Raw genomic sequence first — 139,556 nt, 5'->3', positions numbered from 1 at the left:
TAGGCTGCTCCTGTAACTTAACTTTTAGTTTGTCCACCCGTGAAATAGGGCTAATAATCTATCTCAAAGATTTTTTGTAAAAACGCTTTTCCATAAACGGTATTTATAGTTGTCACTGTAGTTGCCAGTTATAATTACGTGCTATTGCTATCTAAGGAAGGCCTTAAATTTCTCCGTTGTAAGCCACAGGCTATGATGTCATTAACTACAGTTTCTAGGAAAACCAGCATATTCCAGGAGGACTGCGCCCGCGGAGAGAAAAACCTTTTGAGAAAAGCCGGCCCACGAAAAACTCTTCCTCCCGCAGACCCAAATGTTTGGCGAACCACATTGCCCAGCGGCCCCCGCGGCCAGGGGCCGACGCTCTCACCGTGCATTCTGGGATTGGTAGTTTTCAGGCCCTCGCTCTCGGCCTGCGCTGCCCAGCACCAGGAACTCGCCTTCCCAGCTTGCCGCGCGGCCTGGGGAGCAGCCCGGCGACCAGGAAATGGGGAAGATGGCGACTGCTCGGCGACGTTGAGGCCGCGTTGGGAGGTTCGGACTCAAGAGTGGTGAGTCTCGGGCGATGGAAGCGTTTTCCAGGAGCTTGCAGAGAAGGCGAGAGTGAGGGCACAGCGGTGGCTCCTGTCTCCGGGATAAGACGGGAAGAACGCCTCAGGGAAGGGGCACGAGCTTGGAAAGCTCTGGCGGGCAGGAGCGAAAGGGCGCGGGCCCCAGCGGGAGTGTTGGCTCCTGGGGGCACAGGGCAGGTCCCTGGACGATGTTCCAGGTCAGACCTTTTCCCACGCGCACAGCACCTGTGATACCCTCAGTCTGACTTTATTCCTTCATGTTTCGAGTAGCCCTTGCTCCAGCCAAACTGAAACTCTGGTTTTTCTCCCAGAACCAGTCATGCTTTCCCGCCTCTGCGCCTCCTGTATTATTTCTTTTTCCGGGAATGACTTCTTACTGGCACCTTCAGTTATACATCTTCAAATTCTACCTATATTTCAGTGCTCAAGAGCTACTTCCTCTACAGTCTTTCCAAATTCCCTTTTACAAGTGAAAGTAAACTTCTTTGAACCCTTGCAATAATTCATTTGAGTCTGCATCTTGCTATGTGTCTCATAACCCTCTATTGTTTCGTAAGCTTCCTGTGGACAGGATCTTCCTGATTTCCTTCTGTAACTCACACAGCGCCTAGCATGATGCCTTGCATATAGTGGATGCTTGATTAGTACATAGTTCATTGAATGAAAAAAAGACTCTGCCCCTGCCCTATAAGAACTGAGGAACTCAAAGATGTGGAGGTTTGTGATAAGTGGAACCTATAATAAAAGTTTCCTACGTTTACTTTCTTCTTATTTGCACTTCTCATTCTCTTCTAAGCTCACTCCACTCAGCCTTCTACTCCCTCCATGCCACTGAAACAGCTCTTGTCAAAGGTCGCCAAGCCATCTCTGTTCTTCCAAATGCAAGGGTCACTCCTTTATCTTCTAGTCTTTCTCCACTTGACACAGGTAACCCCTCCCTCCTTGAAACACATTTTTGACTTCTGTGATGCTGTACTTTACTATTTTTTCTTATTTCTCTCTGGCTGTTGTTTCTTTCCAGTTTTTCCCTCTGGCTCCTCCTGTGCCTGACTTCTAAATGTTACAGTGTTCCGGAGGTCAGTCCTGGGTCCTCTTCTAATTTCTTCTTTAACTAGAATGCCTACTTAGGTAATATCATTTAGCGTCCCATGGCTTTAAAAGCAATCTATATATTGATAACTCAAGTTACTGTCTCCAGACTCTCTCTCGAGTTGCAGAATTACATTTTCAACTGCCTTTCTGGAATCTCCACTTGGTCTTCTTATTGACATCTTACACTCAATATGGTCAAAGTGAAACTTTTGATTTCTTCTAAGTCTTTTCCTTCCCCGGTCTCCTCTGGTCAGTAATGGCACCGTGAACCATTTAACCAGTTGGTCAGACCGTAAATTTAGGAGTTACATTTGTCTCTCCTCTTTGTTTCCTCCCTTCATCAGTAAGTCCTATCAGCTCTGCCTTCAAAATGTACCCTGAAGCCCTCTACTTCTTTTCATCTCCATTGCCACTTTCCTAGAACAAGCCACTGTCATCTCTTGTGTAGACTACTATAATAGCATTCTCAGTGGTTCTGTGTCCACTGTTGCCTCCCTACCATATATTTTCTTGCAAGTCACCAAGTAATTCTTTGAAAATGTAAAATAAGACCACATCACTTCCTGTTTAACACCTTTCTAAGGTTCCCACTGCAGTTAGATTAAAATCCAAGTTCCTTTACCCTGGCCTGAAACACATTTCCATGATCTAACCCCTGCCTACCTCCCTGAACTCATCGCGAATCAGTCTTCCCCCTTGGTCACTGCCACTGAGCCACATGAGTCTATTTGTTTTGGCCCTGCTGTGCAGCCTGCAGGATCTTAGTTCCCTGACCAGGGATCAAACCACGCCCCAGCAGTGAAAGCGTTGAATCCTAACCACTGGACCACCAAGGAATTCCTCACACGAGTCTATTTTATTTTTTTTACTTATTTTTTATTTTTGTTTTTGGCTGCGGTGGGTCTTCGTTGTGGCACGCAGGATCTTCGTTGCGGCACGTGGGCTTCTCTCTAGTTGTGGTGCACGGGCTCCAGAGCGCGTGGGCTCTGTAGTTTGCGGCACACGCTCTCTCTAGTTGAGGCGTGCGGGCTCAGTAGTTGTGGCACACGGGCTTAGTTGCCCCGCAGCATGTGGGATCTTAGTTCCCCGATCAGGGATCAAACCCTCGTCCCCTGCGTTGCAGGGCAGATTCTTTACCACTGGACCACCAGGGAAGTCCCACACGAGTCTATTTTTAATTGGCAAACATGCTAAGCTAGTTCTTGCCCCAGTGCCTTACTGTCCCTTCTGCCCAATAAATTCTTCCTCTGATTTTTGCAGACTCTATTTCCCATCATTCAAGTCTCAGCTTACATGTCATCTAAAAAATTCTTTCCAGAGCCTTCTATCTCTTGTTCATACTGCTCCCCATCATGTCACCCTGTTTTACTCTCTTCATTAGCACTCATTACTGTTTGAAATTCTCTTATCTTTCTGCCTAACTGTTGCCTGCTTCACTGGAATTTAAGCATTATGAGATCAGAGACTTTGTTTTGTTTACTGCTGTATCTCTAGTACGTAGAATAGTTTCTGGCACCTGCCAGGTACTCAGTGAATATTTGTCGAAAGAATGCTGATGTCCAGGATGCTTTATAGAGAAGATGGCCTTTCCTCTGGATTGTTTTCTTTTTTTCTTTAATAGAAGAGGGCTATTTTATTTTATTTATTTATTTTTATTTTTGGCTGCGTTGGGTCTTCGTTGTGGTGTGCGGGCTTCTCGTTGAGGTGAAGCATGGGCTAGAGCACGGGCTCTAGGCTCATGGGCTTCAGTAGCTGTGGCTTGCGGTCTCTAGAGCACAGGCTCAGTAGTTGTGGCCCATGGGCTTAGTTGCTCTGCGGCATGTGGGATCTTCCCAGACCAGGGATTGAACCCGTATCCCCTGCGTTGGCAGGCGGATTCTTAACCGCTGTGCCACCGGGGAAGTCCCTGGATTGTTTTCTTAGGGCTATAAGTGGACGAGACATAAGTATAATTTCCATGTGATATGCATGATGTACTGGCAATTTTGAGGTAAAATGGGTTGTCTCTGCCTTTCGAAAGTGCTACTTGTTCATTTTTTTCTCTTCTTTACATACTCTCCCTTCTTAAAAATATATGGCAGGAATTACATGGGAAAGGGGGACCGTAAGCTAAAGCTTAGGGAACTGTTATTTCCTTGGAACCATTTGGGGTTAAAGTAAGTTCTGAAAAATATATCCTGAGGCTTAGGGATGGTGGTGGTGATGGTGGAATAGAGGCAGATTCAGACTTGCTGTCTGAATTTAGCACCTGGCTGAAGTAGATTTTGTAGTCTGAAGGACAGTTGACAGTGTGGCATGGTGTTCAATGTCCCCTAGGCAGTATGGGGACAGAACAAATTCCTGCTCAAACTTTTCATGGGACTGGATCATAATCAAGCCTGTGAAAATCTGAGTAGGGAACATGAGTCAGAACGTCTGTGATCTCTAGTTTCTGGTACACTTCTTCCTCCCTCTTCCCCTCCTTCCCTCTCTCCATTCCTCCCTCCCTTATTTTAAATTCTAAAATAATTGTAGATTCACAGGAAGTCGTAAAACCAAAGTGTAGGGAGTCCTATGTACCCTTCACAAAGTTTTTGCCATTGTATAACTAGAAATACATTTCTTTTAATCTGAGTAAAAGTGAGTTTCTCTCTTTGAATTTAGGTTTCCTTGAGGTGCTGATCATAAACCCAAATCTCTTAAGTTAAACTCCTTTTTTCTCTTTTGAGCTTTCTTTGTGAGCTCAAGAGAACTTATCTCCCTTAGATGTATATACGTTGACTGATCCTGGTGGGCTGGCAGACACAATAGACTCCTAAGATAAGCAAAACAAGATGTTTCTAGAGATATAGCTAGTATACTATTCATTAACTAACATTTCTTTTAATACTCTTGCAGTCTAATTATAAAAATAAGGTATATTCATTGTATACTTTTGGAAATGAATATATACAAAAAGAAATCCCAGAGAAATAACATAGCATTAATGAATAAGAATGGGCCTCTGGAGCCAGACTGCCTAAAAGTCTGACACTTAACACCCGTGTGTCCTTAGGCAAGTTACTTTATACATCTGAGCTTCAGCTTCTTCATCCATAAAGCATGCATACCAATATATATCTACCTCAGAGGGTTGTTTTGAGATTAAGTAAATTATTTGTAAAAAGTTTAGAGCAGTACCTCGTACATAATAAATGCTCCTCTTACCCATGACAGATGGCAGGAGAGCTGGCTGATAAGAAGGACCGTGAGGCATCACCTTCCAAGGAGGAAAGGAAGCGATCTCGGACTCCTGACAGAGAACGGGATAGAGACCGAGACCGGAAGTCTTCCCCATCTAAAGACAGGAAACGGCATCGTTCAAGGGAAAGGCGTCGAGGAGGCAGCCGTTCTCGTTCCCGTTCCCGTTCCAAGTCTACAGAAAGGTAAAGTAATTTTCTGTTTGTTACGTGAAAAGGGAGTGTACATTTCAAACTCCTTTATTCTTGGTTCCTCTGATGCCTCCATATTAGGGCGTTAGTCTTTCATACATTTCTCTTAGTTCTTAAAGGTTAATAGGAACTTGTAAGATGAAGGTCCAGATGATCGAGGAAAGTAGTTCATCTGTTCACATAATCCATGGCCTGTCATTGCCACGGATACTTAGCACTACAGCTCTGAGCTCTTAGACCTTCTTAGAATTCCCTCATAACTTCTTGGGAAACACATTTTCCAATTTGTAAAATATTACTTTGGGGAGAAAAGAGCATGGGAACCTTCTTAGGGCTGCAGTGAAGCAGGATACTCAGGACTCAGGAAGTGTCATGTAATTTCCTAAATGTGCTGTCTTCAGAGAACGCCGGCACAAAGAACGAGAGCGAGATAAGGAGCGTGATCGGAATAAGAAGGACCGAGATCGGGATAAGGATGGGCACAGACGGGACCGCAAGCGATCCAGGTACCTGAGGGAGTGGGAGTGGGCTTTAGGGCAACACTCTGGTCGCTTCCTCTCTGCATCTCAGCTGGCTCAGCTTCGGGGGAAAGTAAATTTTCCATAGCAAATCCTATTGGCAGTTAGAGTAGAAATGTCTTTTTTAGAAGGCACACACCTTCTTTAGAAAGTATAACCAGTTAGTGAAGTCACCACTTCTTGAGGGTCAGCTTGTTCGTAGAATTTAGTTTGAAAAGGTTACCAGCCAGCAGAACAGCTCCATCGGACCATTCAGTTTTCTAACCAGAATGTACAACATATATTTGTTGGGGTAGCTTAATGCACCAGTATCTTGATCTCTTTGTTCCGGAAATTTTTATTTTTAAAATTTTTTTTATTTGTTTCTTATTTATATTTTGGCTGCGTTGGGTCTTCGTTGCTGTGCGTGGGCTTTCTCTAGTTGTGGTGAGCGGGGGCTTTGTTGTGGTGCGCCGGCTTCTCATTGTGGTGGCGTCTCTTGTTGCAGAGCACGGGCTCTAGGTGTGTGGGCTTCAGTAGTTGTGGCACGCGGGCTCAGTAGCTGTGGCTCGCAGGCTCTAGAGCGCAGGCTCAGTAGTTGTGGCGCATGAGCTTAGTTGCTCTGCGACATGTGAGATCTTCCCGGACCAGGGCTCGAACCCGTGTCCCCTGCATTGACAGGCAGATTTTTTTTTTTTTTTTTTGGTACGTGGGCCTCTCACTGTTGTGGCCTCTCCCGTTGCGGAGCACAGGCTCCGGACGTTCAGGCTCCGGATGCTCAGGCTCAGTGGCCATGGCTCACAGGCCCAGCTGCTCTGCGGCATGTGGGATCTTCCCGGACCGGGGCACGAACCCGTGTCCCCTGCATCGGCAGGCAGACTCTCAACCACTGCGCCACCAGGGGAGCCCCTGGCAGGCGGATTTTTAACCACTGCACCACCAGGGAATCCCTGGAAACTTTCTATACAAAGTTTTTATTAGGCCCTGAATCTGTAGATTAGAATTCAGGGCAAAGAATAGAATTCTTGCAACAAACGCAGTGGGGTTGAGATCTCTTGCATATTAAGCTTATAGCAGGTGTGGGGAAAGATTGCTGGGGCTGGTAGGAAGGAGAGATGAGGAAAGGACATATATAGCAGTATCTGGGAAGGGTGTATGTGGGTGGCCATGTCGGCTAAATTTATTGTGTATTCTAAAGTAATGCAGGATTTTTTTTTTTTCTACTGACATGCATATGCTGTTTGGAGGAAATATTTTTTTAATCAAAATATAGTTGATTTACAATATGGGGTTAGTTTCAGGTGTATAGCAAAGTGATCCAGTTTCGTGTATGTGTATATACATATATATATATATATATATGTATATACACATATATATATACACACACACACACACACACACGTGTATATTTTCTGGTTCTTTTCTATTATAGGTTATTACAAGATATTGAATATAGTTCCCTGTGCTATACAGTAACTTCTTTTTTTTAAGAAATTTTTTAATTGTATGTTTTTTATTTTTTAAAAAGTTTAATTTATTTATTTTTGGCTGCGTTGGGTCTTCGTTGCTGTGCGCGGGCTTTCTCTAATTGCGGCGAGCAGGGTCTACTCTTTGTTGTGGTACGTAGGCTTCTCATTGCCGTGGCTTCTCGTTGCGGAGCACGGGCTCTAGACGCACGGGCTTCAGTAATTGTGGCACGCAGGCTCAGTAGTTGTGGTTCGCGGGTTCTAGAGCACAGGCTCAGTAGTTGTGGCTCGTGGGCTCTAGAGCACAGGCTCAGTAGTTGTAGTGCACGGGCTTAGTTGCTCCGCGGCATGTGACATCTTCCCGGATCAGAGCTCGAACCCATGTCCCCTGCATTGGCAGGCAGATTCTTAACCACTGTGCCACCAGGGAAGTCCCTACAGTAAATTCTTGTTGTTTATTTTATATATAGTCATGTGTATCTGTTAATCCCATACTCCTAATTTAGCCTTCCATGCCCCCCTTCCCCTTTGGTAACCATAAGTTTGCTTTCTGTGTCTGTGAGTTTGTTTCTGTTTTGTAAATAATTCATTTGTATTATTTTTTAGATTCCACGTATAAGTGATACCATATATTTGTCTTTCTCTGTCTGGCTTCACTCAGTGTGATAATCTCTAGGTCCATCCATGTTGCTGCAAATGGTAATATTTCCTTCTTTTTTATGGCTGAATAATATTTGGAGGAAATAATTTTTGGTATCAGTAGTGAAGATCCACTTCCCAGAAGAGAATAGTCTCAGAAAAGGAGATTCAGGTAGAATGGGGCCAAGATAGGGCCATCGTTAGGTTTCAGAGCAGGCAGAGTGACCATGTCTGCAAAAGGAGCTTCAGGACATGTTGGATGACTGTGGGCCAGTCTTGCTGAGTCGTGGGAAAACTTCCATCCTCTTTTGGCAAGCTCAGTCTGAGCCTCATCCAGGGGCTAGGCTAAGAGTGATATGGACTTTTCCTGTTCCTTTGCCTTTAAGTTTATCTCCTGGCCGAGGAAAAGATTTTAAATCTCGGAAAGACAGAGACTCTAGGAAGGATGAAGAGGATGAACATGGTGATAAGAAGCCTAAGGTAAAAAGAGGAAGGATTTTTTTCCTCATCTCCCTCTTCAGTTCAAGCCCAACTTTGTTCTTCACAGGGAGAGAGCCTCTATGGACTGAAGTCCTGTGTTTTATCTTCAGGCCCAGCCATTATCCCTGGAGGAACTTCTGGCCAAGAAAAAGGCTGAGGAAGAAGCTGAGGCTAAGGTAAGAGCTTGAAGGTCTGTATTAGTTGGCTAGGGCTGCCATGACAGAACACACGGACTGAGTGACTTAAACAACAGAAATTTATTTTCTCACAGTTCTGGAGATTAGAAGTCTGAGATCAGATGGGGTTGTTTCTTCTGAGGCTTCTCTCCTTGGCTTGTAGATGGATGTCTTTTCCATATTCACGTGCTCTTCCCTCTGTGTGTCCAAATTTTCTCTTTTTATAAGGACACAGTCAGATTGGTTTAGGGCCCAACCTTGGAGCCTCAGGTTACCTTAATCACCTCTTTAAAGGCTCTGTCTCCAAATACAGTCACATTCTGAGGTACTGGAGGGTAGGGCTTCAACATGTGAATTTTGAGGGAGACACAGTTTAGCCCGTAACGGGGTCCTGGGCCTATTTATGTTTTCCTTAACATGTTTAATGCCTGAGCAAATATTTTTGGGCTCCCTGCCATCTTGCCATCAGTGGTTTGACTATAGCCTGTTCCTAGATCGTTGTTTACAGTTGTAATCTGTTTTGTAGCCCAAGTTCCTCTCCAAAGCAGAACGAGAGGCTGAAGCCCTAAAGCGACGGCAGCAGGAGGTGGAGGAGCGCCAGAGGATGCTTGAGGAAGAGAGGAAGAAAAGGAAACAGTTCCAGGACTTGGGCAGGAAAATGTTGGGTTCGTTTTCTTACCCTGTAGCCCCTAGACAGGGTAGGGAAGGGTGGGAATGGGATTGTGGTGTAACTTAGGAGAGCTAGAAAGCTGTTTGCTCTGAGTTTGGAAGAAGGAAGGATGGGGCAAGTTTCTGAGAAAAATATCTTTCTGTTAGGTCTCCATTTCCCTTGTATCATAAATCTCCCCCCCATTTTTTTACTCATTTGGTGTCTGTTGTCTGGATCTCCTCCATGCCCTCTTTTTTCTTCCACTGAGTTCTTCTGCAGCTTTGCTTTCTTTGGTCTACAGAAGACCCTCAGGAACGGGAACGTCGGGAACGCAGGGAGAGGATGGAGCGGGAGACCAATGGAAATGAGGATGAGGAAGGGCGGCAGAAAATCCGGGAGGAGAAGGATAAGAGCAAGGAACTGCATGCCATTAAGGTGCAGGCCTCAGCTCTGTCTTCGTGGCCCCACGCTCCTCACACACTAAGGAGGCTTGGTTGTTGGGCCAGTCTGATCTCTGTATATGAGATTTGGGCCTCCTGTTTGATGGGCTTTGTGTTCTGTGCCCGGGCAGGAGCGTTACCTGGGTGGCATCAAGAAGCGGCGCCGGACGAGGCATCTCAATGACCGCAAGTTTGTCTTTGAGTGGGATGCATCTGAGGACACTTCCATTGACTACAACCCCCTGTGAGTGTCTTCAGGCCTCAGTGCTAGGTCTTTTAAACTAGGCAGTTGCTAGAGAGAACCAGTGACTACAGAGATAGAAGTAAGATAGGCTGGGATGAGGAGATGGGTAAAATAGTAGTTAGCCAGCCCTCTGGGCGATGAAGGACCCTGGCTGGAAGGGGAACTGGTAATGTTGGTAGTCTGCACCTCCATCCTTGTGCTTAGCAGCTCCTTCTCTTTTCCTCTTGCTCTGTCTCAATCCCAGGTACAAAGAACGGCACCAGGTGCAGTTGTTGGGGCGAGGCTTCATTGCAGGCATTGACCTAAAGCAGCAGAAACGAGAGCAGTCACGTTTCTATGGAGACCTAATGGAGAAGAGGCGGACGCTGGAAGAAAAGGAGCAGGAGGAGTGAGTTGGCAGGGCTGCGGGTGGTTGGGCCGAGCCGAGTCTACAGGAAGGAGATGGAAGATACGAACCCCTTCATTCCCCATGTCCTGCTCCAGGGCAAGACTCCGCAAACTTCGTAAGAAGGAAGCCAAGCAACGCTGGGATGATAGGCATTGGTCCCAGAAGAAGTTGGATGAGATGACAGACAGGGACTGGCGGATCTTCCGTGAGGACTACAGCATCACCACGAAAGGTGGCAAGATCCCCAATCCCATCCGATCCTGGAAAGACTCTTCTCTGCCTCCACACATCTTGGAGGTCATCGATAAGTGTGGCTACAAGGTATGAAGGAGCAGATTGGCCCAGAAGGCCTTACGTGTTCCCAGATTCTAGGGGGTATGGATTTAATTTGAGAACAGAGAACTTTGTTCCTAGACTGTTCGGTGCCTTCTCTGCCAGTGGGCACCAAGGTGACGTCTCTCAGTTTCTGGTGGAAGTATTGTTTGTTGATTGTGTTTCTTCTCGGGTCCCGTTCCTGTTCACTGTGCTTGGTGTCCTCCCATTGTGCTAGCATATGCAGCAGCCCAGGTAGTATAATTTTGCCTGTACACGTTACTGTCTCTGGGTCACTACAGGAGCCGACACCTATCCAGCGTCAGGCAATTCCCATTGGGCTACAGAATCGTGACATCATTGGAGTGGCTGAGACTGGCAGCGGCAAGACAGCAGCCTTCCTCATCCCGTTGCTGGTCTGGATTACCACTCTCCCCAAAATTGACAGGTGGCCTCAGCTGACACCAGTTGGTGAAAATGGCACATGGGCGTTTGGTTTTCTTTTCAAGTCTATAATCAGAAGCCTTTAGTCTGGGTCAGATATTAGGTCAGATATCATGTATCATGGTATCAAAGAAGTGTATGATTTTATTGCTGGCAAGGACCACTCCCTGGAGAGCTTGGCTATCCCGGAGTCTGATTTTTAAGAGCAATTGTTACATTCTTTTCCCACCACCCTCCTCATTCCCTTTAGTTGCCCTTAAGAGTGACTTTGTCTTGCTCCTGTTTGTGGTTGGATGAGAACCAGAGCTCATGAAACTGTGGAATGTCCCATTTACCACAGGATCGAAGAGTCAGACCAGGGCCCTTACGCCATCATCCTGGCCCCCACTCGTGAGCTGGCTCAGCAGATTGAGGAAGAGACCATCAAGTTTGGGAAGCCGCTAGGCATCCGCACTGTGGCTGTCATTGGCGGCATCTCCAGAGAAGACCAGGGCTTCAGGCTGCGCATGGGTTGTGAGGTTTGTTCACCTAGCCAGCAGCCAGCCCGCCATTTGGGAGGGCTCTCTGTCTGGGGGCTCTGTTTCTAGTTTCTGCCATAGATGTACAGTAAATGAAGAAAGGGGCTGGTATGTATATATGTGCCGTTATTTATGGAGGACTTATGCACCAGGGATTGTACTCTCTATATCATTAATTCTCACAACCACCTTAAAGAGAATAGATAACGGTATTTCCATTTTACAGGTGAAGCTGAGAATCAGGTTAATAACTTGCCCAAAGTCACAGCTGGTGATGGGCAGAGCTGAGATTCATATGTGAAGGCTGTGCTCTTAATCGCTCTGAAAGACCATGTCGTTGATTTTGTGTTGCCTTCTTCTTAGGGTAGGGGAGGAGAGCTTTTTACAAGAAGTCTGCTGTAGGAATCAAGTCTTCTGCAGGCTTCTTAGTGTAATCCCTTTATCCAACCCCCTCCATAGTATTGCTTAGTCTCTCTTCCGTCTAAGAAAGTTCTGTTGATGTTGCCTCTTCTGTCTAATCCCTGGGCCTTACTCAGAGACCCCATTCATTCCTGAAAAAAATCCAAGGTAGCAACAAGTGATTTCATGCCACTTCTCAGGAACTTTCACTACCAAACATAACTGGAGGTTGGGGTCAAAGTTCCTTAGCATTGGGGATCTATTGGGTGGATAGTTCACAGAAGAGAGAAGAAAGGGGTACCTGCTGGGGCCACACATGATTCCACTGTACCCCCCAGATAGTGATTGCTACTCCAGGACGTCTGATTGATGTGCTGGAGAACCGCTACCTGGTGCTGAGCCGCTGTACCTATGTGGTTCTGGATGAGGCAGACAGGATGATTGATATGGGCTTCGAGCCAGACGTCCAGAAGATCCTGGAGCACATGCCTGTCAGCAACCAGAAGCCGGACACAGATGAGGCCGAGGACCCTGAGAAGATGTTGGCCAACTTCGAGTCAGGAAAACATAAGTACCGCCAAGTAAGGCTGCTTCCCTAGGCTGGGAAAAGTTGGGCAAGTTGCCAAACCTGCTCCAGGGCCCTTCTTGCCCTAGGCAAGTGCATGTTTCCAGAATGGTGAGGCATGGCTCACCATGTACAGTCCTTTCACAGTCCTAGCAGTGTAGCCTCTTAGCCCTGGAAAAACGATTCCAAACAGTCATGCTACTGCCTGCCACAGGTGCTGGCAAATGCTCTCAGCCCTTCCTGTTAGCATAAGATGTAAAGTACTCTGCTGAACAGGCACTGAGGAAAAGAAGTGGGAAGGCAAAGGACAGTTCTCTCTCTGTCAGGCACTATTTCTGTCAAAACTCACACCATGGCTCATTTTCTGTTCTGCAGCTTGGGCTGCGCTGCCTGTGTTGATGGTGGGATGTGTGATGTGTCTGCCTGGGCCCAGGGCTGAACCTCTTATTTTCATAGACAGTCATGTTCACGGCCACCATGCCCCCAGCGGTGGAGCGTCTGGCCCGGAGCTATCTTCGGCGACCTGCTGTGGTGTACATTGGCTCTGCCGGCAAGCCCCACGAACGTGTGGAACAGAAGGTCTTCCTCATGTCAGAGTCTGAAAAGAGGTATGGGGGCAGCTGAGCCAGGGGAAACAGAATGGAGAAGAGGCGCTTTTTAGTGCGAGTGGTGGCTGGAGGGCGACTGTTCTGCCATGTTGAAGAGCTGGGCTTTGGAGATCCTGGAATTGGTGTTTGTAGATCAGTGTTGGGCATTTCACTTGGAGTGGAGGGTAGTATGCATCTCATTTTTCTCTTCCTCTTCTCTCCAGGAAAAAGCTGCTGGCAATCTTGGAGCAAGGCTTTGATCCCCCCATCATCATTTTTGTCAACCAGAAGAAGGGCTGTGATGTTTTGGCCAAATCCCTGGAGAAGATGGGGGTGTGTCTGGGAGGGGAGAGCAATGCCTGGTCTCTTTGGTGCTGCTTTCTGAAACTAGACGGGCCCCGTAGGCTTCTGCTTTCAGTGCTTACCTATTCTTGAACCTCTCCAATATTTAACAAGCCAGGGTCAGAGGGAAAAGGGTGGTTGATGGGGATAAAGAGGACTTGGTCGATTGCTATGACTCCCTGTCCATTCCAGCAGTGCCAGCCACAGCTGCCTTGGGTCTTCCTCCAAGTGTGCTGGGGCCAGGGAGAGGTTATGAGACACATCCTGGCAGGATCTGAGGATATGGAGTAGAGTGGGTCAAAGTGTTTCGTGTTTATTTATGTTTGGGAGAGAGGATGGTGTAGTCAGGAGGGAGATGTTAGTGATGAGTGTCCTTTACTCCTGATACTGGTGTTGGAGGGGAAGGGTGTGTCCTTTCCACTCAGGCTTAAACTTCCTTAAATTTCTTGGTCTCTGCTTTCCACCCTCATCTCTTACCCTCATTCTCTCTTTCACTACTTCTCATCTGTCTGGCTCCACATCTCACCCCTGATTGCTTTACCTTTGACCTTGCCCTGTCTGTGTCTCCCCTCACCCCCCCCCCAATCTCTCCTATCCCTTTCTTCAGCTCATCTGTTCTCTCCTTACTTCAGTTGCCCTTGTTCTCTTCTGCCTCCTTCCCCTTTCCATCTCCCCTGCTGCTCTCTGCAACCCTCCCTCCTCCCGGTCCACTCCCTCCTAACTTCTGTCTTTCCATGATCCCATTGCTCTTTCTTCACCTCACCATTCTTCCAACAGTACAATGCTTGTACGCTGCATGGTGGAAAAGGCCAGGAGCAGCGAGAGTTTGCACTATCCAACCTCAAGGCTGGGGCCAAGGATATTTTGGTGGCTACAGATGTGGCGGGTCGTGGTATCGACATCCAAGATGTGTCTATGGTTGTCAACTATGATATGGCCAAAAACATTGAAGGTAAGTGCAGGGGAAAGCAGCTTCAATCCAGGTGAAGGGAGATTCCTTGCCCGTTTCTCCTCGAATAGCTCCACTGAGGAGGCTACTGCTGCCAACTCTCACAGCTCTGAGCCTAGGGCTGCTTGTCCCAGTGAGAAGAGCTCCTGCCCTGTATCTCTCTTGGGTGTGTTGTCCCAGCTCCTGGGATTGCACTCTGTCTTCTGGGTATGGAGAAGAACGGAGCTGGGCCACTCCGTCTTAATGTGGTAGGATGGCCACCATCAGCAGTGCTAGCGGGCAGAGCACCGTGGGCGCTGCAGATTCAGGTAGCGCGAGCTGTGTTTACTGCCCTCAGAGGTGTGGTGGCAAGGATGAAGCCTTTAGAAGTGGAGGCTTCACGCACTGCTCACCAGGGCATCTGGCCTGGCGCCCTGAGTGACATTCCTCCCCCTTCCCAGATTATATCCACCGCATTGGCCGCACGGGACGAGCAGGCAAGAGTGGTGTGGCCATCACCTTCCTCACCAAAGAGGACTCTGCTGTGTTCTATGAGCTGAAGCAAGCCATCCTGGAGAGCCCAGTGTCCTCCTGCCCCCCAGAGCTAGCCAACCACCCCGATGCCCAGCACAAGCCGGGCACCATCCTCACCAAGAAGCGCCGGGAAGAGACCATCTTTGCCTGACACAGCACTCTCCCTGCGGTTCAAGGCTGTGCCCTGGAGCCTGTTCTTCAGGACCCTCACATCTCTTCCCAGGTCCGCACTCTTATGGGGGCTTAGGAAACAATCAGACTCCCTGGCCCAGACCCTCAGTTCTGAAGGCCTGAGTGTGGGGCTGTAAGAGGAGAGGAAGCTAGGAGGCAAGGAGAACAAATTACCCTAGGTTTTTGCCCAGCCCTGCCCCTCCGGCGGGCTTTGGGATTGCATTGGGCCATCAGCTCTTGCCAGGTATGGGGGCAGCCAATTGGCACTGCCTCCTAGACTGAACAAACCTGGCTGCCGGGCTGGGACTTCTTCGGCACAGACGTGACCGTGTAAGCTGCAGCGCCATCGTTGCCCTAGGTGACCCAGGGGATCTGGCACTGAGGAGTATGGATCTTGGACTCTTATTGTCATTTTGACAGCTGTTTGCCCTTTCGGATTATAAAACAAGTGGAGAGCCTTGTTAGAGTTGTGCATGGCCCCCGTGCCAAGGGGCGCTGTGCACTCTAGGCATCCCTCACCCGGGGAATTTTTTAGCAGGTGTGGGGATGGGGAGCTGGCTGAGTCCTTGAAGTCAGAGTGAACTTTCTGTTTTCTATTCTCTGAGAAGAGTTTGTATGTTCTGAGAATAAATACACGAATATTAAGGCTGTGTCTTAGTTCTAGCTAAACTCATCTCCCAGGTCCTCCCTGGTACCACAGAAGACCAGGAGGACAGCATCGGGCACAGTGGATTCACTTGGGAGATGAAAGAAAATCAACATTCAAAGAAGAGCCTAGGGTCTGAGCTGATAGTTTAAGTCTATAGGAGGTGCCTGAGGGGAGATGGAAAAGGCACCGAGAGCAGGACCGCGATGCATCTTCCCTCCCCTGCTCTGGCTTCACAGAACTTGTAGCTCTGGCCTGGACACCCTCCAGGGAGCTTTGCACAAGGGTGAAAAGGGAAAGCAGTTGTGAAACTTTGGCAGGTGAAGCAGTCAGAACCACTCCTCCACCCTGGTGCAGTGTGCTTGACGCCAAGTCTTCAGGACCTGTGCTTGTGGCTCCCTAACTGCTGAGCCCGCTGCTCACGGGAGGTTGTGGAGACAGGCACCAGAGGCGTCACGGAAAGGTGAGCTGGGCTCAGCTGAGCGTAGGTTGTGGGGAGAGGGCTAGAGGGCTGCACGGCCTGGGTCCTCCCCCAATACTCTTATCACATGCTCTTCCTTACCCATCAAAGAGCTGGGCAAGTACCTGGAGTTCAAGTTGCAACTACTTCAGGGCCTTTTTGGCCTGAGGTAGGGACCGTGTAAAGCGACTAAGCCTCTTCTCCACCTCCCCAAACAAGTCCCTGCTGTGCCGCTGCAAGTTTCCCTCCAGGCCCTGGGCACGAAGGGGTACCTGGGAATATAGTGCCTCCCCCAGCTCTGTCCTTTTCCCTTCCCAGTTAATGGGTTATTTGTGAGAGAGAGGAGGCCAGGATACTTCTTTACCTCCTCCAGACTTGGGCCATGCAGTGAGGAACTTGGCTACTTGAGCCAGCAGACATACACCAGGAGCCCGAGGGATGGTGCATGGTGTTTATTAGTGATGACGGTGAGGTGGGGCAGGGTCCTGTGGAGCATGCTCTGCAGGTCACACACTAGAGCCTTAAGGTGGGTACACAGGGCCTCCGGGGGCTGTCCACTGGGTCCTGTCTCTCCCCCTCTAACCCTAACTTAACAAGCAGCTGCTATGAATCAGGGAATAGAGTCTGAGGCCCACATCCCCCAGGAGGCATGAAGGCCAAGAACAGAGATGACAGGATGCAAGAGCAAAAGAATGAGTGGGGCAAGGAGGCCCCTGAAGCTGTCCATACGTTCTCCGCTACACACGCCCTCCCTTCCCAAAGCCCCAATCCAGGTTGGCTCCCGTCTGCCATTTGGCCTGACCATGTTCCTGGTCCTTCAGATGTTAGGAAGCTTCCTGGCAGGTGAGGAGAGCCCTTCCCTTCAAGGGCTTCAACTGTGAGGCCTTTGGCCCTGGCCCAGCCTGCCTGTGCTCCAGCCTCGTGTGTGGATGCCCCCCCCAGCTGATGGATCGGAGTGCCACCCTGTTGGGCTTTGATTGTCTCATTTCTAATGTGTGGCAGTGAGGCGAGTGGAGGCTCTCAGACCCCAAAGCACAACCCCTGAGTCCCTTGGGTTAGGATAGTAGCTGCTCAGGGACCTTGTTTCTTCCTCATGTCATGCTGCCCACACCCCACCTTCTTGTCACTTTGAGGGGGCATCCCTTCCCTGAGTCTGGTGGGAAGGCCCCTGCTAAGGGGATCCTGGCCTGAGGGCACTGCCCAGTGGGGCAGCTTCTTGTGCAGGAGGAGAGGAAGGTGCCAGGGGTGCAGCACACACAGCTAGTACCTGGAATGGAGCCTAGGGGGGTCACTGTGCCCAGGAGGTGAGGGGGCCCCGCGCTTCTCCCAGAACCTTGGGACTGCAGGCAGCCCTGGAGCTGGGGCTGGGCAGGGGGTTTTGGGGGCTGAGCCTAGTGCCAGCCTAATGCCAGTCTAACTCCAACCTGCCTGGAGCGGGTGCCCCAGATAGCTGTGCCTGTGCATGCCAGGGTCGGGCAGCAGGAGGCTGTCAGTAGCTATCCTTGGGCCAGGGCCGGTTGCGCTGCCAGTTCCGGTCATTGTGGTTGTGCTCCGAGTCCTGCGCCAGGAGCCGGTCTTGGGGGTCGTGCCCGTTAGCACTAGGCAGCCCCGAGGTGTGTTGGCGGTGAGGCTGGTACAGGTCCTGATAGGCATCTGCATAGTCCTCCTCCAGGTGGCGGGAGCTGCGCTGCGAAGATCCTGTCCAGGCTTGGCGGGAGCTCTCGCTGGCCTCATCGGAGGGCATCAAGCTGTCCCGCTCGAGGGGTGAGTGCTCCTCGCCACGCTCCCCTAGCAGCTGCTGGTTCTGGGGACAAGACAGAAGCTCTAAGTGAGGCCATGCGGACCTCGCCTTGGCCTCCTGCCACCTCTAGCAGGGTGGGGATTTCTTCCCCCTCAACTCTCAGTCCCTGGGTACACGAAATAGTGCAAGGAAGGAGAAGCATATTGGAGCATTCTCCCACTTCAGACACGGAAAACTGGAGCTTTTGACTCCCACAAAATTCAAGCTCTGCCTTCAAGACAGACTAAGGAGAAGGGTTTGGAAAGTGTGTTTCTTTGGAGTCCTAAAAAAATAGCCTTTGGAAAAAAAAAAAAATAGCCTTTGGTCACGCATCTCATTGCTTTATTCCCTCTCATCAGGAAGTGCCTTCGCCCATATGCCCTAGCTCTGCTCTCTGACCCTTTGGCCTTCAAACTGGAGGCCAAGGGTGATCCTCCGGGCAGGGAGGGGGCATTGTTTTGGCTGGCTTAGCCTGAGCATCTGTGCCCTTGGAAATGGCTACCTGAAGTCCAGGTATGGTACTGGGAGGGCCGAGAAGTCCAGGGCCGGGGGCTGGGTGGTGGGTGGCCCTCCAGTAAACCTCCAGGTACTCAGCCAGGTGCTCACAGGCATCCTCCAGCTGGTTCTCATCCAGAATCACATCAAATGACTCCTGGAGGGAAGGAAAAGGGGGAATATTGGCTTCTTCTCAGCAGGAGCCCTCCACCCATCTCCATCACTCCCCCAGCCCTGGAAAAGCAAGAGCGGGCACAGGAGTAGCACTCACTGGTGGGCACTGAACCAGCTTATCATATGCCATCATCTGTACAGTCAGGTGCTTCATCTGTGACTTCCCCCGGGAGCGGATGAGACGCTGGAGTACCTGAGGGAGAAGGGCAGAGCTGGGCCTACAAAGAACTGGGCATGTCCCCGACCTGCGATACTGCATGAGGAGCAGGCGAGGATGACTTAGAATTGTGTTAAGGGGCAGCAGGAAAAGGGGATTCAGGAGCCCTTGGGCAGGGACCAAGCAGAGTTGTACCACATTCTAGGAGGGCGGCCCTGTGGGCCTTCTCCATCACCACCACTGACTTACCTTCGGTGAGGATACTTTGACAAAGACGATGATGGGGGCCAGTGAGGTCTTGGCCAGCTGTGCTGGGTGGTTGATGGTGTCAGCATCCAACACTACTAGCTGCAGGGACTTGGCCAGCTCGAATATGCGCTCGATCTCACTCTGCACTTCAGCTATGGAGGGAGGGAGGGAGGGAGCGAGCCGCAATGCTCACCAGTGGCTCCACCCCATCTGACTCCAACAGGGCTCTGGGGGCTCCCAAATGGTGGATGGGAAGGGACTGGAGGGAGAGCGGGTTCATCAAAGCCTGGGCAGGCAGAGGAACAGAGAATTGAGACTGGGTTCGGTTCCTGCCAATCCTGGGGCAGGTGGAGAAGAGGTTGGGCAGGAATGCAGTTGTCGGGGAAGAGAAAGGTAGGAGAAAGGTTCTCACTAACGCTTGAGTGGGCAGAGAAGCAGGAATGGGGACTTCTCACCAATGCTGGAGCGGGCAGAGGAACGCTCAATGATGGTCCTTTTGCCGGGATTGTTGAGCACAGATCGCTTTGCCAGTGAGAGGTCCGCTGTGACTCGGGTGATGGAGATCCTGGGGTGGGCATGGAGAAGCACAACCCACCTTTAAATTTCAAGCCTAGGCCCCTCCCTACCCAGGTCCTACCAATTTTCACTTTAGAGAAGCCCTTGCTACAGGCATCTGGAAAGAGACAATGATTTCTCCCTGGTTCTCATGCCTCCGCAGGCCAGGGCAGCTTACCTGCCATCAAACCTATGTTTGAGGAAGTCGAAGAGAGCCTTCTGCATCATGTCTGTGACCTGGGTGGGAGGGGTGAGGGGAAAGGCATGCAACTGACTGGGGGCCGTCTTGGAGGGGGGCAGCATCCCCAGGTGTGGCCATGGAGCCCAGCCCCTCCACACCCAGACCTTGGGGGATGGGGAGGGGGGAAACATCCCCTCCCACTGTCCCTGGGCCCTTCCTGTGGCAGGTTTGGTAGAGGCAACTCTGGGGTCAGGGACCTCTTCTCACCTCATAACCTTTCAGAGAGGGTCCCACCAGCACCACAGGCCGCATGGAGGGCACCACATCATAGGGGGGAATATGTTCTGCCTGCAGAATTGACCTGAGTTCAGGCAAACTCATGGCTGTGTGGCCTGCCCTTCACCTGACTGGGGTGGGGCAGATTCAGAAGTTCTGGGCCCCCTCCCCTCTGTGTTTTCTTGCCCCTCCAACAATGATTGCCCAGAAACCTGTCCCCACAGCCAGAAGCCATGAGCCCCCCAAGCCCCAGTCCCTTCCTTGACTCACCTGCTTTTGCTTCTGCTTGGCTTTTTGGAAAAGGAAATAAAAGATTAAAGTTGGTGAAGCGGGGGAAAGGCCCTGGGGGCACGGTATTCCCATCCCCAGGGGAGACCCTGGGCTTCTCCCAGCTCCAACCCCTTCCCACACTGTTCACCTGGGAGACTCTCCCTTCCCCCTGTGTCTGAGTTACCCACCTACCCAAGACAGGTGGGTTGAGGGGAGGCTACCTAGAGATGGAGGAGGGGAGCGTCGGTTGCCAATGTCACTCAGGCTGGATGGGTTCCCAGATCTCCTAAGAGCAGAAAGGGAGGTCAATAAGCGTCTTTGTGTGTCTGTTCTAGACAGTATTTAATAGTTGTATACGTCTCCTCACATTTTAGCTAGTGAGGGAAGTGCATGGGACGGGAGCGTTTGTGTGTGTGAGCTTTGATGTGTGTGCATTTCTGAATGCATACGCTAGGTGTGAGTGTGCATATTTTTGGGGGGGGATGTGTGTGCCTGTGTGGACTGTGGGTAAAGTGCACACGTCTGGGGTGTATGTTTATTGAGTCACAGCCCTGCTCTCACCTGGCCTTCTGCTCCTGCTTGAGCCGGATGCTCTCGAGGCGCTGGGGGCTGGGGATGAAGGCGATGTCCCCACCCTCTTTCACTAGCCGCCCGATCCACCAGTCATTGCTGTACTTCTGGGGGTGGGGTGGAGCGGAAGGGGCGGTGAGAGGAGGTGACCCAGGCCTCAGTCCTGGCACTTACTTCAACGTGAAGGAGCCAGGGAGGCATTGGGACAGCGGGTCTGAGGAAGGCAGCGCGAGGGGAGGGGGGCAGGAGAAGGTACCAGGGGGAAGGGCAGCCAGGTTTGAGACCCCCAAGACTTCAGCGTGAGGCATCACAGCTGTCACAGGGAACCTAAGATGCAACTAATCTAATGGCTTACTTTTACAGATATGGAGACTGAGGCCCAAGCCAGGCCTTAGGAGGATGGAGACCCTGAAGATTAGGTTTTGGATATGAGGGTTTTACGGGGGTGTGTTAAGCATAAGAGTTGAGGAGCTTGGGGAACTTGTTTATAAATGAGGACCGAAGCAAGAGGAATGGGAACTGGGGCAAAAGCAGAGAGATTAAGTGGCTTCTATTTGGAGGGGGGTGGTCACCTCTTTAATGTGCAGGAAATCTTTGGCCTCAAAGTTGACTCCAGAGCCCTGGACTGGGCATTCCTCATCCAGCACACCACAGTAGCTGACATTGGTCCTCACAGCAAACGCCACGGGTTTGTGCTGGAGAATTTGACCATTGGTGCAAATGAGGGGAGCCTCAGAGCACCCCTTCCAGTTTCAGTGCCCCATCAGCAGAGGGCGGAGGCCCCATCAGTCTGCCCATCCACACGCACACCCTTTCACACTCACACACATCCTGCCCATTGACCCCTCGAGACTTAGGACCTAGCACAAGTTTCCACCCAGTCTGGCCTGTCCTGCCCTCAGCCAGCAAGATGATACCTTGGCCCTTTCAAGCTGCTGCTGAGCCTGGCTCTCCACTTCACGCCGGGCACTCTCCCGGTCCTCCTCCAGGGATACGTCTGAGTCCAGAGATGGGCGGCTGGTATAGGAGCCAGCTGAACCCTGGCATGGGGGAGAGGCTGTGACCCGTGGGCTCAGGTGTGAAGGGCACTAGAGAGGCACCTCCGAACCCTACAGTGGTGCCTCTGCTAACCTCAGCCTCTCCAGCTCCACGGGGGTGGCTGGGCCCGCCAGTCCCTCCTGTCTCCCCAAGAAGGGCCCCAGTGGCTCTGGGGCTGCAGAAAAGCCGGCCCAACCCATATGTGCTATGATCTGGGCCCCTCCCCCCAAGCCTATTAATACTGCAGCCTCCAATAGAGCTTTCCCTTCCCTCCTTCCTCCCTTTTCTCCCCTTGACCATGTCCTGTTAGGCAGAGGGAAGTGAGATGTACTGAAGATGATATATTGGAGATGATTTGGAATCTTCGGAATCCAAAGACCCAGCCCTCTTGTTCACATCAGCCTGCAAAGCAGCTTGGAAATTATTTCCTTAAAATGCCTGGGAGGAGTACAGCCAGCCAGGAACAGTCAGGAGACACTGGTTGGCAAGGCACTGGTCCTGAGTGTCAGGATATAGCTGCCCACCCCCTTAGATCCCATCTCCTCCAGTCCCTACTCTTCCAGGGTGAAGAGGAGGCCACAGGGCTCCCAACTCCGGAAAGTTACTCCCTCTCTACTCTCCCCACCCCCACTTTCTTTCCTCTCACACCCGCTAGGACAACTGGCCAGGTGTGGGCAGCAAACAAAACAGACTGACCAAGTGACACAAAGCTATCTCCCTAAGCCTGGGTGAGGCGGGGCCACACCTACCACCTGGCCTACATCTCCCCACCCCTTGCCCAAGGGGATATCAGCCCTGGAGGAAGGCTGAGGTGGTGCCAGGCAACCCAGCCAGGAGCAACCCTGGGGATGCAGGGAAAGGGTCTTTGGTAACCTGAGCCAGGAGAGTGTCAGAGTCCTGCCCATTGGAAGGGCCTTTGGGCAATGAAGGTGCATTTGGAGGGTTGCCGAGCTCACCTTCAAGGCCCTGAGGGAGATGCATAACTGAACAAAGGAAGCTGGACCTTAGGGCAGGAGGACAGAAGTCAGGCTGGCTGGGTTTCCCCCTCAGTCTAGGGAAATGGGAGCCTTTTGTTTCCTGCTTCAGTTTCCCCTCTTTATGGGCAGAAGTCTGAAAGTGACACTTCCATCAATTCTGAGGGGCAGGTGGCAGAGATAAGGCAGAAGCCTAAAGGGTCCGTGTGGGAATGTGTATGTGTATGTGTGTTTAGTAGAATGTTCTCAGGCTGAGGAACATTCCTTCAAGCCTACTGTGCATAAAGGCAGCGGAGGCCAGATTCTTGGTGGGGAAGACAAACTCACACACCTGCCCCAGCCCCGCCATGGGCAAGAGGACTGGTCAGACTGATGTCAGCGCAGGTCCTAGAGCGTAAGCGAAAGACAATGTCTGTGGTAGACCCAAGGCATGAAGATAGCACAAGGAGGGAAAGTCCTGCATATTACAGACAATGTTCCCCATCTCTCTTGAGAACCAAATAAGGCTGGCTTGGCAGCAGGATAAAGAGCAGCTGAGCCCCAGGAAGAACCTTTGCACTGTCAGTCGAGTGGGGGTCCTCCTTCCAGGGGCCTGGGGCACAGGAGACACCTCTGTGGGAAATGGCTATCTGAAGTAAATAGGGGCCAACAGGCTAGGAGGCAGGAGGCAAGGCAGGATGACCACTCGCTTTGATAAGTGTACATCAGATGCCTCCTAGTTGCCCAGACCTGTGCTGGGAGAGAAGTCTGATCTTTACCCTCTGTTCTCCAGGATCTCAGCCTAATTTAGTCATCTTTGTGTCCCTGCCTGGGGCACCTGGGTTACCTGGCCTCTCACCCTAAGACGGGAATGACAGGATCTCTCCCTAAATGTTTAGTGAGTCATGCTCAGACTGAAATCCCCTCTCCGTTATTCCCAAGTCCTCAGAGCTCACCCATCACTCCGGGAACAGGGCTGCCCTGCCAAGCATACTCTGGGGTCTTGCCTCCCCCAGCCCTGTTATGCCCAAACAGCCAGAGCCTCAGTACTTGGGAGCTGCCAGGAGTTGGCACAGTGCCCTGGTGGTGCCCCCCTTGCCTGGTGAGTGTGTGGGCAGGCTGCAGCTCCACTCTTGCCTGGCACGGGGGAAGGAGAGGAGGGAGATGAGCCGTTGGATTTATTTAGAGCCTGATTTCCCTCCTACTGCTTCAGAGGGGGCCCTGGGGAGAGCAAGGAGCCAGGCAAGAGAAAGGGAAGTGGGGGAGGGTAATCCAGGAACCAGAGAAGGGTGGGGAGCGAGCGATGGGTTAGCAGGCTGCCCCCAACACCATCCACACGTCAGGCTTCACCTTGCAACAGTCCTAGCCTTCTCAACCAGGGACAGGAAGAACCTTCTACGGCCCTCCAGCCCCACAGAGAGGTTCATTCTCAAGCTCACCTTGGCACCCTGGGCCGTGCCAGCTGTCCCTTCAACTGTCAGAAAGAGGTGTTCACCACAGCCTTGAAGATCATCTGCTCTAGCCGCAATGTAATTAGCCCCAGAGGCCCAATCAATGGGGAACTGGGCCCCAGCAGGAGCCCAGTCCCAGGAAAGGACTGACAGCTGCCTGTTCTGAGCCCTAGGACTCATCTATCTTGGACTTCGCAGCAAGAGATGGGAGAAGACTCCAACACTCCCCTTTCGACTCTGGAGTGCTCTACCCTCCATACCTATCAGGGACTCCTTCTAAGCCATCTAGTTGCTCTCATAAGGAGGTCTTCTTGTAGGATATTTGAGAGAAGGGACTGAGCTGCTGCTGCCCATCCTTGCCCCCATCTTTCCAGGCACTCTCCCTGTGCTCTGAGCTCCGGGAATCACTGCCTAATGAGCTGATTTGTCTCAGTGGGTCAGGAGATAAAAGCAAAGAGGAGAATTAAATATTTATCAGCTGCCTGGTTCTCTGAGCGAAGAGCTTCCTCTCCATCCCCAGGCCCTCCATGCTGAGCAGGAGCTCAGGATGCCCGCTGCTCTGAGGATGCCTCAGCAGGAGGAGTGGAATGGATGGGGCTCCGTCAGCTGGCTCATCCATGTGCTGGGTGCCCAGTTTTCAGCCTGGGAGAGAAGCTGGGCTGGAGGCAGGGTGAGGAGATAAGGCAATGCTCAGGGATGGACAGCAGAAGGGGATAATGGAGGTCCTCAAGTTTTATGATCCGTCTGTCTGAAGAGGCTGGTATCGGATTCTCTGCTGTTCTCCAGGCTCCCAAATTTGTCCTTTACTTGAGGCACAGGAGGTCTGGATTGTCCCCCTCTGCAACGGCCCCGGCTTCTCCTGTAGCTGTTGTGTTCAGACCCCATAAATCCTCCTTTGGGAACTCCAGACGTTGCATGAGGCCTCTCTAAAGCCTCTGTGCCCTCAGCCTCCAGCCCCTCCTCCCTCCACCCTTCTGTCCTGGGCTGTGGAGCCACCTGCTTTGAGCCTTTCCCCCACGCTGGCCCCTCTTGGCACACACCCGATGCCCCTTGCTCTAGGACGGGGGCACTGGGGAGCCTCTGGCATGAAAACCCATCTCCCCACTTTCCTGGAGCGCCCTCCTACACGCCCTGCCCCGCCGCAGAGGCGTTTTTCAAAGTCCTGAACTGGGGAAAGGGTCCAAGGGAGATGAGGTGTCACCCCAACTTCCCCACCCCCACCCTCCCCGTGGGCACTCACCGCCTCCGAGTCCTCAAACCCGGGCACGTAGGAGTCGTCATACATGGGGGAGTCCGGGTGGGGGGAAGCGAGCGGCGCCAGGGGCGGGGGCGGCCCGGAGGCAGGGGCGAGGACAGCGGGCCGCGCCCGGGAGATGCCACCGAGCCCCGCAGCCCTGCGGGCGGCGGCGGAGAGCGAGAGCGCGAAGGAGGGAGCGAGTCGCGAAGACCAGCTGCTCCGAGCTCAAATCACCGCTCCCCCCACCTTACCCCCCCCCCAACCCTGCCGGTCCCACCCCGAGCGCGGCTGAGGAATCTGGCGCCGGCTCCGACAACAATAGTGCCCGCCCACCTGCCCCCCCTCCCCGGGGGCGGGCGCGGGGGGCGGCGGGGGGCGCCGGCCACCCGCGGAGCCCGAGACCCGGCCGGGAGAGGTGGCCGACGGGAGCCGGGTAGAAGGTGGGTCCCCAAGCACCTATGGGGCAGAGGGGCGGCGGAGAGGAAGGGGAGGAGAGACTGCGGGCGGGGCGGATCCTGGCTTGGAGGAGGCGGGGCGAGGAGAGATGCGGAGACAGAGACATACGGCAACCCAGGAAATACTCCGCCGGGAAACAAAGGGCTGGAGCGGGGGGAGGGGACGCGGAGACTGCTTGGGAGACGAGACCCCACCGAGAAAGGAGAGGGCGCAGGTTAAGGAGAGACAGGAGAGAGAGAGAGAGAGAGAGAAAGGAGGTACAGAGGCAGAGGGAGGAAGAGGGGAGGCAGGAAAGTGGGAGACTGGGGGAGACAGAAGAGGCGGGGCGGGGGCGGGGGGGCAGACGGGGGAGGGGCGGCAGGTGAGAGGGCGGGGTGTCTGCGCCCTGGCGGCACGCGAGACTCCAAACGCAAACCCCGCAATGGTACTGGGGAGGAATGGATTTAGCGACCCCAGGCCAATGCCGAGAAAGTAGCCCCTGCCCTCCCTCCGTCCCCCGCCCCCAGGCGCTTGGTCCCCTCAGTGCTGGGACTCTTGCAGCAAGGGACCTTGTTGCGCAACCCGTGCGAAGGGGGAGGATTGGGGCCCGGCCACCCTACACCTGTTGCGCGGGCAGATTTCATCCTAGTCTGGGCAGGATGGGGGTTCCCTTCCTCACTTCCTTGCCAAGGACTGTGCCAGGCATTGCCAAGGCATCGTGGGAACTGGCGTAGGGAGGGCTGTTTTAGGCGAGCCTAAAGGGAAGAGGAAAGAAACCAGAGAGCCGAGGTCGGGGGATGGTCGTGGCTTGGACAGAAGGTGAGAGAGCCTGGCCACGCGGGGGTTGGGAGGGGGAAGGGCAAGTGTCCCCAGAGTCACTAGTGTAAGGCCAGATCCTCTCCTTAGCAAAAGGATGAGGCTGGGCTGGGGTGCCTAGTATCTGGGTTGGAGACACGTGTACTGCTCTACCAGTCAGTCTCCTTCAAAAGGGGCACCCAGATTTGACGTTGGAGACTGAACAGCAGCCCTTATCTTGAGGAAACTTCCTCAAAGATCCACCCATTTGAGCTCCAGAGCAAAATTATTCCTTTGAATTTTGATGGCCTACCTACCCCTTCATCCCCTCCCTCCGCGTCCCCTGGGGGTGGGGGTGGATGTGAGGTAGACAGAGGGTTACACTTGGAGAGCTTCACAGCTCAGTCCTTCTCCACTCCCAGTGTCTCACACCCACGAGGATGAATCCGCAATTTGCTCATCCCTTTTCTTCCTGGGCTACAGGGGAATTAGTAAACCAAAACTCTGACAGGGTTGGGTGAGATCTACAGTAGGAAGCACTGTACGTGGGAGAGAGAGGAAGACCACCCGAACCAATTGGCTTCCCACTTATGTCACTGGTTCATGTTCCCTTAGCAAGAAAAAGAGAAGGGGCCTCATCTTAAGACTATCTTTAGTCTGCCTTTAGTCTGTCACCATCCTGTGAGTGGTGCATTCCAGCCCTGCCCAGCATCTTCCTCCTGCTGAATTTGGTGAACAACTTTGTTGGAGCCCCTATGGCTCACTATTGGGGGAAGCAGTCTGCTTTCACGGTTCCCTCTCCTGAGGCCAGCACCATTTGGGGTTTGGTTATATGTTGGATTCTTCTGTATTGGAAGTTCCCAGACACTGTCTTCTCACTTTGTGCCCTCTCCCAGTTCCTCAGTATTCCTTATATCCTCTTTTATTCTCTGTCTCTTCAATTCCTTCTGTCCTTCCAGAGGGGCAGAAAGGAGGCATGAAATGTGAAACTCTCTCCTGGGAGATGATTCTAATGAAGAATACAGCTACTGGGGCTTCTGATTCTCCCCATCCCTGTATTTACTCTCCTGGCCTCTCCTTTAGGGACTCTCCCCACCACCAGGGTGTCCATGGGATTGTAGGTAACAGTGGATCTGCCATCAACCTCACTCCTTCCTTACACACCTTGTTGTCTTCATCCCCATCTGGGACAGTGGTGTCTAAGTCTGCTCACAAAGCATGAATTACCATGCTAACCACCCCCACCCCCGGAGATGTGTTCAGGTTCCTCATACCTGGCCCATCCCCTGGGTCCTGCAGGAGCTTCGGAGCCTCTCCCTGGTTCCCTTCTCTCTGAGCTGCTACTCACTGCCGCCTTCCATTTCTCACCTTACCCACACCTGCCTGCTCTAGTTCTCATGTAGCAAGACATGTGCCTGTCAGTATCCATGTGGTCCCTAACCCCTTTTCTTTTCCCTGGCTGAGCATAAGAAGAGAAAGCTGAGGGGCGGGGAGGGGAGAAAGGATTCAAGGAGAGGATTCCTCCTGCCTTCCTCTTTCTTAGGAGAGAGTCATTAGAGTGGTAGCTGGCAGGTACTCAAGGCAGTACTCAAGGCATGCAAGCAGGACGTGGGGGTCTTGGTGGTGGTGGGGAGCCTGAATAACCAGGTTTGGGAGTTGGAATTCTTGGGAGCCTCCAGAATGCATTCTGGCTTCTCCTGTAAGTGCACCAGGAAGCGGGACTGATCCCAATCCCTGAGTGTTGAATGGGGAAGCTGAGGCAGGAGCTAGGACCTCTAGGAAGTCCTTCTCCCCAGCAGTATTTAAGATCTGGACAAAGCCAAAGCCCCTAGCATTTAGCTGCTGGGCTGCCCCCAGGGAACCCAGGGAGGGCGCGCGCGCGCGGGGGGGGGGGGTGCTTGGCAGAGTCCTCCTCAGTCCTCACATCTAGCCCCTTTCCCGGCTCCCCAGACAGTCCTCCCTCCCCCCGCCCCCACCCCATCCCAGTCCCAGTGCTTAGAAGCTGCCAGCACTGGCCGCTCCCTCCTTTTCTACCTGCCACCTCTACCCTTAGCCTCACCTACTCGGCCTCCCTCCCTCCCCATCGCTGCAGTGTCCCCCAAATGCGGGCCCTCTTCCTAGCCCGCAGTGGGGCTCTCCTCCCACCCACTGGGGAGGGACCCTCGCGTTTACCTCATTCAGCAGGAAGGTTGCACTGGAGTCAGAAAAAGACATAGACCGGGCTGGCGGCCTCTCCCCCTCCCCCGGGCCAGGGGCTCCGAGGCAGGAGCAGGACCGGGCCGCTGCTCTGCACACTGGCTCCCGCCTGCACGCCTGGCCTCGCCCCACGACCGCCAGGCTCCGACGGCTGCTCCCTTCCCTCTCTCCGGGTTCCCTCCCCCTTTCCTCCTCCCTCCTTCCCTCCCTCCCTTCTCTCTTCCTTTCTCTCCGCCTCTGTCACTCTCTCCCTCCCCTGTCGCCTTTCAGTCCTGCTCTCTCCATTTCCGTCTCTTCCTCCTCTCTACGGTTTATGTTCTCTTCATCTGGGTGCCTGCTACTGTCCTTCCATCCCTATATCTCGCCTCCCTTCTCCGACCCCCCCTCCCCCATCTTCTTCCTCAAACCCCTCCCTAGAAAAGATAGGGACTCCGGAGCTCCCACCGCCACAGGCAGAAGGGCGGCAGTAGCTGGGGGGCTGCCTGGACTCCGGGGCTTTAGGCCCCTGCTCTGTGCGCCCGGCGCCCATCCTCCAGCGCCCGAGGAAGAAAGGCGCCGCGGTCCCAGCGACGGCTTCGACCTGTCCTCAGCAGAGGAAAGGATCGAAATCGCTAGCTCCAGCGTCAAGCGCCCCCTCTGGGTTCCGGGGAAGCTGTCCTGTCACTGCTCTCTCCCGGGCTCCGGGGCCGCGGGACTCAGCCCGCAAAGGCGAAGAGCGAGGCGAAGCGGCTCCTCTCCGACCGGCTGCAGCGCCCCCTGGGCTCATTCACCCGGAGGTCGCACACGCCCTCCAGGTGGTGGCACCCGTCCGGGGTCCCGTCTGTCGGCCGGCAGGGGTCCGGCCCTGCCAGCAGGAGGCGCTGCCCTGGGCAGAGCAGAGGCGGCGCAACTCGGAGCCAGACCCCCTCCGAAGCCTAGGACGATCCCCTCACCCGTTCTTCTTTCCAGGAACTGCGGTCCCACCTCCAGACCCCTAGTATGGGACTCCAGGCTGCACCCTATCCCCACCCCCGTGGGGCTCCTTTGAGATCTTTGGATCTTCTGGGGCCCTGGCCGCTCCTACCTCCATCCTGGTCTCCAGGGGCGCCCCCTCTAAGCCCGGCAGCGTCCGGGCCGGGCCTGGGTAGCAGGGAGTACGGAGTCGCGGGACCGGTACCCCCTCCCGCCCCGTTCGGCGGGCACATCGAATAGGACAAGCCCAAGTTCTGGCGGGGGAAAGGGGGAGCAGGGGTGTAGCCCCAGCCAGCTCTCTCCCTGCACCCTTGTGAGCGGATCAGCTTCTCATTGGTCCCTCCAAACCCCCAATACCCCCAGGCTGGACACTCCTCCATACCAAAAACAGCGGCTGGAGGGAGGCGGCGGCCGACTCCGTTGCGGAGACAGATTCATCCTGAAGCGGAGTGACCCGGGGTCCTCAACGTCTCTCTCGGCATCAATTAGAACTCTTCCCTTTCAGATCGAGGGCGTTCCACTCTCCTCCTTGGCTCTTCTCTTAAGTCCTTTCCCCTGGGGGTTTCCGGCCCTCCCCCCCCCATCCTTCCACCCTCTGGGGATCTTTGGAAGACTTTCCTCCCTCTCTGTTCAGCTGACCCTGCCCTTGCCCCTATTCCAGAGGGAGGTACATTGGGGGAGAATCAATTCTCCTCTTTCCACCCCCAGCTCCTCCTCAGGGTTAACCTGAAAAGTTCTTTGGGAGGGCATCTCCTTCTCTCCCTCTCTGGTCTAGTCCATGGATCCCCTACTGCCCACCTACCCCCAAGTTACTCAGCTTCATCTATTCAGAGGAGATAAAGAGGTTGTGTGTGTGTTTTTAAAATGTGCGTGGAGCGTTTTTGTTTTGTTTTGTTTTGGCTCTAATAGAGGGAGCAGAAGCTTTGCCTGTCATTTGGCAATAAGACCCCGAGGGAGAGAGGCCCCTCCCTACACCCCCGCTGACCACAGCTAATGGACTAGCTCCTCTGGGCCTTGGGGCAGCTTAAGTTTCCATAGGAGAAGTGGGGGAGGGAGGTGCTGGCCAAGGCAAGCAATTGTCCCTGGCTTCCCCCTCCCTCCCTCCTCTGCAAGAACTTACAGCCTAGAACACCATCGCCCTCCACCGCTTACTTTAAAATAGAAATATCAGTGACTTCTCTCTGATCCTATCAGAGGGAATCTAAGTGCATAGGGGCAGCTCTGCACCCTTCATTTTTTCTCATTTCCATTCCAGCTGCTGGAGCACACAGCCCTCTCTCTTCTGCCACTGAGAGAAGGTAGGAACCTCAGAGCTAGAGCCGGGAGCCCAGCCCCCGTGTCCCCAGAACAGTCCTCTCCCAGCCCCTTCCATGTGAGATGACTGGCAGGAGTATCCCTCTCTGGGCCCTGTCCAGGACCCACACAGTCTTCCTCCCCACTTTACCTCCCTCAGTACCCCCATTTCTGGCCCTGACCTCACAGTATCTGGCACTCTGTTCAGAGGGGCCTCTAGCCTGGAGGCACTCCTGTGAGCCATACCTTAGCTTGGCCCCTTCAGCTGCAGGCCCCCAGGGCTTCCCAGGCAGCCTTCATCCCTTCTCCCTAGGGTCAGCTCCCCCTCTTCTCTAACCTCCTAAGTTGTCAGGACCTCAGGATATTTGACAGGGCCTCTGCTAGCCCTTTTGTCTAGGCTTTGTGCAGACGCAACTCTGCATAGGTGGTTGCCCTACTGATCTGGAGTTGGATTTCAATCCCCACTTGCCTTGTCAGCAAGGCATAACTCACACAGCTGTACTCAGTGGCCCCAGCATTTGAAAACCTGTGTACCACAAAGGACAGAGAACAAAGATCACCATGTCCATCCCTTTGTACCTACTCTACCGTGAGCTTCTGAGGAAGCTCTGTGGAAGTAGTTTCCACATGGAATCCCCATTGCCAACTCCAGATATTACTCTGGGGAAGTTCCTCTAACATCAAACCTCAATCCCTCCTGCTGCAATCTCTGTCTTCTTTTTCTGGGCTCTGCCTCTGGGCCCATGGTGATGTTTGATGCTTCTAGGCACTTTCAGGCTCCATCCCCTGATGCAGCATTTGCTATAAATAAGTCTGAAGAGTTTATTGCTGACAGTGCCCAGCAAGACTGCAGCTTCCTTCCCACACCAGGCCTCTCTAGAGGGACTGGGCTCTCAGCTGTGGCTCCAAGGCCCAACTCTTGCCTGCTCCGGGGCAAGTGGTGTGACTGCTCTGTGGATTAGGGGGTTCCTTTTCATACCTGGGAAGGAGGGAAGGCGAGAGGGCTGAGATGCTTAGTTCTCATTCTCTTTCTGCCCAGAGTCTGGTTCAGCCTGGCACATAGTAGGTGCTTGACATATGTTTATTTTAGTCTTAGATCTCAGTTTCCATTGCATGTGATTGGTGATTCCAACTCCACAAAACGCACTGGAGAGAGGAACAAGGCTGGGACAGGAGCCAGTACTCTAGGGCTGCCCCAGGTGGAGGAAGGGGTATGAGAGGCAGGATCCCCAGGGTGGCCTTGGGAAGGGGGGCTGGCCTCGACTTTGCCTCCTTCTCTCCTTTGCTCTTGCCAAACCCTTAACACTTTAGGACCCTGAATCACAGCACGGCCCAAGGGGCCAGTTCAAGTCCTTCCTCCACTCCCACGTATTTACAGGCTTTGTAAACATCAGAGGTTAGGCAGGGAAGTTGGGGTTGAAATGAGATGGGATTGGGGTGGGGAATCCCCGGGAGGGGTGTTGAGAGTTGGATTACTGAGGCCTAAGTGGGGGCAGAGTTCCCCAAGTGGGGGCAGTGGAAACATCCCAGGGCTTCCAAAAGCTGGGACAGAGGAGACTTGGGCCTCCTTTAGGAAGGTGGCGCTGCTGACAAGAGGCTGAGTGTGGCTTCAAGAAGGCTCAGAGCAATGGGGATAAGGCTGACCCTGATGTATAGCTGGAGTGAGTGGGATGAGGCCCTGAGTTTGTGTCCTTCCTCTCTGCCCCTCTGGCTCGCTGCAGTTTCTAGGCTCCTTTATCTATCACGGGACCCCTGACCTCTGTTTGGATCCGGCCCCTCTCTAACAAGAAGTAGGGGGAGAGGTGCCTGTGGTGGGGCTGGAGACTGGGTACCCTTCTACTTGCTTGCCCTGGCCTTCCAGCCCTCCTGATTCCCACCACTGTCATTTTAAGGATCTGAGCTGTGGTAGCCATCTCCAGCTCAGAATGAGGGCATGGTGCCCGCAGCCTCCCCGGGAATGAATTATTGAAGGGAACGTTGTGCTAGCTGCTTGGGGCGGCTGCCCCTTGGGCTCACCATTGCCTCTTATTCTGCTTCTCACTGCTCCTTCACCAGCTGTGCGGGGGATGAGGTCTGGGCACCTGGGAAGGGAGAGGCCTTAGGAACTGGAGGTATTAAGCAGAGGCTGGAACTGGATAGGGATGGGGAAGCGCTGACTCAGGCCTTGGGAACAAGCCTCCTAGGGAAGAGGGAAGAGGACTGGTGAAGAGTTGTGGCCCCTCATCATGGATCAGGAGGGCAGAGGGGGCTGGTGGCCACCCTGGAGCCAGGTTGGGAAATGAGCCTGGAAGACCCTTGACTGGAGGAGCTGCCCAGCGTTGGAGGTGTGAACTCCTACATGCCTCTGGAGTAACACAGAGCCGAAAGGAGTCTGGATCCTTCTTTGAGTCAGCACTAGGTCATTCAGGGGAGCTCTGTGTAGAGCCCTCTGTCCCTCCCTGGGAAATAAGGCCCTGCCAAGAATGCACGAGAACCACAGAGCTGCTGGAAGCGGGTGTCAGCAGATGGGAAGGGTGAGGGGTGGGTATAGTTAAGTGTCAGGGTCCTAGGTAAGCCATTGGTGGAAAGAATGCAGGATTCGGAGTCCAAAAACCGTCAGGCAAGTCCTAATTCTATCACTCACTAGTTCAGGCAAGTCACTTAAAAACAGTTTTCTTACCTTTAAAAAGGGGAAAGGGGCTTCCCTGGTGGCACAGTGGTTGAGAGTCCGCCTGCCAATGCAGGGGACGCGGGTTCGTGCCCCGGTCCGGGAAGATCCCACATGCCGCCGAGCGGCTGGGCCCGTGAGCCATGGCCGCTGAGCCTGCGCGTCCGGAGCCTGTGCTCCGCAACGGGAGAGGCCACAACAGTGAGAGGCCCGCGTACCGCAAAAAAAAAAAAAAAAAAGGGGGAAAGAACAGTGCTTGCTCAAGAGGTTCTGTGAGAATTCAACAGGAATATTTGTGTTTCATAAAATGTAAATTCCTATGTAAAAGTTAGTTTGTCATTATAAACAGGGAAGCAGCACACAGTGGAGAGAACCTGTCCGGAGTCCGTGGCCTGTGGCTAACCCATAGTCCTTCCACTTCTGCAGTTAAATGACTTTTCAAAGGCCACAATCAGTGGCTGCATCTGGTTTCAGACCCAGATCTTCAGATTCTCTCTCCTGGGTTCTTTCCATTCTACCGTGTGGGCCGGATACTCTGGTCCACCCTGACCTTTCACCCCGTGCTCAGCACAGGGGACTTCCCCTGAAAAGTCCTCCACACCCGGATGCCACAGCGATTAGTACTTCATTCCTCTGTCTTATGCTTGGCCACACCCCTGTCTCCTTCAGGAATAACACAGCAAGTACATTTCTTGACTTTCCCCTGAAGCAGCATAAATGATATTATTGAGTATTTGGAATGTAGTTTAAAAATAACTTCTTATTATTACAGAAGCAGTGGTTATGTATTGGAGAAAATTAGAAAATACAGACAAGCAACAAGACAAAACAAATCAAAACATATTAGTATTCTCACCACCCAGACATTACCACCATTACCGCTTTTGGTGTAATTCTTCTGGATATCTTTTTTCTTAAAAAAATTTTTTTAAAAATTGAGATATAACTCAATTGTATAAAGTGCACATGTGTTAAATGTACAATTCCGTAATTTGGGGGCACATATATCTATATGTCGATATCTGTGTAATCACATCCAAATTAAGGTCTATGACAACCCTCACTCAGAAGTTTTCCTTATGCCCCTTCACGGTCAGTATCCAGCCTCTTGTAGCGATGGCTGTTGAGGCTCTTATCACCGTAGATTACATTTGCCTGTTTTTGAACCTCATATAAAAAGGATCGTACAGTGTGTACTCTCTTGTATCTGGCAGCTTTCCCACAATATTACATTTTTAAGATTCATCTTTGTGGCATTTATCAGCATTTTGCTCTTTTATTAAAAAAAATTGCTGTGTGGTATTCCATTGTTAGAATATACCATAATTTATTTATCCATTCTCCTGTTGATGAACACTTAGGATGTTTCCAATTTTGTCTATAATGAATAAAATTACTATGAACATTCTTGAACATGTGTCTTTTGGTAGACATATGAACACTTTTCTCTTGGATATATATACCAAGAGATGGAATTGCTGAGTTATTGGGTAGTCTGTATCATTTTTTTTAATGCACACCCACACATACACACAAATGAATGCTCTTTTTTTTTTTTTTTTGCGGTACGCGGGCCCCTCACTGTTGTGGCCTCTCCCGTTGCGGAGCACAGGCTCCGGACGCGCAGGCTCAGCGGCCATGGCTCACGGGCCCAGCCGCTCGGCGGCATGTGGGATCCTCTAGGACTGGGGCACGAACCCAAGTCCCCTGCATCGGCAGGTGGACTCTCAACCACTGCGCCACCAGGGAAGCCCAATGCTCTTTTTAAAAAATATTAATTAATTAATTTTTGGCTGCATTGGGTCTTCGTTGCTGCACGCGGGCTTTCTCTAGTTGCGGTGAGGGGGGGGCTGCTTTTTGTTGCATTGCGGTGGCTCCTCTTGTTGTGGAGCACGGGCTCTAGGCGCGCGGGCTTCAGTAGTTGTGGCTCGTGGGGTCTAGAGCACAGGCTCAGTAGCTGTGGCGCATGGGCTTAGTTGTTCTGTGGCATATGGGATCTTCCCGGACCAGGGCTACGAACCCGTGACCCCTGCATTGGCAGGCGGATTCTTAACCACTGCTCCACCAGGGAAGCCCCCTCATTAATTTTCTTTTTTTCTCATCCCAGTCAATGTTCACATCTCCCCAGCTGGACCCAAAATGTCTTCTACAGCTGATGTGCTCTAATCAGTATCCAATCAAGGATCACACATTGCATCTGGTATTGCATCCTGTGAGACCTCACCTTAGGTTCTTGCTGGCTGGTGGCTGGATACGTCAGTTCCTTGTCACGTGGACCTCTACATAGGGCTACACACAACATGGCAGCTTCTGAGAGAGAGAGAGAGAGAGAGAATAGAAGCCGCATTTTCTTTTGTAACCTAATTTTGGGAGTGACTTTTCATCATTCTTGCTGTATTTTATTCCTTAAAAGCAAGTCACTAGATCCAGCTCACACTCAGAGGGTGGGGATTACACAAGGGCTTGAATACCAGAAAGTAGGGATCATTGGGAGCCGGTTCAGAGCTGCCTACCAATATGTTATAGATGGGAAGATATATAGTAATTTAAAGGGCACTTTCACATATATATATACGAAGGCAAATACTTCTACCTCCATTTTATGGATGAGAAAACAGCCTCAGAGAGAGCTTCCTTTTTCATCCTATCTAAAGTGTGTCCCTCCAGTTACCTTTGATTACGTGTTAATTTCCTACAACACACTTAAAAAAACAGACTATTTTTAGAGCAGTTTTAAGTTCACAGCAAAACTGAGTGGAAGGTAGATTTCCCATATACATGCTGGCTCTACACATGCACAGCCTCCCCCAGTAACATCCCCCACCAGAGTAGTACATTTGTTACAATCAATAGAGTCTGATTTTGACACATCATTGTTCCTGGAAGTTCATAGCTTACATTAGGGTTCACTCTGAGTGTTGTACATTCTATGTACAACAATTGAACTCATTCCATGTACAACAATTCTGTGGGTTTTGACAAATGTGTAATGGCATATACCCACCATTACAGCATCCTGCTAGAATAGTTTCACCGCCCTTAAAACCCTCTGTGCTCTGCCTATTCATTCTTCTTTCCCCTGCAGCCCTTGGCAACCACTGATCTTTTTACTGTCTCCATAGATTTTTTTCCCAGAATGTCTTATGGTATATTCATACAATATGTAGCTAGATTCTGCAGTACACTTTCCATGATATATAATTTTCTTATTCATTTGCCTGTTTGTTTATTATCTGCCTCCCTGGACTCGAATGCAAGTTGCATGAGGGCAGGAACCTTGTCTGTCTTTTTTACTTACCATTGTATCCCAGTACCTAGAATTGTGCCTGCTACCTAGTAGGCATTAATGAATATTTGCTGAATATGTTTTGAGGTTTGTCCGTGTCACATTCTGATTGGAATCCAGGTCCCGCTGACTTCGCAGCTGGATCTGTTCATTACACTGTACTGGGAAGGAAAAAAGATGATGGGACAGGGAAGGGGAAGGGCAGGAGGAGTGAAGGCAAGAAAGGAAGAGGGTAGGGGGCAAATAGCTTTTCTTCAAACACACTTAGTTAAGGGGGCAGCTCTGGAAGGCTATCATTTCCCCTGAGAGCCCTGCCCCAGCAAGAATCCTTGTTCCGGTTCTTCTCGACATGGTTGACAGAGGCTTACGTTTGTTTTTTGTTTTTTGCTTGGATGTTTGTATTTTACTTTTATTTACATTTCTAGAACTGTTTAAAATACAGAAAAACACAAAGGATAAAACAATAAATACCTATATCCCTATCATCCAGAATTAAAACTTTTTTTTGAATTTTATTTTATTTTTTTTACAGCAGGTTCTTATTAGTTATCTATTTTATACATATTAGTGTATACATGTCAATGCCAATCACCCAGTTCATCCCACCACCACCCCTCCCCTCCCCCCGCCACTTTCTCCCCTTGGTGTCCATACGTTTGTTCTCTACATCTGTGTCTCTATTTCTGCCCAGCAAACCTGTTCATCTGTACCATTTTTCTAGTTTCCACATATATGCATTAATATACTATATTTGTTTTTCTCTTTCTGACTTACTTCACTCTGTATGACAGTCTCTAGATCCATCCATGCCTCTACAAATGACCCAATTTTGTTCCTTTTTATGGCTGAGTAATATTCCATTGTATAAATGTAGCACATCTTCCTTATCCATTCGTCTGTCGACGGGCATTTAGGTTGCTTCCATGACCTGCCTATTGTAAATAGTGCTGCAGTGAACATTGGCGTGCATGTGTCTTTTTGAATTATGGTTTTCTCTGGGTATGTGCCCAGTAGTGGGATTGCTGGGTCATATGGTAATTCCAGTTTTAGTTTTTTTAAGGAACCTCCATACTGTTCTCCATAGTGGCTGTATCAATGTACATTCCCACCAACAGTGCAGGAGGGTTCCCTTTCCTCCACACCCTCTCCAGCATTTGTTGTTTGTAGATTTTCTGATGATGCCCATTCTAACTGGTGTGAGGTGATACCTCATTGTAGTTTTGATTTGCATTTCTCTAATAATTAGTGACGTCGAACAGCTTTTCATGTGTCACGTTTGTTTCAAGCAAACAAAACACTTTACCTAATATTAGGGAAGAACGAAAAGAAAACAAACATTGAAAATGCATGAACTGTAAAACACTCCAGGAGAGACTGAAGTAGAAAGTTTCCATTCTCACTACAGCTGGCTTTTTCTTTGGACTCTCAGGCTTGGGCCCTTTGTGGATCTTGCTCCCCAGATAACTGCTACCCAATTTCAGAGGGTTTTTTTTTTTTTTTTTTAATGATTTTGCAATCCCCTCTTATGCCTTCCGGGTTTCCCTGCCTCCCAGCTCCCAGCCTGTTTGCATTGGTGGGAGTGAGGACACAGTAGGATGCCCTAAGCATGAAAAAGATTATGATGATCCCTGTGCAGTGAAAAACACTTCAATCCAGAAACAATTCAACTGCAAAAAAATTTAAGAAGTTTAACAAAATTCTGAACATTTCCATGACAAATTTGATGTTTAGGGGAAAAAATGTCAAATATCAAATAGATAAATATTTTTCAGTGCCCTGTTTTTCTGGCACCTAGCACTCAGCATGCCTGTTGAGTAAACAATCACTGTTAACCTCAGGGGGGAAATGTGAAACTTAGGGGAATCACGGTATATTGCCACTTTCCTCATTTGGAGTATTTTCCTGAATTGGCATTTCCCTAAATGTTTATCTTGAAAAATTTAAAACCTTTCTGTAGGTTTAAAATTGCAAGAATAGGGCTTCCCTGGTGGTGCAGTGGTTGAGGGTCTGCCTGCCAATGCAGGGGACACGGGTTCGAGCCCTGGTCTGGGAAGATCCCACATGCCACGGAGCAACTAGGCCCGTGAGCCACAACTACTGAGCCTGCGCGTCTGGAGCCTGTGCTCCGCAGCAAGAGAGGCCGTGACAGTGAGAGGCCTGCGCACCGCGATGAAGAGTGGCCCCCGCTCACCGCAACTAGAGAAAGCCCACGCACAGAAACGAAGACCGAACACAGCCAAAAATAAATAAATTAATTAAAACAAAAACAGTTAAAAAAAATTGCAAGAATAATATGACTGTATATACCTTTCACCTAGATTCAGTGGTTGTTACAGTTTCCCCACATTTGTTATGTAGCATGTGTTTTTGCTGAACCATTTGAGTTAGTTTCAGACAGCAACTTCATTCCTAAATAATTCATCACGTATTTACCAAGAACAGAGACATTTCTACATAACTGCAAAACGTTGTCACACTCAGGAAATTTAACATTGTTACAATATTATCTAATATATAGTCTGTTGAAAATTTCCCTAATTGTCCCAACAATGTCCTCATGACTAAAACAAACAAACAGACTTCCCTGGTGGCACAGTGGTTAAGAATCCGCCTGCCACTGCAGGGAACACAGGTTTGATCCCTGATGCAGGAAGATCCCACATGCTGCGGAGCAACTAAGCCCGTGCGCCACGACTACTGAACCTGTGCTCTAGAGCCGGCGAGCCACAACTACTGAGCCCGCGTGCCACAACTACTGAAGCCAGCGTGCCTAGAGCCTCTACTCCGCAACAAGAGAAGCCACCGCGATAGGAAGCCTGTGCACCGCAACGAACAGTGGCCCCCTCTCAATGCAACTAGAGAAAGCCCGCTTGCAGCGACAAAGACCCAACGCAGCCAAAAATAAAATAAAGAAAGAAAATTTTAAAAACAAACAAGCAAACAAAAAAACCCAAAACCCCTGGGATCCAATCAAGCATCATGCATTACATTTAGTTATGTCTCTCTAGTTTCCTTAAAACTGTAACATTTTCTCAGCTGCACTTTTTTTTTTCTGGCATAACATTGATATTTTTGAATAGTACAGGCCAATTGTTTTAGAAATATACCTCAATTTGTCTCCTTGGGATCAGATTCAGTTTAAACATTTTTGGTAGGAATACGACAGGTGGCATAGTGTCCTTAGTGCATCCCGTGGGGGACGAGTGATGTCAGTTTGTCCCATTTTTGGTGGTCACCTGGTTAAGGTGGCGTTCATGGCATTTTTCTTAATCAAGGAGGATGTTACCTTAGAGAGGAGGAGAGGAATGAGGAGAGCTGGAGGGAAGAGTGAGGAGACCAAAGAGAAGAGGCCCAGAAAGGAAGGGCCATGATTGGTCATCATTTTTCCTGGGGCCAAGACTGGGCAGAGACTAGGTGCTTCCTGCTCTCTGCTGTGGAGCCTTGGAGCCAGCCTGAGCCAAGCCAGCAGTGACTGAAGTGACTTTCTCCCGTCCCTTCCCTTAAGCCCAAGTCCGGAACTAAGGGCTGAGATTCACCTGGGTCAAAACCAAGTTAAAAGAGAATCCCTGTCTTGAGTATCTGCCCCCCACATGTGTATGACGGTGCTGGCAATGAGCAGAGCAATAACTGATTCCTGGGAGTTGGTTCTCCGTCCTGGGCTTTCTCTGGGATCGTTTCTTTTGATCTTGATCTGATCTGAAGGATCAAGCACAATACAGAAGGGGAAATGCCGTATGATAAACACCACCTTTTTTTTTTTTTAATTGATGACAATATCTATAAGTCAATGACGACCACCTCTACCCCACATCCTTCTGTTCAGGGTTGATAGAGGAATTTGAATGAATTTGTATATATCTATGTACATATATTTACAGCCCAAAAATGGGAGCCCCCGGAGGCTTATGAGATGAGGAAGTTTGATATTTATTAAGCATTGTTCCTTTTAGTCCGTCTTACCTCTTATACACATATATTGTATTGGCCAAAAAGTTCATTCGGAGTTTTCCATATGATGTTACGGAAAAACCCGAATGAGATTTTTGACCAACCTAATATAAAGCTGACTTCCTGGACCGTTTTTGGCAAGAGCAAAGGCAACTTTTTCCATAGTAACTACTTAGCCAGGGATTTTGGGAAAAAATGGGAGAATGGCCTATGACTCTCTCCTTACTACTCTAGATTATTTTAAAGAAAAGTGTGGGCATAATGATATTCTACCACTAAAAATTTCCGTAGTATTCGTCAAAAAGAACATTTTCTTATTTTATAACACCAAAATAACATTATCCTCCCAAAATAACTAAAACTATTCCATGTAATACGCAGTATATCAAGCTTCCTCATTTGTAAGAAAGGTTGATTTTGAAGAGCTTGGGTTGAGGAGGGACTTGAAAAGCCCTCAGGGAGGAAGTGGGATTCTGGGACTTCCCTGGCGGTCCAGTGGTTAGGACTCTGCACTTTCACTGCCGTGGGCCTGGGTTCAATACCTGGTGGGGGAACTAAGATCCCACAAGTCGTGTAGTGCAACCCACTGCCCCCCCCCCCCCCGAAAAAAAAATAAGGAAGTGGGATTCTGAAAAAGGACTGGAATTATACCTAACAGCTATCTCATTATGGCAGGCCAACTCCAAGCTGACCCCAAATGATCTCCGTCTTCTGGTATTCATGCCCTTGGGTAATCCACTCCTCTGGCATATGGACTGACCTAATGACTTGTTTCTAGTTCACAGAACACAGCAAAAGTAATGAGATGGCACTTCTGTGATTAGGCTACTGGAGCCTGTGACTTGCACCTTGTTAGCAGACTCTCTCCCTCAGGCTTTGATGAAGTAAGCTGCCATGTTGGAGAGATCCATGTGGTAAGGAGCTGAGACCTTCAGTCCAACAGCCTGCAGGAACTGAGTTCTGTCAATAAGCACCTGAACTTGGAATTAGAGTCTTCTTCATTCAAGCCCAGATGAGACTGCAGCCCTGGCTGACACCTTGATTGCAGCTCAGCGGCACACAGCTAAGCCACGCCCAGAGTTCTGATCCACAGAAACTATGAAATAGTAAACATGTGCTGTTTAAGATGTTAAATGTGTAGTAGTTTGTTTTGCAGCAATAGATAACTAATACACTTATTTAGTAAAACAGCCTTGCATATGAAATTCATTATCATCCCTTTTTACCAAGGAGGAAACTAAGTCTGAGAGAGGCTTGATCAATTGTCCAGTGTACCTGTCATCTTCTTGGTTGCAAAAGCAGAAACAGACTCCAACTACTGTGAACAGAAGAGACATTTATTAGGAGGGTAGGGAATTACTTGCTCATAGAATTGATGGAAAGGCCAGAGTACCAGGCTTAAAAAACAGGCAGGAACAAAGGGAAATTAGGCAGTAGGAGCCATGGAAGAGTCTGGTTCGGGGGGTCCTGCCACTGTCACTGGCTGCACTGCCACTGACAGAAGAATGAATTCTCGAGTGCTCTCGCTTCTTCACATCACCAGCTCCAGACTCACAGCCCTTGGTGGGAGTGCCTGATCATCTGAGCTTGGGTCAGCTTTGCACATGTTGGTGGCTGGATAAGCACACAGTAGATGTTCAAAAATAGTGTGTTCAACTCATAAACAAAAGATGAATCTGGCAATAGATGGAGGGCTCCTCATGTCTCTGAGTCTCAGAAACTGACGTGGCCCTTTGCCTTAATGCAATGACATTCCCAGCCCTTCCCAGAATTTTTAAATTTCCCATACTGGCCCCTGCCCCGCCCCCACCTTGGGTTGTAGATTGTAAAGTGACAAGCTGGGGAGATTAACTATGGGCTGCAGTATCAGGAACATGACACCAGAGGGCACAAGAGACTCAGAAATCTAAGGGAGACTGAGGGTATTGGGGCAGCAGAACCGGGTGGTAGAGAAGACTGAGAAGTCTGGCTTGATGGGGGCTCTGGTAGGTTGGGCTCTGGGAACTCTGAGAATGACGAGCAGTGGTGTGGGCACCAACAGGTTTCTCTTGTCTTCATGGCCCTGGCTGCATCCTCTCCCCACTGTTGGAGCTTTGGGCTCTCCTAGTCTTTGCTCTGAGATCTTGGGAGGACTTTGGACTCTTTTTTTATGGCATCAATTGTCCAACTGTAAACACTTCCCCCCCCACCATCAACTCCAGCTTAGCATTGGAGTAGAGTGCAGGGGTGGGGTGAGGGATGTGCCTATGGCCCTGAAAATGGGGCAGGGGTAAGGATGGGCAGTAGCTTCCCCAACGCAGAGCTGGCTATGGCAGTAGGACAGGAGAAGGTGGGTTTGTCTTCTCTGGATGGTAACTTCCAGGCACAGTGCCTGGCATGTAGTAGCTGCTCAATACATATTTGTCAGTTTTGGATTATTATTTGTTGCAGATAAACCATGGAGAAGGAACCAAGGCAGGTCATTAGGGTACTCCAACTCCAAAACATTTTCTGAGTCCTTCCACTTCTCAGTAGCCCACTGTCACCATCCTTGTCTAAGGCACGGATCTTTTCCACCTGAACCACTATAATAGCGTCCTAAGTGGTTTCCCTTGCATCTCTTGATCCCTTGATTTATTCTCCATCCAGCAGCCAACATGATCTCTTAAAAGCATAAATCAGATCATGCTGCTTCCAAGCATAACATCTTCCAAAGGTGCTCATTACACTTTGAATGAAATCCAAACTCCTCATCCTGGCTTACGAGCTTCTACACCAGCTAGGGCATAGCTCCCTCCCTGACGTCATCTTTAGGCTCTTCCTCCAACACACTGGGCTTCAGCCTCCCTGACTTGCTTTCTGTTTCTTGAACACAGTAAGCTTGCTTTTTTGCCTTAGGACTTTTGCATTAGTTGTCCCCTCTGCCTGGATGCTCTTTACTCATATATTTTGCATGGCTGATTCCTTGTCATTCAGGTCTCTATGTAAACATCACTTCCTCAGAGAGGAAGTTGCTTCCTATCTGTCCCCTTTTCTAATTGTCATCATCGCACCTATCACCATCAACTATCTTCTCATGTGTTCATTTGTTTTTTGTCTCCTCCCACTAGAAGGAAAGCTCCATGAGAATAGGGATCCAGTCTGCTGCCACTGTATCCCCAGCACCTACGAATAGAACAGTACCTGGCCTTAGTAGGCACTTGCTAAATATTTGTGGAAAGAAAGAATGAATGAATGAATGATGGGGAGCTAAGGGGCTTCCCTGGTGGCGCAGTAGTTAAGAATCCACCTCCCAGTGCAGGGGACACGGGTTCGAGCCCTGGTCTGGGAAGATCCCACATGATGCGGAGCAACTAAGCCCCTGTGCCACAACTACTGAGCCTGCTCTCTAGAGCCCTTGAGCCACAACTACTGAGCCCACATGCCATGCCCCAACTACTGAATCCTGCGTGCCTAGAGCCCGCGCACTGCAACGAAGAGTAGCCCCCGCTCGCTGAAACTAGAGAAAGCCCGTGTGCAGCAACGAAGACCCAGTGCAGCCAAAAATAAAATAAATTTAAAAAAACTAAAATGGTTAATTAAAAAAAAAAAGATGGGAAGCTAAGGAATGAGGAAGTTTGTATCCATCTGGAGTTTAGAGTCAATCATTTCATTCCCATGGGTGGTAGTGGTTCTGGGACCCGTGGTGGCCAAGGCCTCCTCCAACCTGGGACCTAGAGGAAGCCAAGAGTCTCTGGGGTAGTGGGGGTGTCAGCAGCCATGTTAGGGGTGGTGAAGTGGACAGGGGATATACAAATGTGGGTTGTCTTTACATATTTTTCTTACTTTCCAAAAATGAAATGCACAGAAATCTGATCTTTAAGACAGAAAAGTCAGGGAATGATTATTTGCACCGTAAAAGGAATCTTTACCTTGTAAAAGGGAGTAAGCAAAGGGTTGCTTAGCTGTTTCCCGAACGACCCAGGGAAGGCTCAGGGGACTCAAGCCCATCCATTAGTTATGTTCCAGGATGTTTCAAGCGTTGTCCAGATACACTTATGGGTATATAGAACTTGCACTTACATATAATGCATTCTTCTCCTAGGAATTTCCTCTTTCTGAAAAATGAGAGGTTGATAATACCTGTGACTGTGACTGTGGTCTGTATGAGAAAAACCACAGTCATTGAGGTCAAGCTAGACTTGGAGCAATAGAAACAGCTCATGCCAGCTGCCTCCCTCGCTCTCTTTTTTTCTTCTCTTTGTCAGGGTTAAAACCTTCCAGCTGATCCCTGACTTGCTGTTTATTGCCCAGCCCGGGATAGGAGGTCCTTTCTGAATACTTCACTTACTGTAGTGGTTCTCAAACCAGGTTCAGCAGGGCTGGTGTTCCCCCAGCTGGATCAAGGTGTTCTGCCATGAAAATTGAGTAATAGCCATCTTATTGTGGTTCAAAGAAAAAATAAAATAAAATAAAATTTTCTCAATTTTAAAGTTTTCCCAATATTTTTTTCTAAAACGTTGGTGCCTGTGATTCTAGAGTCTGTTAGATCTGGCCTAGTACAACACGATGTTTTGGGGTTTTTTTTCGTTTTTTTTTTTTTTTGCGGTACGAGGGTCTCTCACTGCTGTGGCCTCTCCCGTTGTGGGGCACAGGCTCCCGACGCGCAGGCTCAGCGGCCATGGCTCACGGGCCCAGCCGCTCCGCGGCATGTGGGATCTTCCTGGACCGGGGCACGAAGCCGTGCCCCTGCATCGGCAGGCGGACTCAACCACTGCGCCACCAGGGAAGCCCCCAACACTATGTATCTTAATATATTAATATTTCACCATTAATATTAATATATTAATATTTCACCATGTTCTGCTAAGAGTACCATTTCTTCTAGGGGCTCAGGGTAAGTGTGAGAACCACCGTCTCCGAGATTCCGTGTTTCCTACCAAGCTGCTCACCCACAGGCTCTTTTAAACAGCCTTGGTGTATTTCAGAGGGACGTGATCTGGCTGAAAAATGTACCACACGTGCAATCTTCTCTCACGAAGGTGCTGGTGGAAGGCCCATACTCTAACCCATGGTCTAACCTGGAGTCCCTGGCCCTCTACAGTTGGTCACTAGAGGCAGGTCTCACTCTTTTTGGGTCAGAAGCTACAGATCAAGGGCCCACTGTCCCCATCCTTCAATGCACTCCCCACAGCCAAAGGGGAGAAGAATGTTGCCACCTGTCAGCAGAAGAATGTCTGCTTCTGAGGGAACATCAGGGAAGGACAGGCACAACTCACATTTGTGATACATACAGGCAGAACCATAGTGAAGCTGAGTGGAAAGAGAACCAAATTGGGTTTCTGATCCACCTTCCGTCACCAATCCGCTGCGTGATCGTGGCCAAGTCAATTCCCATCTCAGGGGCTTGGTTTTCCATAGTCAGTAGAGCACAGTGGTGACACACACAGACTCTGAAGCCAGAGAGCATGTGTTCAGAATCTGGACCTACCACTTTCTGACGTTGGAATTATTGACCCTCTCTGTGTCTCATTTTTCATGGGAAAAGTGAGGTACATCCTCACTCCAAGGTAAGGACGATAATAATAGCATCATGAAGTTATAAGGATTAAATGAATTATTTTATGTCAAGGGCTTAAATGACTACTCAGCACCAAGTAAATGATATATAAGTGCTTGCTTTTTAAAAATTAATTAATTAATTAATTAATTTCTGGCTGCGTTGTCTTTGTTGCTGTGCGCGGGCTTTCTCTAGTTGCGGCGAGTGAGGGCTACTCTTCGTTGAGGTGTGCGGGCTTCTCATTGCGGTGGCTTCTCTTGTTGCAGAGCACGGGCTCTAGGCACGTGGGCTTCAGTAATTGTGGCCTTCGGGCTCAGAGGTTGTGTAACGCGGGCTCTAGAGCACAGGCTCAGTTGTTGTGGCATACTGCGCGGCATGTGGGATCTTCCTGGACCAGGGCTCGAACCCGTGTGCCCTGCATTGGCAGGCAGATTCTTAACCACTGCGCCACCAGGGAAGTCCCAGTGCTTGCTATTTTGATTACTAAAAGTATAGCAGCTGAATTAGATAATCTTTATGACTGCTTCCTACTCTAATATTCTATAGATTAAAATTTTAATAATTGAATATTCCCCATGTGCCTAGCAGTAGGTCATGTTTCCTATCTGTAAAATAAAGGCCTGGAATCATTTTTAAGGCCCCAATAGTGCTAGAAACAGACCCTCAGTGTAAGGTGCTGATGGTGGGGATCAAAGAAAGGTGCTGATGGCAGCCCTGCCCTCCAGGAACCAGAAATGGAATTCAGGAGGCCAGACTAACACACCAGCCATACACTAGGGTAGAGGAGGCCAGTGTGACTTAAAGCACCCAGAGATGGATCCCTAGCATATTTCTTCGGCTTACTTGGTTGGTGTCCAAATTTTTTTTTTATTCCAAAATAAAATGAAGGACAAAGCCTTCCATTCCAGAATATAAAATTTCATAACACACCCGTTTCTTTTCCTCAATTATCTTTTGTATTTTCCCCTTACAGCCCATAAACATATTATTCTAAGAGATAAATGGTACATAATGGTTTCAGACTGGAAAGGAAATTTTGCCTGGCTGCTTGAAGGGAGAAGTCAGGCAAAAAGGCCCCAAAGTTCAAATTACAGGCCACGCCTGCACAACTGAGACTCATACATGGCAGAATAAACTATCCATTTTTCATTTTCATTTCCCATTTTCAAACATTTTAACCAACATTTTTCTAGCTCATCCTGAAAATCCTGTAAGAAAGACAAGACATAGTTTTATCCCTATTTTATAGATGAGGCTCCAAGAGAGTGATGATTTAGCCAAGGTGGATAGTTTGCAATCATATATGCCTGATAAGGGATTGAAATGGATTTTCTTAATTCTTCCCCTCTCTTCCCTGCCTCAAGCTCTGGCCTGGGCTTAGGAATCCCAGTAGGGGCTTGGCGTGGACCAGAGTTGGGCCTTGAAGGACTAGAATACCGGCAAGGCTGGGTTTGAGGGAGCAGCTTCAGCTATCTAGGCTGTGGGACCTTGGGTGGGGAAGGGGCTGCCAAAGGAAGGAGGAGCTACAGGTCTGGATGAGGCAACAGGGAGCGCGCCTCCAAGGGAAGCCAGATAAGCTGCCCTCTTCCCAGCTCTGAAGGACTGGCATCCCCTCTAAAGTCAGAATCACTTGCATCCTGGGTGAGTTTATTAACCTTCTTCTCCTTTCTGGCTACACCATCTTTCTAACCCTCAAAGGGTTAAAGCAGCTTCCACGAGATTTTCCCATCACCCAGGTAACTGGGGCCGCAGCTCCGTGCTTGAAAACGTGGGAAGTAAAAGCCCCAAACAATTTCTCAGTACCCTAGCAATGCACCCTCTCTCCACCCTCCACACTCCGCAGGGAAGCACAACCCTTTGGGTAAAAGGTGCGGGGGGTGGGGGTGGGGGTGGGGGTGGGGAGGAGACAGGGAGGGACTCTACACGTGGGCAGGTGCTGGAGGAGCTCCCCAGAGAGAGAGGGGCCGGTGGGCAGCGTGGAGAGTGCCCCTTCCCTCAGGCCCCCTTCTGGGCTCAGGGTGTATAGGAGGTTTGCTTGGGGCCAGCGCCCCGGAGGGTTGGGGGAGGAGGGAAAAAGCGGTGTGTGGGGAAGCAGGCCGCACACACCTGGCGCCTTGTGGAATGAAATCTTAATTAATTATTAAACTGAGTTCCCTCGTGTGTGTGGGGGGGGAGCAGGGCCGTGGCAGGCGGGGCGGGAATGGCAGGGTGGGGGCTGGGGGAGGGAGGAGGGGAGATGGGGGTGAGGAGTGGGTGCTGGGCACCGGTTCAGCTTAGGGGACCCCGCCAGGAAGGAAGCCGACCCTCGGTGTGCTGGGCGGGAGGGGGGTGGTAATCGCTGCTAGAGGGTGGGTTTGCCCGGCGCCTTTGGGGACCCCTGGGGTGAGGGTGGGAAGAGAATGCTGGAGAACGCAGCCCGGGGGTGGAGAGAAGGGGGAGCGGGCTGGACGGCCCGCTCCTTCCCGGGGTCTTGATCCCAGAACAGTAGCCGCTTGTTTTCCCAAGACTGGGGGAGGGAGCGGCCGGAGGAGAGGAGGGGGCGCGCGGAGGGAGGGGTTCCATTCTTCGGTCTCCCCCACCCCTACCCCGTTCCTTCGAAGGGGAGCCGGCCACCCTGCCCGGCGTCCGGGGAGGGGAGGGGTGTCCAGACAAAAGGAGCTTGTGCCTTTAAGGCGGGGAGTCCGGGAGCCGGCGGGGAGGGGACTTCTGGATCCGGGGTAGAGGGCGGCTGCGCTGGACAACAAGGGAGGGGGCGAGGGCCGGGCGGACTGCGGACGGCGGGAGGGGCGGCCGGGACGCGCGGGCACGGAGCAGGACCGCGGGACGGCCGGCCGGCCGGCCGGAGCCCGCGGCTGCGGCGGGGCGGAGGCCCCGGGGAGGCGCCGACCCCAGCCGGCAGGTGAGACCGCGCGGAGGAGCGTCTGGGGGAGGCGGCGGCGCCCGGCGCTCGGCGCTCGGGTCTCCGTGCGGCTGGCAGACTCCCGCGCGGCTCCCGGGAGTTTTGTGGTCCGCGCGGGGAAGCCGGCGCGGGGGGAGCCCGAGGGCGTCGAGGCTGGCGGGGGGAAAGTCCGGGAGGAGATGGGGGATCGAGGAGTCCTGGGTCCGGGGCTCAAGGCTCCCACCCTCACTCCCTGCCCTGTGCTTCCCTTCCTCCACCCGGGGCGAGTTCCCGGCTTGCTGGGAAGAGGGGGAGAGGCATGTACTGGGGGAGGGGCTGTCCTGAGGTTTTTGCAGCAGGGCTGTGGGTGAGCCTCCGAGTTTGAGGTAGAGTGTGATTGTGTTTCGGGGAAGGGGAGGCAGCCTGGGCGGAGGGAGGGATGCCCTCTGTCTGCAAGAGTCCCCCTCCCCTCACCCCATACCTTGGGAATGAAAGGGCTGGTGTCCAGGCCCGCTGCAGGGTGGGCAGGGTGGGCAGACTTTATTCAGAACAGGCTCTGGGGCCTGACTGAAAAGCTAGAGGTGGAATCAGGCTGTGGACTCTTTTCCTATACCCTCTGCTTACCGGAGTACCCCTGTGACTGGAGGGCCCTGGTGGGGTTTGTATGGTTGGGGTGGAGGTGGGACCTCAGTGCAGTCTTTAGGGAGACCAAGGGCTGGGGAAGGGAGGAGAAGGGTTGATGGACCTCCAGATACAGGCCCTGGGGAGGTTCCTCTACATCTGGACAGGCCTGGAATTGAGGCCCACGTCCCAGCCTGGTGGGCAGTGCTGGCACTGAAGTGCCCTGCCTGGGCAGTGCCTTCTTCCATGAACTTTCTGAAGTCCTTTTAAATCCCCTGGAGCCTCCTTTTGCCACCTTTTGGGAATAGGAGGTGACTAGGAAGAGAGTTTGGGCAAAGCAGCGTGCAGAGCCATCCTTGGGGCTGGGCCCTGGCCTGCTTCAGACTCTGGGTCTCAGGCTGGAGGATCCAGGTTCAGGAGGGACCTGGGGTCTGAGAGACACTGGGCCTCGGTCTGCCAGGCTGAATGGACGTGGCTCCATCCTTGGGAGCCGGTGGTGCCTGGAGTAGCAGATCTGTGAGAGAGAGCAAAGAAACCAGGACCCAGGGAAGGAGGGGGTCGGAGGCACAAGCTCAGGAGCCTATCTCTGGGGAGGAAGGAGGTGGTCTGTGGTTCATAGTGATGGGTTCCTGGACAAGGAGGGTTGGGGCCCCATATAGGGAAGTTTTGTGGCTTTGAACAGTGCCCTGCCCTGTTCCCTGCCATACCAGCCTGGCGTGGGGTGCCAGGAGTAAGTTCTCCAAGATGGGCAGTGCCTGGAATGGAGCCCAGGGTGGGATGGTTGCAGTTGGTTGGACAATTACAGATCTCTGAAGCTATCCACTTGTGGGGTCAGAGTGTTCTTGGGAGGGTCATGCATTCCCCTGGACAGTGTACGCGCCTTCCTCTGTGGGTACGAGCCACGTGCTAGGCTGTGCTTCCAGGGGGCTGGGAGCATGGCCAGAAACAGGTCCTTTGGGAACAGAGGTCTGGCCAGTGGGGTGGGGGCGTGGTGAGGACAGGTCAGGGGACTGGCGAGGGGGAGGAGGCTGAAGCAAAATGTCATGGGGGGCAGTGGGAAACCTGCTTACTCTGGGCTCTGTCTCACGCAGCTCTCAGGACTGACAGCCGAGGACACAGGGACTGATAGGGCCGGGCGTCTGACTGGCTGGGCAGGTGTGGGTTTTTGCTCACAATTTTCCTGTCTTTCTATCTCTCGGACGCTGGCAGGGTTTTGGGTTCAAAGTGGTGTAGAGTGAGGATAAGAGCTAATGTTTATTGAGTGTGTACTGTATGCCTGACGGGGGCTGTTACATTCTTTCCTCGCAACTCTTATTGTTCCCATTTTACAGGTGAAGAAAGTGACATAGAGAGGTGAAGTAACTTGTCCAAGGCTGCGAGGCTAGCAAAGAATCACAATAAGGTTTGAAACGTGGTCTCACTCCAAAGATCTTGTTTCTAATGAAGTGTTTTGAAGAGCCAGACTTTCTCTGGTGACCTTTGCCAAATGTCAGCCTGACCAAAAGTCTTGGATTTTTGATCTGTCCCTCCAGATGGTGCCGTTGGTGATGTTAAGGGGTTGAAGGGCCTGCTGCTCCGTGGGATATAGGAGAAGGGATGCCAAGAGAACTTAGTGGAGGGTGTACCAGAGATGGGAGTTTCCCATGTGCAGAGAGGTCCCCAGTCCGCCTTCTGCTTGGTGGGCCCCTGGGTGTCTGCTTGGAGCACTGCTTCTGTGGCTTGAGCGTCTGGTCCTGTGACCACCTGGGGCAAGCTCTGGGTATTCTCCCCCTTGTCCCCTAGTGAGTACAAATGTCAGTGCTGCTAGCTCTGCAGGTTTAAGTACGAGGAGCCCCTCAGGGTGCCCCATGGGCATGGAGGAGGGTGGCCCTGGTGGGGATGCAGGCATCCATGGGTGGCAGTGCTCTCACCCTCACCTCCTCCTGAGCTGGGCTCAGCTGGGAGACACATTGAGGGTGTTGTCATGGAGTCCTCCCCTTCCCCCAGGTCAAGACACTTCCCTCCTGGAGACGTGAGATTACGGGGCTGACTTGATTACTTGTGTTCTTTAGAACTTGGGCCAGCTGTATAAAATTACCGTGGACCTCAGTTCTTCTTTTTTTTTTTTTTTTTTTTTTTTTGCTGTCAAATCTGTCCTGTGCCCCAGATGGCCACAGGACGAGCCTCACAGGGTTCTGGTGAAGATCAGATGGACTTGGGTATGTGAAAGGACCTCGAAAAGTTTCAAGCAGAGGGAAAGTGCATGGGAGTGTTATCCATCCATCCACCCACCTACCTGCCTATCTACTCAACAAACATTTATTTAGACCCTACCAGTTGCAGATGTAGCAGTGAGCAAAGCAGGCCAAAATCCTTGCCCTCATGAAGTTGACAATTCCAGTTAGGAGAGACAGACAATGAACAAATAAGAAAAGTATATAGAATGGCAGCTGTTGATAGGAGCTGTGGAGAAAAATAAAGCATAAAGCTCGGAAGAGAGATAGGGAGCTCCAGGAAAAGGGGCTGCTATTTTAATAGAGTGGTCAGGGAAAGCTCACTGATAAGGGGACTTATGAGCTGTGACCTGGAGGAGCTCTTATTCTAGGCAGAGGGAACAGCAAGCACCAAGGTCCCAGGCTGTCCCGTGCACGGTGTGTTGGGGAACAGCAAAGAGGTTAAGAGGACTGGAGCGCAGTGAGAAAGATGAAGAGTCGTATCGTTATTATTATTTCACGTTAGCTTCTTTATACCAGTGCTCTTGAGCTTGGTTTCTTTCTCTCTTTTCGACTCATAAATTGGTTGAGTTCCTACTATGAGCCAGGCTCAGTATTTGGGGTACCTGGGGTGGGGATAAAGCGCTGAGCAAAATAGATATCATCCCTTCCCTCCTAACATTTATAGTCAGAGGGGCAGAGTCACACATTAAACAAGGGATGATTTAATGATAATGGTGATCAGTACCATGGAGGAAATGTATGGAGAGTGAACAGGGGACCAAACTTAGTCTGGGTGGGGGAGCTGGGACACCTTCCTGAGGAAGTTTTGTTGAAGCTGTAACCGGAGGGAGGAGTTGAATTTAACTCTGTGAAGTGTGCACAGTGTGTGAGTGTGATGGGGACGGATGTGGAAAGAGATTCCCTGTGGTACAGAGGTCACCGATCGGCAGCTCACAGGCTGAATTCATTCCGTAGATGTGATTTATTTGGCTTGCAGTGTTGAAAAATGTGAATTACTTGCCAATGTTTAAAAGTCAGGAGATGTCATGTTAAAGCCTCCATTTTTTAGAATTCAGCTTCTGTTGAAAACTCAGAGGGTCACGTTCCACTGGGACACCAGTGTCAACAGTCTGCTGGTGCGGGGTGGTGCTTGCCCCTGCTTGGGCTGTGCTCTGTCTCTCCTGAGCTGGGCGGCTTTTCTCATTGACAGGCACTCGAGTGGGTCTGTAACCACCAGGAAATCAGTGCCTTTTAGGGAAGAGGTGAATGTTTAAATGAATTGCTTTGGAGTCAGACAGATCTGGGTTAGAATTTTGGTTCTCACACTTGTATGGCTGCTTGATCTCGGGCAAGTGACTTCACCTCCCTCTGCCTCAGTTTCCTCACCTGGTGGCTGGGGATACCCTGGTCTTCCTCAGAGTCATTTCAGGAGGAGGATGTGTCTGAGGTGCTCAGCTTGGTAGCGGGAAGCGCTCGGTTAATGAAAGCTGTGCTGGTGGCGGCAGTAACGGTGGTATTAACACCACCTCATTCCTTTCCTCCCAGCAGGATGTCATGGTTTAGTGGCCTCCTGGTCCCCAAAGTGGATGAACGGAAAACAGCCTGGGGCGAGCGCAATGGGCAGAAGCGTCCACGCCGCGGGACTCACTCCAGCGGCTTCTGCACACCCCGTTATATGAGCTGCTTTCAGGGTGCACAGCCACCCAGCCCGACCCCCGCAGCCACGCCTCGGTGCCCCTGGCAGGATGAGGCCTTCATCCGGAGGGGTGGCCCAGGCAAGGGCCTGGAGCTGGGGCTGCGGGCCGTGGCCCTGGGCTTCGAGGACCCCGAGGCGACCGTGGCAGTCGGAGCCGCTGAGGGGGCCCCCGATGCAGCCGCCAGGAGCCGGCGAGCTTGCTGGCGCCGGCTGGTGCAGGTGTTCCAGTCGAAGCAGTTCCGCTCGGCCAAGCTGGAGCGCTTGTACCAGAGGTACTTTTTCCAGATGAACCAGAGCAGCCTGACGCTGCTGATGGCGGTGCTCGTGCTGCTCATGGCCGTGCTGCTGGCCTTCCACGCGGCGCCTGCCCACCCTCAGCCTGCCTATGTGGCCCTGCTGGCCTGCGCCGCCGTCCTCTTCGTGGCGCTCATGGTGGTGTGCAATCGACACAGCTTCCGCCAGGACTCCATGTGGCTGGTGAGCTATGTGGTGCTGGGCATCCTGGCAGCCGTGCAGGTCGGCGGCACCCTGACAGCCAGCCCCCGCAGCCCTTCTGTAGGCCTCTGGTGCCCCATGTTCTTCGTCTACATCACCTACACGCTTCTCCCCATCCGCATGCGGGCTGCTGTCTTCAGTGGCCTGGGCCTCTCCACCCTGCACTTGATCTTGGCCTGGCAACTCAACCGTGGTGACGCCTTCCTCTGGAAGCAGGTGGGTGGTCGGGGAGGTAGGCGTGGGGGCACCAGTGTGGGAATGAGAAGGGGTCTGCTAATCGAGGGTGGGAGAGTCACGGGTGGACACGGAAGAGGGATGTCTGGCTGTATCTGGGAGGAGGGGTGGGTCTCCATTTCGGATCTGAGGCAGAAGGCACTGCTAAGGGAAGGGAAGGCGCCAGAACCTAAAGCCTGTGCTCTGTCCCAGTGGGCCACAGTCTACAGCTCTTTAGCCTGAGGCCCTCGAAATAGCATAATCTGTAGAGACCCAATGTGAGGCTGGAGGTGGGCAGGTGACATTCAGCCCCAGGGTTGGGGCAGGGCTGAGGGGGCTGGGTAGGCTACATCCAGACTTTGGCATCTCTGGCCCCAAGTTGACACTTGAGACTCAGGGCCTGGTGCCTTCCCTGCAGGGCAGCTCTAGGTGGCGATCTGGAGGGATCGAGTAGGTTTTGGATGCAGTTAGCAAGGGAGGAGTTGCCTCTCTCCTGGACTGAGGCCAGCTCCGGGAGGACAGGGAAGGTGATGAGTGGGTCAGTTCTGTCCTGGGCCGGGAGTAGTTTGGGGCTGGACTGTTGACGAGGGGCTTTAGCCTCCGACCGCATCCCGCCCTCTTCCCACTGGGCACCAGGGCTCTGGCAGCCTGCCTTGAGGCTCTCTGCCCCTGTGGGCTTCCACCTCTGGCTTCAGAGTGGTGTGTGAGGTGAGGCTGTCGCAGAGGCTTGGCTGCAGGCAGCCCTGGTTGTCCAGTGGGCTGCATTCTTCTCTGTGAGATCCTAGACAGCTAACCTTGCCTCTCCCAGCCTTCATTTCCCAGTCTGTAAAACTGGGATAAAAATAGTAGCTACCTCAGGGCCCCAGGGCCCTGCTCTCAGGGCCCCACCCTCTCTGAGTGGATTAAAACCCGACAGGGTAGCGCTCTCACCTGGAGGCAGGGAGCTGCGGGGATGCTGTAGGGGATGGTTCCCAGTGAAGGGACTGCCGGATGTCCCTTGCAGAGAGATGTGAGCTGGTGGTGTTGGCTGTCTTGTGTCATCCCCCTGACCAGGGACAGGGGCTCTTGCCCAGCTGATCCTTTAGGGGCGGCTGTAGGCACAGCCCCCCAGCCAGCACACCTCGAGATCCCTCCATTGGCACCCTGGTTTAGATGGTGCTGTCCTCTGTCTCGCTCAAGGTTTGAGGGAGCCAGCCTCTGCCTTGCCCAGGGCTTATGGCCTATAGCCCACCCCAGCCCCACCTACAAAGAGGAAGTTGCCTGGGGCTCCCAGGGTTCGAAGCTGGGTGCTCTGGCATGATGCCCTTCCCTGCCCAGCCTGTGGAACAGAATGTACCTTTTTAAGAGTAACCTTATAGCCAGTTTGTTTGTGGAGCACATACCCGCAGGGCACTGTCAGATCTCTTAAAGGGCCAGGGTCCTTCTGCCACTGCTAGCCCCCAATTTCTCTCCAGGGTAGCTGTCACACTGGGCTTTGGAGCTGGACTGCCCTCTTGGGGAAGGAGGAGCTTGGAGGTGGTACCTCCCTTCCCCTATCCTCTCTGGCTGGCTGGGGTAGGTGGGTGTCTCTTCCCTGCTCTCAGCTGGCATGGTGCCCAGAGCCAAGCCCAGGGCCTGACTGGGGACGCGCAGTCCCATGGAGGCCAGGACTATACCAGTCTCCTGCCTCTCCGGGGCACCCTGCTGCAGCCTCACTCAGTGGGCGAGTGAAGAAAGCTGCCCCTGCCCTGTGTCAGTCCTTGGGGCCAGGGCGGCCCATACCACTTCTCTGAGCTGAGAACATGCCTAGATTCTACATCCAGTTGGCGTACAGGTTCTCTGCACCCAGCTGGCTTACAGGTTTCTGGGTAGGGTGGGGCTGTGGCCTCCTTTCTAGGCTCCTTGGTCAGCCCCTTCCCGGATCCAGCCCCTTCCTCCTCCTATGACCTGCTCACTCAGACACACTGAGCAGTTTCACCCAGTGCCCCAGCCCAGCCTGGAGTCTCCTACAGTGCCCTGACATCCATTTTTTCTCACAGTCGGATAGGGGGTCTGTGTACAGATCTATTTCGGTCTCTTGTCCCCCTTCCCCTTCCCTCCACCATGACTCACATTTTCCTCTTGGGCTCCTGGGGCCAGGAAGGGAAGTTGCCTGGTTTGCCCCCCTTTCCTTCTCCCCCACTGGGGGCTATTCTTAGAAACCCCCGGGGGAGATAGTGTGCCCCCCTCTTCACCCCTGCTGCTGGGAGGGGGGCCCCTTGTGAGCTGGACTGAGAAGGGAAGCTGGGAGGCCAATCCTAGAGGACGGGAGCTGGAGATGGCTGGGGGTTCGCCGGACCCCTCCATCTTACCCAAGGAAAATGAAACCAAGGTCCCAGAGATGGAGTGACATGCCCAAGTTTGCAGGACTAGTTCTGGTTCCGGGAAGAGCCCAGAACTCCTGGCTTCCAGTTGGTGCTCTTGCCCTCCCTTCTCCCCAAACCAGAGCCCTGCCCCAGCCAACTCTGGGGTGGAGCCACAAGTTCCAGGTTAACCCCTGAATTTCCAGAAACACTGAGGTCGGCTTCCCTTAGACTTGCTCTCCAGTCAGACTTGCTGCTGCTGACGACTGAGGGCGGAACATCCTAGGATCGGGGTCCTAGGGCTTGGGGCCTGGCTGGGCCGAGTGTCGGGGGTGGCCAGGCACGGTGGCACCCCATCCCAGTTCCAAAGGGCTATTTGTGTCAGTAGAATTGATGATTCCCAAGCCTGGGTTCTGAGGCTGGGCCTCAAGAGCTTAGGTGAGTGGAGTGAGTAGGAATCCTGGGAACCTGGAATGTAGTTTACAGTAGGGTTAGGACACAGCTTTGGAGTCCGACTCTCCTGGACTCAAGTCCCACACTGGCTACTACCAGCTGTGTGATCTTGGGCAAGTTACATATAGCTTCTCTGTGCCTGAGTCCCTCACCTTTCAAATGAGATAGTGCTACTGATTTCATAGAGTTGTAAGAAGTACATTCGTTAACATAGGGAGGACACCTATAGAATCTAGGCACATTTGTAGGCAACCAACAAATTAGCTCCAGTAATGATAATAATAAAATTATTATTATATTAATTTATGTGAGGGCAGGGAGGGACCTTGGAGATCTTATTCTCCCTCTCCAGGTTCTAGATGAGCAAACAGGCCCCTAGAGATGAGGTGACGTGTCCTGGGCACTCACAGGAAGATGTAGAGCTCAGATCTCCTGGGTGTCGTCCTGTAAGGAGAACCACATATGCAGAAGGAGCATCATTTGTCTTTTGTTTGGGGTGTTTGTGGGGCAGGGAATGATAGTGTGCTGGGCCCAGGCCCTGTGACCTACCTGGCCCTGGTGGGTGCTTCTGCTCCCAGGAGCTGTGAGAAGATCACATTTCTAGCCATGGAGTGATCCAGGCAGGGAGCTGGAGTCCTGTGGGGATGGGGAGGTATTGCAGGGGCGGGGACAGCTTGGGAAAGACAGGGCACAGGATCCTGGCTTCCTCCCCAAAGCAGTGCATCTACAGAGAGCCTAGCTAGTTGCACCTGTGTGTGTTGGGGGTGGTCACCGTTTGCCTCTGCCACCCCTCTGCAGCTCGGTGCCAACATGCTGCTCTTCCTCTGCACCAATGTCATTGGCATCTGCACACACTACCCGGCCGAGGTGTCTCAGCGCCAGGCCTTTCAGGAGACCCGTGGTTACATCCAGGCCCGGCTGCACCTGCAGCATGAGAATCGGCAGCAGGTGGGGCTGCCCCCCCCCCACCCCGATCACGGCCTTCCCCCATCTCACCTGCGAATAGCTTGCAGGTTGGATCCACCACCTCATGCAACTCCATGGAATAGTGTGAATGGTTCCCCCGATTGTGCACCACAGAGGCCCTTTGACACTGGGGTTCCTGTCCTGTCTGAGGGTGGGAGGGAGTAGATGGAGTGCATCTGAGGGGTTGAGTGGGGTGTAGTCAGAGAAGGCTGAGGACTCTAATGGGGGAGAGTCAGGCCACGGTCCAGAAGGGAAGCTCAGGTCTCCAGAGAGGTCTGGGAGGGTTTGGGGGATGTGGAGGACCAGGAAGGATTAAAATGTGAGGCCAAGAAGATAGGGGTCCTCTGTTGAAACCACTGGTCTAGGAGCGGCTGCTGCTGTCCGTGTTGCCCCAGCATGTTGCCATGGAGATGAAAGAAGACATCAACACAAAGAAAGAAGACATGATGTTTCACAGGATCTACATCCAGAAGCATGACAATGTCAGGTAGGGTGGGGGTGGGGAGGATGCCGGGAGAGGTGCGGGATCTGGGAGTCTTTGAGGGCCACATCGCCCTTCCATCTTCTGCCGTCGTCCTCAGCATCCTGTTTGCGGACATTGAAGGCTTCACCAGCCTGGCATCCCAGTGCACGGCGCAGGAGCTGGTCATGACCCTGAACGAGCTCTTTGCCCGGTTTGACAAGCTGGCTGCGGTGAGGGTGCTAGGGCTTGGGGGTGGGGCCGACGGGGTGAGGGCAAGCCTCATTGGCAGTGGCCTTGGGGGATGGGGGCCGATGGAATCCGCAGTGAGGGTAGTGGGCCAGGCAGGCTGGGCCGGAGTAAAGGTGACTCTCCCCCAACTCTTTCTCCTTTAGGAAAATCACTGCCTGAGGATCAAGATCTTAGGGGACTGTTACTATTGTGTGTCAGGGCTGCCAGAGGCCCGGGCAGACCATGCCCACTGCTGCGTGGAGATGGGGGTGGACATGATCGAGGCCATCTCGTGAGCACCGTCCCCTCCCAGGCTTCCTGGAACTGAGGGTGCCCCAACCTGCTCCTGCCCTTTGATGTGTCCTCAGGACTTTTTCTCAGTCTTGGCTGTCTCCCTGTCTTGGAGATCCATCACTGGGGAGGGGAAAGGGTCTTTCTTCAGCCTGTGTGAAGACCCATGTGCACCTTAGACTCCAGCCAGCTGGGATGGGGTAGGGGGAGCCAGGATGAGGGGGATTTGGGCTGGAGAAGATGCCAGCTGAGTAGGCCCAAAGGGAGGGTAGTGATTCCTCCTCTCCTAGCTCAGTCCCATAAGATGCTGCTGGGCCCCTGCTGGTGAACAGGGCTCCCAAACATTTGTCCTTGGGCCCCATGCAGCCTCTTGCCCGTGTCCTGCTGAGGGTGTGCCGTGTGCCCTGCGACTGGGTCTGTCCTTGCCCACTTGGCTCCAAGGCGAGCACAGGGCCTGGGCTCTGGGCTGGAAGTGGGGAGGACTGTGCCGGGAACTAAGCCAGGCCGCCTCCTCCCAGGCTGGTGCGCGAGGTGACAGGTGTGAACGTGAACATGCGCGTGGGCATCCACAGCGGGCGCGTGCACTGCGGCGTCCTTGGCCTGCGGAAATGGCAGTTCGACGTGTGGTCCAATGACGTGACTCTGGCCAATCACATGGAGGCCGGGGGCCGGGCCGGGTGAGCGTGCGTCCAGGGGGCGAGGGACGGGAGCCCCCCCCCGCCGGCAGAGCAGGGGTCTCACCCTCCTGTCCCGCGCAGCCGCATCCACATCACTCGGGCCACGCTGCAGTACCTGAACGGGGACTACGAGGTGGAGCCGGGCCGTGGCGGGGAGCGCAACGCCTACCTCAAGGAGCAGCACATTGAGACCTTCCTCATCCTGGGAGCCAGCCAGAAACGGGTCAGGGCCGGGGCGGGGCGGGGGTGGGCAGACAGGGAGAGGGGCAGATGGGGGGAGCTGGCAGAGGCCTTCTCTGGGCCACTCTTCCCAGCCTGTGCCCATGCTGCCTACACAGAAAGAGGAGAAGGCCATGCTGGCCAAGCTGCAGCGGGCGCGGGCCAACTCCGTGGAGGGGCTGATGCCACGCTGGGTGCCCGACCGCACCTTCTCCCGGACCAAGGACTCCAAGGCTTTCCGGCAGATGGTGAGGGGCCCACGGCACTGGGACCTGGGGCCTCGCTTTCCTGTCTCTCTCAGCACTGTGTCCTCCTTGCCTCTTCTGCCTTCCCCATCATGGCTGCCGTCTCCGTAGTTTCTGGAGTTGGGGATAGAGGGATGATTTCACCCCAGGGGTCCCAATCCCCCCAGAGTCTATGGGGAGAGCCTTCAGCGCAGTGCTGGGTGGGGAAGGGATTGTAGAGGTGAAGGTCGCCTGCCCTTCACCTCACTCGCACACTCTGTCCCTTTCTCCAGGGCATTGATGATTCCAGCAAAGACAAGTAAGTCAGGTTGTTGAGTAGGGAAGAAGGGCTGGGCGAAGGCACTTGCATCCTGGGGCGAGGTTGCGGGGAGCCAAGATCCCCCTCTTCCCTGGACCTTAGATGTGTCTTACGGGAGCGGGTGCCACCCACCCCGCTCACACTCCTTCTTTGAGTGCTTCCTGTGCCCCTCCCTTCTCATCGCCTGTCACGTGGCAGTGCTCAGGCACCTGGTGAAGCCATGTCCCCTGCCCTCAGCCGGGGTGCCCAGGACGCCCTGAACCCTGAGGATGAGGTAGACGAGTTCCTGGGCCGTGCCATCGATGCCCGCAGCATCGATCAGCTGCGCAAGGACCACGTGCGCCGGTTCCTGCTCACCTTCCAGAGAGAGGATCTTGAAAAGAAGGTTTGGGGGATGCAAGGGCAGAAGGAGGAGGGCTGGGGGAGGAGGGGAGGCCCTGGCAGGGAAGTCTGAGCACAGGTGAGGTTTCTGGGGAGTGGGGAGGTGACCACAGGGCACAGCAGGGATTCATATCAACTGGGCCAACTGGTAGTGCCCTGCCTTCCCCAGGGCGGAGCCAGCGCCCAGCTCAGTCTCCTCTCCCCCAGTACTCGCGAAAGGTGGACCCCCGCTTCGGAGCCTACGTGGCCTGTGCCCTGTTGGTCTTCTGCTTCATCTGCTTCATCCAGCTCCTCGTCTTCCCACCGTGAGAGCCCTGTCCCTCCTCGCTTGGCTTCTCTTCCCGCTACCACTTCCCACAACCTTCCTAAACGTCCTCGCAAGCACACAGTCCCTGGGGCCCACGTCCTGCCTGCCCAGGGAGTGGGACGAGGATGTCCAGATCTCCCGGAGTAACATTTTCCCTGGCCCTCTTCCGCCCCAGCTCAGTCCTGATGCTTGGGATCTATGCCAGTATCTTCCTGCTGTTGCTGGTCACCGTGCTGACCTGCGCCGTGTACTCCTGTGGCTCTGTACGTGGGGGGCCTTCCAGGGCTGGTGGGGGAGGCCAGGCCAAGGGCGGGGAGGGAGGAGAAGGCCGAGCCTCTGCCATTGGGCCCCATCCCTGGGTGACCTTACGCGTTGGCTGACGTGGCCTCCGTCTCTCTGTCTCCCGACTCCCGGCAGCTGTTCCCTCAGGCCCTGCGACGTCTGTCTCGCAGCATCGTCCGCTCGCGGGCACATAGCACTGCGGTTGGCATCTTTTCCGTCCTGCTTGTGTTCATCTCTGCCATCGCCAACATGGTAAAGTTCCAGTGGGAATTTTTCTGCCCCTCCTCTGTTCCAAGCACTCTGGGTGCTGGGGGTACAGAGAGGAATGAGACGCATTTCCTGCCCAAAGCAAGGGTGAGGTTAACCCCTGTCCTCTCTCCTTGCTCCCCCCTACCTCTTGTCATCCCTCAGTGAGAAGTTGGGCCCCTGGGGTATAGGGCCCCTGGGTTATAAGGCATGGCCCTTGTAACCCCTCCCCTCCCCGGTTACCCTGATATACCTCCCCCGACTTTTGCAGTTCACCTGTAACCACACCCCCATACGGACTTGCGCAGCCGGGATGCTGAATTTAACACCTGCTGACATCACCGCCTGCCACCTGCAGCGGCTCAATTACTCACTGGGCCTGGATGCTCCCCTGTGTGAGGGCACCGCACCTACTTGCAGCTTCCCTGAGGTGTCCAAGTGGTGCTCGGAGGGGGGGGGTGGGGGGGCTCCTGATCAGTTCCGGTTATCGACTCTTCTGTACCAGGCCTGGTGATGGGCACTGGGGACCCAGGATCTCACCAGAGTCTCCAACTCCAGGAGCAGCCCGGGGCCCTGGTGTGCTTTAGGGGTGTGTGGAGGGTGAAGGAGGTTTGGGTTTGAGGTTGTGGAGGGGAGCTTGGGTCAGGCGGGGGCGTGCAGTGTTCTCCCTGCACGGGAGCGCCATGGCCTCTGCCTTCGCCCAACACTGCCTCTGCCATTGCTCCCCAGTACTTCGTCGGGAGCATGTTGCTGAGTCTCTTGGCCAGCTCTGTCTTCCTGCACATCAGTAGCATCGGGAAGTTGGCCATGATCTTTGTCCTGGGGCTCATCTATTTGGTGCTGCTTCTGCTGGGTCCCCCGGCCACCATCTTTGACAACTATGACCTACTGCTTGGCGTCCATGGCTTGTGAGTTTATCCGCAGCCCCTTTAGTCCCCCAGGAGCCTCTTGACCCTGCTGGGTCACCGTGAGCCCTCTGTGCCCTTGGAATGCTACCACTCACCCATCACATGTGGGGGGAAAGGAGGCAGCACATGACCCCCAACAGTCACCTCAGGGAAACCCCAGTCCTGGGAAGTCCCTTGGTCTTTAGGCTAGACATTAAAAAAAAATTCCCTCTTGCATTTGCATGTTGCTTTCATATCCACTCTTAACTACCTGTAGGTCACACAGCTGCTTGGTGGTAGAGCCCTGGCTAGGAAAGGAACCAAAACCCTGACTCCCGCTTGAGGGCTTTGCCTGGGACAACACACTGGCTTTTCCTCTGCAAAACCTCACCCCTCGGGGTATGTGGTAGAAATATATGGTGCGGTAGAAAAAGCCTCTGGAGTCTGCTGTTTGAATCCCTACTCTGCCACTTATTAGCTGTGTGTCTTTGGATCGTTGAATTAACTTCTCTGAGCCTCAGTTTCCTCATCTGTAAAACGGCAATGCCATCTATATCACAAGGTAGTTGTAAAGATTATTATAAGTTACGTTTATCGAAGGCTTGCTGGTGCTAAGCGCTCTGCTAAGGCTTTCGCATGCAGTATTTAGATCTGATCACTCGTTGATTGATGAGGAAGCCGAGGCTTAGAGAGTTAAGCAGCTTGTTCCAGGTCACATAGCTGGTGAGTAGAGGAGCCAGGAGTGGAACCTCTGCCCTTAATGAGTTAATAGAAGCAAAAGCCTTGGCCTAGTGCCTGATTTGTGGTGCTCAGTAAATGCAGTTTCTGTCTCCCCTTCCATGCCCCGACCCGGCAACCCAGGAAGAACCGATGACTCTGTCTCTTGTGTCTTCCTGCCAGGGCTTCTTCCAACGAGACCTTCAGCGCGCTGGACTGGTGAGTGAGGGCTGTAGGGGGCAGCAAAGGGTGGGGCTGCCAGATGCCTCCTTCAGACACTGAGCTTGCCTCTGCTTCCCTCAGCTCAGCTGCAGGGAGGGTGGCACTCAAATATATGACCCCTGTGATTCTGCTGGTGTTCGCACTGGCGCTGTATCTGCATGCCCAGCAGGTGGAATCGACTGCCCGCCTGGACTTCCTCTGGAAACTGCAGGTGACTGGGTGGGCCTCTTGGGTGGGGGAAGATCCTAGGGGCAGAGCCTGGGCCACGCCAGGCATCTCTTAGGCTGGCCAGGGCTCAGGCTGCCCCGAGCCCACCCTGGCTCCATGCCTTCTCTGCGCCTGTCCCCTATCCCCCGCCTCATCCTGCCCCTGCCCCCTCTACTTCTTTGCCTGTTCTTTAGGCCTGTCCATGCCTTTCTTCTTCCACGTGGTTCCCTCTGATGCCCATCTCCAGGTGTTGGCCGCTGCACCCACGCCTTGTGAATGTTGGGCAGTGGGTGATGGGTGTGGTGTCCACAGGCAACAGGGGAGAAGGAGGAGATGGAGGAGCTCCAGGCATACAACCGGCGGCTGCTACATAACATTCTGCCCAAGGACGTGGCCGCCCACTTCCTTGCCCGGGAGCGCCGGAATGATGAGCTCTACTATCAGTCATGTGAGTGCGTGGCCGTCATGTTTGCCTCCATTGCCAACTTCTCTGAGTTCTACGTGGAGCTAGAGGCAAACAATGAGGGTGTCGAGTGCCTGCGGCTGCTCAACGAGATCATCGCTGACTTCGATGAGGTACTTGTCCAGTCGGCTGGTGCTGGCAGAGGGTGGGGGGACTTGGGGACCAGAGGAGTGGGGAGAACTTTGGATAAGAAGGCCAGGCTTGGAGGGGATGGTTGGTACTGGGAGGAGGAAGGGAGATCTGATGGGACCCAGAGATGTCAGGGGTAGGAGTAAAGGTAGGTACAGTGGAGGCAGGGACAGGTGCTCATGAGGGTGTCACAGGCAGCAGGCTCAGCCCCAGTGGGGCAGGGTCATCATTGTTGGGGAGCAGAGGAGGACGTGAGGATCTGTGGAGGGGCCAGGGTAGGTAGCAGGTGGGGGTCATTGAAGAAGAAGCTGGTAATCTGTAGACTATGGCCCCATGAGGCCAAGTAAGCAAGATGATCCCCTGAATAGAGAAAATGGAAGCAAAATATGAAGAAGTGACCTGAACATCCAGGTCAGGAATGGGTTGTTCCCTATTCTGGAGGGAAGGCACTTCCTCAGCCTGGGACTCAATTTCCCCAAAGGTGAGGGTTGGAATCACTGATGCCTGATAGCCCTCCTGTGGTTCTGGGTTCTGCAGCAAGCTGTCGAAGTTGACCTGGAGCTGTGCGCTCCAGTCTGGCTTGGGTTTTGAGGGCTGCCCGGTGAGGGAGGCCGTTTTCCCGGCTCCTTAGTCCTGCACTGAGAGCAGCGGCTGGAAGCGGGGCTCACTTACCCAGAGGAGGGGCGTGTTGAGCCAGGAAAGTGGAGAAGGGGGCCAGGGCGTGGCAAGGATTGAGGCTTGAGGCAGGGCTGGGTTTGGCCTGTCTGCCTTGACAGCCAGGTCCCCCTGTGCTGTCCAGATCATCAGCGAGGAGCGGTTCCGGCAGCTGGAGAAGATCAAGACGATTGGTAGCACCTACATGGCTGCCTCTGGGCTGAACGCCAGCACCTATGATCAGGTGGGCCGCTCCCACATCACTGCCCTTGCCGACTACGCCATGCGGCTCATGGAGCAGATGAAGCACATCAATGAGCACTCCTTCAACAATTTCCAGATGAAGATCGGTGAGAGGGCCCGGGTGATGGCAGGTTTTCCCAGGGCCGTTTCTGGGTGAAGCTGAGGCAGCAGGCTGGGGATGGCGTCTCATATTCCCCGTCGGGAGTCCTGTGGGGCTTTCCTTTTCTCCCACCTCCTATATTGTCTGATAGTAAGAACAGAGATCATTTATTGAAGGCCTGCTCTGTGCTAAGCACTGTCCCAGGCTTTTTTTTTTTTTTTTTTTTTTAAAAACACATATAAATCCTCACATTATTATCCCCTTTTACAGATAAAGAGATGGACTCTCAGTAAATAACTCAGCCAAGGTCATACAACTAGTAAATGGCTGAACTGGGATTCAAGACCAGGTTTAGCTACACTCCAGTACCCGTGTCCTTTTCTCTGGCCAGTCTGATAAGAGGCACTTCCTCTCAGATGAACTGGTGGATGGGAATGGTTAATAGCATGGGTTCTGGAGTCAGACTGTCTGCTTTGAATTCTGGCTGTTCCACTTAACTGGCTTATTTAGCAAGTTGTATAACTTCTCTAAACTTCAGGTATCTTTTCTGTAAAGTGGGAATGATGATACCTACCTTTTGGGGCCGTTGAGAGGATGAGATAGTGTAAAACGCTTACAGAGTGGTTGGCACAGAGCGCGCATCGGTAGATTAGCTGCCGTTCCAGCATAGCCGTCTTGACTCAGGGGATCTCCTCAGCTGATATGCCCGCATCTTCCATTCTTTATGACTAGGAGGCTTGTCCCTTTTCCAGTTTCTTCCCTGGGTCCTTCTAAAGGTGCCAGGAGGTGGCTGCCTCCCTGGGCTGACTGCAGAAGAGCCACTGCTCTCGATTTCTTACTGCTGTCCCCACCTACCCCAGGGCTGAACATGGGCCCAGTTGTGGCAGGCGTCATTGGGGCTCGGAAGCCGCAGTATGACATCTGGGGGAACACAGTGAATGTCTCTAGCCGCATGGACAGCACGGGGGTCCCCGACCGAATCCAGGTGAGGGGGATGTGAGCAGAGGCTGGGAGGGGTATGGGTCCAGAGGGCTTCCGCAGGGCCCTCTCTGCAGTCAGCTAGGACAGGGGAAGGGTGGCGCTGTTCTCTGGTTGGTGGAGTCGGGGTTGGGGGAGGGGAGCTGGCATGAGCAGAGAACCCCTGGACTCCTGCAAATGCAGCAGGAAGGATCCTGGGCTTAGCAGGTTCCCCTCCCCCCCCACCCCCCCCAGGTGACCACGGACCTGTACCAGGTTCTAGCGGCCAAGGGCTACCAGCTGGAATGTCGAGGGGTGGTCAAGGTGAAGGGCAAGGGGGAGATGACCACCTACTTCCTCAATGGGGGCCCCAGCAGTTAGCAGGGCCCAGCTACAAATTCGGCTGAAAGGACCAAGGTGGGCATTTGAGTGGACTCTGTGCTCGCTGGGGGAGGCTGAGCCTCCAGACCCTGCTGACCACAAGAGGGAACACCCCAGCAGGCTGTACTTGGACCGTGCTCGTCTGCCCTCAGGCTGGTGAATGAGGGGATACCAAGAGGATTATGCAGGTGGCTTTCTTTCTTAACTGGGGTAGGGCTGTTTTCTCTCCTTTTTTCCCAGCTTTTGGGAGCAGGGGAGGGGGCAGCAGCAGAGGCAGGGGGACGTCTCCTGCCTGAGAGGTTGAAATGGCAGCTTGCCACGCCCGCCCTTTCCCTGTCTGTCTGGGCACTTGGCTCAGGGCTGGGCCCTTCCTTTCCCTCTTTTTCCTGGGAACATTTTTATAAAGACTGGGGCAGTCTTGAAGAGTGCCTATTCCATCCTTGCCTTCCTTTGCTATGCCTGCATCCCCAGCATGGGTCCTGGGCACTCCCTACCCCAGCCAGGTCTCCCTCACAGACACAGGGCACGGGAGGGAGATGTTCTGGGGACCCAGCTCTGTCCATATTTCAGGGGAATGTTTCCATTTGCCAAATCCTAGTCCCATGATCTGTCCCCAAAGGGGAACAAAGGGACTTCTGCCACCTCAGATTAGCCCCGTTTCCTGCACAGCTCCAGGGGAAGGGGCATCTGGTCTCACTGGTACTGTGAAAATGCCCAGCCGGAGAGCAAGCGTGTGCGTGGGGATGTCAGAAGATCAGGAGCTGGATGTTCGCCTGCAGGTGCCAAAGAGCGCAGGCCGGCCAGGGACGGGGGTGGTGCCAGACCGATCCGAAGGTCAGGATCAGGCCACTCTGCCCCAGTGCTCTCTTGCTGTCTGCTGCAAGGGGGCACGGAGCATCTCTACCCCTTCTGTTGCCAAATAGAAAAGGGCCAGGGCATGGAGGAAGATGGCCCTGATCCCAAACCTGTCCTCCCACGCCCCTGGCACTGGGGAGGGCCTGCCTGTGTGTGTGTAACCGTGCGTGCGTGGTGGTCTGCACGTGTGTGTAACCGTGCGTGCGCGGTGGTCTGCGTGTGTGTGTAACCGTGTGTGCGCGGTGGTCTGCGTGTCTGTGTAAGCGTGTGTGCGTGGTGGTCTGCGTGTCTGTGTAAGCGTGTGTGCATGGTGGTCTGTGTGTGTCTGTTTTCCCGGTCTGTGTGTCTCTGTGGTCCTGCTCCTTGGCTTTCCACCCTGGGTTGCCTCTTTCCTGTGGGCCTCTGTCTTCTGGGAATAAGGCAGGATTTCTGATTTCAAGGGATGAAGAGAGATGCCCCTGTTGCACAGGAGTGGGATGGGGTGTGGTAGCAAGAGGGTGGCCCTGGGGAGAGGAGTCCTTTTTGTGCCAAATCCCTAAGTGCCGTTTGGGGGCCACGTGTGCAGCACGACTGTCTCCTTGCCTGAGGCAGGGACCCAAGCGCCTGCTTGAGGCCCACAGTGCTCCTTGCACTTGAACTGTCTGGGCTTTGGTGGGCAGAGGCTCAGGAGTTTCCTGGACTCCCCAGCTGGTGTCCTGGGATGTGGTATGCTTTGGGGCTGGGGTAGCATGGGATCCCTCTGAGGACCCAGATTCTGGTACTAAGGGCTAAGGGAGGGGAACCTGGACCTCAGCCTTCCCCAGCCTTCAGCTTGAGCCCAGTGTGCTCCAGGCTCCCCAGACCTCATGAAGCCTGCAAGAGCTGGCAGGAGGGTTAGGAGGGCTTGACTCTAGATTCCCTTCCTGCCTTTTACCCTCTTCCCTGCAACCTCCTTGCCTCTGGACTGAATTAGTTGGTGCCTTGGTTTCTCTGTCTGTACCTATTTAAGCCAGAGGCATTAGCCAGGATTTTGCTTGAAGATCGCTTTGTCTTTGAGGCGTTAGAGAGGCAGAGGAGAGAGGGTCCCAGAGTTGCTGGGTTTGGGGTTGGAAGGGGCAGGTGGTAGTCTTGCCCTTTCTCATGTCCTTTCTGACTCTAGCTCCTTGCAGAAGCCTGGTTTCTGGCTCGTACTGCCTGCTTTGGGGGCTCTTCATGCATCAACCAAATGGGCCATCGGTCACTTCATTAGCCAAGGCAGGAGAAGGGGAAAAGACTAGTTGGTCCAGACAGAAAGTCAACTCCCCTTCCCTCAGCCACATCCCTGGACAGGAAGGTTCTGCGTGGGGTCCTGGGGTGGGGATGAGGCTGTAAGGAGACCAGAGTGGGAAGACTGCAGTCTTGGGTGACTTGTCTCTGCTTCTTGCCAGGTGGGAGGGACCTGTCCACACCCTGGCTCCCTGTACCGCAGTGCCAGCCGTGTGCTTCCCCCGGGCTGATGTTGCCCCCTTCCTCACCAGTTGGGGTGGGGGAGTCAGTGGATGGGAGGCCCATGGACTTTGGTTTTATAATGTAACCAGTGTGTGTGTGTAGGGGGGGAGGGTGTGTATACCATGTATTTCAGTGAAATATTTAATATATTTAAATATCAATAAAAGTCAAACTCTTTGTAAAATTCCCTGTTCTCCGCAGCTGTTCTGGGCTGTGGGTTGGGTCAGAAGTGGCAGAGCCTGGGGTAGGAGGCAGGCCCCAGTCTGGGGGCTCTGTGGACCTCTCTCACCTGCGGTCAGAGGGCTTCCTCTGTTTTTCTTCTTGCCAAGGTAAAACTGCAGCGTCTTCACAGAGCACGACTACTCCAAGACCTGTCAGCATCATGAGGGGCAGGGTGTCTTCCGAGATTTGTTACTCCGACCCCTGCCATGCATGAGCTCAGGAACCCCTGTGGTGGTCTTTCCAGTGCCCTGGCTCCTCCCAAGCCAAACACCAAGTTCTGGCTCCTTCAGGAATCTCTCACAATCCTGATCTCCCAGGAATTTGGGTATTGGAATAATTTCCCTCCGCCTCACTTGCAGTGCACACGAGTGACTTCTAGTCCAATCTGTTTATTCCATGTTCTCAATCCCCTCCTCCCATTAGGCAGCCATTGGAACCAGGACACCTCCCTCTTTCCCTCTTTGCCCTCCATCCAGAGTTTATCTTGTCCTTCTGCAAACACATCCTGCTCAATACAGACTGAAGTTTCTGTCATTGAGAATAGAGTGATCCATAAACCTGGAAAAGAGAGGTAGGCCCTCAGATTCAGCCAGGTTAGGCTGGATGGGGGCGGGGGGTGCTTAAACCTAGAATGGGCAGAGGTAGTGATGAAGAAGTGGGGCTACTGCCAATGGATGGTGGTTAGAGGGGTGCGAGGTGGCAATGACGGGAGCTGAAACACCCCGGGCCTCCCACAGGAGTGCTGTAGATACTTGTGTCTATTCAGAAGTCATATCCATAAGGCAAAACGCAAAGACACAGACCAATCTTTAGTTCCTTTGAATGCCAGCACTGCCCAGATTCTGGGGCCAGTTGTCCCTGGTAAGACCAAAACTTCCTATTCCATTTCCCAACTCTGACTAGAAATGAAAGAGTCTCCCAAGGATTTCAGTGAGGGGAAGGAGTAATACTTTCCTTGATCTCCCCACCCTCACCCTTCCAGCCTAACCTGGTCATTGGGCTTTTGATGAGGCAGTGGCGGGGGCTCCGGATCCATGGCATGGTTTCCTCTGGGCGCACTCCTGGATTGTGGGACCGCCAGAAGCTGAAGTTCTGAGCATCAGTCAGGGGGACTCTGAAGACCTGATTGGGGACTGAATGGTTGGGGGAAGGGCAGGTTATCCAATTTCTTAGAGTTGTCTGCTCCCTTTTGCGCCTCAGGGCATCACAAGCCCAGCCTAGCAACTGGGCCTGACCAGGTGCTGAGAAGTCCTGGAAATGTGGTCACCACACTGAGTTCCACTTCTGGATTCCAGCATCTCTCCAGCATCTCGTACCCTTCATGGTCAGTGGAATCAGTCTTGGTTCTTCCTGCTTCTGCTATAAGCCCATCTCCAAGAGAGCTTTCCCCAAGTGCTAAGGTGGTGGAAAAACAAGTGGTCAACCCACTTGGTTTGTTTTCTTTCTTTCTTTGACCGTGCTACACGGCTTGTGGGATCTTAGTTCCCCGACCAGGGATTGAACCCGGGCCCTCGGCAGTGAGAGCACAGAGTTCTAACCACCCAGCACACTTGGAAAATGTGCAAGGTGAGTCTACTGGTTCTTTTTTTTTCCCCTCTTTGCTCATTTCAGGTAATTCTCTGAAATTTAGCAGTGATACTACCTCATGTTTGGATATTACTAATAGATATCATTTATCAAGTGCCTGTTATGTTCTAAATGTTGTATTAGGTATTAAGTGTTTTTAAAATTTTGAAATAATACCAGACTTACCTAGATTTTCTTTTTTTTTGGATTTTCACTTTTTATTTATTTGAATAAATCTATACCAGTGTATAAAAATTACATATATATATATATATATATATAAATTTTTTTTTTTTTCTTTTTTGCTGTACGTGGGCCTCTCACTGTTGTGGCCTCTCCCGTTGTGGAGCACAGGCTCCGGACGCGCAGGCTCAGTGGCCATGGCTCATGGGCCCAGCCGCTCCGCGGCATGTGGGATCTTCCCGGACCGGGGCACGAACCTGTGTCCCCTGCATCGGCAGGCGGACTCTCAACCACTGCACCACCAGGGAAGCCCATAAAATTTGTATATTTTTAAAACAAAAAATTATAGCCTAATATTCTGGCTGTATGGTCTTTATAATCATTATTTTTTTTTAAATCCCTAATATGCTATTGAGTAGATGTTATATTTTTCACTTAGTTGTTTTCCTATTAATCGATAAAAAGCTTTTAAAAAGTTTTGCTAGTAGAAATAACAGATATTCCTCTTCACGCGTATCTTTTCTAGTTTCTGAAAGTATTTGTTTTTTTAAATTAAACTTTAATTTTGAGATAATGATAGATTCACATACAGTTGTAAGAAGTGAAAGACAGAGATCTTGTGTACCCTTTAGCCATGTCCTCCCAGCCCCCACCGAGGTAACACCTTGTAAAATTATAGCACTTTATTACAACCAGGGTATTAACATACTGATACAGAACGGTTCTACCACCGCAGAATCCTGGCGTTGCCCTTTTATAACCACATCCTCCTCCCTCCACCCCTTGGTAATCAATAATGTGCTCTTCAGTTCTATAATTTTGTCATTTTAAGAATGTTATATAAATGGCATCATGCAGTATGGGATCTTTTTTGGGATTGGCTTTCTTTACATAGTAGAATTCCCTGGAGATTCCTCAGTATTTGCATGTATCAGTAGGTTGTCCTAGGTGCTTTTTTAAATGTGCATTTTCTCTAACTTTCACAAAAAATGCGGCAGTATAATTCCGATTTTCAGATGATCCAGAGAGATTAAGTGGTGGAAGGAATTTCCCCAAGGTCACACGGCTTGTTTGGAGTTTAAACTCAGTTCAAATTCCAAAGCTTTGATCCTCACGACAATTCTGTAAGATTGGTAGAGTAGGCATTTTCTGTTTTTTTGTTTTGTTTTTTTTTAAATAAACGAGGAAGCAGGTTACAAAAGGATAAGTGATTGCCCAAGGTGAGACACTTAAAAGAGACAGAAATAGTACTCACACCTGGATCTTCTGCTTCCAAGTCTGATTCAGTTTTTATTTTATCTTGCTTACCCCACCATTCAAGTCTACTTTCTCCTTCTTCTCAGTCTCTTCTTGGCTCTTTTTGCCCCCATCCCCTGCTCTATAACAATGCCCCACCACATCCCAGCCATTCTTTAGGAACTCAGACACATCTTTTCTGCCCCTAGCAGGTGACAAATCCAAGATACTTACATGTCTTTAACAACACCTTCCGTACAGCTTCCTGGTACCTTGTGTGGCTATTCTGGTGCACGGAATGATTCCCATCTTCTGAGATAATAGGGGGAAGCCTAGTGGGCTCTGGTTCTTTCTGGTCTGAAACGAGAACAGACTTGCTCTGAGTACTTAGCAAATCGGGATATTTGACTTTCTGAGTCTCTGGTCTCCATGCCAACCAGGCACAGGGCAGGGATCTCTCCAAGCCACTCACATCCGATTCTCAGGATCTCAGGAGTCAAATCAAAATGCCTGTGACAGAGGGGAGGGAGGGAGAACAGTGATCACACCTTCCTCACTACTCTCTTGCTCCTCCCTGACTCCTGGTTTTGAGTGGCCTCCTGCTAGAATCAGGATATTGACAAATACTTAGGGTTAGTGTAGGTGGAAGAGGCCCCTTGTCTGGATGGATATTCCTTTCCTGGGATTGGCATATTTGCAGAGCTTCAGTTGGTCTAACAGGGGAAATTACGTTTAAGCTAAGTGTTGGAGGGTAAGAAGGGATTCATGGGACGTAGTAGTATCAGGAAGAGCATTTAAGGCAGCAAGATATCAAGTGCGTTAGAAGTGCTAGAGAGGTCTCAGCTTGCTGTTGACTTAGAGCTGGAATAATGCTGGGTAAAGTGGAGAGGGACAGGGCCGGCAGCTGGAAAGGCAGTGTAGAGTAGGGTAGTGTAGACTTCGCATTCTTATGGGAGTTTAGGAATCTCCTCTGAGGCAAAATCTGTATCTTACAGTGACTGAAAAAACCAGACCTTCCTTACCCAGTGCTATGGTCTGAATGTTCCCATCCCCCCCCAATTCACTTGATGAAAACTTAATGCCCAAGGTAATGGTATTTGGAGGTGGGGGCTTTGGGATGTGATTCATGAAGGCAGAGCCCTCATGAATGGAATTAGTGCCCTTGTAAAAGAGACCTGAGAGAGCTTCCTTGCCCCTTCTGCCATGTGAGGAAACAATAAGAAGTGTGCAACCTGGAAGAGGGCCCTCACCTGGCATCCTGATCCTGGACTTCCAGCCTCCAGAAATGTGAGAAATAAATTTCTGTTGTTTATAAGCCACCCAGTCTATGGTATTTTGTTATAGCAGCCTGAATGGACCAAGATACCCAGCCTCTTGTGTAGCGAGGCCATGGGCAAAGAGTTTTGGTAGGCCAATCAACACATCTTCTTCAGATTTTGAATCAAAGATTGGGGTTGCAAAGAAGCTGGGACCATGTAAAGTCTTTTTCTGTTGATGGAAGTTGGGGCAGTGAAGCTGCATCTTGTTTCGAGCAGCAGTATCCGGGGCCCAGTGTCCTTGGTGCCAGCAGTGCCCGCCACAGCATCAAATGCAGTGGTGTCTGTGCCCAGCCAGGTCTGCAGCATGATTCTGAACATTGTTTCTGGTTACCCTCTGCCAAGCTTTGTTCTCTGTTCCTTCTACAATTTTTATGTGTTTCCCAATATTCCTTTTTTTATAAACCACTTCATTGTATAACAGACAGAAAAAGTTGTATATATTTAATATATACAACTTAATGAGTTTGGAGATAAGTATACACCTGTGAAACCATCACCACAATCTATGCCACAGACATATACATCACCTCCAAAAATCTCCTCCCACCTTCTTTGTTTATCGTTATTATCTTTTTGACAAGAACATCTAACATAAGCTCTAACCTCTTAGCGAAGTTTTAAGTATATAACACAGTGTTAACTATAGGCTCTGTGCTGTATAGTAGATCTCTAGGACTTATTCATCTTGCATAACTGAAATTTTATACCCTTTGATTACTACCTTCCTGTTTCTTCCTCCCCCCAGCCTCTGGCAACCACCATTTTATTCTCTGCTTCTATGAGTTTGATTATTTTAGATTCCTCATACAAGTGGTATCATATAGTATTTGTCCTGTGTCTGGCTTATTTCACTTAGCATAATGTCTTCCAGATTCATCCATGTTGTTGCAAATGGCAGGATTTCCTTTTTTTTTTTTAAGGCCGAATAATATTCCATTGTATGCATATACCACATTTAAAAAATTCAGGGACTTCCCTGATGGTCCAGTGGTTAAGACTCCGCCCTCCCAATACAGGGGGCCAGGGTTCAATTACCTGGTCAGGGAACTAGATCCCTCACACCGCAACTAAGAGCCTGCATGCCACAACTAAAAAAGATCCCGCATGCCGCAACGAAGATCTCGCGTATAGCAACGAAGACCCCACGTGCCGCAACTAAGACCTGGCGCAGCCAAATAAATAAATAAATAAAGTTTAAAAAAATAAAATAAATAAAAAACCCATTCATGCGTTGATGGACATTTATGTTGCTTCCATATCTTGGCTGTTGTGAATAATGCTGCAACGAATATGAGAGTGCACGTATCTCTTTGAGATCGTGATTTCAATTCCTTTCAGGATATGTATTAGAAGTGGGATTGCTGGATCATATGGTAGTTCTATTAATTTCTTGAGAAATCACCTTACTGTTTTCTATACTGGCTGCACCCATTTGCTTTCCCACCACAGTGCACATGGGTTCCCTTTTTTCCTCACCAATGCTGGTTATCTTTTGTGGGTTTTTTTGATTATAGCCACTTTAACAGGTGTGGGGTGACATTGCGGTTTTAATTTGCATTTCCCTCATGATTAGATGTTGAGCATCTTTTCATATACCCGTTGGCCATTTGTGTGTCTTCTTTGGAGAAATGTCTTTTCAGATCCTCTGCCCATTTTTTGTTGGATTTTCTTTTTTCTTTTTGCTGTTGAGTTATAGGAATTCCGTATATATTTTGGATATTAACCCTTTATCAAATACATGGTTTGCAAGTATTTTCCCCCGTACTATAGGCTGCCTTTTCATTTTGCTGATTGTTTCCTTTGCTGTGCAGAAGCTTTTTAGTTTGATGTAATCCCACCAATATTCTTTTAATAAATTCATGTTCTGCTTAAATAGGCTAGATTTGGCTTGCATCTCAGAATCCTGGGCTTGTCAGGAACTGGGTCAAAATTTGCCATTCTCTCTTGAAATTGTTAAGATAGCTGACTCACCTCTGGTGGATGGTGGGGATGCCCCCTCTTTTAATTAATTAATTAATTAATTTTTGGCTGTGTTGGGTCTTCGTTGCAGTGCGCGGGCTTCTCATTGCGGTGGCTTCTCTTGTTGCGGAGCAGAGGCTGTAGGCGCGCGGGCTTCAGTAGTTGTGGCTCACGGGCTCAGCAGTTGTGGCTCGCGGGCTCAGTAGTTGTGGCTCGTGGGCTCTAGAGCGCAGGCTCAGTAGGTGTGGTGCATGGGCTTAGTTGCCCCGCGGCATGCGGGATGTTCCTGGACCAGGGCTCGAACCCGTGTCCCCTGCATTGGCAGGCAGATTCTTAACCGCTGTGCCACCAGGGAAGCCCCCCCACCTCTGTTTTATAGTCCTTCCCCAGCTCCTGCTTTCCGCCTTCATCCTGCTTGGCTCCACGCGTTCGCCATCATCTGTCCCTCCGCACTCCCTTTTGCACTCCAGTGGAAATCTCCTTTAACATTCTCTGAGACAATGACATTACCAGAGTGGGACACTGTTTGAATCCCCTCCCTTGACAGTTGAGGGCTTGGGCAGGTGGAAGCTTGGACTGAACCAGGGGCTGAATTTACTTCATCACAGGTTATAGCAATGAGGGGCCATTTCCTAGAAGCAGCGTCATTTGAGTTTGGTCGTTTGACTTTGGGGTCGTTTTGACTTTGGGCTAAGTGAGGGTGTCACAATGTCTATGGCCAAGTAAGTGTAGACTGAGGAGAAAGAGCAAGAGCATATTCCTAGTAGGCAATGGGACCTGGACTACAAGTAATTATTGGTCTGGGTGCAGGTGACAGTGGGAGCTCTTTATCGGGTCCCGAGGCCTCAGACTGTTCTTTAGGGTACAGCCAGATGATGCTCTCTATTATCTCAGTTTCCAAGTAGTAGTCTTCCAGCTTCCTGTATGGGTTACTGTGTGCTTGGAGGTGTATTGGACAGTATCACCCACTTGGATGCCTTCCTCTTGACTCAAGCACCAGTTGGCATATTCCTCGGATCAGTATTTGGCGAGCTGGAAGGTATTTTTGGTAACCCATAGCTTCTGCAAGCTGCCAAGTTTTGGAAGCCACCTGAGGTGAAGGGTGGTGAGGGGTAGGTGAGAATCATGCCACAGCTACTTGTGAAAGGGCATGTTCTGGGTAGAGGGATGCAATGAACTCTTTATAACTCCACCATGGCAAGGTAGATGAATCCATCATTTTGTTGGTAGATGGTATAACACAGGTTCTTCGCTCACCCAGTTAATACTATACCCCATATGTTTTTTTGTGATAAATAGATACGAAGGAAGGGCCCTGACACTTTCTTCTAGAGCCAGGCCATAAATTAGGAGTTGCCATAAGACCAGATTTAATGCTTTGAATGGACCATGAAGGACATATGGGGTAGTGCAAAAGTACTTGGGTGGATCTTCTACTTTTCCAAATTTATGTTGCAGATTTCTCAATAGTATAAGCTTCCCAGGGCCACTGGGATGGTCACAAAATCTTAGTTTTCCACTGCTTTACCCATTGCCTCTGTTAGCTGGAACTGGGGCTGATTGGCCACAATGTTTTCAGGCTGAAGAATTTTTAGAATGGGTCTACCTCAGTGGCTCCCAGGATTCTGACTTTCAGGTTAGGGTGTTTGCCTGTCTGTTCCAGATTCTGAGTACATGGTGGTGATAATATCTAACAGACATTACTTGCAGTTGTCTTGAAGTTGGTATCACTGCAAGCAGAGTAATACCACCCTGACTAGAAATTTATGCAAGATCAGTTTGAGAGAAAATGTTGTGGTACTGTACGTAAAATATGACCCCTAAGAGGTCGTATCAGCTGTGGGGCATTAATCCCTCAAAGTTGAGTGGCGCGTTAACATGGATTGAAATTGGCTAAAGTATGTTTTGAAGGCTATCTTGCACTTATTGTCTTTCCTGAGATAAGGAAATAGTCAGTGCTTTGGGAGGAAGTGGACAAGAGCATAAACCCTGGGAGCCAGACCAATTCCCAGGGCACATTTTACACATGGGGACAGTTCCTTTGCCTCCAAAAATATCTTCCTCAAAGTGGTGCAATTGTTACACAGGGGAGGTGGAGGGGGCACGAGATAACAGAGAGGCTTAGTGCTGGTTGCAGACTGCTGATGTAAAGTGGACTACACGGATATTCTAGAGATAACAACAATAAAAAGGGCTAATAATTAGTGAATGTGCTCAGCACAACTATAAAAGGTAGGTACTGTTACTATCTTATTTTGTAAATGGAGAAACAGAGGCCCAGAGAAGTTCAGTGATTTGCCCAAGGTCACATAACCAGCATATGGCAGAGACATGAGTTTAACCCAAGCAGTTTGGCTCCAGAGCCCATGCTCTTAACCACCGCATTAAACTGGCTCTTGAAATCATCTCATCAGGCCTTCCAGGAAAGACCAAGGACTAAGGAAAAACATGAACTGATAGAACTAGCCTCTTAATGGGCTCCCCTGTGTACAGCTCAATGGGGGCCCTGTCAAGGGTGTCTGCTCAACTTGGAGAAGCCTTGAGTTGGGAGAGAGACATGATGATATTACCTTGTTCTAGAGGCAGATCCCTGCCTCCCTGAGATTCACTGAATTGTGGAATATCGTTTCCTATGGCCAGCATCGAGGGAGCAGAGAGGACTGGAACCTGGTGGGCCAGTCTTCAGTGGATTAGATCAGTCCCAGCGAGGAAAACCAGTGGGGAAATGCCAAGCCCCTGTGGAAAAAGTGGTCTGTCTGCTGCAATACAGACACAGTCATCCACCTTGGAGGTGCCCACTCCCTAGGCTTTGGCAGATTGTAGCTGTGAGTAGCTTGAGTACCTTCTCCCTTCCGGTTTCAGGTGGATGGGGATGATGGTCTATAGCAGCTATGAGACATATGAGTGTTTCCAAAATACACTTCTGTAACTTCAGTATGTTTATCCATTTAGAAAGGCAGAGGGGCTCAGAGGTTTTGGCCAGTTCACTCTTGGCTGAATTGTGCCATTCATGCTCCTGTTTGAAAAGCCAGAACTACAGTGCCCTCTGCTGGAGTCTAAGAGGCATCTCCAGCTGTCTCCTAATAGCGGGTCACCAAACAGGCAGCTAGGAGAGGTCAGGAGAACTAGGAGACTGAGCAGAGGACATTCCAATCAGGGTGGGGAAAACCACCTATGGGACCCCTTTGACACGATCCAGAAAATGAGAATACAAGTGATATATGCTCGGCTTTTACCAAAGATGTGAGATTTACTTTTTCTTTGAAGAGATTCATTTAGAAGTAAGAGCAACTTGGAGGACTCATTAGTGAATTCCTCTGGGAGAAGGAATGATAAAGGCAGCAGTGGAGGAAGATGGAGTGAGGCCCTTTGGATGTGTGGAGCTTGGAGGTCATCGCGTCTGTGGCTTCAGGGCAGTCACTAGAGAGTCTGGCAGGGAGAGGTCATTTGTTTCAAGCCAAGAATAAGCATAAGCACTCTTAACCACCCACCCCCATCGATTTGCCTCTGAGACACCTGTCAGTGGGCAATGCCCTGAGTGTAGATTTGTGTTAGGATGAGCCTAGCTTGACCACGGGTTTTCATATAACGAGGCAAGGGAGTTAGTTGTCTCAGCGAAGGGCCAGAAAAAAGGGAATTTTTCTGAAATCCTGACACTCCTGGACCAAGAGGAGTGTCCATGTATGACGCTAAGAGTAGGTGGGAGAACAGGGTTCAGAGCAGGTGGTGAGATAGATTCAGCAAAGAAAAAGACAGATATGTGGCCATGCTCCCCTGGGCAGGACAGAGAAGGGAACGCTTAGGCACTCAAGGTGAATGAACACAGGAAGCTGGGCTGAACCTGCAGAGGCAACTAGTAGTAGTATCAGGAAGGGTGAGTCTGGGAGGGGCGGGGATCTACTGATGAGTGGACAAGAGAGTCCTGGCCACTGGTCAGGGACGCTCTTCTGTGGGTGGCTGCAATTGACCAGGCTCTTTCAGGGCCTGGATGAGCTATCCTTTGAAGCCAGCTAGCCTTTGTTGCTTCTCAAGGAATCTTATGGTTAAAAATATTGCTTTCCATGGGAATTCCCTGGTGATCCAGTGGTTAGGATCATCCCTTTCACTGCCAAGGGCCCAGGTTCAATTCCAGGTTGGGGAACTAAGATCCCACAAGCTGTGCGACCAAAAAAAAAATGTACGTATATATGTGTGTGTGTATATGTGTGTGTGTGTGTGTGTGTGTGTGTGTGTGTGTGTATTGCTTTTCAGGTACCCTATCCTGGCAAGTATGTTTTGAGTAGCAGGACAAAGATATTCCAGTCAGAGGAAAGGTATATATTCCATATGTAAATACTAACTTACTTATTATGGTTTATAACTTTTCTTCCAGTCATCTGTTGTACAGTTTTATGTGCTAGGTCATAGCTGTATTACATACATTATATAATTGAATCTCCACAACAAATCTGTAAGGAAGGCATTATTATCTCCATTTACAAGTGAGGAAACAGGCACTCTGAATTTGCTTAGCGACTTAGCTCCATGAAGCTGAATAACTTTGAGTACCTGATAAAAATGAGTTTCTGAAGTCAAGGGTAGACCAAAGTATGCTCTCCACACTCAGTTTTCCTCCTTGGTTTTTCTATTTTGGTTCTTTATCAGGAGGAAAAGAAAGGAAGGAGGCAGAGACTGGCAGAATATGTAGTTACCTGTGTTGACTCATGCCTATGGGTTTTCATTATGACTATAATAAGGAAAGCTTGAGTGGGCCCTCACATCTACTAGAAGGGAAAAAAAACTTTCTTCAAAGAAAAATTGTGAATGACTTAAAAATATTATAGTATGTGTTAAGAATGAGAAGTGTTAATAAGTTCATTTTAATGGTTGCCGTTAAAGCCCTCATTGAAGGGCCAATTAAGAGTGCGGTTGATTTGAGCATGGAGAACAGGTTGAAGTGCTAGTACAGGGGGACAGAAAAAGGTCAAGCCACTTGAGTGAATGTATTAACAAGGTGAAATCAGCCAGAAAGAGAGCAGGGCCAGAGAATCATTCTGAAGACAAGTGTGAATGACAAATTAGAGTCCTGCAAGATCACATGGAACTAAGGGTGAGCATAGTCAGGAACTGTGTGTTCCTTGAATTAATGAATGTAGAAATAGGGATTAGAAAGACTTGGGTAAGCAAGGTGGATGGATGTTGTTTTCTAAGAGCCAAACAGAATGCTGTATTTTCTCCATACATACTTTCCCAAACCAGTTCTGAAGTAATAGGAAGGTATGAGCCAAGTTCCCTGTTACGGTGGTCCACATTCCCGAATCTCTGCCAGCTGACCTATTTCAAGCAACCTCAGCAGCACCAGGATTCAGAACCAGGTGAGCTCTGTTGCACTTTCCTGTTGATATGTTAAATAAGATGAGAGCTAAGAGCTTACCGTTTAATTTAGCAACATCACCATGGATGTGAGCATTGGTGACTAGACACATAAGAAGTTTCAGTGGAGTGGTAGGGGCAAGAGCCTGATTGGCATGGGTTCAAGAGAGACTGGCAGGGCTTCCCTGGTGGCGCAGTGGTTGAGAGTCCGCCTGCCAATGCAGGGGACGCGGGTTCGTGCCCCGGTCCGGGAGGATCCCACGTGCCGCGGAGCGGCTGGGCCCGTGAGCCATGGCTGCTGAGCCTGCGCGTCTGGAGCCTGTACTCCGCAACGGGAGAGGCCCGTGTACCGCAAAAAAAAAAAAAAAAAAAAAAGAGAGAGACTGCCAGGATATTTAGAGACAGAAAGACCAGACAACTCTTTTGAGGAAATTTTCTGTATGGGGGGTGGGCAGGGAAATAGGATGTAGGGCTTTAAGATGGAAGAAATTATCGCATGAATGTATGTAGATAGGAATGGCCAGAGAAAGAAAAACTGATGCAATAGAGTGTGAAGAATATTGGAGTGGTGTCCTTGAATAGTCAACAATATGAGACCTGATGCACAAGTGGAGGGGTTGGTCTTAACAAGTGTGTAGACCATTCACTCATTATAATAAGACACATACAGGCACAGATGCAGGTAGATGGATAGACATGATTTTGTGAGAGGTTATGGAAATTATCTTCCAGTTGCTTCTGTTTTCACTGTGAAATAGAAGGAAAGTCATTATGTGAGAGTGAGGATAGGAGATGAGGTGTTAGAGGTTTGAGGAAAGAGAAGGTATGAAGTGGCCTTCAGGAGAGTGAGAGAATGCGTAGAACAAGGAAATGTAGTCTGACTTCTGGGCAGCCATAGAGGCCCACTTGAGTTTAGTGATCAGGAATTTAAGGTGAGGCCAATCAGCATGGTTGTTTTTCTCTTGTCGATGAGTATAAACTACTTTTCCCAGGAGTTTTGGTATAATCAGGAGTGGGAAAGGGGAGAAGGTGGCGGAGAAAGAAATGGGGACAATAGCTTGAGGGGACCATTTGGTCAAGAGAGGATTCTTTTTTTTCCCCAGCTGGAATGATTACAGCACACTTGTATACTTATGGAAATGATCTGGGAAGAGGGAAAAAACTGAGGGAGAGGGGGATAATTACAGGAGCAAAATCTTTGAGGGAAGTGTGGATGAGATCCAGTACACAAATGGAGTCAGTTCATTCATTGTACCAGAGGGAAGGTATAAATGCAGTGGAAGGTTAGATGTGATGATGGAAAGTCTCTTTTGATTGCTTCTATTTTTAGTTAAATAAGGAGCAAGGAAGTTAGCTCCGAGTGAGGATTGAGAGGGGATTTTAGAGATTTGAGGAGAGAGGGGGAGTTGCCTTGAGGAGTGGGAGAGTGGCTAGGGAAATATAATAGGATTTTCAGGAAGTCCCAAGTGCTCACTTGAGATCTGTGGTTATGGTACTAATCATTCTAGGAAGACTAGATGTCCTAGGAGGAGGGCCAAATACACATACCTTTGTCTTCATAGGTTTCCCTGGAGCTTCACACTCCAACTCCCTGGAGTTTCATAGCCTTATCCTGAGCTTCTAGAGTCAGCCTATGTGCCCCGGAGCTTGGCCATGTGGTCCCAGACTTCAGCTCCTGGGCAGCTCAAGTGGCTTCAAGGAAATACTATGAATAGAACATAATTACTATTGAGTGGAATTTTCAGGTGGAAGTCTGAATAACATGGTTGAAGCCAAAGTTGGCAGAGGGTAGCCAAGTTCCCTGAATGTCTTTGTGCACAGATATTTCAGGATGTGCACAATTAAAATGACTTGTCAAGAACCTACAATATGCTGCCACTTGAGGGCAAAAGACACACATAGATTGAAAGTGATGGGATGGAAAAAGATATTTCATGCAAATGGAAATGACAAGAAAGCAGGTGTAGCAATACTCACACCAGACAAAATAGACTTTAAAACAAAGTCCATAGAGAAAGACAAAGAAGAATACTATGTAATGATAAAGGAATCAGTATATTATGAGAAGAGGATATTACACTTGTTAACATATATGCACCCAATATAGGAGCACCTAAATACATAAAACAAATACTAACAGACAATAAAGGGAGAAATTGACAGGAATACAACAATAGTAGGAGACTTCAATGCCTCACTGACATCAGCAGACAGATCTTCTAGACAGAAAATCAATAATGCAACAGAGATCCTAAATGATACAATAGAACAGTTGGACTTAATTTATATCTACAAGACACCACGTCCAAAACAAAACAAAAACAAACAAACAAAAAAAACCCAGAGTACACATTCTTTTCAAGTCACATGGAACATTCTCTAGGATAGACTATATAAAGGACACAAAACAAGACTCAACAAATTTAAGAGGATAGAAATTATCTCAAGCATCTCTTCTGACCATAACAGTATGAAACTAGAAATCAACCACAGAAGCAAAAATGAGAAAAAATGGCTTGTCAGAAATGGGAGATGAGTTACAGGGTTCTGGCCGGGATGCAGTGAAAGCAGTCTGTGATCAAAGTGGGAGTTGGAAGTGCTTTGTTATGGTTTTAGCCTTGAATTCCTTCTAGATTTTGAAATTTGCTCTTATAAGGATGAAGCTCTTGCCTCAGCTCTACACATGGCTGGCTCATTCTCATTCTTCACGGTGTGGCTCAAACATTACCTCCTTGATTACTGTCTAAAGTGGGCCTCTCAGGCTTCCCTGGTGGCACAGTGGTTAAGGATCTGCCTGCCAATGCAGGGGACACGGGTTCGAGCCCTGGTCCGGGAAGATCCCACATGCCCCGGAGCAACTAAGCCCATGCACCACAACTGCTGAGCCTGCACTCTAGAGCCTGCGAGCCACAACTACTGAGCCTGTGTGCCACAACTACTGAAGCCTGTGTGCCTAAGAGCCCATGCTCTGCAACAACAGAAGCCACCGCAGCGAGAAGCCTGTGCACTGCAATGAAGAGTAGCCCCTGCTCGCCTCAACTAGAGAAAGCCCGCGTGCAGCAGTGAAGACCCAACGCAGCCAAAAAAAAAAAAAATAATAATAATAATAATAAATAAATAAATAAAGTGGGCCTCTCCAAGTTACTCTCCATCATGGGATCTGCAAACCCACTTGCCTATAAGAGTCAGGCAGATAATGTTTATGAATAAAACAACTAAGAAACCTGTCCCATCTAAAGGGGCAGCTGCTACTTTGCTCTGGCCAGTTGTGGTCATGTGGGAATTTAGGGCCAGTGTGGCCAGCTCTAATTTTTAACAGAAGTCAGAAATGTGGATTTTACATAGAATCTCCTGATTTTTAGATGTGGGTCCAAATTTTTTAAGAAATCACTCTGCAGGCTAAGTCCGGCCCTCTGGCCAGCAGTTTATATCTTCTGATCCATTGCATCAACTCTCCCACCCTATATCCTTCCCAGTACTTGTTATATTCTGTGAATATCTTGTTTGTTTATTTACCTGTTTATTGTCTGTGTTAGTCACTGTTGTATTCCTAGTGCCTAACACAGTGCCTGGCACAATCAGTTCCCAATAAATAATTATCTGATGTTGGATGAGAAGGGGAGTCTGGATTGGTGCCTTACTTGGGAGGTTTCTATGTATTCTGAAATTATATATATAAATTATAAATATGAATATATGTATGTATGTGTGTGTTTATATAGAGGTGTGTGTATATATGTATATACGTAAATATATGTGTATACACACACACACACACACACACACACAAACACCTGTATATGGCAAATATTTTCTCTTAGTCTCTCTTTTATTTATTCATTTATTTTGGCCGTGCCGCACGGCTTGTGGAATCTTAGTTCCCAGACCAGGGATCAAACCCGGGTCCTTGGCAATGATGGCACAGAGTCCTAACCCCTGGACTGCCAGGGAATTCCCCTCTTAAGTCTCTTTCTTGCCTTTTAACTTTATGATGTCTTTCGATACAGAATTATAACTTTTATTTAGGAAAAATTGTCAGTCTTTTCTCTTAGGCTTCTGGGGCTATGTCCTATGAGGAAAGTTTTCCAAATTAATTTACAAAGTGCTTTTTTTTTTTTTTAATTTTATTTTTGGTTGCATTGGGGCTTCGTTGCTGTGTGTGGGCTTTCTCTAGTTGTGGCGAGCGGGTGCTACTGTTTGTTGAGGTGCGTGGGCTTCTCATTGCATTGGCTTCTCTTGTTGCGGAGCACGGGCTCTAGGGTGCACGGGCTTCAGCAGTTGTGGCACACGGGCTCAGCAGTTGTGGTGTACGGGCTTAGTTGCTCTGCAGCATGTGGGATCTTCCCGGACCAGAGATTGAACCCGTGTCCCCTGCATTGGCAGGAGGATTCTTAACCCCTGTGCCACAAGGGAAGTCCCTATACTTATTTATTTTAAATCTGCCTTGTAATCCAAACATTTACCAAAAAATCCTCTTTTCACTTACTTATAGTGAACTTTTTTTTTTTTTTTTTCGGTATGTGGGCCTCTCACTGTTGTGGCCTCTCCCGTTGTAGAGCACAGGCTCCGGACGCGCAGGCTCAGCGGCCATGGCTCACGGGCCCAGCCGCTCCGCGGCATGTGGGATCTTCCCGGACCGGGGCACGAACCCGTGTCCCCTGCATCGGCAGGCGGACTCTCAACCACTGCGCCACCAGGGAAGCCCGATAGTGAACTTTGAAGCACAAAAGTTTTAAATTTTGATGAAATCCAATTTATCTGTCTTTCCTTGTCACTTATGCTTTTGTTGGCTTTTCTTAGAAACCACTGCCTAATCCCAAGGTCATGAAGATTTTTCTCCTAAGAGTTTTAAAGTTTTAGCTCTTACATTTATGTCTATGGTCCATTTTGAGTAAATTTTTGTATATGGTGTGAGGTGGGGTCCAATTTCATTCTTTAGCATGTGATTATCCAGTTTTTGCCGCACAATTTGTTGAAACGACTATTCTCTCCCATTGAATTGTCTTGGCATTCTTGTTGAAAATCAATTGACCATAAATTAAGGGTTTATTTCTGGACTCTCAATTCTATTTCACTGATCTATATGGCAATTCTTATGCCAATATAACACGGTCTTGATTATAGCAGCTTTGTAGAAGATATGAAATTGGGAAGTATGTCCTCCAACATTGTTATTCTTCAAGATTGCTTTGGTTATTCTGGGTCCCATATATTTCCATATGAATTTTAGGATATCTTGTCAATTTCTACCAGATATCATTATCTTTGGGAGATATTTCTTTCTCAAAAAAAATTGATGTATAGTTTACATAAAATATTATGTTAGTTTCATTTGGGTGATATTTCACTACAAGGAATTCTAAGCATCTAAAATGTGTCTGGAAAGGGATCTCACATTTATTCCCCCCCTGCATCCTAACTCACATACTGAATTTGGCAAATATTCAGGAATCTCCAACTTGGTCCAGGACACTTATCTATGTTTTTATCAGTAATCCTTTAAGGTACCCTAGTTTCTTTTTGTTTTTTTGGCCGTACTGTGCAGCATGCGGGATCCTAGTTCCCCCACCAGGGATCAAACCCGTGCCCCCTGCGTTGGGAACGCGGAGTCTTAACCACTGGACCACCAGGGAAGTCCAAGGTGCCCTAGTTTCTTGATGTATTTTTTAGACTATTAAGTGTGAATAGCTCAATATTATATATATAGTAGAAGCTCTTCTAAAGAAGCTCCATTGAGGGTACTTCCCTGGTGGTCCAGTGGGTAAGATTCTGGGCTCTCAATGCAGGGGACCCAGGTTCAATCCCTGGTTGGGGAACTAGATCCCACATGCATGCTGCAACTAAGAGCCTGCATGCCGCAATGAAGTTCCCTCATGCCACAGTGAAGACCCTGCATGTTGCAACTAAAGATCCCGCATGCCGCAAATAACATCCAGCGCAGCCTAAATAAGTAAATAAATAATAAATAAATAACTAATAAATATTAAATAAAGAAACTCCATTGAATAGACTTGCTAGGTTAATTAATGTTCTCCATTTCCTCTGAAACACATATTAAAAAATGCCTGCAACACTCCAGTTGCAGCCAAGAGCTACTCTAGAGTATACCTGCACACTTATGCTCCCACTTGAGTTGTGTGCACACCAAGAGTCAGCTGTGGTTCTTCTCCCCATACAATTTATGCCAGGTTTATTCTGTAATTGCAATATTGCAATTTAATGATATATTATTTCAAATAATAGAATATGTATTTTTAAAAAAAGAGCAGTGAGTGCCTCCGTGAGATTTACCAGGGGCACCCAACGCAAACAGTCCCAACCTTTCTACATAAAATGTAACAAGCAAGCATTAAATAAATTTATGAGATATTAAAAAAAAGAGCAGTGGTTTGTATAAAAATGAAATTGAATGCTTTGGAAAAACTCAAACTTCAAAAAATTACACTTTGAATTAAAATGGATGTGATTTAGAAAAGTACCATTTTGCAACTATCATAGAAATAATTGAACCATCACTATATACTAAAACTAGTAAGCGAAAGTTTGATGAAGAATAGGGTATTTACATTTTTTCAAAGTATCTTCCTGGAAATTATTACTAATTACAAAACAAAGATAGTAACTTGACAGTGGAGAAAACTGGAAAACACGACCTTAATCAAATGGTCAAAGTTAACATCACCAATAATGGGACAAAATGACGTCACAAGCCTCCTGATGTGATGTATTGAAGACATGATATCGCTTAGTCCTGCCAAAAATATTTAAACCTAATCTAATCTTGAGAAACATCAGACAAACCCAAATTAAGAAAAATGCTATAAAATATCTTGCCTGTACTGTTAAAATTGTCAATGTCATGAAACAAAGCATCAGAGGAATTGTTCCAGATTGAAGGAGACTAAAGAGACCTGCCAACTAAATGCAATCCTTATTGGATTGATTGATTTATCAATAATTAATTAATCAATTTAATTGGTTAATTAACCAATCAAACAATTGATTAACCAATTATTTCTATTTCTATGATCAGTCTTATCCTTAATTGTATCCTAGAAGGAAAAATTTTGTTCTAAAGGACATTAATGGGACGATTGGCAAAACTGGAATATAGACTATAGATAATTAAATAGTATTGTATTGGTGTTAAAATTGCTGAGTTTGATACCTATACTGTGGGTTGTTATCTAAGAAAATGTTCTTATTCTTAGGAAATACAAACTGAAATATTTGAGAGTAAAGGATATAATATGAGCAGCTTATTCTCAACTAGCTGAGAAAAAAATAGATGTTTATATATAGATATGTAAATATATAAATTATATATATATGTGGAGAGAGAAAGAGCAAGCAAATGTGGCCAAATATTAACAATTGACTAATTTGGGTAAAGGGTATATGGAATTTCTTTTGTACCAGTCTTACAACTTTTCTATAATTAAAAAAAATTAATTTATTTATTTTTGGCTGCATTGGGTCTTTCTCTAGTTGCCGTGGCTCCTCTTGTTGCAAAGCATGAGCTATAGGTGCATGGGCTTCAATAGTTGTGGCGGGCAAGCTCTAGAGCACAGGCTCAGTAGTTGTGGTGCACAGGCTTTGTTGCTCCGTGGCATGTGGGATCTTCCCGGACCAGGGCTCGAACCTGTGTCCCCTGCATTGGCAGGCGGATTCTCAACCACTGCACCACCAGGGAAGCCCTCTATAATTTTGAAATTATATCATGAAAATACATTATTTATTTATTTATTTATTTTTGGCTGCGTTGGCTCTTCGTTGCTGCACGCGGGGTTTGACTAGTTGCGTTGAGCAGGGGCTACTCTTCATTGGGGTGTGCAGGCTTCTCATTGCAGTGGCTTCTCTTGTTGTGGATCACGGGCTTCAGGCGCATGGGCTTCAGTAGTTGTGGCTCGTGGGCTCTAGAGTGCAGACTCAGCAGTTGTGGCACACAGGCTTAGTTGCTCCGCAGCATGTGGGATCTTCCTGGACCAGGGCCCAAACCCCTGTCCCCCACATTGAAAGGCGGATTCTCAACGACTGCGCCATCAGGGAAGCACTCTATAATTTTGAAATTATGTCATGAAAATACATTTTAAAGATGGTTAATTAACCATAAAGTTTGTTTCCTTTCTCTCCTAAATTTGCTAAAATCACATCAAAATAATAACAACAACAATAATGGCATTAACCTTCAAGGTCAAAGAGAGAGCAAGGATACAATAGCAAGATGATATATTTCAGTGGAAATATCTTTTGAAAAATGGAAAGTAGAGAGAGGGGTAGTAACAAATTTATCAGAATAGGAAAAGTTTTAAGTTTCTGCAGTGAAGGATACATGTAGAATTGAGCTAATTCATTTGGGAGGCTCAAACCTTAGAACGTAGCAGGTACCACAGAAGGTAGAGGTAAAGACTAGGTCCGAGAACAGGAAGGTGGTCACTGAAACTCTGTCTACAGAGCATGTGGCACAACCAGGCAAACCACCATGCCCCAACAAGGAGACAGAAGATTTCTCTGTCCAGCAATCCCACTTCTGGCTATATATCCAAAGGAAGTGAGAACAGGATCTTGAAGAGGTATTTTCACTCTCATGTTCATTGCAGCATTATTCACAATAGCCAAGATATGGAAACCTAAGTGTCTGTCAATGGATGAATGGATAAAGAAGATGTGATGTATATATATATATATATATATATATATATATATATATATAATTCAGTCATGAGAAAGAAGGAAATCCTGTCATTTGCAACAACATGGATGAACCTTGAGGGCATTATGCTAAGTAAGATAAGTCAGACAGAAGAAGACAAATACTGTATGATCTCACTTAGACGTGCAATCTAAAAAAGCAGAACTCAGAAACAGAGTAGAATGGTGGTTGGGGGGTGAGGGGATGAGATGTTGGCCAAAGGGTATAAACTTCCAGCTATAAGATGAATAAGTTCTGGGGATCTAATGTACAGCATGGTGATTATAGGTAATTATACTGCATTATATACTTGAAAGGTACTGAGAGAGTAGATCTTGAATGTTCTTACCACAAAAAAGAAATGGCAATTACGTGACGTGATGGAGGTATTAGAGCTAATACTTTGGTAGTTATCATCTTGCAATATATTTTAAGCGTATCAAATCAACATATTGTACGCCTTAAACTTACACAATGTTATACGTCAATTATGTCTCAATAAAACTGGGGAAAAAGAGAAAGATTTCTCTGGAGGAACTGAATCTTGGAGGCACTGCACTCCTGCACAAGATTTACTGTGAGGGACGGTATATGGTGCAAGACTAAAAATACGATGATTAAGTGAAAATCGAGATCCTCAAAGGTGAGACTCAGTGCCCCCTTCACCTGTCTTGATCCCAGTATGCTAGCAGACAAACATGTAACCAATCCCCAGAGAAGCAATTATAGTGTTCTTCCCTGGAGAAAATGTAGAGATCCAGAGGAAAGCTCCCAGTGAAGCCCACAGTGGATAACTACCCCTGCCCTCCAGGCTTCTAGTCAGCTTTTTAGTTCCTCACTCTTAACTTATAATGGAGAGCCAAGGATCACCAGTTATTTGACAATAGTTATCAATGAGGAAAATAGAGATCAAAATAAACTCATAGGAAAAAGGGCGCAGAGGAAACAGAGCTAATGCAGAGAACAGAAGAGAATTTCAAATAAAGTATAATATCCCTAAAGAAAAAAGAAGATATGGAAAAGGAAAACCAGAGGACCAAAAACAGCCCTTGGAAATTAAAAATATAGTAACCAAAATAAAATGTTATGATACAAAGGTATGGTGATTTTCCTGTAGGTCCACAACTTCTATATTACCCTTCCCCTTGAGTGTGGGCTAGATTTAGTAACTCTCTTCTAACAAACAGAATAAGGTGGAAGTCACAGTCACTTCTGGGACTGTCATAAAAAGGCATTGCGGCTTCCTTCCTCCTCCCACTCTCTCTCACTCTCTGATCACCTGCTCTGAGGAAAGTTAGCTGCCAAGTGAGAACAGTCAGGCAGCTTATTGGAAGGCCCACGTGGTGAGAAACTGAGGTGTCTTGTCAATAGCCAGAGAGGAACTGAGGCCTCCAGCTATGAGATGACTGCAGCCCCTGCTGACATCCTGTCTGCAACCACAAGAGAAACCCTGAGCCAGAACCAACCAGCTAAACTGCTCCTGGATGCCTGATTCACAGAAACTATAAGGTAATAAATGTTCGTTGTTTTAAGCCTCTATGTTTTAGGGTAATTTGTTACACAGAAATAGATAATTAACACAGAAGGTTGGAAGATAAAAGTGAGGAACCTCCCAAAGAGTAAATGTTTTAAAACCCAAGGGAAGCATAGAGAAAGATTAATTAAGATACAGGACCAGTTCAGGAGGTTTTAGAGCTGACAAATGGAAGTTCCAAAAAGAGAGGAGAGAAAATAGAGAATAAATTAATGAAGAAATAATAAAGGAAAATTTGTCAGAAATAGAGTGCACAAATTTCCAGATTGAAAAAGCTCAGGGAATGTCTATCACAGTGAAGGAAAAAAGATCTACAGCAAATTCCAACATTATGAAATTTCAGAACACTAGGGAACAAAAAGAAAATCAAAAGCTTCTGGAGACAAATACATCATACACAAAAGAATCCAACTGGAAGTTAGAGGACAATAAAGGTATAACTTCAAAATTCTCAGAAAATGATTTTCGACCTAGAATTCCATATCTGGAAAAACTGACAATCAAGTGTGAGGGTAGGGCTTCCCTGGTGGCATGGTGCTTAAGAATCCTCCTGCCAATGCAGGGGACACGGGTTTGAGCCCTGGTCCAGGAAGATCCCACATGCCACGGAGCAACTAAGCCCGTGGCCACAACTACTGAGCCTGCGCTCTAGAGCCCGCATGCCACAACTACTGAAGCCTGTGCGCCTGAAGCCCGTGATCCGCAACAAGAGAAGCCACTGCAATAAGAAGCCCCCACACCGCAACTAGGGAAAGCGCACGCACAGCAACGGAGACCTAACGCAGCCAAAAATAAATAAATAAATAAATTCATTTAAAAAAATGTGTGAGGGTAGAATAAAATCATTCTTCACTCAAAAATATACCTCTTACACATTCTTAGAAAACTATTCAAGGATATATTCCAGGAAAGGGAGAGAGTAAACCAAGAAAGAAAACATGGGATCCAGGAAATAGGGAATAAAACTTTGGAGAGAGGCAAAAGCAAGTTTCAGGACAAGAGCTATGCGCCAGGAGTAGGAGAAGGCAGAGTATAGGAGTAGGAGAGAGAAAGTTTGGGAAAAAAGGAATTGGTAGTTTATTTGTTGTGTTTTGGTAGATTATTTGTTGTGTTTTGAGTGATTGGAAAAAATATCATCGGGCATTTAATAGAGCTGTTGAAGTAATTTGTGGAAAAAAGTAACGGTAGTTACCTGGAGAGCTAAGCAAGTGAAAAAATGGTGGCAATTCTTAACTCTAGGGATGAACAAAAAATTGAACAAAAAAGGAAAAGTTATTATAGTGACATTATTTGGCTTAGCAGTGAACAATTTTTACATATTCGTAAGACTACAAGACTATAGATTTAAACTTGTATGTTCTATTGTTACATCCCAAATCATCAAATTTAGTGGCTTAAAACAACATCCACAGGCTTCCCTGGTGGCGCAGTGGTTAAGAATCTGCCTGCCAATGCAGGGGATGTGGGTTCGAGCCCTGGTCCAGGAAGATCACATATGCCATGAAGCAGCTAAGCCTGTGCGCCACAACTACTGAGCCACAACTACTGAGCCCGCGAGCCACAACTACTGAAGCCCGCATGCCTAGAGTCCGTGCTCTGCAACAAGAGAAGCCACTGCAATGAGAAGCCTGCGCACCGCAACAAAGAGTGGCCCCCGCTCGCCACAACTAGAGAAAGGCCGCGCGCAGCAATGAAGACCCAACGCAGCCAAAAATAGTAAAAAAAAAAAAACCCAAAAAACAAAAAAACAACATCCACTTACTATCTCACAGTTCTGTAAGTCTGGTAGTCTCTGCTTAGTCTCACAAGGCTGAAATCAAGGTGTTGGCTGGGCTGGGGTCTTATGTGGAGACTCTAGGGAAGAATCCATTTTCAGGTTCATTCAGGTTATTGGCAGAATTCAGGTTTTTCTGGTTATAGGACTGATGTCTCACTGACTGTCAGCTGGGACACTCTCAGCTCCTAACTGCCACCCACATTGGCATGGAGGCCCCCTGCATCTTCAAAACTGCACATGCTTCCAATCTCTGAATTCCTCTTTTGCTGTTAACTGGAAAAAACCACTCTGCTTTTAAAAGGCTTGTGTGATTAGATTAGGCCCACTCACATAATCTCCTTTTTTCCATGTAAAGTAACAATCACCAGAGTGCTATCCATCATATTCTGAGGTTCTGCCCACATTCAAAGGGGAGGGGATTATATAAGGGCAAAGTTCATTGAGGGTCATTCTTAGAATTTTGCTTACCACAAACCTAAAACTGTGACATAACTATACTGGAAAAACTAGGATGAGAGAGGGGAAGCACACAGTATAGTATAAGAAAGCTAAATTTTCAACTCTCGTAACAGGAGGGCAGTATGTAATAACCCAAAATGGAAGAAGGGAAATTTGTGGGCTAGGCCAAGTGTGTTTCTCTGAGAGAGGGTGAAGAACTCCTAATTTGGAGACAATAGCATCCCCGTGGCATAATGCCGGGACCCAGCTGGGTGGGGGCAAGCAGGGGAGGGCTGGTGTAGGGCTATTAAGGGATTCCTAGCGTCCATTAGTGGGAATGTGTGAAACAGAGCTGAATACGTGAAACAGAGCTTCTCTGATGGAATTAGAAAGAGAACAGAGTGTGCCCAATGGAGGCCTGTACAAGATCAGTCCTTCTCAATCTTTTTTTTTTTTTTTTTTGCGGTACGCGGGCCTCTCGCTGTTGTGGCCTCTCCCATTGCAGAGCACAGGCTCCGGACGCTCAGGCTCAGCGGCCATGGCTCACCGGCACAGCCGCTCCGCGGCATGTGGAATCCTCCCGGACCGGGTCATGAACCCGTGTCCCCTGCATCGGCAGGCAGACTCCCAACCACTGCGCCACCAGGGAAGCCCCAGTCCTTCTCAATCTTAACATTGTACTTTATTTTTTCCCAGTTATCCCCTCCCTTTACCCCAATGCAACTTTTGCTTTAGTACCGGCCCACGCTTAGTTTCCTTCACATGGGTTCTCCATTCTGCCTGGAATACCCTTTCTCCTTCATTTCTGTGCTTTCAAGCAATTCATCTTTTAAGACCTTAATCTTGTCACATTTCCTGTAAACCCTCCCTTTAGAATTAGGTCAGTCACTCAGTATCACTTATTCATTCACTCACCCTACAAATATATTTGTCAAACCTCTATTATGTGAGGTACTGCTAGGTATTGTGGATATAATACAGGTCTGATATATACTCACTGCCTACTAAAACTCCTTCAGTGGTTCCCTATAAAGTTAAAAGGTTTAGCATGGCTAACTGTATACTCAGTTATCTGGCCCCTGCCTAGCTTTCAAGGCCTGCTTCTCACCTCCTGTCTATGCTTTATCTGTACCCAAGGACTTGGAGTTCACTTAATAAGGTTCTCTCAATTCTCTGTTCCTTTGTCTGTGCTGTATTCCCTTGTCATCTACTTGGTTAACTCCAATCATCCTTTAATACTCAGTCCTGGAAGCATTTCCTGTGTGAGGTCTTCTCTAAAGGATCCCCCATTCTCATTTCAAATCCAGTAGCATCAGGTACTTCCTCTTTTGTGGTTCCATAGCATTCCATATTTAATTGAATCATACACCATATTGCAAATTTTTTTGTTTGCATGCTTATCTTCATCTGATGGTCAGCTACTTTATGGCAGAGAGAGGTCTAATCCTATCCATCTTTGTAACGCTAGTCACCAACATAAAGCCTGACACATAGTTGGTGCTTAATAAATGTTGACTAAATGAGCAAATGAATAAGAATACACTTATTCGGTTGAACAAATCTGGTGTCTTAATAAGGATATTAAATGACAGGAGAGGGAATGGATATCTTCCGTATTCCATAATTTTAACTAGTATAATTGTTAATCTTGGGGGATAAAACTCTAACCCAAAGTAGGAAAAGAAATGGCTAAGAAGTGGCCCTTCTAACCCTCTATTCTATGTTCCCCTTACATGTTTCTTCAGTTGTGTCCCTTTTCTTGTTCCGAAAGGAATTTTGATATCCTAATAGATATAAGTTGAAGAAGGCCATCTTGGGTCCTCCCTGTCCTCTTCTGGAATGTTCAGGTGGGAACACTGGAGTCTGTTTGGTAACCATGGTAATGTCCTGAAGAATCACTATGACTGACACTCCCTTTGTCTGAGGAGGCACAGGATTTATGAGTTCACAGTGGGGCTGGAGTGGGCTGGAGTGGCACAGAAAACAAGGGCCAGTTACCCTTTTGCTTGCCCTAGTCTTTTTTTATTTTTTTTATTTTTTAAAAAATTTATCTATTTATTTATTTATGGCTGTGTTGGGTCTTCGTTTCTGTGCAAGGGCTTTCTGTAGTTGTGGCAAGCGGGGGCCACTCTTCATCGCGGCGCGCGGGCCTCTCACTATTGCGGCCTCTCCTGTTGCGGAGCACAGGCTTCAGACGCGCAGGCTCAGCAGTTGTGGCTCACGGGCCCAGTTGCTCCGCGGCATGTGGGATCCTCCCAGACCAGGGCTCGAACCCGTGTCCCCTACATTGGCAGGCAGATTCTCAACCACTGCGCCACCAGGGAAGCCCTGCCCTAGTCTTATTTGCAGAAAGCAGTGAGTAGAAAGAGCAATGACCTGGGCTTAAATCTTAGTTTTGCCATACTCTAGGTGTCTGACTTTGAATTGATTAAGCTTCAGTTTTTTAATTTAAAAAAAAGGGCTATGATATCTAGTTCATAGAGTTACGAGAATTAAATGAGATAATGTATGCAAATTTCCTCAGCATAGTGTTCTGCATATAATGGAACCTTATATATGTATATAATGCATATAATAAATCTGAATATGGTACTTTCAAAGTTATTTCAAGCAGCAGTGTGCTGAGCCAGTTCATACTGACTTTTGAGAGCTACTTGCTAAATTTTCAGGCATTTTGCAAGCTGGTTGTTAAGCCATTATTATTATTATTACAGATAATTTGTCTAAACTTACAATTGAATAAAATATATTTATTAAAAATAAAGGTAGTGAATACTAAAAACTCATCTTTTCCTAATTATTTTATTACATTTTACTATTATCTATGTTTATGAGGTTATTTACATCTTTGTATCTAGATATTCTGTTCTGCTGTATTCATTATTTTTCCTCTTTGCTTTTCAGTTTGGGAAGTTTCTATCGACATATCTTCAACCTCACTGATTCTTTCCTTCATCATGTCCAGGGTACTGATAAGCCTGTCAGAGGCATTTTTCATTTCTGTTACAGTGTTTTTGATTTCTAGCCTTTCCTTTTGCTTCTTATCGAGTTTTCATCTCTCTGCTTACATCACTCATTTATTCTTGCATGTTATCCACCTTTTCCATTTGAGTCCTTAGCATATTAATCATAGTTTAATTCCTAGTTTTATAATCCCAAAGTTTTTGCCACATATGAGTCTGGTTCTAATGCTTACTTTGTCTCTTTAGACTGTGTTTTTTGCCTTTTAGCATGCCTTGTAATTTTTTTATAGAAAGTGAGACATGATATATTGGGTAAAAGGAACTGAGGTTCTATGTTTATCTGGCTGGGAGTTAAGCTGTGTTTCCTGTTTGTTATAGCTATAGGTATCAGAGGCTAAAATTTCCTCTGATGTCCTTGTCTTTGTCTTCCCTGTTGTCTTTGGGTTTCCCAAGAAACTCCTTCTTTTTAAAAAAAAAATTAATTAATTAATTATATTTTTGGCTGCATTGGGTCTTTGTTGCTGCACGTGGGCTCTCTCTAGTTGCATCAAGTGGAGGCCACTCTTCGTTGTGGTGTGCAGGCTTCTCATTGCGGTGGCTTCTCTTGTTGCGGAGCACGGGCTCTAGGTGCGTGGGCTTCAGTAGTTGTAGCACGTGCGCTCAGTAGTTGTGGCACGCGGGCCCTAGAGTGCAGGCTCAGTAGTTGTGGTGCATGGGCTTAGTTGCTCCTCGGCATGTGGGATCTTCCCAGACCAGGGCTCAAACCTGTGTCCCTGCATTGGCAGGTGGATTCTCAACCACTGCACCACCAGGGAAACCCTAGAAACCCTTTTTTTTTTTTGGTCTCTCACCATTTTTATTCAACATTGTATGGGTGATTCTACTCAGGGCGATTAGGTAAGAAAGAGAAATTTTTTAATTAGTGGTTGCTTAGGGTTGGGGAGTGGGGGTAGGAGGGTGATAGCTAAAGTAGAAACTCCTTCTTAAATAGGGTCTGAGTTTATAGTTCTTTCATATGTAGTTACCTGTTACAGCAGCCCAACTGATGTGTTGGTGAAGTGCAGGGGAGGGGAAGTGTTCTATAATTCTATTCGGTCTCAGTCTTTTAGTGAACTTGTGTCCCTGGTCTGTGACCTTCACAGGTGCTTCTTGTCTTTTTTCCCTCTTAGATGAAACAAGACAGCTATAGGAAGCTGGAGTTGGTTATTTTCCTTCTCCCACGTTGGTTAGGCTCTGTTAAATAGTTTCCCTTGAGGGAAGGTCTTTGTTAAGGAGAATGGAATGCTGTGGTATATTTCAAAACGGCTACTTTTTCCCTCTCCCTGCTGGAAGGATGAAGGGATTTTTCTCCAATCTTCATAGTAAGACCTGTGGGGCTCCTAGAGGTAAAACTCATGAAAATGTGGGCAACCCCTTAGGCTGGGCCTCCAGGAGTTTTTAAAAAAATCTTTCAATCTAGTTCAGTCTCCACCAGTTAGTCAATTGCCCTTTAAGTATTCCTGTCAGTTGCTGGTTCCAGTAGTAGTTTTTGCTCCTAGTAAGCCATGATTCTGTGTTCTGCCTGTTCTGATCTTGCCTGTCTCTCTAGTTTTTGTGGTGGAGATTTGCCCTGTCACTTCAATTCTCTGATGGATCTAAGAAGGGTTATTGATTTTCAGTTTGTTCAGTTTTTTTGTTGCTGTGAGAACAGGAGTGATAATTTCCAAGCTCTTTACATGTCAGATGGGAAACCAGAAGTCCCTGTCTATTGCACCTGTATGGAGGAAATACTATGTGATGGTATGTTCATCTCTTCCCAATTTCATGATCAGTGATGTCACATTGGTAGTTTGAAATTGACCATGGTGGGAGAGTTTACACTATAGAAATTGGCAAATACTACAAACAAGGTCTTAATTTGTTTTGTTGATTGTCAAGAAAGTGATCAAGAAAATGTTAATAATGTAGATTAAGTTTAAAAGTGTATCATATCTGTAGCCATTACATTGTCAAAAGCACAAAAAATTGAAATATTTTTGCAGTATTCAAAAACTATTATCCAATTCAGCAAAGATGTTGCTCAAGTCATTAACAAATAAGTGAAGTTCCAACATAAGTCTCATTGTTTCACTTTCATCTTATTAATGCAAATGAAAATGTCAACCAGAAATCAAAGCTATACAGGCATCCCTCATTTTACTGCACTTTGCCTTACTGCACTTTGCAGATACTATGTTTTTTACAAATTGAAGGTTTGTGACAACACTGCATTGAGCAAGTCTACTGGCTCAGACTTTTTTTCCAACAGCATTTGCTCACTTTGTGTTTCTGTGTCACATTTTGGTAATTCTCGCAATATTTCTTTTTCATTATTATTATATTTGTTATAGTGATCTGTGGTCAGTGATGCTACTATTGCAAAAAGATTACAACTCACTGAAGGCTCAGATGGTGGTTAGCATTTTTTAGCAACAAAAAAATATATATATATATTTTAATGAAATCCTTTAGTTTATTTATTTATTTTTGCTGTGTTGGGTCTCCGTTTCTGTGCAAGGGCTTTCTCTAGCTGCGGCAAGCGGGGGCCACTCTTCATCGCAGTGCACGGGCCTCTCACTATCGCGGCCTCTCTCGTTGCGGAGCACAGGCTCCAGATGCACAGGCTCAGTAGCTGTGGCTCACGGGCCCAGTTGCTCCGCGGCATGTGGGATCCTCCCAGACCAGGGCTTGAACCCGTGTCCCCTGCACTAGCAGGCAGACCCTCAACCACTGCGCCACCAGGGAAGCTCCCAAAATATTTTTTAATTAAGATGGTAGTTAGCATTTTTTAGCAACAAACTATTTTTTAATTAAGGTATGTATATTGTTTTCTAGACATAATGCTATTGCACACTTAATAGACTACAGTACACATAACTTCTTATGACTGGGAAACCAAAATATTCGTGTGACTCACTTTATTGCAATATTCGCTTTATTGTAGTGGTCTGGAACTGAACCCACAATATCTTCAAGGTATGCCTGTATTCATTTGTCAAATGCCATCATAGGTTGGTTCTTGATTCAAGAGTTTGGCAAAAGTCAATGAAAGCATTCTGTGAGAATCAGTTGGCTATGAGAAATTTACGATAAAGAATATTGTATATTTTAACTTTTGTAAATTGCATGCTATACATCCTTTCTATCAGTAAATTTTACAATAAACTTATGTAAATATACACATCACTGAACATGGAGTTGGGGATAGTTATGAATAGCACACCATCCTTTCATATTTTAGTTTGGAGACTATATGAATGTTGGGGAGAAACTGTTTTAAAAGTAGTAAATGGTAATGTGTGACATGACTGAAATATGACATTCACAAGCACAAAACAAAAAAGATCAAACCACGAAATATCATCCTGTACCCAGAATAAGTAGCCTTACAAGTGTGAGTTACAGGGAATGGAGTCCTATTTAAAATTTTAAAAAAGGACAGGAAAATTCCCCTGGTCTAAGATTTTGTCAATTGTTCTTTAAGGGCAATGTATCTGAAAGCTAACATCTTTGACAATAAGCATGTATTGAACACCCACCATATGTCAGATGGTGTTCTGTTCAGGATGACCCTTATGATCACACAGCTGGTTAATACAGTAACTGGGAAATTTTAGGACATTATACTAAGTGAAATAATCCAGTCACAGAAAGACAAATACTGTATGATTCCACTTATACGAAATATCTAAAGTAGTCAAACTCAAAGAAACAGAAAGCAGAATGGGAGTTGTCAGGGCTGGGGGTAGGCGGAAATGGGGAGTTGTTCAATGGGTATAGAGTTTCAGTTTTGCAAAAAGAAAAAGTTGTAGATACCTGTTGCCTAACAATGTGAATATAGTTGACACTACTGAACCGTACACTTAAAAGTGGTTGAGATAGTTTAAAAAAAAAAAAAAGAATAGCTGGGCTTTGAAACCAGGCCTGAATCAAAAACTCATGTTTAGCAATTATGTAATCACAGCTGCCTACTTTCAAATAATTTCATCTTCAGTCAAAGAATATTTCCTTTCTCTGATTTACACAGGTCCCCCTCTTCTGTATGGCAGGGTAGCAAGCCATTGGCTAGCAGCTGCATTGCCTGAAGCCTGTCAGATACCAGAACGTTTTCTTGGAAGACTGGTACACAGCCACCAGCGCAAATTCAAAATGGGGTCATCAATCCAAGAGATTTAGTGGAGAAACAAACACAGGTCAGAGAAATAGGCAAGAGGAGTCTGGGAGAAATAATTTTGCCTGTTTAAAAGACAAAATTCATGATGACATAACTGAGAACGTGCTTTTCTATTAAAAGAAAAAAGTCTGTCATGGAAGAGGTTTGAAATCATAATATTTTTAATGTTATAACTTGAAGTATTTTTTCCTGAATTCTTCCAGAGTAAAACAGAGCTAAAGCTAATTATAGGCAGTATATGGCAGAGGAGGGCCTGGAGTGGAAGAAAATACTTCTGAGAATGAATTAGAATCAAACTGAGTGGGAACAGCCATGTCTAGAAATGACAAGACACAAAATATTTATTATAAAAGACAAAAGATTCTAATATTACCCAAATTTAATCAAGGTGAATTGACTGTTCCAGAAAAGCAAGAGTACAGCTTGCTAGAATGGAAAGAACAATGGAATCAGACTTGATTTTAAAATCTACACTGATAAGTGGTGTAGTGTAGGACAAACTACTTAATCTTCCCAAGCCTGTTTCTCTACTGTAGGTTGTTGTGAGCAGTTGTTTGACAAACACTTATTGACTACTAGGGCCAGGACTGACTGCGTAGGTGCTAGGGATACAAAAATGAAGATGGTATTGTTCTTGCCGTCAACTCCAATATAATGTAATAAATATTATGAGAAAATCTACTGAATGTTTTCTACGTGCCCGGTAGAATATAAATGCTTTAAGCTCATTAAATCTTCATTTAAACCTTTTCAGAAACTAAACCATATGTACTACACCATTTACAAGAGGCACAGAGAAATTAAGTATCTTGCCTAGGATCAAACAGCCCTCAAACAGCTGGGATTCATCTTGACAGGTGGCAGGAATTTACAAATCTGTGCATGCGCAGGGTGGGAGTGGAAGCTTTCCACCCGGAAGGAGTTCACCCGTTCGCAAAATAGGGATTAAAATATCACTACCTCTTGGGGTTGTATCAATTAAATGAGATAGTATATTTAAGAGTCAGCATTGTGGTAAGCACTAAATTATTTCCATTAATTCCATTTTATTCCTTTAAGTTGGCTCACCGTGGCGAAGGAATGTTTTCAAGGCTTTAGCTACATATTGCAACGCGGCTTTTCAAATGGGTAATTTATACTGCTACCAACAGTGCGAGAGCTTTCCAGTTGCTTTATGTTCTAATATACGGTAGGGCTACTCTCTGTGATTACTTTTTTCAGTTTTTGACAGTCTCACCCCTTTTCTCTGTTAAGTTCGCCATCTGCCCAGTTTTATACCGTCACCTACGTCACAAGCGAAGTTCTCCGAGGAACCGCCCAGCGGCGCGTGAGCGGACGCCGCATTCAGCTTTGCTCAGCGCGCGAAGGCAGAACCCAGTTCTCGCGGGAAGAGACGTGGTTTATTTTTGAACGAGAACTCCTAACCGCACCTTGCCTCTCAAGGGTCACAAGACTGGCGCCTGTGTCCTCGACGCAAGGTGTTTCCTGCTGCCTGTTAACTCGGCTACAGAGTGACCCGAGGTCCGTTCCGGAAGTGGATTCTTTAACTTAGCAACCCGTCGGCGGAAGCGTGTCACAATCTAGCCGTCCTCCCCTGGCGGAAGTTTGTCGCGTCGCAGTTGTCTCCGTACAGCGGATGTGTGTCGCCGCTTAGGTGACGCTGGGAAGTGCTTGCAGCCGCCGCCGCTGCCTTTTGGTTGAAGCACTATGGAGGGAGAGAGAAAGAACAATAAACGGTGGTATTTTACTCGAGAACTGCTGGAAAATAGCCCATCCCGTCGTTTTGGCCTGGACCCCGATAAAGAACTTTCTTATCGCCAGCAGGCGGCCAATCTGCTCCAGGACATGGGCCAACGTCTTAACGTGTATCCTTGCGGCCTAGGCCTTCGGCCTTGGAGTAGGTCCCGCCCTGTTTGGGCGTCCAGGCTTCAAGGTCTGTCAGACAGAAGGGAAGAGGGTGGGCAGGGACTGGATGTCTAGTTAGGAGAGCCTACGATGGGGCGAACTGAAGTTAAGCGTTCGCTGGAGGGAAGCGAGGCCGAGTTAATTTCCCGCTCGCTCACCCGTGCCATCAACCTTGCTGGGAACGCGTATCCTTTCCGCTTTGTGTTTTAACTCCTCTTCCTCGTAGTCTGTTTTCGGTGTGTTCTGATCTCCTACTCTAGTGACTTCGAGATTCTGGTTTTCTACTATGCCCTAGGGATCTGGTGGAGAGTTCACTGTTGATGGCTGCCTCTTGAACTTAGTGTGTAAAGAGAGTTTTGAGAAATTTCGATACCTGAAGGTCTTATAAAGAGAGTGGTCTAGAATTAATGCCCCAGCTTTGGCTTAAAATCCGTTCCTTCCCCTTACTAGTTGTTTAAGAAACCTGTCGAATTCTTGGTTTTCTTGTCTGTAAAATGGGGGTGATAACTCATGAATTTGATTTCTATGCCCAACACAATGCTTGGCACTCATATGTTAAAGTAGCTACTGTTAAGAGTTTTATAGCATTTCAGAGGAAGGAAGGATGTCAGTGTAGATTTGTAGGGATGTAGACCTACAGATCTAATGTTCTAAAAAACCTTTTATAAAATACTGTTAAAGTTACTCAGAGTGCTAATGTATATTCGTTTTCCTCATATTTCAAAGATTTAGTGATTTTTTTTTCCCTTTAAGTGTTTTTGTTTGTCAGAAAACCTACTCATTTTGTAGCAGAGAAAGCTATATAAATTCTTTCCACTCAGGAAATGAAAATTTATTCTTGGGTGCAGCTTCCATTTAAATGTGTTGCTGGCTGTATGTTTGTGTCTTAAGGTTGTGCTCACTTCAAAAGTGGTGTCCTCTTTGGTGCCTGTATCCAGTTTGTTTCCTAAGCATCCAGTCAGTACTGAGTTAAACCTTTTTTTTTTTTTTTTTTTAAATTCTGTTTCAGTGCATCCTAGCACTTTCCTTTTTACATGTGTGTTATTAAGTTTGTTGCCATTGTGGTACTGTCTCATCTCTGTATATCCCACATTGTTTTCTGAGGTCTTTATAATAAGACATTCAAAAGTTTCTCTTTTCAAGGGAACCCTTGTACACTGTTGGTGGGAGTGTAGCTTGGTGCAGTCACTGTGGAAAACAGTATGGAGGTTTCTCAAAAAGCTAAAAATAGAACTGCTGTTTGGCCCAGCAATTCCACACCTGGGTATATATCTGAAAAAAACAAAAACACATATTTGAAAATATACATGCACCCCAGTGTTCATAGCAGCATTATTTATAATTGCCAAGGTATGGAAGCAACCTGAATGTTCATTGAAGGATGAATGGATAAGGAAGATATGGTATATATACACAATGGAATACTACTCAGCCATAAAAAAGAATGAAACAATGCCATTTGCAGCAACATGGATGGACCTAGAGATTATCATACTAAGTGAAGTAGTCAGAGAAAGACAAATATCATGTGATATCATTTATATGTGGAACCTAAGAAATACAACAAACTAGTGAAAACAAAAAGGCATATTCACAGTTATAGAGAACAGACTAGTGGTTACCAGTGGGGAGAGAAGGGAGGGGCAAACTACTGGCTGTAAGTTAGGCTATAAGGATTTATTGCACAACAAGGGACTGTAGCCAATATTTTGTAATAACTAGAAATGGAGCTCTTTAAAAATTAAAATCAGAAAAAATGTTTTTCTTTTTAGTGAGTATCAAATAACTTACTGAATGAATATCAAATCATAGTGTTTCTGGTCCCAGGGATCACCTTATGAGTGCTAGAGAGAAGTAGAACTGAAAAGGTAATTGCTGGAGCTTAGAAGGTGAGGAGATAAGTGGAGACATACCTAGGGGGCAGATCAGGGAGAGTGTTGTAACTCATTTGAAGAGATATCCTGTGCAAGTATATCACCTTGGCAGGATTTTCAGTAGGCAAGTAACAGGTTTAGGTCTTATATAGTTTTGTTCATATTCCTTCTTGATCCACATGCTGAGAAGCTTTGCTTGTTTATTAATTCAGCAACTTTATAGTGAATATCTGTTACATATAAGACAGTGTGTTAAGTGTCAATTGGAAGTTAATTGATGAAAGAACAGATTTGCTTTTTAATTCTTAGAGGAAAGTATGATTTTTTTTTTTAAGTTGAAGTATAGATGTACAATGTTATGTTAGTTTCAGGTGTACAGCAAAGTGATTCAGTTATACATATATATACATAGTCTTTTTTTTTTTTTTTTTTTGCCACACCACACAGCTTGTGGGCTCTTAGTTCCCCGACCAGTGATTGAACCCAGGCCCACGGCAGTGAAAGCACTGAGTCCTAACCACTGGACTGCCAGGGAATTCCCTACATATTCTTTTTCATATTCTTTTCCATTATGGTTTATTACAGGATATTGAATATAGTTCCCTGTGCTATACAGTAGGACCTTGTTGTTTATTATATATATAGTCATTTGTATCTGCTAATCCCAAACTCCTAGTTTATCCCTTTTCCCCCTTTGGTAACCTTAAGTTTGATTTTTGGGTCTGTGAGTTTGTTTCTGTTTCATAAATGAGTTCATTTGTGTCATATTTTAGATTCCACATTTAAGTGATATCATATGGTATTTGTCATCCTCTTTCTGACTGACTTAGTATGATAATCTCTAGGTCCATCCATGTTGCTGCAAATGGCATTATTTCATTCTTTTTTTATGGCTGAGTAGTATTCCATTCTGTATATATACACTACATCTTCTTTATCCATTCATCTGTTGATGGACATTTAGGTTGTTTCCATGCCTTGGCTATTGTAAATAGTGCTGCTATGAACATTGGGGTGCATGCACCTTTTCTTTCTTTTTTTAAAAAAATTTATTTATTTTATTTATTTATTTTTGGCTGTGTTGGGTCTTCGTTGCTGCATGCGGGCTTTCTCTTGTTGCGGCAAGTGGGGGCTATTCTTCGTTGAGGTGTGCAGGCTTCTCATTGCGCTGGCTTCTCTTGTTGCGGAGCACGGGCTCTAGGTGCGCAGGCTTCAGTAGTTGTGGTGTGTGGGCTCAGTAGCTGTGTCTCGTGGGCTCTAGAGTGCAGGCTCAGTAGTTGTGGCACACGGGCTTAATTGCTTCACGGCATGTGGGAATCTTCCTGGACCAGGGCTCGAACCAGTGTCCTCTGCATTGGGAGGCGGATTCTTAACCACTGCTCCACCAGGGAAGTCCCTATTTTTAGTTTTTTAAGGAACCTCCTTATAGCGGCTTTTTTCATAGCGGCTGCATCAATTTGCATTTCCACTAAGAGTGTAGGAGGTGTCCCTTTCTCCACACCCCTGAGAGGTAAGTATGATTTTCATTTAGGGGCATCCACTGTGCTTGGCTGCATGGTCCTTTTGGGAGGATATAGAGGTTGTATTTTTGGGAATTGTACTGCCCGTCTGTTTTGGGACCTTAACTTGAACATTTTAGCTCACAATTGACCATCAACACTGCTATAGTGTACATGCATCGATTCTACATGATTCAGTCCTTTACACAGTTCCATCGAAATGTAAGTATAATTTTTATATATGGTGTAATCCTTTTGTGATTAATCTCAACTTCATATTTCTTTTATGGTTGATCTTTGCTGCTGAACTGGGATTTGAAGTTTAGAGTTTATGATTGATCACTTTCATTATGTGTCACACTGCTGTTCTGAATCCAGCCTTCCAGTTTTCCTGTGAAGTGTCTAGCTAGTTGTTTAGCTTTAGTGCATCCTTAGAGTAGGTGGATTCTCTAATAAAATAGATTATTGAACATTTAAACTTAATGTTTTTGGATTGGGAGAGTAGCATTAAAGGGGGGTAGCATTACACTTAATTTAAGTGTGATTTTTGAAATGTTTAATAATAATATGGGCACAGGAAAACAAGTGAATGTTAAGTCATTTACATTTTCTAAAAACCTTTGATAAAATTCCCATCAATGACCAGTTGGAAGGGGAAGGTGTGTTATGTGATAACTGGGGGATGACTTTTAAGACAGAAAAAAGAAAATAATAGTAATAAAGGGATTTTTTTTTTTCTGGACAGAATTGTAAATAGTGCTATTTTCAGTTTTGCTACCTGAAATGGTCCTATTTAACATTATTGTAAATGACTTGGAAGCGAGTGCATAGTGATATCCCAGTTGCAGGTAAGCTTATATTTGTTTAATAAAATCATAAGGTAATAGGGCTAAACTTGAACACTTCATATGGATTTGTGAGTCAAATATTTCATTATTTTTTTAAGAAAAGGTTACGTTTTGAGGAAAGGTGTTTCAGACTTTTCCTTAGGATGATAGCTTTTTTTTTTTTTTTAAATAAATTTATTTATTTTTGGCTGCATTGGGTCTTCATTGCTGCGCTCAGACTTTCTCTAGTTGTGGCGAGCGGGGGCTACTCTTCGTTACGGTGTGTGGGCTTCTCGTTGCGATGGCTTCTCTTGTTGTGGAGCACGGGCTCTAGGTGCCCGGGCTTCAGTAGTTGTGGCTCATGGGCCCTAGAGCACAGGCTCAGTAGTTGTGCACGGGCTTAGTTGCTCCACGGCATGTGGGATCTTCCCGGACCAGGGCTCAAGCCCATGACCCCTGCATTGGCAGGCAGATTCTTAACCACTGTGCCACCAGGGAAGTCCCAGGATGATAGGTTTTGAATTTTTATGCCATAGGAAGAGAAACTGGAAAGTTAGATATTGCTCTTGTAAGATATTGGTGGACTCAGTATTGGGAATAATTGCACAGGAAACCCTTTAGAGTGTGGATTAACTATTCCCAATTTTTGCTGATTATTCAATCAGTTGGGCTGTCTCCTACCCTTAACCTCCCTACCTCCTCTGATTGCAAGGAACACACTCTTAATAAGAGAGAGAGAAGCATTTAATGAGGCTGTCTGATAGCTCTAGAATAGAAAGTAGTGGATAAAGAACGGAATTTGAAGAGGAAGTCCATAGTTGTCTTGCCCATTATGAAAGTTTTCTACATTTCTTTTATTATGGTAAAGGTTTGAAATCCAGGGTGAACTACATCTCAAATCAATTTGTCCACTCTATGCATATGTATGTGTGTGTGTATGTATATTTCCCCTATTTTTACCTTTTAAATTATATCTTGTTTTATTTTCTATGCGTTTATCTTAGCAAGGACAGAGACTCACTTTTCTGTGTATCCTCTAAAGCACTTTCAGTAAACTTGTTGAATGAATGAATGATCTGGTAATTATCCAATATAAAGAGATTCTTCTGGAGTTTATGACCTTTTCCAAAATCCAATTTTTTTTTTTTTTTTTTTTGGCGGTACGCGGGCCTTTCACTGTTGTGGCCTCTCCCGTTGCAGAGCACAGGCTCTGGACGCGCAGGCTCAGTGGCCATGGCTCATGGGCCCAGACGCTCCACGGCATGTGGGATCTTCTCGGACCGGGGCACGAACCTGCGTCCCCTGCATCGGCAGGCGGACTCTAAACCACTGCGCCACCAGGGAAGCCCCAGTGATTCTTTTAGTTTGGGGTTATTGGTCCTCTTTAGAGAATTGATTTTAGGCACATTCTGCAATTAACAGATGAAAAATATCACTCCTTTAGTATGTTAATTCTAAGAGTTTAGCTGTGATGAGTCCAAATTCAAATTTGAGGGGACTTAATACATTGTTGTGGCATTGAAATGTGGTATGTAGTGTGAAGTGCTCATACATTTTTCTTGTTATTTTTTCTTATTACAAAGGTAGTAAGTACTCATGGTAAAAATTAAAACAGTACAGAAATGTATAAGGCAGAAAGTGAAAGCTCTTCTGTAATCCCATCCTCCGGAAGTAACCTTTGATAAACATTTTGGTAATAGTGTCTCAGACATTTTTCTGTGCATATAGTACCAGCATTTATGTATTTCTATAAAAATCACTTCTTACTGTACCACTCTTACACAATTGCCTTTATTGCTTAACAGTATGTATGTATTGGACATTTTCTTATTGGTTTCTCATTTTAAGTGGCCACATAGTATTTATTTGAGTAGTTACTATAATTTATTTTACCAGCTCTCTATTGGTGGATATTGGGGTTGTTTATAGTTTATTGTATTATAAATAATGTTACATAAGTTAGTCTGGTACATATATCATGCACTTACATGACTATTTTATAAATTCCTATAGGTGGAATTGCTGTGTCCAAGGGTATGCATTTAAAAGTTTTTTTGTGTCAGTTTGCTCTACTGAAAGATTATATCAGCATACATTGTTTCCAGCACTGTGGGGGAGGGTTCTTTCCTCTGCATCCTCGCTAACAACAAATACTCATTACTTCAAGAAATATTAAGTTCTAACTACTTGTCAAGCACTAGGGCTAGAGTGGTGAGCAAGATAGTGGAAGCCCTAAGTTATTTTCTTAATTTACATTTCTTCAATTAGTGAAGTTGAACTTCTGATGCCTATTGGTCATTGTTCTTGTGAAATTGAAGAATTGACTTAAAAATTGTCTGTTGTTTCTTTTTGCCCCTGTTTTATTTTTTTTGATTTTCTCATTTAAATGAGCTCTTTATATATCAGAGCCATATGTCATGTGCTGTGAATACTTTTTTTCATTTTGTTGTAACTCTTTGTTTATAGTGTTTTCAAGCCTAGAGTTCTTGCCTTTTTAAAAAAAATTTAAAATTTTTGTTGAGGTATAACATAAAGTAAAGCACAAAAGTCTGAGGTGTGCAGCATGATTACTTTTTGCATTATATATACATAACCATCACTCAGAACAAGATATAGTATATTTCCAATACCTTGGAAGGTAGAGAAGCTGTCTTTTGATTGAAATAAACTTTATTTCTTAGCAGACATGATTAAATGACTGGTTTATTCTCACTTAAATCCTGGCATTGCATTTACTCTCTTTTTGAGAAGAAATTCAACCTCATTAATTGAATTTCTGTATGTACTGTCCTAAAAGTTTTCAAGTGGGGGAATGTAAAAGTAGTGGTGAGCAACTTGGTGTGTGTGTATTTATTCTGTATTTTATAATATCTGATATACAGGTGTTGTCTTTTAATAGCTGACAAATTTGGGTGTATATTATTCTCATTAGCTGACTCTTAAAAGGTCAAGTTTAGTGGTTAAGAGGATGGGCTCTGGAGTCAGACTTGTCTGGATGCGGATCCTTGCTGCACTGCCTACCAGCTATATGCCTTTGAGCAAGTTACCATACGCCTCAGTTTTCTCATCTCTTTGGGGTCAATAATAGTGCTTACCTCATAGAGTAGTTAGTAGGATATAGGTGAATTAATTTACAAAGTGTCTGCATATAGCAAACAAATAAGTATTAGCTAGCATTATTATTGTTCTTTTAAAATGGAGAAAATCTTATACTCTTACCTGGAATTCCTCTGGGAAACTGCCTTTGATGGGAAAATAGTTTGATAAGCTAGCTTGGTATATGATTCCATGAGGAGCTATGAGTATTTATATGGTTGATTGGACAAAAAGGAGGTTGAAATTTATCTCTTGTGGTCTTTCACTTAACAGATATTATCTTGCCTTGTAAGCCATTGTTTGTATATCATATTTTAGTTAGATTCTTTCAAATATATTTTTAGCCTCTTGAAAGCAAAGTTGTAGGCTTAAAATCTTAAGTGTTGTCTCTGAGTTGTCCTTCTCCTTTTCCCCTGTGTCCAATCAGTTATAAAGTCCCGTTAATTTTTATAGTGGTACTATTTTTTCTTCCCCTATAAATATATATTGTCATCATAAAGTTAAAAGAGGACAGGGACTTCCCTGGTGGTGCAGTGGTTTAGAATCCACCTTCCAATGCAGGGGATGTGGGTTCGATCCCTGGCCTGGAAGATCCCACATTGCCACGGAGCAACTAAGCCTGTGCGCCACAACTAGTGAGCCTGCGTTCTAAAGCCCACGAGCCACAATTACTGGCCCACGTGCCACAACTACTGAGCCCATGCACCACAACTACTGAAGCCCGTGCGCCTAGAGCCCATGCTCCACAACAAGAGAAGCCAGCGCAATGAGAAGCCTGTGCACCGCAACGAAGAGTAGCCCTTGATCACCACAACTAGAGAAAAAAGCCCATGTGCAGCCACAAAGACCCAATGCAGCCAAAAAAAAAAAAAAAATTGAAAGAGGACAGATTAAAGGAGAAAGTGATGGTTTCCCTATAACTCGGTGTTCAGAGATAATCCTGTTAACGTTTTGGTGTATATTCCATTAGAATTTTTTTCTCTGTATGCAAATACATATATGTATATTTACTGAAAACCTATTCGTTTTCCATGGTGAAAGCTGGGTTTCTTTATTTCTACTGCTAGTGCCTAACTCTAAACTTTATTTCCTAATGCCTGTGTCATCATTATTGTTGTTTTAATATTTATTTGTTTATTTTATTCATTTATTTGGTTGTGCCGGGTCTTACTTAGTTGTGGCAGGCGGCCTCCTTAGTTGGGGCATGCATGTGGGCTCTAGTTCCCTGACAAGGGATCGAACCTGAGCCCATTGCATTGGGAGCACGGAATCTTAACTACTGTGCCACCAGGGAAGTCCCTGCCTGTATTATTAAAATTTTCTCTTTAATAAAATTAACTTTTAATGTATCTATCCTTTCCTTTTAGTACCACCTACCTCTGGATTAACCTTTCCAAATATTTCTTAAACTCTGCATTTTTTTTCTAAAATCTGTAGTGTCACTCTCTTCTTAAAAATCTTTTGTGTCCCACATCACTTTATTTATATCTTTTAACTAAACTACTCAGTTTAGTGTTCAAAATGTGCTTTATGCCCCGATTTCTCACACATTTGTTCGTGCCCATTTTCCTCTGGTTTTTCTTTGTTTATCCTAAGGTCTAGTAGAATATATGTAGCAAGCTCCATATATAACTGCAACAAATATGAAGGAAGAGAATTGTTATTCTGAATTGAATTTGTGGAGAAAAATCTATTCTAGCAAAGTATAACAGATAACTGCAGGGATACAAATTAAGTGTTAGAATGCATGTCAGTTCTACTCAGTAAATAGATATTTCACTTTTATAAAATTATTTATTGCTTTCTTTAACTCCTGGTGAATTGTAGTTCATGCCATTGCCATCTTTGATTCATTGAAATATTCTGAAGGTTCTAGAGACGTTGTGCTTCAGGCTCTGTTTATGTCCTATTGCTCTAATTTCTTGTTTAGTGTCTGAGTTTTCTGTCTGCTTGTGGATTGGCTTGACTTTTTTATTTTGGCTGTGCTTCGAGGCTTACAGTATCTTAGTTCCCCAACCAGGGATGGAACCCTGGTCCTGGCAGTGAGAGTGCCAAGTCCTAACCACTGGACCGCCAGGGAATTCCCTGGCTTGACTTTTTTTTTCCCCTCTAAGTACCTTCTACTTATAAGCTGTTGAATATAATACTATACTTTGAATTCTTTTTTAAAGATTTGTGCTCCTCTCCATATGTAAGTATAATTGAGGTAATTCGCATACAATAAATTTCCTCCTTTGGGTGTACAATTCACTGGTTCTTAGTATATTCAGAGTTGGGCAACCATCACCATGATCTAATTTCAGAGCATTTACATCACCCCAGAAAGAAACCCCTCATGCTTTAGCAGTCACCCCCATTCCTCTCTTCTCCCAGCCCCCGGCAACCACTAATCTACTTCTGTCTCCATGGATTTGCTGATTCTGGACATTTCAGTTTACTCCTTTAAAAAAAGTATATAGAGTGCTTTGATAAAACTTAATAATCTCATTTTAAATAGAAAGCTGTCTATTTACATCTAGTGGTTTCTTGAATAGGTAGCTTTTAATGAGAGTTTGTTGAAGGATTGGTTTTCAGAAGTGGACGTGGTTAATGGATAGGAGAGGAGAAGATATTTAAGTAGAGGAGGAGAAAGCATAAACAAGAGGTGACAAAGTTGAGGTAAGCAAAGAAGTTGGTTTAAGACTTAGTTCTTTTTTAGATCTACCTTACCCTAGAAATAAACAAATAATAAATGTGATTTATTTTCTCTTCATCCAGTCTGTGGCTCCAGCAGCCTTATTTTTAGCAGCCAAAGTAGAGGAGCAGCCCAAAAAATTGGAACACGTCATCAAGGTAGCACATGCTTGTCTCCATCCACAGGAATCACTTCCTGATACTAGGAGTGAGGTAGGGGATTAATTACACACATCTGTTTTTCTTAATTTATTTTGATCATAACTTAGTTTTTTAACTTTGATTTACTGAAGTCTGAATTGGGGCTGTTAAAGGAACTTTTAGTGTTTGTTTTTTCCTTAACAAAAACATCACAGAAATTTATGGCAAAAGTTAATTGTATTCATTCTGGTAAAATTGGAAAATGCAGAAAAAGAAGAAAATATATTACCTAGATGTAATTTGTACCACAGATATATAAATGAACCAGTATTTCCAGCTTCTTTTCTATGAGTAGCTACACATGTATATATTTTATACCTGCTTTTTTCACTTACTGTATGCCAAATATTTTCCCATCAATTCTCTGCTTCCTTTAAATATTGATATCGTATTTTGTCATATACATACTATATTTTAACCATTTTCTCTTAAGATAATTTCCAGCTTTTAACCACTATAATATCACTATGAAGAAAATTCTTTTAGATTTTTTGTTAATGAATTCTTTTTAAGTGAATCTTGTCACTGGTGCATGTGTGCTTAACTTTTTAAGAAATTACAAGTATGCTCATTATAAAAGAACCCAAACACTAAAGAATCATTTAAAGTCAAAGGTAAAGCTCATCTCCCCTCCTTCTCCTAGGAGGATACTGCTGATTCCAGTTCAGATATATATTCTTCCACACCTTTATCCTATGTGTATACATATAGCTTTTTTTCCCTTTCCATCCTTCCTTGACCTTCTAAAGAAGGGGAACTCTCCTGGCTTTAGAAATCAGTGATTGGGGAATGATGAGTTTGGAGAAAAATTATGGATTTCTGTTACTAGATTATTTGTCTGTTACAGTGGGTGCATGAGTCATCCATTATCAAATTAAGTGGAATTGTGTGTTCTTCTGATCATATTGGGCAAAGTGGTTGTGGGGACGGTTTGTTTTGATAATAGCCCCTTATTATGTAAATTAAGTATTTTGCATAGTAGTGTCTTGACTTACTTTGTTTTCTCTTTGGGCTGCACCAGTAGTTTCGTTGAAGAGCTGTTGGTCTGGACTTTTATTTACGTTAGAGACTACTAACTGCCACTGGTCTATAGAATTGACCAAATAAAATTTTATTTTAACAAAATAAAACAAAAAATAAAATCCCTACTTTATTTTTTTTTCTTTCAAGTATATTTACATGACTTCTCACCTGAGCCTCTCTTATCAGGTGACTAGGAGAATATACTTTCTTCACTATATGGAAAGGGGAACTAGCATAGTTTAAGTCCTTACTGGACTTATTCAAGATCATAAAGTTCAGTGGAAAGTTAGCAGCAACATAAGTCTCTTAACTCCTGGCTCAAATCTCATTCTCCTAGAGTTCTAGACCAGTGCTGTCCAATAGAAATATAGGGGAAGTCACATACGTAATTAAATATTTTAAACTTTTCATTAAACTTTATATAAAAATCTTTACTTAAAAAAATTAAGATTAATTTTAATATGTTATATTTTATATATTATTTTCTTTAACCCCAAAATATAGTCATTTCAGCATATAATCAATTTTAAAACATTATTAATGAAGTGGTTTACATTATTATTTCTTAACTAAGTCTTCACAATTCAGTGTGTATTCTACACTCATAACACATTTCAAGTGCTCGATAGCCATGTGTGGATAGTGGCTACAGTAATGGCCAGTACAAATCTGAAAGAATTTTTTGTTTGTTCCCTTTTCCTGTGAACCCATTTATGAATTTTAAAAATCTAGCATTACTCCAAAAGGAAGTTTTAACAGGAGTCAAATGTTTGAGATTGCCTATTGCCTGTAGGATTCTGTCTACATCATATGAACTTTAGAACCTAAAATGTCAGTCTGAAAATGAACTAGATCTCTGGTGCTTTTTCTGTAGCCATTTATAAATAAAGTGACATCTCTCACTATACCACTTTTTTTTTTTTTTTTTAAGGAGAATCTGTTAGGAATAAGGGTTAATTTCAGTTCCTACTCTCCCTCATAACCCCACCCTTGCCTTTTGAGGCTTTGATTTCCCTTGGAGGTTGTTAGAATTTGCCTACACTTTATATATTATATATTGTATCTTTTTGGGGAATAATTTGTCTTCTTACCTGCAGGCTTACCTGCAACAAGTTCAAGATCTGGTGATATTAGAAAGCATAATTCTGCAGACTTTAGGTAAGTTTATTTTCCTTTAAAACATTAAAGAAATATGTACATAATGTAATGATTTTAATATTTGCAAAATAGGAAATAGGAAGAGAATTTCTTGGGAAGGTTTTTGCACATTTTAGAGGTCATTTAACCCTGGCCTATACCACAGAGAGAATGCAGGCACGGCTGACCTTTGAAGTAGCAGTTAGCAGGGGTTTTTTGTTTGTTTGTTTTATATTCTAGGATTCATGATTTGCTTGTTAAGATTTGGCAGTTTTTAACTTTCTGATAAATAATGGCAGAAACTATCTAAACAACTTTTTTTCCTTCCATGGATTTTTATAGTCTGCTTGTCATTATATTTAGATAACAGCATTTGTTTTTAAAATTGATAATCAGTGTTCAGAACAGTGGAGTGGAGGTGGAGGAATTCAAGCTATAGCAGTTGATGGGCTAAAGATCTGATGATGTTCTGCTATTATCTATTATTTTCATCAAAGAGACTGCCTTTAAAAGCTTAGCAAATACGGAAAATAAAGATTTTCTAGTTCTTTTGGGCTATCATTTTTCTCTTTAGGTAGGGGAGTATTTCATGAGTTATGTTGGAAAGTTACTGGTAGGGCTGTATTTTTGCATGTACAAAACATACAGTGAATTCTTCAAAGTTTGTCTCTGAAGTCAGTTTCTGCGAATTTTTACTTTAAATTAGTTTTCTTCAAGGTAACCATATTTTAGGGGACAATGATATTTTTCTGGTAGAGTAAATTTTTATTAATATTTTAATGTGGAAACCAGTAAGATCTAATTAGCAAGAATCAATTATACTTTTAGAATAATTTGCATCAAGTAAATTTCTCAATAGAATTTTTTTTCTTTTTTTTTTTTTTTTTAATCAGTTTGTCTCAGACTTTATTTTTATTTTTTAAATATTTTGGCTGCGGCACACAACTTGTGGGATTTTAGTTCCCCGACCAGGGATTGAACCCAGGCCCTCTGTAGTGAAAGTGCCAAGTCCTAACCACTGGACCACCAGGGAATTCCCTAGAATTTCCTTGTACTGGAAAATTTTATTTGCATACTCAAAAAGAGAAATTTCATTGAAAATTTTAATTTATGTACTCAAAAAGAGAAACTTCATTGAAAATTTTTGTAGACATACCGATCTTCCTTAAGTAATTTTGGTAAAGATCATTTAGAGTTAGATAAAATGATCAGTACTTACAGTAATTGAGATGATGAAAAGAGACAAAACTGAGGTAAGAGAGGAATAGGTTTCAAAATGTTTTCTCAAGGTTAAGCTTTCGAAGATAATTATTACATGAGTAATTGCTTCTTCCAACCATGTATTATATTCTATTGTCCCTAAGAAAATGTTTTGTGTTTAGAAGTTTTTGGTAGCTCAGGGATCTTGAGACTGCATTAGCTTTATTATCTGAGTGGTGCCTTCTAGCTCAAAACATTAGCACCTTTGAAGATAATCTTAAAGAAGAGTGTGCTCCATACTTTGACTCTCTTAGCCTCTAAACAGGCAGATTTGGGACCAGAAAATGAGGGAGGCCTTCAATGATGACTCAGATAAAAGAAATATAAAATATTTTGAGTATCTTTAGCTTTTTAACCAGTTACCTTTTTTTTTTTAGGCTTTGAACTAACAATTGATCACCCACATACACATGTGGTAAAGTGCACTCAACTTGTTCGAGGTAAGGAATCCCAACTTGAGATGCTGTCTTAAATTGTTTTACCATTTAGAGGCTAAGATTTGCTCTGGACAAATACAGAACACAGCTGCTTTGGCCAAAATTTAAATTAAAAAACCTACCTGGCTTAAATCAAAATGAGTGGTTGGAGTTTTTCTGTTGGGTTCTTATAATGTTTTTAGGTGATCTCCAGATAAAGAGAGTTAGTTTCTTATGGATGTTTGTCAAAGCTGGGGGCAGATTTTGAAAAGTCACCAAATCATAAGTATCTAACAGCAATTTTAAGGATGTCTTGGGGGTTAATTTGATTCTAGGGTTGATTGTCCTAGGCACTCTTAAGGCCACCCAGAGGGTCATCTAGAATTTATTTGAACTTATTTTCATCTTTGTTAATTCCCTGGCAGGACTTGTTTTTTTTGTTTGTTTGTTTATTTTGTGGTACGCGGGCCTCTCACTATTGTGGCCTCTCCCGTTGTGGAGCACAGGCTCCGGACGCGCAGGCTCAGCGGCCATGGCTCACAGGCCCAGCCGGTCCACGGCATGTGGGATCTTCCCGGACCGGGGCACGAACCCGTGTCCCCTGCATCGGCAGGCGGACTCTCAACCACTGCGCCACCAGGGAAGCCCAGGACTTGGTTTTTATTCCGATTTAACTTTAGTAGCTGTAATTGCACAAAACCTAGTTCTTATATATTTAAATATATTTAAATAGTAGTATCAAGGCTATCTAGACACCACTGTGCGTTTAAATGCCATTTTTCGTTTTGTAGACTTAACTGATTGACAATTGGCCTTATTTGTGTGTTTCATCTGAAAACTCAGTTTTCCCTGAGTTCTTATATTTTGAAAGCATTAAAAGGTTTACACTAACAGATGGATAAATGCTAATATTTAATCTAAGGAAGGTTAAAATTTGCTTTGTTACCCAGAGCATTTTTTTTTTTGAAGGAGGAATTTTTATGTTTGTTTATTTATTTATTTTATTTTTTTAGCTGCATTGGGTCTTTGTTGCTGTGTGCGGGCTTTCTCTAGTTGCGGTGAGCGAGGGCTACTCTTCGTTGCAGTGTGTGGGCTTCTCATTGTGGTAGCTTCTCTTGTTGCAGAGCACGGGCTCTAGGTGGCCGGGCTTCAGGAATTGTGGCTCGCGGGCTCTGGACCGCAGGCTCAGTAGCTGTGGCGCGTGGGCTTAGTTGCTCCGCGGCATGTGGGAACTTCCCAGACCAGGGCTCGAATCCGTGTCCCCGGCATCGGCAGGCGATTCTTAACCACTGCGCCACCAGGGAAGCCTGAAGGAGGAATTTTAAAAATTGTAATATATATGAATAATTTATGTTATTTGCTAATTTTTTCCAGATATAGCAAGGTCTTCTGGATTCTGATCTTGCCTCCAAATTAGTTCATCCCCTAGCTTAGAATTTCTCAGTGAACCCTTGTATCAGGATCTCTGAGTTACTAACAAGTAAAAATGTTTGTTACATTCTTCTCCAAATGTGTTGAGTCAAACTCTAGGGAGGATGCCCAGGAATTGCATTTTAAACATGTACCCCTTATACCTGGTGTGCAGAATAAAGCTTAGGTCCCTAAGTCGGGAAGCAGCCTAATTATTAATATTATAATTAAAAATCACTCAAACTGTTTTCTTTGACAGTAGAATGTAAACATCAGGTGGTCAGGGACCATGCCTGCCTCATTTACCACTATATTCTCTGCCTTGCAAATATTACATGCTTACTAAATAATTGTTTAGAATGAATGGAACTAATAACCTTCTCCCCCTCCCCACTTTCTTTTTTTTAGCAAGCAAGGACTTAGCACAGACTTCTTACTTCATGGCAACCAACAGGTTTATATTTTAATATTTTTCTCTTCTGTTTTTGGGATAGTACTTTACTTGCATTAGAATTGTCACTTTTTGATGGGTATATGGAAAGATGACAGGTCTTGCACTTAGTAAACTAGAAGCCAAAGACCCAGGCAAGGATCTCTGATTCAATGTGTTATAGACAATTCTATGGTAAAGGTTGATTTTTCTGCAGTTTTCATGTGTACCTTAAAATTTCCATGCTGCTCTTTTAATTTGTTAAAGTGATATATTTATTTATTGCTGATCGTTTGATAGCCTACTTAATTCTGCATTTGTTACTTTGCTTTAACATATCCAAGAGCATAATTCTGAAAGTTTGTTTAAACTTGGGGTTCATTGACAGTGACTAAAATCTAATTTGGAGGATTCTGCTGTTACTATATTTTAAGACTCTTTTTTTCTTCACCCACGCCCAGATAAATGGGCATGTATATGTGTAAAGAGTTATGATACTTTTTCTTTCTCCTTCCTTTTTTAAAGAAAAAAATTAATACATAACTTGTATTACCAAATGACTTGCTTATTCTCATCTCCAGTCTACTGGTTGTCCATGGAAACCAAAGATACTCCTAATGACTGTCAGGGCTAAGAAGTTCATTTTTATAGCCTGGTGGGAGAAATTTTAAAAGTAAACTGTCAGGTATATTGACACTTGAGAGAATGATTGTCTATTCATTATTTTAAAGAGACCAGACCTATGATTGGCATGAGACAATATAATTTTTAGAATATTTCCTTAGGTATTTGATTTAGGGATTATACATATCAAAAATCTTATAATTTTCCTTAAGTTCTGAGCTTATTCTCAGGATAATTAATCCTTATTTTAAAAAACTGAATGCTCAGTCTTTTATTTTTGTTTTTATTTTTTCCAGTCCTTCATTAGTGTGTGGATTAAATGATGTGTAGTCAGAAAAATTAGAAAAGTTGTTACCTGAGCCGGTGGGTTAATGGAAAAAATCATGTTGGGTGCTGGGTCAGAGCACTGGATATTTCTTGCCCTTCTTGCTCTCCAGTGGGTTTTTTATTTTTTTAACTCTTTTTTTTTTTTAACTTTTTTTTTAAAGTAATGGAGAGTTTTAACTTTGGGTTCAGAATTGAGAGCTCATGACACTCTCTTGTTTCCTTCCCTCTGATGTCAGCCTGCATTTGACCACATTTAGCCTGCAGTACACACCTCCTGTGGTGGCCTGTGTCTGCATTCATCTGGCTTGCAAGTGGTCCAACTGGGAGATCCCAGTCTCAACTGATGGGAAGCACTGGTGGGAGTATGTTGACGCCACTGTGACCTTGGAACTTTTAGATGGTAAGTTTTAGAGTAAGGGACCTTGAATAGCACTTGCTCTTGATCTGTCACATATCTGGCCAAAGGTGACTTGATTTCAGATGAATATAGTTAGTTGAGGTTATTCTTATTTCTTTACTTCTGCCTCTCTGAGTTTTTCTTAAATGTTCTAATTTCATTTGTAGAACTGACACATGAATTTCTACAGATTCTGGAGAAAACCCCCAACAGGCTCAAACGAATTCGGAATTGGAGGGTAAGAATTATTGCTGTCAGTTTGTGGAACAAACCATTTTCTTCTTTTGACCACACCAGTGAAAATACCAGATATGGATATGTACCCTCGGTTTGGAATTTCCCTTTTTGTAGTTATGCAATAGTCATAATTTCAACTTCATGGCTTGGCTTCTGGCCCAGAAATCCATTGCTGTAGGCGACAGTGAGATTTATTTGGTGTTTTGCAACTCTTGTGATTTAGTCATTTGGTCAGCAACATTGGTTATTTTTTTGTGTGGAGAGTGTTAAGGGGGAAAATTTGGCTTTTCTGAGTCACAGAATGTTGGCTTCTGGTATAGGAAAGATTCAGAGTTAGGAGATTAGAACTGGTATTATAATTTTGTCTTTGACATTACCTGCTTTTAAATGGATTTTAGAATTTTGTTTTTATATAGATTGCAGTCTAAAGTTGTATTTCAGATATTTTTCAAAGTCTTATTTATGTATAGTGGAATTAGCACCATTTGTTGAGAAGACTGTCCTTTCCCCATTGAATGGTCTTGGCACCCTTGTCAAAAATCATTTGGCCATGTATGTGAAGGTTTATTTCTGGGCTTTCTCTTCTGTTCCATTCATCTATATGTCTGTATGTCAGTACCCCACTGTTTTGATTACTGTGGCTTTGTGGTAAGTTTTGGAATCAGGAAGTGTGAGTCTTTCTGTTTTGTTCTTCATTTTCAAGATTGTTTTGACTATTCAGGGTCCTTTGAGATTCCATGTGAATTCTAGGATTTTTTCTTTTTTTTAATTTATTTTGGCTGTGCAGGGTCTTAGTTGCAGCACACGGGATCTTTGTTGCGGCATGTAGGCTTCTTAGTTGCAGCATGTGGACTCTTAGTTGCAGCATGCAGACTCTTAGTTGTGGCATGTATGCGGGATCTAGTTCCCTGACCAGGGATCGAACCCGGGCCCCCTGCATTGGGAGTGCAGAGTCTTAACCACTGGACCACCAGGGAAGTCCCCCCACATTTTAACAGTATTAATGTTTGAATTAATGTTTGGATCCAGAACATAGGTGAGTTTCCAGTTACGTTTTAATTTTTTTCAGCAGTGTTTTGCAGTTTTCATTGTACAAGTTTTTTACTTCCTTGGTTAATTCCCAAGTATTTTATTCTTTTTGGTGCTGTTGTAAATGGAATTGTTTTCATAATTTCCTTTTTAGATTGTTTATTCATGTAGAGAAATGTAACTGAATTTTATTTGTTGACTTTGTATCCTGTTACTTTGCACAATTCATTTATTAATTCTAATAAAATCAGAAAAAATAAATTCTTTTTGGTTGAGTCTTTAGAGTTTTCTACATATAAGTTCATGTCATCTGCAAACAGAGATAATTTTACTTCTTCTTTTCCAATTTGATGCTGTTTCTTTTTCTTGCCTGATTGCTGTGGCTAGAACTTCCAGTACAGTGTTGAATGGAAGTGGTGAAAGTGAACATCTTTTCCTTATTCCTGATCTTAAAGAAAACTTTCAGTCTTTCACCATTGAATATGATGTTCACTGTGGGTTTTTTATATGTGACTTTTATTATGTTGAGGTAGTTTCCTCTTTATGTTCCTAGTTTGTTGAGTGTTTTTATCATGAAAGTGTGTTGAATTTTGTCAAATGCTTTCTCTGCACAAATTGAGATGATCATGTGATTTATTTCCTTCATTCTGTTTGTGTGACATATTACATCAGTTGATTTCCATATGTTGAACCCTCCTTATATTCCAGGAATAAATTCCACTTGGTCATGCATGATATGTAATTTTTTTTAAATGCCACCAAATTCATCTTGCTAGTATTTTTGTTTGGTTTTTTTTTTTTTTTTTTTTTTTTGTTGTTGTTTTTGTTTTTTTGCGGTACGTGGGCCTCTCACTGTTGTGGCCTCTGCCGTTGCAGGGCACAGGCTCCGGACACACAGGCTCAGCAGCCATGGCTCACAGGCCCAGCCACTCCACGGCATGTGGGATCTTCCCGGACCGGGGCACGAACCCGTATCCCCTGCATCAGCAGGCGGACTCTCAACCACTGCGCCACCAGGGAAGCCCATCTTGCTAGTATTTTGTTGATGATTTTTGCGTCTGTGGTTATAAGGGATATTGGCCTGTAGTTTTCCTTTCTTGTAGTGTTTTCTTCTAGCTTTGGTATCAGGGTAATGCTTGCCTCATAGAATGAGTTGAGAAGTGTTCCCTCCTCTTCAAATTTTTGGAAAGTTTGAAAAGGAGTGGCATTACTTTGTTAAATGATTGATAGGATTAACCAGTAAGTCTTTTTTTCCTTTGGAGGTTTTTGATTACTGATTTAATTTTATTTATTTATTTTTAAAAATTTATTTATTTATTTAGGGCTGTGTTGGGTCTTCATTGCTGCCCACAGGCTTTCTCTAGTTGCGGGGAGCGGGGGCTACTCTTTGTTGCAGTGGGCAGGCTTCTCATTGCAGTGGCTCCTCTTGTTGCGGAGCACGGGCTCTAGGCGCGTGTGGGCTCAGTAGTTGTGGCTCGCGGGTTCTAGAGTGCAGGCTCAGTAGTTGTGGCACGTGGGCTTAGTTGCTCCGCAGCATGTGGGATCTTCCCGGACCAGGGCTCGAACCTGTGTCCCCTGCATTGGCAGGCGGATTCTTAACCACTGGGCCACCAGGGAAGTCCTGATTCAATTTTATTACTAGCTGTAAGTCTGTTCAGATTTTCTGTTTCTTCATGATTTAGTCTTGATAGGTTTTGTGTTTCTAGGAATTTGTCCCTTTTGTCTGGGTTATTCAATTTGTTGATATACAGTTTGTTCTGTTAGAATGGTAGCAATGTCTCCACTTTTATTTCTGATTTTAGTAGCTTGAGTCTTCCCTCTTTCTTCTTAGTCTGTCTAGCTAAAGATTTGTCAATTTTGTTGATGTTCTCAAGGAACCAATTTTTGTTTTGGTTTTTCTCTATTTTATCTCTGCTCTAATCTTTATTATATCTTTCCTTCTGCTAGCTTTGTGTTCAGTTCTTTTTCTAGTTCCTTAAGTTATAAAGTTAGTTTGTTATTTTGAGATGTTTCTTGGTTGTTTTTTTTTTTTTTTTTTGGCCACACTGCCCAGCTTGTGGGATTTTTAGTTCCCCGACCAGGGATTGAACCCAGGCCCCCCAGGCAGTGAGCTCACGGAGTCCTAACCACTGGGCTGCTAGGGAATTCCCAGTTTCTTGTTTTTTTATTAAGTACGTTTTACTTTTAAAATTTTTATTTTTTTGGCTACTCTGTGTGGCATACTGGATCTTAGTTCCTCAACCAGGGACTGAACTCATAGCTCCTGCATTGGGAGTGCAGAGTCTTAACCATTGGACCGCCAGGGAAGTCCCTGGTTTTTTTAATGTAGTGTTTATAGCTATAAATTTCTCCCTTAGCACCACTTTTGCTGCATACCTTACGTTTGATATGTTGTGTTTTGTTTTTCTTGGTCTCTAAGTATTTTCTAATTTCCCTTTTGATTTCTTTGATCCATTGGTTTAATTTCTACAATTTTGTGATTTTTTTTTTCCCCCGATTTTCTTTCTGATACTGATTTCTAACTTTATCTTGTTGTGGTCAGAAAAAATACATGGTGTGATATGTATCTTTTAAAATCTATTGACTAAGTTTGCAGCCTAACATATGGTCTGTTCTGGATAATGTCCCATATGCACTTGAAGAATGTATGTGCTAATGTTTTTGGGGAGAGTGTTCTGTGTATGTCTGTAGATCTAGTTAGTTTATTAAGTCCTACTTCCTTATCTTCTGCTTGATCTATTGTTGTGAGTGGGGTATTGAAGTCTCCAACTATTACTGTAAAGCTGTCTATTTCTCTTTAATTCTGTTAGGTTTTGGCCTCATATATTTTGATGGCCTGTCATTAGGTGTGTAAATGTTTATAATTGCTATGTCTAATTTCTGTAGCTAGCCTTTTAAAATATATAATGCTCTTTTTTGTCTCTTGAAATCTTTTTTATTTCAAGTCTATTTTGTCTGCTATTAGTATAGCCATGCATGCTCTCTTTTGGTTACTGTTTGCATTGTATACCTTTTTCCATCCTTTCACTTTCAGCCCATTTGGGTCTTTGGATCTCAGCCTCTTGTAGATAGCATATAGTTGGATCATATGTTTTTATCCATTCTACAAATCTCTGTCTCTTCCTTAAGAGTTTAATCCATTTACACTTAAAGTAATTACATATAAGGAGAGATTTACTTCTGTCACTTAATGCTATTTGATTTTTAGACAGGCACACCTTGTTTTATTGAACTTTGCAGATATTGCATTTTTTATATTGAAGGTTTGTGGCAGCCCTGCGTCAAGCAAGTCTGTTGACGCCATTTTCCCAACAGTATTTGCTTACTTCGTGTCTCTGTTACACATTGGTAATTATGGCAGTATGCTGAACTTTTTCATTATCATTGTATCTGTTATGGTGATATGTGATCAGTAATCTTTAGTATTACTACTACAGCTCACTGAAGGCTCAAATGATGGTTAGCATTTTTTAGCAATAAGGTATTTTAAATTAAGGTATGTCCATTTTTCTTTAGACATAATGCTATTGCACATTTAATAGACTGTAGTGTAAACACAATTTTTTTTTTTTTTTTTTTTTTTTTTTGCGGTACGTGGGCCTCTCAATGCTGTGGCCTCTCCCGTTGCGGAGCACAGGCTCCGGACGCGCAGGCTCAGCGGCCGTGGCTCATGGGCCCAGCCGCTCTGCGGCATGTGGGATCTTCCCGGACCGGGTCACAAACCCGCATCCCCTGCGTCGGCAGGCAGACTCTCAACCACTGCGCCACCAGGGAAGCCCTAAACACAATTTTTATATGCACTGGGAAACCAAAACATTTGTGTGGCTCACTTTATTGTGATATTTGCTTTATTGAGATGCTCTGGAACGGAACCCACAGTATCTCCAAGGTATGCTTACTGCATGCCTTAACGGCTTTTTTGTCCCTCATTTCCTATATTATACTGTCTTTTGTGCTTAGTTGATTTTTCATAGTGAAAAATTTTAGATTCCTTTTTCATTCATTTTTTGTATTAACATACAAAATTTGTCTCCTTTACAGCTGCATCCTTATCCCTTTTGGTTGTTGATGTTACAAAATTAAATAATTGTGTGCCCCCCGAAAACTAATAATTCTTTTAGATGCATTAGGCTCTTATACTATAGAAAAATAAGATTTGGAATTATAAGACAAAGTTATAGTAATACTAGGTTTTACACTAATTTTTTTTTTCCCTGAGAATGTGTTAGTCTCCTAAATCATGTAGAAAGCAAAATGTGCAATTACAAACCATTGTTACAATACCAGCTTTTATAATTGCCCATGTATTTACTTTTATTGAGGTCTTTATTTCTCCATATGGCTTGAAGTTACTGTCTTGGAGGACTCCCTTGAGCCTTTCTTGTATGGCTGGTCTAGTGGTCACGAATCCCCTCAGCTTTTTTTTTTTTTTTTTTTTTGCGGTACACAGGCCTCTCACTGTTGTGGCCTCTCCTGTTGCAGAGCACGGGCTCCAGACGCGCAGGCTCAGCGGCCATGGCTCACGGGCCCAACTGCTCTGTGGCATGTGGGATCCTCCCGGACCGGGGCACGAACCCGTGTCCCCTGCATCAGCAGGCGACTCTCAACCACTGCGCCACCAGGGAAGCCCCCCTCAGCTATTGTTTACCTGGAGATAATTAATTTCTCCTTCACTTTTTTGAAGGACATTCTTACTGGATATAGGATGCTTGGCCGACAGTTTTTTTCTTTTAGTACTTGGGATGTATCAGCTCACTATCTGGCCTCCAAAGTTTCTGTTGAGAAATCTCATGATCTTATTGAGGATCCCTTGTATGTGACAGTTTGCTTCTTGCTGCTTTCAAAATTCTGTCTTTGGCTTTTGAAAGTTTGAGTATGATATGTCTTTTTTTTTTTTTAATACCATGATTTTAAGAATTGAGGTATAGTTGATGTACAATATTATATAAATTTCAGGTGTATAACAAAACGATTCACAATTTTTAAAGGTTATATTCCATTTATACTTATTATAAAGTATTGGCTATATTCCCTGTGTTGTACTATATATCCTCGTAGCTTATTTATGTTATACATAGTAGTTTGCACCTCTTAATCCCCTACCCTTACCTTGCCCCTTCCCCCTTCCCTCTCCCCGCTGGTAACCACTAGTTTGTTGCCTATATCTGTGAGTCTGTATCTATTTTGTTATATTCATTAATTTTATTTTTTAAATTCCACATATAAGTGGTAACATACAGTATTTTAGCCTAATACCCTCCAAGTTCATCTATGTTGTTGCAAATGGCAAAATTTCCTTCTTTTTTATGACTGAGTTGTATTCCATCGTATATATACCACATCTTCTTTACCCATTCATCTGTTTGTTTTTTTTTTTAATTGAAGTATAGTTGGGGAGTTACCTGGTGGTCTAGTGGTTAGGATTTGGCACTTTCACTGCCACGGCCTGGGTTCAATCCCTGGTCGGGGAACAGATCCTGCAAGCTGTGTGGTGTGGCAAAAAAAAGAAAAAAAAATAGAAGTGTAGTTGATTTACAATGTTGTGTTAATTTCTGCTGTACATCAAAGTGGTTCATTTATACATATATATACATTCTTTTTCATATTCTTTTACATTATAGTTTATCAGAGGATATTGAATATAGTTCCTTGTGCTATATAGTAGGACCTTGTTGTTTATCAATTCTATGTATAATAGTTTGCATCTGCTAACCCCAAACTCCCACTCCATCCCTCCCTCATCCCCCTCCCCCTTGGCAACCCTAAGTCTGTTCTTTATGTCTGTGAGTCTGTTTCTGTTTCGTAGATAAGTTCATTTGTGTCATATTTTAGATTCCACATATAAATGATATCATATGATATTTGTCTTTGTCTGACTTTAACTTCACTTAGTATGATAATCTCTAGGTCCATCCATGTTGCTGCAAATGACATTATTTTGTTCTTTTTTAATGGCTGAGTAGTATTCCATTGTATATATGTACCACATCGTCTTATCCATTCATCTGTCAATGGACATTTAGGTTGTTTCCACGTTTTGGCTGTTGTGAATAGTGCTGCTATGAACATTGGGGTGCATGTATCTTTTTGAACTATAGTTTTGTCCGGATGTATGCCCAGGAGTGGGATTGCTGGATGATATGGCAACTCTATTTTTAGCTTTTTGAGGAACCTCCATACTGCTTTCCATAGTGGCTGCACCATCTTACATTCCCACCAACAGTATAGGAGGGTTCCCTTTTCTCCATACCCTTTCTAGCATTTGTTATTTGTAGACTTTTTAATGATGGCCATTCTGACTGGTATGAGGTGGTACCTCTTTGTAGTTTTATTTGCACTTCTTTGATAAGTAGTGATGTTGAGCATCTTTTCATGTGCCTGTTGGCCATCTGTATATCTTCTTTGGAGAAATGTGTATTTAGGTCTTCTTCCCACGTTTGGATTGGGTGGTTTGTTTTTTTGTTGTTGAGTTGTATGAGCTGTTTTTATATTTTGGAAATTAAGCCCTTATCAGTCACATGATTTGCAAATATTTTCTCCTTGTCCATAGGTTATCTTTTCATTTTGTTTACTGTTTCCTTTGCTATGCAAAAGCTTGTATTTGATTAGGTCCATTTGTTTATTTTTGCTTTTATTTCTATTGCCTTGGGAGACTGACCTAAGAAAACCTTGGTACATTTATGTCAGAGGATGTTTTGCTTATGTTCTCATCTAGGAGTTTTATGGTGTCATGTCTTATGTTTAAGTCTTTAAGCCATTTTGAGTTTATTTTTGTGTATGGTGTGAGGGTGTGTTCTAACTTCATTGAATTACATGTGGCTATCCAACTTTCCCAACACCACTTGTTGAAGAGACTGTATATTCTTGCCTCCTTTGCCAAAGATTAATTGACTGTAGGCATGTGTGTTTATTTATGGGCTCTCTATTCTGTTCCATTGATCCAGATGTCTGATTTTGTGCCAGTACCACACTGATTACTGATAGCTTTGTAGTACTCTCTGAAGTCTGGGAGGGTTAAGTATGATATGTCTTGATGTGAGTCTCTTTGAGTTCATCCTGGAGTTCACTGAGCTTCTTGGATATCTATGTTCATGTTTTTTCATCAGATTTGCAGAGTTCTGAGCTGCTGTATCTTCACATATTCTCTGCCTCTCTCTCTTTCTTTTCATTTTCTGGAATTCCCACAATGCATACATTGGTCTATTTGATGGTGTCCCATAGGTCCCTTAGGCTCTGTTCACTTGCTTCAGTCTTTTTTCTTTCTGTTCCTCAGACGTGATAATTTCCATTGTCCTATTTTCAAGTTTGCTGATTCTTCTGCCTGTTCAGATCTGCCTTTGAATCCCTCCAGTGCATCTTTCATTTCAGTTATTGTACTTTTCAGCTCCAGGATTTCTTTCTGGTTTCTTTTAAAGTTTTTAATCTCTTTTTTGATACTTTAATTTTGTTCACATGTTGTTTTCTTGACTTTTTGACATTTTCATTTCCTTGAGTATCTTTAAGGCAGTTAATGTCTTTGCCTAGTAGATCTGCCATTGGGTCTTTTTCAGGGACAATTTCTGTTGATTTTTTTTCTTCCTTTGAATGGGCTATACTTTCGTGTTTCTTTATGTGCCTTGTGATTTTTTTGTTGAAGACTGGACATTTGAATCTAATAACATGGTAACTCTGGAAATCAGATTCTCTCCCTTTCCTGGGGTTTGCTGGGATTTTTTTTTTTTTTTTGTATATTTGGGGTTGGGGCTTGATTTTGAAGGATATTTCTGTGCTGAGGATCAGCTTGATGTATAAAATTAATGTCTTCTCAGTTCTTATCTGAGCCTTTTCCTGGACATTTCTGTAGGGACAGTGTTTTTTTTAATGTTCTACTCTAATATCTGGCTCCCAAAGGGAGAAAAAGCAAAAAATGAAGTGGGGGAGGAAGGGGGCTGGCCCTTTATATCCAGGGAAGTCACTTCAGCCAGAGGGGGAGGGGATTACAACAATGGAGGGAGGTGCAACAACAATGGCTACCTTTCTCTTTGTACCTCTGTGATTGAAAGCAGCAGTCAGCGATCAGACCACAGATCTCCAATATTTGGAAAATAGAGCTCTTTTTGCCTAACCAGGGTCCCCCAAGCTGTGTGCAAGTGACTCCAGGAACAGCTGCACAGCTGACTGGGGCTGAGAGCTGAAATTGAGGGAAATTAACTTCAGTTTATTGTCCAGGGCTTACCCTGGCAGCTGCAAGCCTTCAACAGACTGCAAAGTTCCAAAATAGTTATGTCAGACAGATTCTGCCTTTGCAGTTGTTGTCTAGGTGGGACAGATTCCTGGTGCTTCCTACTCTGCTGTCTTCACAGAATCTTCCTCCTTTTTTAAGGCTAAATGGTATTTCATTGTATATATAGACCACATTTTTTAAAATACATTCATTTATTGATGGACACTTGGGTTGCTTTCATACCTTAGGTATTGTGAAAAGTGCTGCAACAAACATGGGAGTTCAGATACCTCTTTGAGATCTTGTGATGCTTGATTGAAGGTTTAAAAAATCGTATCTCTCCTGATGGTAATAATTATCAGTCTCATGTTAGAGTAACCTCCTGGTTATGGGCTATCCCAAACTCCCAATGTCACAGCAAACACAGTCTACTCATTTCAGTGTTTTTTTTCCATTTGATAAATTACCTGAAGTGAAAAGATGCTATTTGCTTCATTCTAGGCATGCCAGGCTGCCAAGAAAACAAAAACGGATGACCGAGGAGCAGATGAAAACACTTCGGAGCAGACAATCCTTAATATGATTTCCCAGAGCTCTTCAGATACCACTATTGCAGGTTTAATGAGTATGTCAGCTTCTTCTGCCACAAGTGCAGTGCCTTCCCTTCCAGCCACTGAAGAGTCAACCAGTAACTTAAGCAATGTGGAGATGTTGCCGAGTGAGTGTTGGCTGTCCTCCCACCCTCCTTTTAAGGTAGAACCTGCTCAGGGTCATCGGACTAGTGAGAATTTAGCACTTATAGGAGTTGATCATTCCTTGCAACAGGATGGTTCAAATGCATTTGTTTCCCAGAAGCAGAATAGTAAGAGTGTGCCATCAGCTAAAGTATCACTGAAAGAATACCGTGCAAAGCATGCAGAAGAGTTGGCTGCCCAGAAGAGGCAACTGGAGAACATGGAGGCCAATGTGAAGTCACAGTATGCCTTCGCTGCCCAGAATCTTCTGGCTCACCATGATAGCCATTCTTTCATCCTTCTGAAAATGCCCATAGAGGGCTCAGAAAACCCTGAGCGGCCTTTTCTGGAAAAGACTGACAAAACAGCTCTCAAAATGAGAATCCCAATGACAAGTGGAGATAAAGCTGCCACTTCAAAACCAGAGGAGATAAAAATGCGCATCAAAGTTCACACTGCAGCTGACAAGCACAATTCTGTAGATGACAGTGTCACAAAGAGCCGTGAGCACAAAGAAAAGCACAAGACTCACCCATCTAATCATCACCATCATCATAATCACCACTCACACAAACACTCTCACTCCCAGCTTCCAGCTAGTACTGGGAGCAAACGTCCAGGTGATCCAAAACATAGTAGCCAGACAAGCACCTTAGCACACAAGCCCTATGGCTTATCTAGCTCTTTCTCCTCTTCCAGTTCTTCTCGTAAAAGGCCCTTCCCTGAAGAGACTGGAGGGGCAGTGTTTGATCATTCAGCTAAGACTGCCAAGAATACTAAATCCTCTTCCATAAATTTCTCCTTCCCTCCTCTTCCTACAATGGCCCAGTTGCCTGGGCATAGCTCAGACACAAGTGGCCTTACTTTTTCACAGCCCAGCTGTAAAACTCGAGTTCCTCACATGAAATTGGATAAAGGCTCCACTGGGGCCAATGGTCACAATGCAACCCAGACCATAGACTATCAAGATACTGTGAATATGCTTCACTCCCTTCTCCATGCCCAAGGTGTTCAGCCCACTCAGCCACCTGCGTTTGAATATGTTCATTCTTATGGAGAATATCTGAATCCACGGGCTGGTGGAATGTCCTCCAGACCTGGCAATACAGACAAACCCCGGCTACCACCTCTACCATCAGAACCTCCTCCACCACTTCCACCCCTTCCCAAGTAAAAAAGAAAAAGACAAGGAGAAAAAAACTTTAAAAACACATCTTTTTTTTTTTTTTTTTTTAAACTACTGATTCTGGACTAAGAAAATTACTTCCCTTATGAAACATGTCACCCTTGTTGGACTAGAAATAAATTTATATTGAGACATGGGAAGGTGGTAGAGGGCCTTGGTTATTATATCGCCTGCCTCAGAAATTTAACTATTTTATTATAGTTTTTACTGAGAGGTGAGAATGTGTTAAAGCTGTGAAGGATTCAGAATACTTTCTCTGTTCTTGGCCTCTCCACCTCCTAATTAGGTCGATTAGAGTTGATATCTTCCCTCTTCTTGCCAGGACTGAAGTATGGAGGGTTTGTTTTATCAAACAGTTGTGGATCCTTTTGGTGTTTAATATATCCGAAGAGAGGAAGTATTTAAATGTCAAAATCTTTTAAGAGACTTTAAAAAAATAATTTAAAGAAAGTAAGTTATCTGTTTAGTTTTTTTATATAATTGGGGAAGGGATAGGGATTTTGCTGTGTGTATAAGATACACGGCAGTGAGTCCTGGGGGGTGGGATTGGAGGGTGGGGGTGTGTGTGTAGTGGGGATGGGAGGATAGGATTTTGGCCGTGAGTTCTGAGATCGGCTCTGGCCACTTGAAGTGTTTCGACCTTTAAGTGTGTATGTAAGTGTGGGTATGTGTGTTTTTAGTGCGTGTGTTTAAAAATCATGTTTTATCTTTCCTTCCCTGTACTTCACCATTTTTACTTCCTAACAGTCTACTAGAGAGAACACGGTGTGGCCTTTAAAACATAAAGGAAGGAAGAGGCCTGTATTTGACATTTCTCTTTCTTTATGTTGTAATTGAGGGTAGCCTTCTAAATTCTAGTTTGGGCAGGTGCAGCCAATGGTCTGACTCTGGACTCCATTATAAAAACTTCCTTTTTACCCCCTTTTTCCTTTTGATACAGAACAAAGGTGGGGTTGAGGAAGAAGGCTGGAGAGCTAGGCTGGCTTCTGCCCTACAGAATTGGATGTCCTTTTTTTCATATTGGGCTTTGGGAAAGTGTTCAAGTAAGAGCAGTCTCAGGGTCTCTGAAGGGTAGGGGGATGTGCTATCCTTCCTGTGAAAGCCCAGACCATATGTGAGAATAGATCTGGGAGAAGCCATGGAGCTAAAGGATACTGAAAACAATGAAAACTGTGATTGGGAATTTTTAGGACATTGTATTTTAAATTATATTATGAATGTAAGACTTGATTTTTATCTGTATATCTGAAGGGAGGCAGCTGCATCCTCAATTTTTGCAGCCTATATGACTTCAGAGATTGGAGCTTATGAATTTAACAGTGCTGGTGCCATGAGGGCGAGCAAGCCTAGCCTTCAGATACTGTTATGTTTAGATTGTGCATCTTTGGTGGTTTTAGCTTCTAGGCAGAAGTTCTTCTGTAGATTTCTAAGAGTCCTTTAGAAAAATGGATCAGGAGTCCTATTCTAATGGGTGCTTAATTATCCCATATTTTAGGAGTGAACATTTTTGTTGAGGAAAGAAATCTTTCAAGGGGCCAGAAAGAATTCTAAGCCAAGTTGTCCAGCTGAAAATGCCACCTAGCCACAGATTATTTAATGTGATATTTTTTCAGTCTTCATGGTGTTTTTTGCCATGGAAAAGGTGATGCAATTTGAATTTGTCTTCTTGATTTTAATGCAGCGTCTTTCACACCAAATATTCTTTGTGGATAAATTGAATTTTTTCATTGGTAGTCATAGGGAGATAGGAGTTGTACATGTGCTGCTGCTTGCCAGGAACAGGTTGGGGAGAAAACTGAGACAGTTGGAATTGATGATGCACTGGCCTAATATAGGAGGGAATTCGTTCAGTAAGCCTTAACTGAAGGTGAATTAGTGTCCTGCACTTCTGCATATTTGAACTGTCTGGAGTGCCTGCCATTGCTGTGTAAAGTGAGCTCTGTGCTGATTGATAAACCAGTAATACTTTTGACTTGGAATGTCACTTTACTTTTATGGATGACATTTTCCTCTTTCTCCTTGATATTTTCTGTGTTGTGCTAGGTAATTGGTAATTGGTAGATGCGTGGTGTGTTTACTAAATTTAGGCTATTTGTTTAGATTTTGTTTGGCGGAGTCAGCTTTCCTTTCTGACCTTCCCAAAAGGTTATTTAGTTTGCATCTGTATCTTGTGGAATTGATGATCACTGATTTATGAAAATGCCTTTTACAGCTTTCAGTTTTTCTCATCAAATGTCACATATTTTCTAATCACATTCACTCTCTCACCACAGAGATACATATCCACTTGGCCTCAGCAGTTCTCCATGGCAGTCTGTAGTTCCTTAGAACTTTGTCAGGAGTGACCTTGAAAAAAGTGCTTACTAGAGCCTAAGAGCTGCTTTACGCTGCATAGTCTGGCCTTTGCACTAGTAGATCATTGCTGATATAGGTCAATTTAGAGACTTTTTTATGTTAGTGCCTCCTGATACTGTTTTAAGATACATACAGTGTCCGCTTTTATATCTATGCATATGTCATGAAACTTCGTACGGGCTCTGCATGAAGCTGCTTACTGCATTGTCTTTGGGTTAGCAGACGTGCCTGTCAGCTAGCATGCATGTTGTCCAGATTCCATAAGCTTAGGCTTCAGAAGATGGTGTGGTTTCTAAATGCTGTGTCTTCTCTTACCCTCACCACTTCAAAGGGTGAGAAACAGGATTTATACATGCCAAGTTAGTCTAGTAAACAGGGCTTTTTTCCCCCTCCTTTTAACCTTATCAAGGGTAAGTGGTGGTAAGCAGGCCTGGAGCCTCAAGTTCTGTAAATTTCATTCCTATAACTTTGCTTGAATCTCATGTTGGCAAAAACAAATACCTGTGAATTGTCATTAGGGCTTTTAATCAGATACCTGTGTTGCTGTTAGCTGAACTCTAGTGAAGCATTAATCTAAAGCTACATTGGTCTTCTGAAGTATCAGTTATGCTTTTTGGGTTTAGAAAATACGTAGGAATTAGTCTAGTCTTTTCACTTGAATCAATGTGTTTCCATATCTGAGACCCTCAGCTTCCTCTTTTTTTTTTTAAATGATTTTAGTGTTTTGATTTAATGTATCCTTTTACATAGTTCTGTATTATTGGCTTCACCAATATTGATAGAAAAAATTTAAATCTCCAGTTGGAAACAGCAATGGATTAGAATATAGAAATAAAATCATGGTAACATCAGTGCTGGATTTACTTAAGCCTCTGCTACTTAATTCCCCATATTGAAAATCCATACCCCTTATGCCTTGTTTCTGGACAAAGGCAATTAGAGGAGTCTTATCCCAGTATGGTTGGATTTTAAACATATCTGTGTTTCCCCCGCAGAAACACAGGACTGTGGGAACTTGGGAGCTGATTAAATTTTAAAAGGATTAGTCCTTTGTTGATGATCTATTTTGATACTAATGCCAGGAAAAGGGATTCTAGGACATCTTGAAGTTGGAATACAAATATTATTCTCTTGGGTTTGGGAGAATTTAAGCAGTCTATGCAACCCTTCACATGGTGAGAAATAAGCCTTCTGCAGTCCCACGAAACTTTCAATGACTTTGATGCCTCCCCAAATTTCTTGTGTTGCTGCTTGTTAACACCCAGCTTTTAACTGAGTGTTTGTTCCTGGTGGTTTAAAAAATGTTCATGTTTTATCACACTGTCAAGTTTTATCTTTTTATCCCTCTGTGGGATAAAAAGCATGGTACTATAATCCTGCCTGATAGAGTGGTCTGGAGTGAGAATTATTTTTTAAGTGGGAGACCATTCCATTTTAATGTTTCTGAAGTTTTTAGCATGAACTTGGCATTGGAAAAGGGAGGGCAAAAAAGGAACGTTTACTAAAAAGTGGTGTCTACTCTTCCCCTTTATGAGTGTGTATTCGTGGTGAATGAAAAGAAGAGAAAGACTTGAGAGCATGCTAATTGAAGCCAGAGCAAGTATGTCTTCATCAGGTTATCAGAAACTCTTCAGTTGAAAGCTGAGGCCTTAACTGATTAGTGGTTGATCACATTGGAATTGGTTATAAGATGGAAGTGCTGGCTGGGTTAAGCACCCAAAGAAAAGAATGCAGCCCACTAACTTAGTGTTAACCTAGGTTTCTGGATTTGAAACTGACCTCCCCACCCTACTCCACACACCTAAAACTGTTTTCTTATCAGACCAAAGAGCAAAGAAGGAAAAAAAAAAAGTAAAACACTTTTCCAATCTATGTCACTCAGGTACAATTTTGTGGTGATATTTTTGTCTGTTTTCTTTGTATTGCTCTTAAGAGCCCTTTCTCAGCATATTATTCTGTTCTTGCCTCTGTCCTCCTTGGGGCATCTCAGTTCTGGATGCTACCCCTGGGATCTCTACTGCTGTTATGTGAATGGTAAGATATAAGTGACCATTATAGTAAGGGCTCTTTGTAAAACATTAAAAAAATTTTTTAAAAAATTTAAAAAAGGATGTTGTATACATTTTATAGTCTGGCTATCAGTTTGATATCTTGCTGTCAAGTATGTTTCTCAATCTGTATTTATCCATCCCATCAATAAATGTTAATGATAAAACAATCATCTGATCATTGTTCATGTGTACTGAGCCTTCAAGTTAGTCTTTAACTGTCATTTGATTGATATGATAATAGTTCTGTTTTAGTTTTGGTAATATAGGATGTACTTTCTTACTGCACAAGATCCAATGGGAATTGAGTTCATTGGAAATAGCTAACTAAGATTTGATCATGACAGTGAACCTGATGGTATATAAAGTATGATGTGGCAGAGGGGGAAAACCCCTCATTCTGTATTGTCGCATGGACACCTGGAAGGGTGACTGGTACACAGAAAAATATATAGCTCTAACAGATGATAGCAACATGTACTGCTTATCTAGCAAGCACTATCAATGATTCATAATTGTATATTTGGTTCTTTGAAAACTGAAATGTTGGTATAGACAGCAGTGCTTTTGGAAGAAAAAATTAATAGCCTTCTTGGTGGTGCCTGGAAAAGCTGATAGGGAATACTCACCCTTGGGACATAATAAAACCACACACACAAGGTAAATCTTGCAAATTACCCATTTAAATGGAAAGAATTTTTATGCTATAATGCTCAAATTATATAAAAAAGTGTTAGGAGTAGCTATAGTTTAAAAACTAAAAGGAACAAAATATAAATTTAACAGAATGTTCAACACTACTGGAAAAAAAATCACTTGAGTCTTGAATTCTGTTCATTCCGTCCTTCCATTTTCTGAAATAAGACAACTTAAGATTTTTGTTTGCTGTGCCTCTCCTGAAACTTTTGTGGAAGCTGCCGATGTTTTAGGAATTTTGGTCTGGTTTGAATAGAGAAGTAGTAAATGAACGATGTGAGAATGGATGATATTATAAATTATAAAGTCATAAATAGTGATTTGCTTTTGTTAAAAGAGATATCAACTGTGTCATCCTTGGCAATAGATGAGGTATAAATCAATGTAAACTTCCAAACAGCTGGATCCCCAATTACAGAGGTTTGTTAAACTAACTGGGATAGAGCTACGTTTCATCTTACGATCAGTGCCTAAATCATCCTGGTCTCTCTGACACTTTTGAGAGCCAATAAGATTGGCTTGATCTCTGTCATTCAACTTTCTGTAGAAAGTTTGAAGCCCTTTCTATGACTTCTGTGGATTCCCTTAGAGACTTGTATTTATTGTAATCTCTAGCTCTGGCACCTACTTCTGCTGAATTGATTTGATTTGTGGATTGTCACATGTCTTACTTGTGCTACCTTTTTTGCATTGTGGAATCTTAACCCCATTTCTTAATTTCACATAACACTCAAAACCAACAGGTAACCAAAAAATCACAGTGATGAAAACAAGTTAAAATTGAAAACTAGATCCATCTTTTCTGAAAAGTAGTTTCAGGCATTTCCCTGCTTTTCATTTATCCCTTCATTAGAAAATAGTATCTACCAAGTACTATATACTGTTTACAGATGATAATATGGCAGTAAACAAAGCAAGCATCTTGCCCTCATAGAACTTACATAGAATTCTAGTTGTAGGGGAGACAAGTAAAACATAATATGCTAGATGGTAAGTACTTTGGAGAATGTAAAGCAGGGAAGGAGGGACAGGGATTTTGTGTGTGCATGTAGGTCAGTAGGATTGTTGAAATTGGAAATAAGATGGCTAGGGAGGAAGGCCTTACGAAATCATAGTTCAGCAAAGACCTGAAAGAGGTTGAGAGAGCAAGCCACAGGAATATTTGTGGGTAAGATCATTCCAGGAAACAAGTGCAAAGGTTCTGAGGTGAGAAGATACCGGCACGTTTGAGAAAGAGCAAGGAGGCCAGTGTAGCTAGTATAGAATTGAGTGAGGAGGAGAGAGTAAGTAGTAGGATAATGTGGTTAGAGAAGCAGCAAAAGGCCAGATACAGTAGGGCCTTGTAAGCCATTAGGAAGACAGTGAAATGGAGCACCATTGACAAGTGTTGAGTAGAGAAGTAACATGATCTAGCTTGGGTTTTAAAATGATCATTTGGCGGGGAATTCCCTGGCAGTCCAGTGGTTAGGACTTGGCGCTTTCACTGCCAGGGCCCGGGTTCAATCCCAGGTCGGGGAACTAAGATCCTGCACCATTGCAAGCAGCGAGGCATGGCCAAAAAAAAAAATGTTCATTTGGCTTCTGTGTTGAAAAATGGACTATATAGAGTCAAGGGTAAGGAGACTCTCACAATAAGGGAACAGATGCGAGTGGCTTGGACCAGGTTGGAAGCGCTGAAGGTAATGAGAAGTTACGTATCTTGAAGTTGGAGCCAGTAGGATCTGCTATAAGGTTGGAGGAGAAGTCGAGGATGACTCCCAGTGTTTGGCCCAAGAAACTGGAAGGAAAAAATATGAGGATGACTATAGAAAGTGCAGGATTTTGGCATTTATTTATCTCCACTCTCTCACACACACACAAACACACTTTTTCTCTGGGATTAGCCCCCAAAAGTCCGAATTAAAAATTCTCTTTCCTTTAAGAATTCATCTTTCCTAACCGCTATTTACGAACAGCCTCAGGTCTACTTTAACCTATTCAGTAGCTAGCAAAGTGTTAATTGGATTAAAAACAGCCATCTACTTTGTTAAAAAGCACAAAGAATTTGCTAATGTCTTGACCATTTAATATCTCTCCCCCACTTAGAAGGAAGTGGGTTTTTTTTTGGCTGCTTTGGGCCCTCCTTGCGCGCAGGCTTTCTCTAGTTGCGGCGAGCGGGGGCTACTCTTCGTTGTAGTGCGAGGGCTTCTCATTGCAGTGGCTTCTCTTGTTGTGGAGCACGGGCTCTAGGCGCATGGGCTTCAGTAGTTGTGGCTCGTGGGCTCTAGAGCGCAGGCCCAGTAGTTGTGGCGCCTGGGCTTAGTTGCTCCGCGGCATACGGGATCAAACTCGTGTCCCCTGCATTGGCAGGCGGATTCTTAACCACTGCGCAACTAGGGGAGCCCGGAAGTGGTTCTAAATAGCATTTTTTGGTCTGTTTTGGGCTTAGCAGAAAGATTTTTTTTCCCCCCAAGACCTTCAGTAGACGCTCTAATTAAAGCCTTTGTTGCATCTCTATCTGGTCCCTAATGCCTCTTTACATTGTTCCCTATAGTAGCTTTAATATTCCTTTTTGATTTCACTGCATTTGGTTGAAAATTCCCATATTTTCTGTAATGTGGCTTCCTCTCCTAGTTTTGAGTTACAGAGTGTTTATAACAAATGTCTTTGTACCTCTTCTGAGGGTTGGAGTGTTTGCTTATGTATATAACTCATAGCTGCTATTTAATGGCTGTATTGCATCCACAATCCCAAACTACTCTAGAATGTTTACTCCGAAAGAGCAGGTTTATTGTTCTTGTTCTCCCTGTATCCCCAGTGCCTGGCATTTAGGTGCTCAATAAATGAATGAATCTCATGAAATGGCCTTCTAGGACTGCCCTAATCTCTGGGAAACGGGAGGTATGAGCTCTCCTTTACCCATTTCGGTTTTAATCACTTCTTATGCCTAAACTGCTGTTCTCCAGCTTTGTAGATTCTCTACGCTCACCACTGAACCACGCTCACCTGCTCATTGGTAATGGAGAAATAGCTTACTTAAATGAAACTGACAGCAGGTGAGAGCTTGGGAAGGATGGGATGCAAAAAAGATCCAGAAGGGTTATGGGGAGAAAATGTTGGTTCCTGTCTACCAGAGGCATGGTGGAGATGAAAGAAGGGAGAGATGCTTTTAACTAAAGATGCTTAGAGGATGATAAAATTGAGATTGTGTCTGCCATTTCTATATACCTGCATTATTTAGCACGGAATTGTAGAGAATTTTAGAGAATCAAGGCCGCAACGAGAACTCATATTTCCTAATTCTCAATCCAATGCTCTTCACTATATGAGAGGGAATAAAAGGGATAAAAAATGAGGGCTGGGTTCAAATTCGCCTTCTTCCC

At 46.4% G+C, this 139,556-nt stretch overlaps 5 protein-coding genes and 1 non-coding gene across 18 annotated transcripts; 3 read left to right on the top strand and 3 right to left on the bottom strand.

The window, feature by feature from the left end:
- Positions 1-473: 473 nt before the first annotated feature.
- DDX23 (DEAD-box helicase 23) lies at positions 474-15,507 on the top strand. Its single transcript, XM_029204443.1, has 17 exons — positions 474-551; positions 4,860-5,068; positions 5,476-5,580; positions 8,066-8,159; positions 8,270-8,335; positions 8,862-9,000; positions 9,286-9,419; positions 9,556-9,668; positions 9,913-10,056; positions 10,152-10,377; positions 10,671-10,816; positions 11,153-11,330; positions 12,068-12,310; positions 12,751-12,902; positions 13,106-13,214; positions 14,001-14,175; positions 14,613-15,507. The coding sequence occupies exons 2-17, from the start codon at positions 4,860-4,862 to the stop codon at positions 14,834-14,836; spliced, it is 2,457 nt and encodes an 818-aa protein (XP_029060276.1). The 5' UTR covers positions 474-551; the 3' UTR covers positions 14,837-15,507.
- An 896-nt stretch (positions 15,508-16,403) lies between these two features.
- Positions 16,404-28,900, bottom strand: CACNB3 (calcium voltage-gated channel auxiliary subunit beta 3). Of its 4 annotated transcripts, none has more exons than XM_029204467.1 (13): positions 28,751-28,900; positions 21,587-21,709; positions 21,242-21,364; positions 20,661-20,776; positions 20,321-20,385; positions 20,100-20,119; positions 19,821-19,901; positions 19,551-19,609; positions 19,273-19,382; positions 18,818-18,969; positions 18,509-18,604; positions 18,245-18,394; positions 16,404-17,766 (listed from the first exon to the last, which is right to left on the bottom strand). In XM_029204467.1, the coding sequence occupies exons 1-13, from the start codon at positions 28,790-28,792 to the stop codon at positions 17,452-17,454; spliced, it is 1,452 nt and encodes a 483-aa protein (XP_029060300.1). In that variant the 5' UTR covers positions 28,793-28,900; the 3' UTR covers positions 16,404-17,451. The 4 variants fall into 4 exon arrangements, with proteins under 4 accessions (XP_029060300.1, XP_029060299.1, XP_029060298.1 ...); XM_029204466.1 differs by lacking the exon at positions 28,751-28,900 and adding an exon at positions 25,352-25,962; XM_029204465.1 differs by lacking the exon at positions 28,751-28,900 and adding an exon at positions 24,100-25,299.
- A 20,329-nt stretch (positions 28,901-49,229) lies between these two features.
- ADCY6 (adenylate cyclase 6) lies at positions 49,230-69,335 on the top strand. 7 transcript variants are annotated; one of them, XM_029204437.1, is made up of 23 exons: positions 49,230-49,316; positions 51,248-51,318; positions 53,657-54,518; positions 58,088-58,237; positions 58,621-58,742; positions 58,837-58,948; positions 59,111-59,238; positions 59,756-59,914; positions 59,996-60,137; positions 60,253-60,381; positions 60,651-60,676; positions 60,914-61,061; positions 61,265-61,362; positions 61,540-61,627; positions 61,782-61,898; positions 62,164-62,322; positions 62,622-62,800; positions 63,680-63,715; positions 63,800-63,929; positions 64,238-64,501; positions 65,317-65,521; positions 66,375-66,499; positions 66,727-69,335. In XM_029204437.1, exons 3-23 carry the CDS (start codon positions 53,661-53,663, stop codon positions 66,850-66,852), a joined length of 3,501 nt encoding a protein of 1,166 aa, XP_029060270.1. In that variant the 5' UTR covers positions 49,230-49,316; positions 51,248-51,318; positions 53,657-53,660; the 3' UTR covers positions 66,853-69,335. The 7 variants fall into 7 exon arrangements, 5 of the variants coding, with proteins under 5 accessions (XP_029060270.1, XP_029060269.1, XP_029060271.1 ...); XM_029204436.1 differs by lacking the exon at positions 51,248-51,318 and having other exon boundaries at positions 49,241-49,316; XM_029204438.1 differs by lacking the exon at positions 51,248-51,318 and having other exon boundaries at positions 49,252-49,316; positions 53,660-54,518.
- Positions 69,336-69,769: 434 nt separating this feature from the next.
- TEX49 (testis expressed 49) lies at positions 69,770-95,304 on the bottom strand. Its single transcript, XM_029204515.1, has 4 exons — positions 95,186-95,304; positions 72,616-72,738; positions 70,385-70,529; positions 69,770-69,954 (listed from the first exon to the last, which is right to left on the bottom strand). The coding sequence occupies exons 1-4, from the start codon at positions 95,262-95,264 to the stop codon at positions 69,906-69,908; spliced, it is 396 nt and encodes a 131-aa protein (XP_029060348.1). The 5' UTR covers positions 95,265-95,304; the 3' UTR covers positions 69,770-69,905.
- Positions 95,305-102,045: 6,741 nt separating this feature from the next.
- Positions 102,046-131,572, top strand: CCNT1 (cyclin T1). 4 transcript variants are annotated; one of them, XM_029204448.1, is made up of 9 exons: positions 102,102-102,472; positions 106,026-106,107; positions 112,566-112,694; positions 114,803-114,863; positions 116,480-116,542; positions 118,337-118,382; positions 119,546-119,709; positions 119,874-119,944; positions 129,677-131,572. In XM_029204448.1, exons 1-9 carry the CDS (start codon positions 102,315-102,317, stop codon positions 131,081-131,083), a joined length of 2,181 nt encoding a protein of 726 aa, XP_029060281.1. In that variant the 5' UTR covers positions 102,102-102,314; the 3' UTR covers positions 131,084-131,572. The 4 variants fall into 4 exon arrangements, with proteins under 4 accessions (XP_029060284.1, XP_029060281.1, XP_029060282.1 ...); XM_029204449.1 differs by lacking the exon at positions 102,102-102,472 and adding an exon at positions 106,631-106,733; XM_029204450.1 differs by lacking the exons at positions 102,102-102,472; positions 106,026-106,107 and adding an exon at positions 106,197-106,733.
- Positions 120,848-120,920, bottom strand: TRNAG-CCC. The gene has a single exon. It is a non-coding gene; the product is annotated as a tRNA-Gly (tRNA).
- Positions 131,573-139,556: the final 7,984 nt, after the last annotated feature.

Source organism: Monodon monoceros, unplaced genomic scaffold (assembly GCF_005190385.1).
Source record: "Monodon monoceros isolate NGI ecotype Baffin Bay Population unplaced genomic scaffold, NGI_Narwhal_1 Super_Scaffold_6, whole genome shotgun sequence".
Lineage (NCBI taxonomy): Eukaryota > Metazoa > Chordata > Mammalia > Artiodactyla > Monodontidae > Monodon > Monodon monoceros.
The sequence above is the reverse complement of the archived record's forward strand: the minus strand, read 5'-3'. Positions and strand labels throughout refer to the sequence as shown.

What these genes read in the sequence shown, in the direction of transcription:
- DDX23 (XM_029204443.1), top strand. Translation starts at nt 4,860, where the DNA reads ATGGCAGGAGAGCTGGCTGATAAGAAGGACCGTGAGGCATCACCTTCC. An exon ending in GGCTGCGCATGGGTTGTGAG is followed by an intron (nt 11,331 to 12,067) that starts GTTTGTTCACCT and finishes TGTACCCCCCAG; the next exon opens with ATAGTGATTGCTACTCCAGG. An exon ending in GAAAACATAAGTACCGCCAA is followed by an intron (nt 12,311 to 12,750) that starts GTAAGGCTGCTT and finishes TTATTTTCATAG; the next exon opens with ACAGTCATGTTCACGGCCAC.
- CACNB3 (XM_029204465.1), bottom strand. Translation starts at nt 24,291, where the DNA reads ATGAGTCCTAGGGCTCAGAACAGGCAGCTGTCAGTCCTTTCCTGGGAC. An exon ending in GCACGGCCCAGGGTGCCAAG is followed by an intron (nt 21,710 to 24,099) that starts GTGAGCTTGAGA and finishes CCCCCATGCCAG; the next exon opens with GGTTCAGCTGGCTCCTATAC. An exon ending in TCAAAGTATCCTCACCGAAG is followed by an intron (nt 18,605 to 18,817) that starts GTAAGTCAGTGG and finishes CTTCTCCCTCAG; the next exon opens with GTACTCCAGCGTCTCATCCG.
- ADCY6 (XM_029204435.1), top strand. Translation starts at nt 53,592, where the DNA reads ATGAAAGCTGTGCTGGTGGCGGCAGTAACGGTGGTATTAACACCACCT. An exon ending in CTGCTTGGCGTCCATGGCTT is followed by an intron (nt 62,801 to 63,679) that starts GTGAGTTTATCC and finishes TCTTCCTGCCAG; the next exon opens with GGCTTCTTCCAACGAGACCT. An exon ending in CAATTTCCAGATGAAGATCG is followed by an intron (nt 65,522 to 66,374) that starts GTGAGAGGGCCC and finishes CACCTACCCCAG; the next exon opens with GGCTGAACATGGGCCCAGTT.
- TEX49 (XM_029204515.1), bottom strand. Translation starts at nt 95,264, where the DNA reads ATGGCCTTCTTCAACTTATATCTATTAGGATATCAAAATTCCTTTCGG. An exon ending in GGACACAACTGAAGAAACAT is followed by an intron (nt 72,739 to 95,185) that starts GTAAGGGGAACA and finishes TTCTCGTTTCAG; the next exon opens with ACCAGAAAGAACCAGAGCCC. An exon ending in ATCAAAAGCCCAATGACCAG is followed by an intron (nt 69,955 to 70,384) that starts GTTAGGCTGGAA and finishes TCTCTTTTCCAG; the next exon opens with GTTTATGGATCACTCTATTC.
- CCNT1 (XM_029204448.1), top strand. Translation starts at nt 102,315, where the DNA reads ATGGAGGGAGAGAGAAAGAACAATAAACGGTGGTATTTTACTCGAGAA. An exon ending in TTACACAGTTCCATCGAAAT is followed by an intron (nt 106,108 to 112,565) that starts GTAAGTATAATT and finishes CTCTTCATCCAG; the next exon opens with TCTGTGGCTCCAGCAGCCTT. An exon ending in GTGCACTCAACTTGTTCGAG is followed by an intron (nt 116,543 to 118,336) that starts GTAAGGAATCCC and finishes TCTTTTTTTTAG; the next exon opens with CAAGCAAGGACTTAGCACAG.